This window comes from Sorex fumeus, unplaced genomic scaffold (assembly GCF_029834395.1).
Source record: "Sorex fumeus unplaced genomic scaffold, SorFum_2.1 ptg000081l, whole genome shotgun sequence".
NCBI lineage: Eukaryota > Metazoa > Chordata > Mammalia > Eulipotyphla > Soricidae > Sorex > Sorex fumeus.
The window spans coordinates 17976399-18119037 of NW_026606138.1; the positions used below are offsets into that span (position 1 = coordinate 17976399).

At 54.6% G+C, this 142639-nt stretch overlaps 2 protein-coding genes and 1 pseudogene across 2 annotated transcripts; all 3 read right to left on the minus strand.

Annotated features, from left to right (window-relative positions):
* Positions 1 to 26186: 26186 nt before the first annotated feature.
* Positions 26187 to 36382, minus strand: LOC130038909 (CAP-Gly domain-containing linker protein 1-like; annotated as a pseudogene).
* A 24590-nt stretch (positions 36383 to 60972) lies between these two features.
* On the minus strand, positions 60973 to 86609 carry LOC130038910 (CAP-Gly domain-containing linker protein 1-like). Its single transcript, XM_056130704.1, has 4 exons — positions 86525 to 86609; positions 85241 to 85788; positions 82777 to 82831; positions 60973 to 61097 (listed from the first exon to the last, which is right to left on the minus strand). Exons 1-4 carry the CDS (start codon positions 86607 to 86609, stop codon positions 60973 to 60975), a joined length of 813 nt encoding a protein of 270 aa, XP_055986679.1.
* A 44453-nt stretch (positions 86610 to 131062) lies between these two features.
* LOC130038911 (CAP-Gly domain-containing linker protein 1-like) lies at positions 131063 to 141200 on the minus strand (the record flags this gene model as incomplete). Its single annotated transcript, XM_056130706.1, is given in 9 exon segments — positions 131063 to 131737; positions 132129 to 132186; positions 133293 to 133396; positions 133751 to 133770; positions 133773 to 133947; positions 137443 to 137665; positions 138764 to 138888; positions 139839 to 140380; positions 141116 to 141200. Coding segments are annotated over 9 exon segments (2007 nt in total), but the record flags the coding sequence as incomplete, so codon positions are not given.
* Positions 141201 to 142639: the final 1439 nt, after the last annotated feature.

The window sequence follows — 142639 nt, forward strand, 5'->3', positions numbered from 1 at the left end:
TGGGGTGGGTGCTGAGAATCATAAAGCAACAACAAGAACTCCTGCATCGGAGAATGTGGGGAGAGAAAGTGACCGACGGAAGAAAAATACTTCTCGGATGCTTTCCAAATCCTAAGCCCCTCGGAACAGCCCGGGCACCAGCGTCTGGAGACAGCACGCCACGGTGGCCGCGGGATCCGGGGCCTGAGCACATGCTGAGATACACGAGGTCGGCCAGACCTCGCATTCCAGCTCAAAGCAGAGGGGCAGCCGCTGGCCCAGGCAGCCTGCACGCAGCTCCTGCACGGGCCTGCCATCGCCCTCGGTCCAGCCACGGGCGCAGCGCTGGGGGGTTATGGGGAAGCCCAATTTCTCCTTGTTTTTCAGATTTCTCTTAATTTTTTCTTTTTTTGGGGGGTCACACCCAGCAATGCACAGGAGTCACTAGTGGCTCTGCACTCAGGAATTACTCCTGGTGGTGCTCAGGGGACACTATGGGATGCTGGGAATCGAACCCGGGCTGAGCCGCGTGCAAGGAAAATGCCCTACCCGCTGTACTATCACTCCAGCCCTCTCCCTTAATTAAATGTTTCATCAGAAGTAAGTGTGTGATGTGAAGAGACTGTGAGCTCCCAAAACGCCTTCCCCCCGGAGGCACCCCACAAGTCCCATCTCTCACACCTCCGCACCAGCCACCCCAGCACCTCTGCCAGATCCCTCGAGGGACTTGCAGAAGCACCAGGAGGTGGGGACCCCTCGCACGGGGTGCTCCCGTGCCAGTGAAAGCTCGGAGCCTGAGTCTGGGGAGGGACTGTGTGTGTGGCATCACCCCCAGCCGCTGCCAGGCACAAGCCCGGTGGCCCCAGGGCCACGGACTGGCCCCACAGAGCAGAAAATCACCGAGATCAGCCCCACAGTCCCTTGGGCACTGCTTACGACTGTCCCCACAAAAGGAAGCAACTTAAGAAGTTATCCTTTGGAACAACTGGTAAAAAACAAACCGGAAACACCCCCATAATCATGAAAGAGCAGGAAAACGCTTTGTTGTGTGGAAATGCCTCCATGTGTGGTCCTGTTCTGCTTCCGTGGCCGCTGTCACTGAGCCACGCATTCACCACTGCAGTGACATACAGACTAACACACACGAACACACACACACACACACACACACACACACACACACACGCCATCACAATCCACTCTGCGATAACCAGCTTGGCACACTGGACAGACAGCACTGTCTGGACTCGGCCAGCACTTAGCAGCTGCAGGGCTCTGTGTCCCCAGAGAGACCCCATGCAGTTAGCTGCATCCCCGTCCTTCCAGACCGGGGCTCTATCCCCAGGGCTGTTTCCCCAGCCCCCGGCCAGGGCCACTCCTGAAGTCGCCGGAGTTACCCCTCTTGCGGCCTAGGGCTCCCTGTTCTGAAGAAAAGACACAATCAGACTGTGGGAAACTTCTCAGACTGTATCCCAGCAGGAGATACTCCCGGCTCAGTGCTCACTGGACGAGGCAGGAGCGCGGATGGAACCGAGCGCTGACTGTGCGTCTGGCACTAGCCCCGTGAGCTTTCCTAGCCCCCACTCAGATCTGAAATGCTACAGAATATAACACCCGGGGCCAAAGCCCCCTGACCTCAGACCCAGGCACCCCTCAGAAACGCTCTATTCCTCACGCCTCCCTGGGCGGCCTGAGCAGCGGGGCTGCACACCGCATGGCCCTCTGCACAAGGCCTTCGCCTCAGTTTCCCCGATGGTGTCCTGGCTCGAGCTCGCTTTAACCTTGGGCTGAAAGTCAGTGCCTGACATTTTCAAGTATTCTGACTTATACACAAATGCCACACCTTTAAAAACAGACACTTTTGAGATTGATTTTACTCAGCTAACCTATTAGTAAATGATGTCGCTTCACTTACTGTTCTGTAGCCATAAATTTCATCGACGAGTCCTTCGTATGTCAGCTGAGTCGCAAGGGGCGTTAATGAATCCACATTTCAATCAAGCAACAAGAGGTTATCAAAAACAGGAAATATTGAATTCTGACTTTCTGTAAACTCTCTCCTCATTCTCATCATCATATTGGCCACTTGCTGGGAACAAAATACAGAGTCAGGGAGAGCCTTTTTAGCAATGGGCGGATTTTAAAATGAAGCTAAAAAGACCCCGGCAATCCAAAATTTAAAAATAAAGCGGAAAAAATGGAACAATAAAATAAAACAAGATAGGCCCGAGACAGTATGGTGGGTAGGATGCTTGCCTTGCAGGTGGCTGACACAGGTTCAATTCCTGGCACCACGTACGATCCCTCAAACCCTGCCAGGAGTGAGCCCCGAGCACTGCAGGGTATGGAGAGGGCGGGAGGAGGGAGAGGGCGAGAGAGGGAGGGAGAGTAGGGATGGAAAAGAAAAGATAAAGAACAGAAAAGAGAAAAGGAAAGAGGGCTGGGAGACAGCAGAGGGGCCAGGGGTCACGCCTTGCATGCAGACAGACTCATTTTGGTGGCCCGAGCACAGAGCCAAGAGCACTGCGAGGTGGAGCCCCAAACCCCACCCGCAGGAGAGAGGCCTCTCTCCCCGCCCCGGCTCACCCTGGCGCACTCGCCCTTGCCGAAGATCTAGGGGATGGTCCCGTACAGGTCAGCAGCTTCATCAGGCCCTTGGTCGCGTGGTACAGGCCCGTCTGGTCGCTGTCCAGGCAGCACTCCTGTGGGAGAGGGCCAGGCACGTGGGCACAGGCTCTGTGAGTCAGCACCGAGGCCTCAAGGCAGCATCTCTACTGGGGGCAAGCATTGCTGGGCGGGCGAGGAAAGGCTGGCCTCCGCCTGCCCGGGTGACCACACAGCAGAACACTCTGGGCTTGTTGAAGGGCAGGCAGCCTCTCCCACATACAGCAGCGAGTGTCACAGGGGACAGCAGGAGGGCAGACACGGTCTCGGAGAAGGGCCACAAGGTCCATTTAACACACAGACAGAAAGAAACTTCTTTGGCCCAGAAAGAGCAAAAGCACGCAGGCACGCACCCCCCAGCCGGGTGGTTCAGCAGGGCTGACAGAGCACACATGGTCCCCAGCGGGGACTCAAGATCTCTCCTGTGCCTCAATCCCTTCATCCAGCAAGTGCGGAGAGCAGAGGAGGGAAATCACGCAATGCGTTTCACCTGCACTTCACCTGATGGGGCGGCACTGCTGGTGCCCATCGCGGGACTCTCTTTTTATCTTTTTTCTTTTTGGGTCACACCCGGCAATGCACTGGGGTTACTCCTGGCTCATGCACTCAGGAAGTACTCCTAGTGGTGCTCGGGGGACCATATGGGATGCTGGGAATCGAACCCGTGTCGGCCGCATGCAAGGCAAACGCCCTACCTGCTGTGCTATTGCTCCAGCCCCTCATCGTGGAATCTTTGACCCTGTCTAAGGCAGCAGCCAACAGGCGTGCACCGCAGAGGCGTGAGGACAAGGGGTGCAGACTGAGGGCGGGGTAGAGAGGGAGACCTCCCAGAGAGCCTGGCCCAGATTGAGCATAACATCCCCAAAGATCATGTAGGATGTCTCTGCCAAGTCTGGGGTGCAGCCTCACACTTCATTCCAAAACATCCTGGTCGGGATGTCCAAAGAGTCCTCAGAAAAGGACCAGAAACTCCGCATTGGAGCAGAGCAGAGAGGAAGATTCAGTGGAAGGAAAGCACTAGGGGGCCTCTTTCAAACTGCTCAGGGGTACAGGTGACTGTTCAGAGCGGGAACTGTGTCTGCCTGCGGACAGCTAAGCCGGCTCCTGCCTGGTCCTGCCCAGCCCCGAGCACCCAAACAAAACATTCATTTTGAAAAACGGCGTATTGCTACAGAGACACCTCTAACAACTCCCACCCGGTGAGGCTCAGGGGATACCCCTGGCTCTGCACTCAGGAATTATTCTGGTGGTGCTTCGGGGACCATTTGGGATGCCGGGGATTGAACCTGGGTCAGCTGCGTGCAAGGCAAATGCCCTCCGAATGTATATAGCTCCAGCCCTTGCAATTCCTCTTTAACAGCCACTAGGGTCATAACTGGTTGTGTGTGGGTCCCTCCTGTCCTGAACTCGGGGCTCCCCAGGTGATGCGGGCTCGGGGGCCGTCATGGCTCAGGACGGACGAGAAGGCGTGAATGCAGCATCCACGGGCGGATGTGGGGCCCGTGGCAAGGACCAGTCTTGGGTCTGTCTGTTGGGATGGCCTTGCCCCGCCCACGCAGGGCCAGGAGCAACCCTGGGTGTGAACGAGACAGCTCCTATCCTCAGCTGGGGTGACCAAGACGCTTCCTCAACGCTTCCGCACTGCTGACTGGGAAAAGGAGCAGAGGGGCCGCTCCCAGACCTGCAATGGCTCGGATGGAAGGCAACCCCTAGTCCTGTCACCACACAGGGCCGGGCAGGCCCCTGTCCTGTCACCACACAGGGGCATGCAGGCCTGTGTCCTGTCACCAAACAAGGCCATGCAAGCCCCTCCCTGCTTCATGACTGGGGTGGGGAGAGACCATTGGGGAGGGGAGCCCATGAAAGTTCTGGATTCCACAGGATGAAGCCCAGAGACGTGAGCAAACCCACAGGGAGCTGGGTGACAGCAGCCCAGAACCAAAGCGAGCCCCAGGTTCTTTCTCTTAAGGTGCTGCTGAGACCAACATGCCGAGGGGAAATGGTGCCCAGAAATCTGGTGATGCACCTGCGTTCTCGAAAGGTCGTGTCTTGAGACCAGCAGCAGCAGTACCACAAATCAACTCACACGCCCAAGGAATGCAGGAAAACGTGGTCGCGTCTCAAACACACCTGCACAAGCTTCCAATGATAGAGGGCGCAGAGGGCGCAGACAGGCACTGGGAGCTTTGGGGCCGTGCACGGGTTCCGGCTGACTCCCTGGCTTGGCACTGGGGGTCACACCTGGCGGGGCTTGGGGAACCGTATGGGGTGCCAGGTAACAAACCCGGGTCTGCAAGGGACAAGGCAAGTGCCCTACCCACATTACTATCTCTCTGGTCCAGTACGCCGTTTTTAGAAGACATTATCAAGTTGATGTGTTTCCCCCTTGCATCTTCCCCTTCATTCCGGTATTTATTTTCCCTTTCCCTCCCTTTCTTGCTGAGGCTGAGGGTCGCACACTCTAGGTGGTGGTTACACACTTGGGGGGGGTCCCCACTCGGCCTGCCAGAACTCCAGCCATGCCCAATTTTCCCTATTTCCAGTGAAGAATGTGCCATAGGAAAAACATCTGGGTGAAAACTCAAATAAATCAATGCTTTTGGGTCTACAGATTATCTTAAGGGACTCAGCATGGAGAAACCTCACCCCACAGAAGAAAGAGCCAGAGTTCTGGCCCGGGCACCCCTAAGAGCCAACCTGACACTTTGAAAGAGAAATTTTTCAGAAGTGCTCCCTGTCATAAAGATAGTAAACAAAACATATAAAATCATATTTGCAAACAAAACACAACCTTTCAGAAAAAGACAATATTTAAAAAAGAAAATCTCTGGGAGCCAGATAGATAGTATAGTGGGAAGGTGCTTCCCTGGCATCAAAGAGTCAAATATGGACCCCTGAGGACCCCCAAGAGTAACCCCTGAGCATCATCAGGTGAGGCCCCAAGCAAAAACCAAAGCAAAGCAAACAAATAAATCACTTATCACTTAATCACTTTATCCCCGTTATTCATCGATTTATTCGAGCGGGTGCCAGTAATGTCTCCATTCATCCCGGTTGCGTGCTAGCGTAGCCCAATGGTATCTGTTCGTTCTAGCAACATGCAGAGCCTTAAACCGATCATTTAGGGTCTTGACGAAGAAGTCTGACCATCTTATAGGTGGGCGTCCACGTGATCTTTTGATGTCTCGTGGAATCCAATCAGTAATGGCTCTAGTCCAGCGATTGTCTGTAAACCTCATTACGTGTCCAGCCCATCTGATTTTTGATGTCTTGGCAAATGAGACAGCGTCCCTGATTCTTGAGCGTTGATGAAGATCAGAACTCCGGATTCTATCTCTCATTTGAGTGAATCGTGATATTCCAAGCATAGTTCTTTCGATTCCTCTTTGAGAGACCCGAATAGCGTTCTCATCCTGTTTTCGTAGGGTCCAGGTCTCTGAGGCATATGTTAATGCAGGAAGAATAGTGGAATCAAAGAGATGTGTTCGTAGCTGGAGGTTCTTTGTCCTTTTAGTTATTTCTTCAATGCTCTTGAAGGCATTCCAAGCCGCTCTCTTCCTCCTGCGCAACTCAGGTGCCAGGTCATTCATCATGTTGATTTCTCGACCTAGGTATATATAACCGTTGCATTCGGAGATGGTGGTTCCGTTGAGAGCGAATGGAGCGCCAGGAACAAGGCTGTTTCTCATAAACATTGTCTTCGTAAGATTCAGCTGTAGTCCGACCTTTCCACATTCACGGTCAAATTCGTTCAGCATTTGTGCCGCTTGGCTGATGTTTGGTGTTATTAGAACGATGTCATCAGCAAAGCGGAGGTGGTGTAGTTGCCGACCATCTATCTTCACTCCCATGTTTTCCCATTCCATCGTCGCATGATGTTCTCGAGGGTGGCACTGAAGAGTTTTGGTGAAATGGTATCACCCTGCCGAACCCCTCTCTTGATATGGATGATTACTTCTTTGTAGAATGGTGAGATTTTGGTAGTGAATCCGCAATAGAGCTCACGAAGGATCCTGATGTATTGAGTTTGTACGCCCTGATTGGCTAGGGCTTCCATGACCGCTTCCGTCTCAACAGAATCAAAGGCCTTCTTTAAATCAATGAACGTTAGACAGAGCGGCATCTTGAACTCCCGAGATACCTCAATGAGCTTGGTTATTGTGTGGATATGGTCGATGGTACTGAATCCTTTTCGGAATCCAGCTTGTTCACATGGTTGTCCTTCATCTAGCGTTCTGCTAATCCTATCCAGGATGACTCGAGTGAATAGTTTGTAGATGACAGACAATAGGCAGATTGGGCGATAGTTGCCAATGTCGTGGGTGTCTCCATTCGTTTCCATTGGGATGGAACCTTGCATTCAGACAGGTAGCGTGTGAAATGTCGAGCCAATGTATTGATGAGTACTGATGGTAAGTTCTTCAGTTGTTCAGGTCTGATCTTGTCTGGGCCAGGTGCTCTTTGTTTCTTTACCGACGAGATGGCATGTTGGATTTCGGAAGGGAGAATATTGGGAACGACATATCCATCATGTGGTATGTGGTATGTGGGCAAGTGGATGTGGCTATTAAAGAGATCTGAGTAGAAGTCATGAATAATCTTCTCCATTGCCCTTCTGGAAGATGTGATAGATCCATCATGATGTCGGAGGGCAGTCATCTTGGTTTTGTAGTTCGTGAAGGACAGGCGGGCATTACGAATGTTTTTCCCAGCTTCTGCTGCATCTACCAGTACTGCAGCTCTCCTGTTTTTGAGGTCATCCTTGATGGCTTCTCTGCACTGTTTTGCCAGTTCGGATGTTCGCTTGTGGTTGCCTGAGGCATGTGCCAAGCCACGTTGGCGAATAAGTTCAAGAGTGTTCGAAGAAAGACGGTTTTTTGTGGTTATCTATCTCTTGGCATTCCTTGCACAATCATGGAGGTGCTGAATCATTCGATGGTATTCCTCATCAATGTTGTCAATGATGGCATCTTCCCATGTTGCCGCAATAGAGCCAAAGAGCTCCCAGTTGGTGGTTGTTCTGGGAGTCCTCTTCTTAAACCTTGCATTCTTTTCTCCTCATTCTGTGAGGTAGAATTTTGCACGAAGAAGACGTTGGTCTGATCCCGTTTGGAATTTTGGGACAACAGCAACATCGATTAGGCAAAACCGCCGATTGAATATGATGTGTTCTATTTCATTGTGGAACCGTCCATCGGGAGACTCCCATGTCCAACGTTTAGATTCAGCTTTTTGGAATTGTGAGTTACCATGGAAGGTTTTGGTTGACATGATGAACTCAGACAGTCTGTCACCCTGTTCGTTCCATTCCAGGCCATGGGTTCCGATGTGCAGTTCATCGACTGATCTTCTTGGTCCTATCTTGGCATTAAAATCACCGACAATGATCTTGTAGAAGGTGTGATCTTCTTTATAGAACTTCTCCAGCTCCATGTAGAATTTCTCAGTTTCTCTTTCACCATGTTACTGTGTCTGGCATATCGAATACTCTCGGTAGCTTGCCGGACTCTCCGAGAGGGGCGGAGGAATCGAACTCGGGTCGGCCATGTTGGCCGCTTGTAAGGCGAACGCCCTACCCGCTGTGCTATCGCTCCAGCCCCAACGGGAGGGATCAACGGGAGGGCCTTTACCTTTACCTTACCTCTTTCACCATAACTGGATGTTGGTGCATAGACAACAAAGATAGAAACTTCCGGTAGTGAGCCACATTTTTTCAAGTGTAATCGTCCGATTCGGGTTGTTAGGCATTCGAATGAATCAATGCTCATGACTAAGTTTGTATTGACAAGGATACCAACACCACCGACGCCTCTTTTATCACATGTTCCAAGGAACAGTTCTTCTCCAGTGTCGAAAACAGCATGATGGGATTGATGTCTTCTCGTTTCGGTCAGACCAATGATGTCGTACTTGATCTTTCACGCTTGTACCATAAGGTCTTCAATGGATGCAGTAGATGCCAGCGTACGAGCATTAAAAGTACAGACAATCATTTTTGTTTTTCTGCGTTTTGGCAGCCTATGTCTGCCTTGGTGTTTTATCAGCCTCTCCTTCCATATCCTTCTCGACTCTGCATATTCAGGGTTAGGGAAATGAGATCCATTTATTACTGGATTTGGCATATCAATTTGGTCTATTAGGCATAGACCACGGATAGCTTGCCAGGCTCTGCCATGTGGGTTGGATATTTAAGGTACCCTGAAAACTTAGAGAAAAGTAAATAATGTTCGCGGCCGCGCGCTCCCGGGAGCTTGTTGTGATAATCTCTGGATCCTGGCCGTTGTTGGGGTTACACGGCAGTTGGAGGGTGTAACTGTCTAGCTACTGACAGGTCCAGTCCCAAACCGTGCAGGCTTGGAGATCTCAAATAAATCACAAATAAATATGTGCTGAAAATAACCAGTAGGAAACGGGCTGGGACGGGCGTGTGGGAGAAATAGAATTTCGCGCACACCCTGCACCCAGCCCTGAGGTCACACTGCAGAACCTCAAGAGTTTGAATGAAAAATGTAAGCAATTTTATTTCTAGAAAATGAAAATGTAAGATAAAAGTCTTCAGGTCTTGCCAAGACTCAATCAAGGGGAAAGGCGAGTCATGGAAACAAAATCACTCACAAAGGGCTAACTGGAAAAACGCAGTGACAGACTTGACTCTTTCTGGCTGGAGCGGCCCTGCCTTCCACTCTCAAAGCTTCCTCCACAGCCACAGTCAAGTCAGGGTGGGACTGGCACAGGGACAAACATCGAACAGCAGCAGAGAAACACCAGAAATCAACACATTTAAGGACAATTGATTTTTGAGAATTCAGTAAGGGCAACAACAATTTTAAGCCAATTTGTTGGAACAGGAGGTTCTGCATAAGCAAGAGGAGCAGCGGCCGGAGAGACAACACAGGGGAAGGCGCTGGTCTTGCACGCAGCCAATCTGGGTTCTAGCCCCAGCACCACATATGGTCCCCGAGCATGCACAGGAGTGATCCTTGAGCACAGAACCAGGAGTAAACCTTGAGTACTGCTGGGTGTGGACCAACTCCCATCTCTCCCCAAAAGGAAGAAACTGGACACTTCCAGGAATCACTAAAATGCCAGTGTGAGTGTCACCATCACAAACGAGGCAGAAACGAGTGTCAAGTTCAAAGGGCAAACACTGAACTTACTCTGAAGGCGCCCTCCGACTCCATAGAGAGAAGGTCCCCGTCGAAGGGAATGAGGTCCAGGCTGTACTCCTCCCTACGGATGAAGGAGCCCAGGACGCCCAGGTCCTTAAGCCGCTGCTCACACAGCAGGCTACGCCGGGGCACAAACAAAATGTGGAAATCTCTTGTGGGGCCACGTCTGTCTTCACTGCAAGAGAAGGACTGTGCGTTGTCCCGAGGCCCCGACGCAAGGACTGTTCCCCAGGGCCCCACCTGTGCCTGACACACAGTGGGCTCTAAAGAGACGTTTATCAGCTAACCCCCCACTACTGACTCGGCCCAAGTTTCGAGTTTTCCTGCTCTCTTGATATGATGCTTTTTCTGCAAACCGCTGACCTGTGCTCTGCCAAGGGGCAGTGCTGCTTCTCTTGGGCCATTGATGGGACATGAAAACTCTCAGGGTTGGGGCTGGAGCACCTAATCCCAGGAAGAAGTGCTATTTCTTGAATAAATTATTACCAAGCAATGACAACAATTAAAACACACACAAAAGGACGTGTGGGGGGTAGCACAGGGTGGGGACGGACGTTCAGTCAAGACTGGGCAATGCCACAGCCTGGAAAGGACATGAGAGGGGACAGAAGTGTGGCTCGTGGGATGCATATTGGGAGAAAGACAGAGGTGCGTGTGAAGTGGGGGATCTCATTAAAGTCTGGGGTCCAGGACAGCTGTGGATGTTCGTGTCCTACTCAGTGTTTCGAATCTGTGTGCCTTGGGGATGGAGGGAATGCGCACCCCTGGGAGAAGCTGGGAGGGCCACTGGGTATTCCCTCCAACCCACCTTGCAGCACTGGGTCATGCATGTTTAGATCACATGCTCTGGGCCATAGCACCAGTGATGCGGGCAGGTGACACATTGAATGAGGCATAACTTACAGCAACAAGCCGAGTCTCTCTGGTCCCCGAGTGAGTGGGTGAACAAAGAGCATGTTCCGAGTGTCAGATGCCTCCCAAAACTGACAGGAGGAATCGGAGACTGAGGCCCACGTTAGAAATGGCAGAATGTATGTCTGGTTAGTGAGACCCAAGATATCCGCAAACACATTACAGAATTCTCATGGGTTTACGGCAAAAGGGAATTCTCACAGAGATGAAAAGAGAAGTGTGTATTTCTCTCAGTGCCTGGCTCACACTTACACTCCAGATCATTAAATAGAAAGCAAAGAATCTGAGACTAACAGAGATCTCCTGAATTCAACACCCAAGGGCTGGAAATACACCGGAAAGGGTGGACTTCTGTGCAGTTAAGCTATTACATGAGCAACACCTCGCTAGGGAATAGGATCTTGTTTAGGTGGAAATAAGAGCGTTTTAGTGGAAAGGAAATCTCTGATGCGACCCTGTGGGTCAGGAATCTTGACTTTCCTATGGCATGTGTTTGGGGCTGGGCTGGGGTCTACGCTTCACAGACAGGAGAGCTGGGTTGGTCCCCAGCACTGCATGGTCTCTGGAGGCAGGAATGACTGAAGAGCACTGTGTCCCCAAAGCAAAACAAAACAAACTTACTTGGCAACTGATCCCACCATAAGATTATTTTAAGAGTTCCTTGCTCTAAATCTAACACATACTTAGAAAGTCTGATTTTAAATGTTTATTCAAAGTGAAGGGGTTTAAGGAGTATGAGCAGAGTCTCCTGCCCCCGCGCCTGGCTGTCCTCGCCAGGACCCTTTGGAGGGGAGCAGGTTGAGTTTCCCTCCCCACCCCGACCAGGGCTCCGGCAGCCGAAGACCTCCACAACCAGCCATCACCATGCTGAGACCACTCTCCACAGGCATGAAGGTACTGGCAGAGGAACAAAGGCATGCGTGTCCTGGGGCTGAGATCTCCAAGCCTGCTCAGATTGGGGCTGAGCATCCTCCACTCAGATCCTCCATATTCCAGTAGGCAGGGGTTACACCCACCAACTTCCCCGCTTGTGCCCTGTAATCCCATCAACGGCCAAGACCCAGAGACTATAAAACCCAGCTCCCGGAAGCATCTTATTATCTCATTCTTTCTTTGGACAAACTGGCAGGCTACCGAATGTAACCTGCCCACACGGCAGAGTCTGGCAAACTCCCCGTGGCTTACCCAATATGCCAAATACCAGTAACAATGATGAGGCTCATTCTACTAACATGGAAAGAGCCTTGAATATGGCACTTTTTAAAAAATTCTCAGGGCTAGGACAAAGGAGACATTACTGGGGCCTGTTCGAGGCAATCGACGAACAACAGGATGGTTGTGATCGTGATCGTGAGCAGATTCCAATTTTGGGGGGGTGGAGGGGGTCATACCAAGAGATCTCAGGGGATCCTCCTGGTTGTGCACTCAGGAATTACTCCTGGCAGTGCTTGGGGGACCATATGGGATGCCAAGGATCGAACCCAAGTTGGCCGTGTGCAAGGCAAACGCTCTCCACGCTGGAATGTCGCTCCAGTCCCACATTCCCATTCTTTGGTCAGGACTATCCAACTAGCCTGAGCCATCAGCTCTGAGGCAGGAGGGGAGGGAAGCTTCCTTGGCGTGTTCCTGACACAAGCCTGGAACATTGCACAATCACCTGGCAGGCTTTCCTCGAGTGGGCACGTGTGGCGACCCCTACATGGACACGGCCAAACAGACCCTGGCAGCTGCTCCTGCTGACCAGTCCTCACGGCTAATTCCTTTGGTCTCTTCTCAGCTCTGACTCCTACCGTGCAATCCACAAGTGGCTGGAGGACATCGGGCCTCTTTACCGATGCCCGAGTCACAAATACGTGGGCCCCTTGAAAGCCACACGCTTTAGATTTGGTGTCATGAGCAACAGCAGAGGGAGGAGAGCCGGAAGGGAGGTGTCCGGGGCCAGAAACCTTTCCCAAGGGATCACACTATCCAGATTCTTTCCTTACGACTTTCATAAGAAATAAATCTCAGTCATGATGCAAATGCCTTAAAATGTTACTGGGCAGCCTTTCAAAATGCAAAAAACTAGAACCAAATATTAGAAACTAAAAAAAATATGAAATTTATTATAACGTGGATAGAGTTTCTTTAGTCTTTCCATCAAAGACACACAGATAGAGCAAAGGAAGCAGGAGTGGGAGGAAAAAGAGAGGGTGAGGTGAGCACGGCAGCGTGTGAGCGCAGAGACAGCCAGACATCAGCACACACAGTGAGCTCAGGACCGCGGACGCTGCCTCCCGGACCCGCAGAGTTCCTGACCAAAGCCCGAGCCTGACATTCTGGTTCTGGTATCTGTCCTTGACCGTCAGGGAAGTGGGGTACGCCGAACAGGACCACTCCGCCCCCGTCTGCTCTGGGCTTTAGCAGTGGTCGGAGCAGGGCAGGACTGGCCCTGCCTTCCGCAGCTGGACCTGTTTTCTTTTATTTATTTATTTATTTATTTATTTTTTTAAATTTTATTTATTTATTTTTATTGAATCACCATGAGAAACTTACAATCTTTCATGTTTGGGCTACAATCACACAATGATCAAACACCCATCCTTCCACCAGTGCACATTCCCCACCACCAATCTCCCAGGTATACCGCCCCCCTTCTACACCCTCCCCCTGCCTCCATGGCAGACAATATTCCCCATATTCTCTCTCTACTTTTGGACATTATGGTTTGCAATACAGACACTGAGAGGTCATCATGTTTGGTCCATTATCTACTTTCATCACAAATCTCCCATCCCGACAGATCTGGACCTGTTTTCAACCTGTCTGAAAACCTAACTTGGAGACAACCCCCCGAAAGAAACGCTGACTTTCACCTTTGGCACACATCGCGTGCAGCTACGCCGGAGATAACTACAGTCTGGGGAAAACCCGCAGCAAACCCAGGGGCTGGGTGAGTGTAGGCGACGTCCTCTCTCAGAGGCAGCAGTTCTGCGCCTCCATGTGGGAGCCCAGGACGGAGAGAGCCTTCGCCATCAGGACTGCACGCCAACAAGACCCTTGGGGGCAGGCAGCGGTTTCTGCATGAACCCAGGGAAACTGGATCTAAACCCTTCTAGGCTTTCAACCTGAGAGCAGAGCAAATTCCTTTTAGCACTTTATGTACCATCACACTCAGACCTACATCTGAATCCTTTACAATCTCTACCTGCCGATGAAGATCCTGAGATTAGCTACAATTGAGTTGTCTTCAGATTTCTGAATCAGACACAGCTTGCCATGATTAACGAGAAGAAACAGTTCAATATTTGTTTTAAAATTTTTTAATAGTTTTAAATTTTTTTACTCCCACAAAAAAAAAATAAAGTCATCATTTGTTCCTTAGATTCACTGAAAGTTTTATTCCTTCGGGGTGGATGGGTGCACACCTGGCCATGCTCAGGGTTTACCATGGCTCTGGGCTCAGGGTACCACATGGGGTGCCAGGGATTGAACCCAGATCAGCTGTGTACAAGACAAGATAGTACCAGTTCTACGACTTCCCCAGCCCCTGAAAGAATGACTTTCCATGGATGGCTGCATAAACATTCCTGGGACATAGGGGGAGAAGGGGAAAAGAGGTGATGAGACAGCAGAGGGAAATGGACAAGTGGTTAAATGGGTCATTTATTTTTTAAAATTTATTTGTGTATTTATTTTTGCCGGAGGTCACGCCCGGCGATGCACAGGGTTACTCCTGGCTCTGCACTCAGAAATTACTCCTGGTGTTGCTCAGGAGACCATATGGGATGCTGGGAATCGAACCCGGGTCGGCCGCGTGCAAGGCCCTACCCTGCTGTGCTACCGCTCCAGCACTAAGTTGCATGCCAAGACGAGTGTCTTAAAAAACAAAACCAAAATGAAACAAAAAACTGCTTCCCGTTCTGACGGATGGTTCCTCCTCAAGCCAGGGGCGCCAGCCTTGATTCTGGGGGGCTGTGCGTTGTGGGGAGCGCGGGGGAGGATGGGACTCTGGTGTCTGTGTGCCCCCAACTTGGGAGTTGTCTCCTGCAAATAGCACCAGGGATGAACCGACCATTTGGGACCAGCTGTGGGGGGCTGGGAGGATGAGCAGATGGAAGGACCTGAAATGGGTGGCAACCGTGGACACGCAGCAGTCCCCGACAATCGCCACTCAAGAGTACAGAGGAGGGGGTCTCCCCGCAACCAGAACTGATGGTGGGGGTGGGGCGGGGGGTGCGCTGTGTCACAGGGAATTACAGCACAGTAGATTTCATGGGAAACGCATTTCCCTTCCTTGTGTCCTCCATCTTCGGCAGCCTGGCAATGGGCTGGACTTGGGGATACTCCTGGCTCCTTGCTGGGGGCTGGGTAGAGGGAGGGAACTCTGCCTTCTGCAAAGCCTGTGCTCCCTGTGGCCCCAGACTTCAGAGCAAAGCTCAGATATGCTTAGGCCCATCTGCCTTTTGCTTTTCTTTTGTTTTGGGGCCACACCTGGTGATGTGAGGGGCTTCCTCCTGGCGATGCGCTCAAGGATCACTCCTGGCGGGGGAGGGTCCACCTGGGATGCTGGGGATCAGGGATCGACCCTGGGTTGGCCTCAAACAAGGCAAGTTCCCTGCCCGCTGTGCTATCCTGCACTTCCCCTATTTGTCCTTTTCATTCTGACTTTCGTTTGCATTTCTGCAGGAAGTTCAAATTCTGGGCCTATCTGCCCCACCTCAGTTCAAGATTTTTTCCATCCTGTTGAAGTATGTCTTTTTCTCCTGATACTCTGGTTGAAGTTTTTGTTCTCCTTAGTCATAACAGTACATGCAGAAAACGAATCTGTAACAAGATAGTTCTTTTTTGTGGCACATTTGGCGGTGTTCGGGGCTTACCCCTGGCTCTGTGCTCAGAGAACACTCCTGGCGGTGCTCGGGGGACCATACAGAGTGCAGGAATTAAGCAGCACATGGGCTCCTTTGTTCAAGGTGGCTTTTATAGGGTTTCTCCAACCTGCCCCCACGAAGGGCTTCTTCCCAGGTAAAAGTCCATTGCTAAGGAGGTTATCAGGGAGGTCCAAAAAGAGGAATTTCATGGGGAGGAGGCCTTTATCCTCAGGGTCTGCAGATGGTCTTATCGGGCCTTTGCTTTCTGTATCCACAAGGTGGCTCATTCCTAGAATTCTTCTTCCATGAAACTTTGTTTCATTGCAAAGGGCCTTTCCCCATCTACCTGCCTACATCACAACCATTATTGCCATACTGGTCCCTACTCTATCCTAAGCATCCTCTGTCCCCTACACGTGTGGTTTTTTCCAATCATTGACAAGGCCTCCTGGCCTCCATTTTTCTAGCCTTGGATATCAATCTCGTGTGTGTGTGTGTGTGTGTGTGTGTGTGTGTGTGTGTGTGTGTGTATTATGGGCTGGAGCCATAGCACAGCGGGTAGGGCGTTTGCCTTGCACGCAGCCAACATGGCCGACCCGAGTTCGATTCCTCCGCCCCTCTCGGAGAGCCTGGCAAGCTACCGAGAGTATCTCGCCCGCAAGGCAAAGCCTGGCAAGCTACCCTTGACATATTCAATATGCCAAATACAGTAACAACAAGTCTCACGATGGAGACGTTACTGGGCCCGCTCAAGCAAATCAATGAACAACGGGAGGACTGTGACCATATATATCATATTCCACAAAATGGGTGCTTACTTATATTTGTGAAGGGACTTGGGAATCATATCCAGCAGTGCTGAGGCTCCTCCGGGCTCTGCTCAGGCATCACTCCTGGAGGGGATACTGGGGACCCTATGAAATGCCAGGGAAAAGAATCTGGGTTTGCTGCTTGCTAGGCATCAGCCTTGCCCCAGGGCTCTCTCTCCAATCTACAGTTTACTTACTTACAACGTAGTATTACAGAATACTCACAGTACGATGTAATAATATTTGGATATCCTGCAAAGTAACCATGATTCATGTATAGACCGTTTGAATTCCCTACCATAGATTCTAAGGTCAAGGACTGCTATTGGGTATTATGAAGGCTGAAAGTAACGGTCCTACTCAAGTTCTTTTTCCAGAAATCTCAACGTGAGGACATGTGCTTCAAACGTACAGGAGTTGGTGCTTATAAGCATATTTGGTTCTGTTCATTTTGGGTTAATAATATAGCAATGTCCAGTTCTTTCCCAGACTTTATGGATTGATGGTGTTTGTACTGCTTGGTGTCCCTTCATTTTTGTCTTGTGAAGAATCACTGAAGGCATTCATTTTAAGGTACATTGACTAGGAAGCTTTGCAATAATGCAAGAAAGGTTTTGTTTGTTTTGTGGTTTTTTTTGCTTTTAAACCTCACCCAGTGGTTTTCTTTTCATTTTTTATAATTTTATTGATTGAATCACCATGAGAGCAGTTACAAAGCTTTCGCGTTTAAGTCTTGGTCATAAAATGAAACACCCGTACTTTCATCAGGGCCCATTCTCCACCACCAAAAACCCCATTATAGACCCATCCCACACCCTCCCCCTACCTGTAGAAGAGATAATTTCCATATTACTCTCTCTGCTTTGATTACATTCAATATTTTGACACCGGACCCACCATTATTATTTGGTGCTCAGATCTGCTGTAAAGGCAACAGTAGACAATTTGTTTTCTACTCCTGGTTATGAATAACATATGACATCGCGTGGCTGCAGTAGTGGCTGCGCGATTTTGAAATTCCACAATTTTAACCATTAAATCTGGAGGAATTTCCTGCCAAAACCTGCTGGGTTCCAAGATGAAATCAGCAGCCAGAGAGGCCGTTTGTGGGTGACGACTTGGGGTCTCGTTGGGGAGGAAAGGGCCAGCTCCACCCACATCCCGTGAGGCCCTACGTGTCTCGTCACTGTGAGCCCAAACCTGACTGTCCAGTGGCCTCTGGAGGATGGCGGCCAGAGGGCTGCCAGGGGGAACGGGCCAAGGCACGAAATCTATTCCCACCTGGGGTGGCCCAGTGCCTGTAACTTACTTCAGGGACTGGACACATTTCTGCCAAAAGCTGTTGGGTTTCGAGATTTGTTTCTGAGTCTCTGGGATCATGGCCGTTAAGCAGTTCAATCAGGAACCAGAGAGGCCATGCCTCCAATTATATAGCTGGACTGGAGGTGGTTTGTGTCTGTGTCTCCCACATACCTAACTTTTGCCTGTTTACTTTCTTGGTAAACTCTGCCCCACGTTTTTGGGGTCTGGCCCAAGGCACAGCAGCAAATAGGGGGTACCTGGAAGTCTGAAGGCGCCATCAGACTGCTGATGCACTCACCTCACAGGTACAGAGAGACCTGCTGGTGGCACCATACCCCCAACCCAGTGCTTCTTACGGTTTACTCCTGCCTCTGCACTTAGCGATTGCTCCTGCCGGGGCACAGATGACGGGATGGGATTCCTGCGATTGAACCCAGATCAGCCACATGCAAGATAAGAAACCTACTCACTGTACTACCTCTTTATCCCAAGATATAAACACTTTTAAGAAAATGGTATACAGGCACAGCGCAATAGTTCAGCTGGTAGGGCATGTGCTTTGGCCAATCTGGCTTCAATCCCTGACGTTCCGTATAGTCTGCCCAAGCACTGTCAGGAGTGATTCCTGAGTGCAGAGCCATGAATAAGCCCTAAGACATCACCAGGTGTGGCACAAACATAAAGAAACAAAAAGAAATTGGTGTATCAGAATTCCATTGTAGAAACTCTTTGACTTCTTTGACTCTATAGTACTTGATTGCTAGCCAAAAATCTTTTATAAATAAACCGGAGAATAATCAGTTATCACTGGCAAAAAGGAAATAATTTTATGGTGGTGGAAAATGGGCACTGGTGGAGGGATGGGTATCTGATCATTGTATAATTGAAACCAAAGCACAAAAAATTGTAAATCTACAACTTTAAAAAAAATAAAATAAAATAAAGGGAAAAAAAAAAGGAAATAATTTTATTCAAGTAGATAAAGAACATTGTTTGCTCAAATTTTAATACTGCTTTACATAGTTTGTGAAACAATTTCAATCGTGTTTATTACTCAAAATGTCAATGGATTACGATCTTTCACTGGTGAGACACTTGATAATCTCCAGAGGAAAATACATCAAAAGCATATATACAATTATAGAAGTTCTTATAATCCATGTAGCCCTGATGGTACATTATTTATCACGTTTTACAGAACTAGAAAACATTCAAATGAACATAAATAGATTCAGACTGGATGATAAACTTCTGATGGTTCAGGTCCTTCATTTAATTTTTTCTGATAAGAAAATCCAAAATTATTAATGTTGAATTTCTCATCATACATTCATCTAAAACCACAGTGGAAAAAAATAAACTTTGTAAAGACAGTAAATTGGTTATTGTAGGTGTTTCACAAGTAGCTTGCTATCTAATCCAGGAACTGCTGGAGATGTCTGCAGAGTGCAGAGAATGAGGTGGCCGGGCCGAAGTTTTTGTTGTCGTAATTGTTGAGGTCGTCCCCGTTCCCTTTGAGAGCCGCCTCGGACATCATCTCCACTTTCATGTTGAGGTCCTGATTCTTTCTTTGGAGGTCCACAATCACGGAATTCGGGAAATCAATCTGTGTTCAAGGAGAGCGTGAGACGGTGAGCCATCTGCGGGAGCCATGGGAGCCCGCCACAGAGGAGGCTGGGCCCCGCTTCCAGTCCGGAGGCTGGGCCCCGCTTCCAGTCCCCGCCCCAGGGTTGGAGGCAGCCAGAGCTCCCCTTTCCCTTCCTGAGCGCAAGCTCCCAGGTGCCCAGAGAAGACCCCAGGAGGAGATGCTGGTACCCCTCGGTTCTTCTCAGAGCAGGAAGTCAAGAGGGGTCTTCCCTCTCCTACAAAGACAAACTCACTTCTTTCAAATGAATGGGGCGGGGGGAAATCCCACTTTACAAAAGCAAGCATGACTGTAGGCACAAACATTCATGTTTCACTTGAAAACTGGCAGGCGCGTTGGTTCTGAGTGATAGCACAGCGGGAAAGGTGCTTGCCTCGCACGCAGACAACCCAGGTTTGATCCCTGGCATCCCATAGGGGCCACCGGAGAGCAGCCAGGAGTGATTCCTGAGTGCAGAGCCAGGAGGAAGCCTGGAGTATCGCCAGGTGTGGCCCCCAAAGAAAGTGTAAATAAAACCAGAAAAACAGACTGATTCTTTTTCTCCCTCAGGGCAAGTTCTGATGGCCACTCTCTGAGAGTGCCCAGGCCATCCCACACTACAGCCAAGAAACACAGATCTCTCTTCCTCCCCCTTAAAACAAAACATAACAAAACAAAACAAAACATGGAAATGTTCAGTTCCCAACAAACCCATACAGGGTCCACCTGCACAGCCCACATGCAAAGTTCACTTCAGCCCACAAGTGCCCTCCAGGGCCACCTGCTGTTAAGTACAGAAGTGCAGGAAGTGAGGGTGTGCGGGAACTCCTCAGGGCACTGGGACCCAGATGGTCCACTTCCTCAGAGAGGATTCAAACGATAAAGCGCTGCAGACCCTGGTGGGATGGAAGGGGCGTTGGGGAAGGAGAGACATCAAGGAAGCCCCAAGGCTGACTCCTGCTGCAGGCCAGACCCGAGCCTGGTGATGGTAGGTGCGGGCATCGGACTGCAGCCAAGTGTGCAAACCCCGGAGGACCCCACCCAGCTGTCTCCCTTGACAGGAGCAAGAAGCAGGAAGGCAGCCCAGAGGACCAGACTCCCCCAGCTCTGGGCCTAGAGCATGCGCAAAGAGGCTGGGACAGCCACATGCTGGTGGGCATTTCCGTTTGCGACTGAACCTTCCTGGCAGGGAAGAAGCCCTCCAAAGTGGTGTTCGACTCTGGCAAAGTGAAGATTTGCCAATGTGATGGGAGCCCGAAGCGCAGGTTCTGGGAGAGCAGCAAGAGGAAGGGCATTGGAGGGCTCTGGCAAGGACATGACCCCTTGACTGAAGGGATGTGTCCTTGTCCATGGGGCCTCTCACTCCTTAAGCATCACCTCTTGTGCTGGGAGCGTGTGGGGGTGGGGTTCCGGCAGCATGTGCGCGGCCCCTGGTTCTCACGGGCGCCAGGGGAGCACAGCCCCTTCTTCCTCAGCTTCCCTCTTTTTGGCCTCTGTTATTTTAAATAATCAATTAATTTGGGGAGGGGGCTTTTGGGGTCACAATCCGGCGTTGCTCAGGAGTGACTCCAGGCTCTGCACCCAGGAAGTACTCCTGGCGGTGCTTCGGGGACCATATGGGATGCCGGGGATGGAACCTGGGTTGGCCATGTGCAAGGCCAACACCCTACCTGCTATGCTATTGCTCCAGCATCATTCTCGGATATTTTAAATGGTAGATATTTCCCGACTCTTTTGAAGCATACACGCATATATACATATATACATGTCTGTGTATGTATACATGCTTATCTAGAACCTTTGTGGGTAGTCAGTTTGGTTTGTTTGGGGGCCACACCCGGTGGGGTAGGGAAAAAACCCTAGCTCTGTGCTCAGGGATCACTCCTGGCTAGGGTGGAACAGCTCAGGCTGTCAGCAGTCACTCGAGCCGGGAAAGTGGGGCTGTGAGGTCAGAGGGCACTGGCTCACCTAGCACTGCACTCAGGAATTACTCCTGGCGGTGCTGAGGGGACCATATGGGATGCCGGGGATTGAACCTGGGAATTCGGTGTGTAAGTCAAACGCCCTCCCCGCTGTGCTATCACTATGGCCCAGGATATGGTTTCTCTCAGGGCTGAGGCCGGGCCTACACAGCCCTGGTCACTACCATCACCCACCTTACTCTGCATCATCGCATTGGTGTTCCTGGTGTCCTCCAGGGAGGCCAGGGCCTGCAGGGACGCCTCCCGCTCGGCCAGCAGCTCGGTCTGCTGCGCCTCCAGCAGCGCCTGGTCTTTCAGCAGCCAGTGCAGCTGCCGCTGGAGCTTCGTGGCCTTCTGGCCCAGCAGCTCCTTCTCAGAGCCAAGGCTGTTCAGCTGCTCACGCAGGACCGACTCCCCGCGGGCGGCCTCCTCCTTCTCAGCCGTGAGCTCCTCGATCTCTTGCACCAGCGACTTCTGATCCCGAGCCAGCTCCTCGTAGGAGCACTGCAGCTTCTGGATGATGTTGTCCTTGTCCTTGGCCAGGGATAGGTTCTCCAGAACCAGCTTCTTGACATGCTCCTCCAGCTGGCCCCTCTCCTCCAGGCCCTTCTTGCACTCGGCCACCAGGCTGCTCTTGCTCATCTGCAGCTCCTCCACCAGGGCCTGCAGCCCCAGCTTGGCGACCTGCAGTGCGTCCTTCTCCGCGCCCACCCTCTGGAGCTCCTCCTGCACCGCCCTGCCCTCTTCCCGCACTTTCTCTTTCTCCGCCTCGAGGGCTTCTCGGTCCAGCCGCTCCTGCTGGCAGAGCTTCTCCGTGGCCCACCTGGCCTCGATGACCTTCTCCTTATCCAAGCGAATCGCTTGGTTCAACAGCCAGAGCTTCCTCTGCTCTTCCCGCAGCGAAGAGTTTTTGGCCTCCGCTTCTCTGAGTTTCAATTGAAACCACCCTCTCTCGGACTTCACACAGAGCTTCTCCTTCGCCAGCAATTCATTCTCTGACCTCAGGGCCCTGCGATCCTCTGACATCAGCTCCATCTCTTCTTTGGCAGAGCTTAATAAGCAAGTTAAGGACTGCAGAAACAAAAAGCGGGGAAGAATGGAAACAAGAATGAGATCAAGCAGGCACAAGCAAGCCAAGCACTACATGTGGCCTAAATACCAGAAACGAAAATGGCAGAGTAGTCTTACCTGCACACGCGTGTATACGCGCACGCGCACACACTCACACACACATGTACACACACAGGCAGGATGGAGAGGCTCAAACACAGTTAGCTTCTTAGCGTCAACATAACTACCTGCCTATTTTGTGGATGGGGGCCCCACACCTGCTGGTGTTCGGGTCTCGCTCAGGGTTCTGTGTTCAGGGATCACTGCTGGCAGGGCCGGAGGACCATACGGGATGCTGGGGATCAACCCCGGGTTGGCCGAGTACAAGGCAGCACCCTACCCATTCTACTATCAGCCGATTTGATTTTTGAAATGCCGTCTGAAATGATTCCTGACAGCTCCCCGGAAGGTGTAAGTACAGTTGGATCCTGACATTGGGGCATAAGATTTTTCCCCCCACTTCAATTCTTCTATTATAAAATCCATCACTCTGTCCTAGAAGGGATGCATTCAAAAACTAGTTTTCAATACAATTCAAAGAACTACAAAAAGTATTTTGTTTTGGAACTTTGAGCAGGAGGGGAAGGGAAAAGCAACCACTGCTTGTCAAACGATTTTCACAGGGACACACAGAGGCAGGAAATGGACTTAGCCCCCAAAGTTATACACTTTATAGAAAATCCAGACGAATCCATCAAGCTTTGGAGACTGAAGCCAACAGTTTTTGCTTGCCAAACACAGTAACAAGTCTCAAAATGGAGACATTAGTGGGCCCTCTCGAGCCAATCGATGAGCAATGGGAGGGCAGTGTTTGCAGTCATTTGGGAGGGGCCCAGGGGCTCCAGGAGGACTGGCCGCACACGGGTCAGGGTCTCCCTCACCTGCTCTCCCTGCCCGTCAGCAACGGGTTGTGCGTTTTCATTTCTGAGTCTCAATGCAAACCCCAGTTGAACCGCCATGTACTTTCCAGAACTTTCTGCAGCAAGGGCTATCTTCTCTGTCCAGCTCAGCAGCCATGAGCCGCAGCAGGCTACTGGTGTGTGCTGGGCAGCTGACCGCTGACGGCCATGTTACCGGAATGGGACTGACCTGAGCATGCACACGAGGCTGCTGGCCACAGAACTGGGTCAGCAGGTGGTCCAGAGAGGAGACGTAGCCCTGGCTGCGGTGCGTGGTGGAAAGCGGCCGGGCACCAACACACACACGGGCCACGGCCGCCATCAGCCGCGGCGCTGCCCTGCGCCCACCCACCTTGGCCTTGTCGGCTTGCGTCTTCAGCTCGGCCACCTCCCGCAGCAGGGTCCCGTTCTCCGCCTGCACCGCCTGCAGCTTCTCCTTCGCCTGCAGCAGCAGCTGCTGAAGGGCCTGCGGTGCGTCCTCGTGCTGCCCCTGGATCTCCACGCTGGCCTTGGCGTGCTCGGCCTGTAGAGCCTGGCACTGGCTGCGGCTCACGTCCACCTTCTCCTCCTGCGGGGAGCCGGGGGCCACCGTCAGCCGCCGGCCCCCTGCCCGCTCCCAGCACACACGCACACACACGAACAAACACGAACACAACGCAAACACACAAACATACACACACGCACACACACGGCCCCTCTACTCTGCTCACCAGCATGCACACACAAACACACATGCACACACACACGCGTGCACACACGGCCCCTCAGCTCGGCCGCTTTCGTTCTAGTTCTCCTGAAGACTACGAAGCGCTAGCCCCTTCCCCTGCAGCTCCTCGGCCAGGCTATCGGCCTACCAGAGTCACAAGGATAGAGTGAATGGACCAAGGAGACAAATAGGAACGGGAAGGGGAAAACAAAACAGAAAACACGTATGAGAAGCCCATGACCCAACACAACCCCAAAGAACAGAGGCGTGAGGTGAGCGTGATTGCCTGAAGCTTGCGAAGCCAAGGCCTTGGCGCCGGCAGTTCTGGTGATGACTGTCTAGTGGTTATTGAAAACGGCCCAAACAGAGGTGTTTTCTAGACCTAACTTTGGCGTGACCAGAAAATAAGAAAGCCTATGAGAAAGACTGACTTTCCAGGGGCGGGGAGACGGCACAAAGGGCTGGAGTACACACCAGGCCCAAGTTAGAACTGCAGCACCACTGGGCGAGACTGAGATCGGTCCACAAGCTGAAAAGCCCCACTACTGCTGGGCGGGAGGACCCCAGAGCCCAGAGCATGGCTTGGCGAGGAAGAAGGAAGAAAGCAAGGGAGGAGGGAAGGTAAGGATAGGAAGGAGGGAGGGAGGAAACAGGGAAGAAAGGGAAAGGGAGGGGAGGGAGGGAATAAAAGGTTATCTTTTTTTTTCCTTTTGGCTTTTTTGGTTACCCTAAATGCTCAGGAATTTCTCCTTGGATGTAACCCGGCCAGCTCACCGAGAGTATCTCGCCTGCACAGCAAGCCTGCCAAGCTCCCCGTGATGTATTCGATATGACAAACACAGTAACAAGTGTCACAATGGAGACGTTACTGGGTCCGCTCGAGCTAATCGATAAACAACAGGAGGATAGAGACAATGACAGTGACCCTATGGGATGATGGAGATCAAACCAACGTGGGCCGCGTGCAAGACAAATGCCCTTCCCACTGTACTATCACTCCGGCCCCCAAGATTTACTTTCTTGTAGTTTCTTTTCTGTGACTTGAAAAGTTTGAGGGGTTTCAATATGAAATTTAAAATGAGGAACCTCTAATCCCCTAGACAGCAGTCACCAGAACTTGACGTTTGTTACATCTTGATGTGAACAAGTGGGTCAGCTATCCCCTGCTCTGCCCTAGGAATTGATTCCATTTGTTTCAGCCAGTGTTTCTGGAATGCCAGCCAAGGAGTCCTGAGTCCTGAGAGGAACTCCCGGGGATCTCGGGGCCCTTCTGTTATGTCTGTCAGTCCTGTCTAGAAAGCCCACAGCCCTTCCATCTTGGCCAACAGAGAAGTTTCTCCAACAAAGTGACCAGCGCGGGGGGGAGGGGGGGGTGAGGGCACGTCCCTGCCACCACAATCCTATAGGAGGAAAAGGGCATCTCTCGGGGCTCCTTGGTGACAACTGCAGCTTCCTCGGCTTGGCCCAGATCTCACTGTCTCGTCCTTCCCCAGGGTCAGGGCTACCATGAGAGTCCATGCCTGTGGCCAGCAGGGGGCCATGCTGGAAGGCGGACTTGGCCCAAGCACATGTTAGAAGCTGAAAGGGATGAAATCTCTGCAGGGCTGCGCGGGGGCTTGTGCTGCAGGGAGGGAGGGGCTGGCAATGAGAAATACCAAGATGGGCCACGTCACCAGCCTTGAGGGAGCTCAGAGGCTCAGAGGCATCGAGCACCAGCTGGGAACTGAGGCGCCTCGGGGAGAGGAGGGCAAAGCCCGTCACACGAGCAGGTGGTCAGCAAGGTCAGGGAAAGACCCTCGCGGCCTGACTCGAGCCCAAGTGTCTGGGCGAACTCGGCGAGTATGCAGCAAGCCCAAGAGGTGGGGGGCAGAGGTTTGCTCTGGGGGCTCCTATCTTGTTTTCTCACTGGCCTCGTGAAGAATTCTCTGTTTCAGAAAGACCCCAGATGGGCCCGATTAGCCGGGGCCAAGGCTAGCACGGCATCCGGGTGCTGGGGACCAATGACAACCCCCGAATCATGCCGACTCCTTCTCAGTCCCCTCAGAGGGAACCGCATGGGACGTGACCGGGAGACCTGTCAGCACCAAGCCGGAACACAGCGGTGAGCAGACTGACACACAGCATGCAGGGAGCGAGCGTGGAAGTGGGCGAGGGCGCCCGAGAACCAACCTGCAGCTCTCGGCCCGCTTTGCATTCTCTAACTCCTGAATCTGCCGCTCAGCCACCTGGAGCTGCTGCCTGAGCTTCTCCATTCCCAATTGACCTTCGGAACTGGCCTTCCAGAGCCCATCGAGCTGCAAGAGCTTCTGCTGGGTGGCCTCCAGCTGTGCCGTGGCATTGGCCAGGGCCTGGGCTTGCTGACTACACACGGCCCGCAACCCGTCCAGGTGCTTTACCTTCGTCTCCGCCTCCTGCAGCTTGTTCAGGGCGTCCTCCATCTCCACCAGGTGCTGGTCCTCGATCTGCTCGAGCTTGGCCCATGCGGCCTCCAGGCTGTTCTTCTGCTCCTGGGCCGTCCTGAACAGCCGCGACCTGAGCGTCTTCAGCTCAGAGGCATGCGCTGCACGCTCAGCCGCCTGCTGGGCCTTCAGGCTCTCCACCTCCTGCTGGTACTCGAACTGTAGCCTCTCGATCTGCATCTTGAGCTCGGCCAGCTCGGCTGCCTCGGCGCCCACGCCCTGGCTCACGGATGCCTTCGGCTCGCCCATGGCCTGTTGGTGCAGGGCGATGGCCGTCTCCAGCTTGGACTTCCACAGGGCGATCACGTCCGCATTCTCCTTGTTGGCATGGTCCAGCTTGGTCCTCAGGCACTCGCTCTCCTTGGCGAGCTTCTCGGAGGCCGCCTGCAGGGACTTCACCTCCTTCTGGTGGGAAAACAAAATTTCCATGAACTTAAAACAGGAAGGAAAAGAAGCAGAAATAGAAATTTTTCTTTTCCAAACTGACTCTTTGCTTCTTCTTGTTTTAAGGAAAAGCTTCCAAAAATGGGGTTCTAAAGGATTTGATTTGTGCTGCTCGACTGAAAATCAAAGCTGAGGCAAAGGCATAGACCCGACTGTCAGAACGAGAGAAAAACGCTCATCAAGAGCAGCTTCCAGCCCCAAGGAGCAGAGATGTGTCAGCCGGGCCCTGCCAGGTGCATGACCCCAGGTATCCCTGTCTGATTCGGAGTCTCCAGCAGAAGTGGTCCCGGCGGGGTCGGCCAGGATGCCCCGCATCCTTGCCTGCACCCTGCAAGCCTCCGGGACCTGCCCGGGCTTTACCTCCAGGTCGCCTTTGGTGATGGACTCCTCCTCGACTCGGAACTGGAGGTCTTCCACTTTCCTGTGGGGGAGAGGGAGACGTTGTGAGGGGCGTCACTGCTGCCCCCCATGAGGGCCACCATCTTGTAAATGCGCCTGACCCAGCCCCCGGCTCCACACACAGGAGGGCTGAGAGAGTCGGGGAGGGCCAGAGCGAGAGTACAGCAGGCAGGGCGTTTGTCTTGCACGTGGCCGACCCGGGTTCAATTCCCAGCATACCACTATGGACCCCGGAGCAATGCCTGGAGTAATTCCTGAGTGCCGAAGCAGGAGTAACCCCTGAGCATCGCTGGGTTGACCCAAAAAGAAAAAAAAGAAAGTCAGCGAGTCCCCTCACCTTCGAACACTGGGTGGGACACACAGGCTACAGGAGGAAGCTAGGCCAAGCCAACACCAGGTGCAGTGTCATATCAACCCTTTCTGCCTCGCAGCTAACAGAGGTGGTTAAAAACTGACCCGCGGCGCCTGCCAGTTCCTCCCAGCCAGCGCCTGTCCCCACATTGGGACAACAACTGAGCCCCTGGGGGAGAAGCAGCCAACGACTCGGGGGCAGGGGGGGAGGGGTTCCCAGTGACTGTCGAGTCGGCATGTGGAGCTGAGGGGCTGAGCCAGGCACTGGCAGTGCCCCTGGGCACCACACTGCCGGGAGCCCATCTGAAAAGGCGGTCTCGGCCAGCACCCCGTGTCCATCTGTCTGCAGACAGGCCTCAGCCCCGCGTCTGTTTGTCTGCAGCCTGGCCTGAGCCCCATGTCTGTCTGTCTGCACCCCGGCCTGAGCACCACGTCCGTCTGTCTGCAGCCTAGCCTGAGCCCTGTCTGTCTGCTGTCGTGCCCCATGGGTACTGTGGGTTTCCTCCCGACTGGGACTTAACCACAGGGACTCCCAGAGGGCCCAACTGGGTTAGGACAGTTCCTTGCCACCCAGCACAGGCCTCCTGAATACCAGGCCAGGTGGACACAGCAGGGAGGGCCGGGGGTGGCTTGGCTCCACTGAGCTCCCCCCCCCCCAGCCCTCCCGGTGAGGCCGCGCTCAGGACTGGGCACCCGTTGGTTTCTGGTTCTCAAAGCCCTGGAAGGCCAGGAGTGCCCCACCCGAGGGAGCCCCCAGCTCCGGGCACGGCCTCACCTCTTCTCCTCCTCCAGCTGGTTCAGCAGCTCCACCTTCTACCAGTCGGTCGCTTCCAGCATGGCCCGCAGCTCGTCGTTCTTGGCCTCCAGCTCCAGGACGTGCTGTAGAGGCAACGGCCCGTGAGTGGCCTCGCCCGCCCCCAACAGCCCTCTGTGGGCTGGCATCGCCACCTGTCACCACGGAAGCTAAATGCATCTCCCACCTAAGCTACGGCGTTTCTGGAAGGCCAGAGGGGAACCACACCACGAAAGCACGGCGCGGACAACTCGGCACTCCCTAAACCCCCACAGGGCGAGCAGAAGGCGCATGCGATCAAACCACGCGCCGGACGCCACCGCAACGACGGCACACGGGGACCAACGGCCTCTGCCTGCACCGCCAGCACCAAGCTCGCGCCCAGCCTCTACCACCGGCGTCTCTCAGCCCCGGCACTGCCGTCTGCACAGACGTCACCTGGTCGTGCCCGTTCCGGCCAGGGCCAGCTCCTGCTCTATCTCCCCCACGTGGCTCTTGGCCTTGGCCACCTCCACCCGCTCCAGGTCCCGCTCGGCCAGCAGCTTCTAAATGTGCTGCTGCTTCTCCTTCAGCGCCTCCTGGAGGGCGGTGGTGCCAGAGATCTTGTGGGCGTAGCGGGAGGAGGTTTCCGGCAACTGCAAAGGAAAAAGAAACGTGAAGGGGATGGGGGCGGCCGACACGGGCATGCACGCGGTGATCCTCGGCAAAGCACATGCAGCAGTGCTGCATCCTTGCATATAGGCCAGCGACTCTCAGCAGAAACGTCTTGAAACCTTCCGAAAGATCCTTGGACGGGACCTGGGCTCCACTGGCTTCGGGCCTCGTGGGAATCCAGAGGCTCTTCTGCAGAGCCGGAGGCAGCCCCCTCCATAGCCCGCTCTGGCCTGAGCTTCCTTAAGGATGAGCCCTTGACTTGAGCTTGAGTCCAGCTCCAGCATCTTCAGCCTTGCAGGTCCGTCAGGGTCTCCCTGGGCAGCCTGTCCCTTCTCTCTTCCTCTTCCTTCCAGCTCACCTCACTCTCCCGGGCACCCGCCCCATGCCTGAATAGCAGTAACCAGAGACTTTTGTCTCTGGGAATGGCCCCGTGCCCCCGGGGGTCACTGGGTGCGACCCTATAAAAGACCCCTGTGCCATCTGCCTTCGAAAATGGGGGATGAGAGGCTAGAATGATAAAGTTGCGGGAAAGGCGCTGGCCTTGCACGCCGCTGACCCGAGCTGGATAACAGGTACCCACCCCATAGGGTCCCGAGGGCACCAGGAGTGACTCCTGAGTGCAGAGTCCGGAGTAAGTCCTGAGTATTGCTGGGGCATGGCCAAAGTCCAGGAAAAAAAAAAGGAAAAAGTGGTGGGTGAGAATGTGTGAGGGCTCACGCCCAGCAAGCAGGACAGCAAGGGCAGCTCAGGGAAAGACCAAGCACAAAGGGAAGGAGAGAAGAGGCAAAGACAGTGAGGAGGGGAGGGTAGTGGGCTGAAGGGCTGCGGGGACCAGGGGTCCTGTCCATTCTATCCTGGGCTCGTGGTCACTCATGGTCGCTCTGCAGACCCAGATCCCTCTCTGCACAACGGCCCCTGCAGGAGGGGGCAAGGCGGGACCTGATCTTCATTCTTCGGGCACACGGTGGCGGGGGCTGCAGCGGCGATGGCCAGGACTTCCGCTCCTTCTGCCCGGCCATCCCTGTTCCATCGCCCTGCTGCGGTCCAGCCGCAGGTTCTCTTGCCACTTCCCCGCATCATCTGAGCTGCTGTCAAACGCCTCCTGACCGACGGGCCCAGCAGGGCCCAGGCTGTCCACTGCTGCTTTGCCTGCTGGGAGCTCTCGAGCCACCTGGTTCTGTCCGGAGAGCGGGATCATCCTTGCCTGTGCGTAAGGACCTGGCCGTGATTTCCCGATACACTTAAAGTATATCTGTTCCGATTAAATGCCCTCCCCAGGGCCAAAGAGTCTGTTGGGGGGGTGGGGGAAGGTGCTTGCAGAGGTTCAAGATCCAGCACCATCAGGAGTGACCCCACCCCCCAAGCAGAGAGCCAGGAATAAGCCCTGAGCACCCCTGGGTGTGGCCCCCCAAACCAAATAATAACTAAAATTTCTAGGAGCACACGAGCTCTCGGGCCAGCCATGTGCAGTGCTCCCGGGAACTGCAGTCAACTCAGATTTCAAGGGGTGGCTGGGAAGAGCTTGCCAGCCTTGGGGGTCTACACCAAGACCTGGGCTCAACCCCCCTCCACCGGGAGCAGCCCCCAAGCACCACGCCTGGAGTCCCTGAGCACTACCAGGTGAACCCCAAAGAGCAAAAATAAAAACTAGGAAAGGCAGGCGGCGGTGTTCCCTGAGCCTCCTGGCCTAAGCGGGTGGGGCAGGCCAGACGCACGCACTTCCTGGGCCCGAGACAGCTCCCTGAGGAAACCAGCACAGGAGCGATGGGCTTCTTTCAGCCAACTATGGAGACGAGACTGTGAGGTTCAGGTGCCGGAGCAGGGAGAAAGCAGCACCCCTAGCATGGGGGGAGGCGCGTGCTGAGGGGCTGGGCAAGGTCGGGGCCACGAGCTGAACTCAGGATGCTGATGCCAAATCCTCTGCCCTGCGTGTGGTTTGTGAGGCCCCAGGCTCCATCCCAGCAAGGCCAGGCCTTCTGTGGGAGCCTGGTACCTCAGAAGAGCAACTCAGCCAACAGACGAACAGGGAGGCCTCCACAGGGCAAGCACGGACCCGTGTGCATGTATGTATGCGTGCATGTATGTTCCAGTGCGAATGTCTACACGCACCTGTGTGCATCCGTGCGTTGTGTTTATGCATGTATGTGCCTGTGTGTGTATACCCATAAGCCTGTGTATATACGGTATGCACTACGTGTACATGTATGAGTGACTGTGTGTATGAACGCTTGTGTGTGCACTTATGGAATTATGTTGTCGAGGTATACTTCCGTGAAGTCACACAGAATCTTTCTATATTCCCGTCATAGACGCTAACGGTGATGTTCAGTTTAGGAGTGAGCTCCACCCTGCATAAAGATATGCAAGGCAGGGGGCAAAGAGCTGGAGAGCGAAGCCCCAGCGCTGCCCAGGCTCAATCCCGGAGGCCCGCCAGGAATAATCCCGAGCACAGAGGTGGGAGAAAGCCCTGCGCTCTGCCAAGTATGACCCCAAAACAGAACAAAACAAGATAGCGGGGGGAGGCTGGAGATACGTCTCAGGCGTAGGGCTCTTGCTTGGAGGTGGGAGGCCCCGGCACAACCCCAGCACTGCAAAGGGCCCCTTGAAGCACTGTAGGGTATGGCCCACAGTCAAGCAGAAAAACAAAACCAAATTCCACAAATGGGCTGGTTCGCGAGGGAAGGAGAGGGGCTTCTGAGTCTGCTCTCCTCCTAAATGGTGAGGCGAAGGGAAGGAGGAGTCGGACGTGAGGATACAGGTGGGGCAGGGAAACCTGGTGGTGGTCGAGCAAGACAGGACTGGCCCCAGGCCTGTGCCCACGGTGCGTGGCCTCCAGGCTCCCGTTTCCGTGTCATCTGTTTTGTATCTTCCGTTGCACACACACTCACTCCCTCCTCTTCCACATCGAGGGTCAATGCACGGAGCAGAGGCGGCGGCAGGAAGCGCAGCCCCCAGCAAAGCCAGCCCCCCGGGACACCCTCTCCATCGTGGGCCCGTTTCCCTGTGGACAATATCTCAGGGCACCCTTGCATATTCAGACACACTTTAGTGTTTATGACTCAGATAGACGTGAGGGGAGAAGCCACGAGGCCCCAGCTTTGAATTGCGGCACCGCAATGGACAGAAGTCGAGGCCACTCTGCATGTGGACAGCGGTGCAGAGGGACAGGAGGGAGCAGGGAGAGACGGAGAGAGCAAAGAAGCAAGATGAAGGGCCAAGCGTTCCCCAGAGTCTCTGGGCCCTGCTCTGACCCTCAGGCGCCCCCTTCGGCTACCCCACTTCATCCCTAAGGTGGCCTGAGGCCAGAGAGGAGTCCTGAGCACCCCAGGAAAGGCCCATCCCTGCTCCTGTCACTGGTGGTGGCTGGGAAGCTACTCGCTTGCCACCCGGAGCTGCTCAGCCCACGTGCTCCTGCTCCGCCTCTCGCCCCTGGGGCTGTGGGAGTCTGTGGGGGCCCGAGCACCCCGCAGTGGTGGGGGACTGCTTACTAGTCCCGTGCGGCCGGGTCTGCTGCTCACAGATGAGGCCCCGGAGCTGACGGAGCTGAGCGAGGAGGCCGAAGGGCTGCGCTTCAGGCTGGCGGGGGTGGTGGCCATCACACGCCTCACGGCGGCCACCTTGCCCTTGGCCGGCGTCGTGGACGGGAAGCCGATCTTGGTGACTTTGTGAATGGGAGCAAACAAGCCATACTTGGGCTGACACTGGAAGTACCTGCGGACAACGAGGACGGGGGGACAAAAACACCTTCGGCAAGAGACACAAGCGCCGACCCAGAAGTCCACTGAGTCCCACAGTCTCACACCCCCACAAACGAGCACGCTCCCACAGCCCCACATGCCCACATACTCACACCCTGACAAACACACTCACACACGCACCCCAAACAACACTCCCACACTCTCACACTCCCACCCAACAAACACACTCACACTCACACCCCAACCAACACTCCCACATTTCCACAGCGCCACACTCACACTCACTCCCCAACAAACATCATACCCTCCACCAGCCCACACTCACACACACTCACAACCCAACAAACACACACACACCCCAACCAACACTCCCACACATAAACACCACAACTAACACACACTTACACTCACACCCCAACCAACACTCCCACACTTCCACACTCTCACAGCCCAACAAACACACTCACACCCCAACCAACACTCCCATACTCTCACATTCCCACCCCATCAAACACACATACTCACACCCCAACAGACACTCCCACATGTCCACAGCCCCACACTGACACACACTCACTCTCCAGAAACACACATACTCACACCCAAACCAACACACACTCACACTCACACCCCACCGACACTCCCACACCCACACACACTCACACCCCAACCAACACTTCCACACAACCACAGCCCCACAGTCACACACACGCACACCCCAAGCAACACTTGCACGCTCTCAAACCAACACTGACACGCTCTCATTCCCCCACAAACACGCTCACACCCCCACCAACACTCTCATGCCCACGCCCCCACCAACACTCTCACAGCCCCACACTCACACGCTCACATACACACGCCCTCATACATTCACACCCACACTCGCTCGCATGCCGCCCACCCCCACCACGCAAACCAAGGGCGATTCCAAGCAGCCTCCCCGGCATCTGAAGGGTGACAGCAGGCCTGGGGGGTTCCTGCGGCCTGAGCACAGCTGCATGTGGGGGCCCCAGGCTGTCCCCACATCCCTGCAGGGTCCCCGAGTGCCACCGGAAGTGGCCCCGCCTAAGAACCAAGTGAAGTGGCCTGCAGTCCCCTCAGCGCCTTCCGGGCACCGTGCATGGCCCCAGGCTGTCTGGGGGGGGCAGGGGGACCCACCTCGTTCCGGCCACGGCACCATCGTTCTTGCCCAGTGGCTTGTCCAGCTCTACACCGCACCAATCTCCCTTGGCGAAGTCCGTCTCCCCGAGGAAGCGCACCACACCGGCCTCCATGCCTCCCACCTACCGGAGGGATGGAGGGACGTGGGTAAGGTACCCTGGACTGCGCACAGCGCCCCCACCCCCGCAAACGAACTTTCTGGCTTCAGAGTCAGGATTTCCTGAAGAAACCCCAGAGGTCAAAGTGCCATTTCCCCCCGCAACCCCTACAGGGTGAGCAGACGCTGCTGCTCAGTGTCCATGCAAGGCAGCGGCATTCACACCCACTCGCTGTCACCGGTGACCTGGCTGACCACACCCCCGGGAATCTCTGACCCAGGCCAGCCACCTGGTGTGGCGAGGGGGTCGCTGCCCCTTGGGTGTGGGAGCGGAGCACTGGCAAACCCACCGCTGGAGAACAATTAAGCCAGAAACCAGCTAAAGGAAAATGACTGTTCTCGTATCTTAGCAGAATTCGATCTTCCAGTTCTCCTTCACTATGCCTTGGCTTGACGCTTGGCTCCCGGGACACAGAGCAAAACAATCACAGCGCTGGACACTGACAGGAATGCTGACAAACAGGGCTGGAGCACCGGGGTAAGGGCACTGGCTTTGTGTGCGACCACCCTGTGACGTCCAAGCAATAACATCGAAAACCAGAGAAATAGAACCGATTTCCAACTTTGTTCATTGGTTTGTTTTTGAGTCACAGTCAGAGTGCTCAGGGCTTACTCTTGGCTTGGTGCTCAGGGATCACTCCGGGATGTGCTTGGGGGACTGTACATGGGACCAAGACTTAATCCCCGGGTCAGAGGCGTGCAAAGCATGACCCCTCCCCACGGCATGATCCCTCCACCCTGTTTTGGCTAAACTGGTAAAACTGGCAGCATCCCCGCACGCATCCATCACGCTGGAAACTGCAGGACCAGGCGTCCCGGCTGCTCGTGCTTCCACCCAAACCGCGAGTCTGGAGGAGCTGATGAACCAGACAGGCGAATGGACAGCCACCCGCGACCGCTGCCCTCGGCACTCACCAGCACCTGGTCCCCGAGCTTCAGCTCCCGCTCCCCTTTCTTGAGGGAGCCGGCCTCAGAGAGGTTGGAGATGGACTCGCTGGCCGTCCTGGTCAGGCTGCTGATGTGAGGGGTGGCCGGTGACTCCTTCGCGGGGGACTGGGGCACCTTCGCGGTGCAGACAAGGGCCTGGGAGGCCGACAGGGGCGGGGTGGCCCAGGCGGCAGGCGCTGGCTGCTGGCAGTTGGTCTCATCGTCGGCCTGCAAGCTCCTACTCAGCTTGGACGGCCGGGTGAAGATGCCCTTCAGCGGCTCGCACTGGAAGTAGCGCACACCCGCCACCGAGCCGTCGTTCTTGCCGATGGGCTCGTCCAAGACGATCCCGGCCCACTGACCAGGGGCAAACTGGGTCTCCCCGAGGAACTGGATGAATCCAGGCTTGTTCCCGTTCACCCAGACTCGTTCCCCGACCAGGAAGTCGCCCACAAACTCCTCCTGCATCTCCGAGGAGGGGGCGCTGGGGGTTTTCTCCCCAGGCACGGTCTTCTCAACGGGAGCAGCCGCTGGAACAGCAGAAACGGTCAAAAGGGTCAGAAGGGACAGGAAGGGCCTGTGCAGGTCCAGTTAAAGTGTGGTTGGGGGAGAGGGACACCCAGCAGTGCTCGTGGCTACTCCCAGCCAATGACGGGGGCTGCTTGTGGCGAAGCCTGGCCGGGCCAGCCGTGAAGCGGACGTGCTCACCTACCGCAGCATCCCAGGCCGCAGTCATACTTTGGGCAGCTCAGGGGAAATCTTTGGATACACCCCGTGATACTACGGACCAAGCCAGGTGAAAGCTCGAACCCAGTGTCTTATTTCTGCTGTGTCCACTGGCCCATCTTCTTTTTCTTTTGGGCGGGGAGCAACCCAGCCAATGCTCAGGGCCTATTTCTGGTTCTCCGCTCAGGGTCACTCATGGTGAGGTTGAGGGTGGAGAGTCACATGGGGTGCCAGTTGCCCTCCCCACTGTACTGTGGCTTTGGCCGGCAATGAGGCCCTCTAGTCCAGGTGAGTCCACCTCCCTAAGCCTGTCCCCAAGCCCGGGCAAGGGAGCTAGCCGTTAGAAGGGAGCGGGTTGGTCGCCTCAGCTGTCACCGGTTGCCGTGACACTAAACTCACAGAACGTGACACTCGTGTGTGAGAGCTGTCCCCAGAGCCACGGACGTGTCTACAGCTCAGGGAGCCCTTCCCGGGCGAGGACTCGGGATGGGGTTCCCGGGTGGGAATGAGTCTCCGTTGGCCTGGGCTGAGCGCACTTACCGGCCGAGGGTGTCTTCAGGGCCCAGCTCCCATGCTTGAGGATCTTGGTGGGGGCCTTCAGCCCGCTGGGCCTCAGCAGACTCATGGTCAGGCGGTCAGACGCTGCCGCGGCCACTAACAGGCCCCGACCATCGAGCCCACTGTGGGGCCTTCTGAGGCACACTCGTTCTCAGGACTAAATCTCTGAAGAGCAGAGGAGAGTGTCTGTCTCAGGCGAGCGACCACAGCAGCTTCCGGAGCCGAGAGAGCTGCCAGTCTGGCACTCGCCACCCCGAGTGCGACCCCCAGTCTCCCGCACAGCCCCCTGAGCCCACCAAGTGTCATTCCTGCGCAAAAACTCAATCCAAAACAGACAAACAAACAACTGCCGATTCGGGGCCAGAGAGCAGAGGGGACAGGTACTTGCCCTGCGGGCAGCTGACCCTCACGCCCTCCCTGCCATCACTCCCACCAACAAACACATTCAGGAGCCAGAAATCATCCCTGAGCACCGCGAGTGTCACTGACCACCTCCCCGTCCAGACACTGACGAGCCGGCAGGCGACTCAGCAGTGATGGCTGGTCTTGTGTGTGCGTGTGTGCGTATGTGTGTGTGTGAGAGGTCCAGGGTTACACGTAGAAGCTAAGGCAAGCAACAGGCACACTTTTTTCTATGGGCTGAGAACTGCCAGGGAAAAGGGCCCAGCAAGACTGCGCCAAAGGGGAGCTGGAGAGCGATAGCACAGTGGGAAGGGCATTTGCCTTGCACGCGACCGACCCAGGTTCAATTCCCAGCATCCCATATGGTCCTCTAAGCACTGCCAGGAGTGATTCCCGAGTGCAGACCCAGGAGTAAACACTGTGCATCACCAGGTGTGACCCAAAAAGAAAAAAAAATTGTGCCAAAAGGGAGCGAAGGAGTTTTCGGGATTTCCTTCATTCCTTGTGACGCTGCCCAGGTTGGATAACCACAAGCCAGTATTAACTCCATTTCTTAACCCACAGAACTGAGGCAGACAGGTAGATGGGGGAAGCGTCCCCATGGCGATGGAACTCCGAGAAAGTCAACAAAAGCTTCATGGCCACCAAAAGACTACCTGAGTGCACGGGACCCAAGGTCTTGTCAAAATTAACCCACATTATGAGGCCCAGAGCAGGCTGGACCCCCGGAGGGAATAGGAACAAAGGGCAGGAAAGGAATTTCTAAGAGGACCATGGACCACTCAACTCTACCCCGTTGGCAACCACCCTAGCAACGGACTCTAGGTAGCTAGAAACTCCCACCAGGGGCAGCCTGGGGAAATCCCTAGATTAGCCACCTTGAACCAAGGGAGGGCGCTCATGTGTGCCCGAGCCCAGGTACTGCTCTTGCCTATGAGGTCCATCATGTCACGGGCTTCTCCCCTCCTGAGGTGTGGACTTTCAGACCGAATGCAACCTAGCAACATAACATGTTCAGTGGCTTTCTGCACCTCTGGAGAAGCCGAACTCTTTCTCGAGCGTGTTACTCCCTCCCTCCTTCCCCTTCCTAAAGGCCTCCAAATAAAATGTTTCTGCTTCATGCTCATCTCCTGAAATGCTTTTCTGCGAGGAGGACAAGGCCCGGGGGCCTGAGGAGGTCAAGGATCGACTCCCTTTCCCTGAAAAGGGCAACCCCTCACTCTGGCCCAAGACCCCGGGAAGGCCTAGTGGGCGTCGTGGGGCTGGCGGGGCTCATCGCACTCAGCAGTGCCAGCGCTCCAGCCAGTCTCGGGGGAGTGATATATTCTCCTCTACTTCTCATCAGCCCCCCATGAGGGCCCACTGACTTCAGAGTCATTCCATATTTCAATAGGGAAGTCCACAAGGGGCAGAGAGGCAGGACAGTGGGGAGGGCACTTGCCTTATATCCAGTTGTCCTGGGCTCGATCTCCGTCAGCACAGGGACGTTAGCCGGCCAGGTCACCCCTGGGCACAGCCAGGTATGGCCACCCCACCCCACCCCGCCCCCACCCCACCCAAAAATATATATATAACTAGTAAAAAAACTTAAACTAACTAAAGATTCAAAACTATCATACACTAAAGAACTGTTAGAGAAAAAAGCCGCCCGCACGCGGGCAGAAAGCCCAGAGACTCAGATTCACCTGTGTCACACTGCACTCGCAGCTTCAGTACTGAGCTCTGCCAAACAGGCTCGTGCCAGTCTCGTGGAGAGACTGAAAATGGCAGTTGTAGTCTAGAATGTTCTGAGGTAGAACTAGAATTCAGCAAGGAGGAGGGCATCATGGGCCATTCTTAAAGGGGCAGGCGCCACCCTTCGTGATGTCAGTGTCTGGCTGAGGCTCCGGAGGGCTGCCCGGCAGACATCAGCACTACATGGCCAACGAGCCTCTGGTCCCTGCGGGGCCCAGTTCTGGATCCCCGGGCCCTGTGAAAGTGGTTTCAGAAAACTTTTGACAAATGTTTGTCAGTTACAGATCTCCAACTGAGGTCATTCAGCATCCCCCGAGTGGGACCTGGACCCAGTGACCCTGCCCAGGGCCCTCCTCAGGAGCCGGGCCAGGAAATCTGTGAGCCGGGGGGTGGGGGGGGGGGCGGGCGGGGGGGCAGAGCGACAGGGCAGAGGCCCTGAGTTCGACCTGACAGCCCTGCTCTCTGTGACCCCAGTGCTGTGAGCAACACCGGCCGCACCGTGGCCTGGGAGTGGCCCAGCCCACTAAGGCCTGAGAGCTGTACAGAGGAGTATGGCCTGGCCTGCTCCGGATGGGAGCACAAGCTGAATGAGTGCGGGTTCCCTCGAGGATGAGTGAGCGGGAACCGGGGAGTGGGGGGGAGGTGGGGAGGGCGGAGTGACCTAACCTGGGGGCTGAGGACGGGACATCTGACGGTGCTCAGGGCTGATCCAGTCATGGGAGCTCATCCTGGCAGGACCTGGGTGGGAAGGGACGTACAGGGTGGGGTGGGGTCAGCCACAGGCAAGGCAGGCTCCTTGGCCCTGGGCTACCCTTCCAGGCTAGGATACCTATTTTCTTTCTTTCCTTTTGCTTTTTGGGACACTCGGCAGTGCTCAGGGTTACTCCTGGGTCTGCACTCGGGAATCACTCCTGGCGGTGCTCAGGGGACCTATGGGGTCAGCCATGCAGCAGGCAAGCGCCAAGTCTTCATGTCAAGGTGCCCACGAAACACAGTGTGCAACAAGGGACTCTGCAGAGAACGTCAGGGCCGGCAAACGCTACTTGGAAATCAATCAATTCTGAAAAAACACAAAAAGATGCAAAAGGAGGGTCTGGAGTGAGAGCACAGTGGGGAGGGGTTTGCCTTGCTCACGGCTGACCAAGATTCGATCACCAGTCCTGAGCACTGCCAGGAGTAATTCCTGAGTGCCACGTCCGGCGCTGTGGGGCAGAGCCAGGGGAGGGCCGTCAGGGTGAAATCAGCACTCGAGTCACACAGGGTTCGTCATTCAGGAGATGGCATGAATGCGTGCGTTTATTCAGAGCATAAGTACAGACTTAAGTATGTTTCCACAGCCCACCCAAAAGAAGGAAAGGGGATGGGACGTGGGAAAGTGGATGGGACAATGAGCAGAGCCATGCACTGTTGGTCAGCCACCTGGTGACCCTTTCGGCATAATGCTATTGGTCAGAACGACCTGCTTTGATATAGCTTTGACATAACTGCAAAGATTGTGCTGTTCCTCATACACCATTTACAAATCATTTACGAGGGTGCATTTTCCCCAAACTGAAACCTCCTGTACTGGGAAGTTGCCCAGCTTTGAGCAGGACAAAGGGGGAATGAAAAATCAAGCATTCTTTTACTTGGTCAGTAGGCAACACTGAGCATCACTGAGTGTGACCCAAAAAGCCAAAAAAAAAAAACGAGAGAAAAAAACAGCGCAAAAGAAAATGTGTTTGAGCCTCACTGTCTCCCTGAGACTTGAGCACTCAATGCTGTGTGTGAGCCTAGTAGAGTCTCCGGCCTGAACAAGCCCCCACCCCCCCACCCACATGCTCCTGTGTTTGGACCCTGACCCTAAATCCTGTGATGGGACCACGTGTGTCCATGACAAAGATGCTAGCAGGCTCACGCCCTGGAACGTCCCTGCTTCACACAGGCGTGGCACACGGGTCCTGGCCTGCTAGCGGCCGGCAGTGATTCGGCAGGAAGCAGAAGTGTGAGCCTGAACGTGGGTCAAGTCCGTTCCTTCAGCTTGGAGGGGAGGAATGTACAAGAGGGGGTTTTGAGCACTGCCTCACAAGCAGGAGGTCCTGAATCCAAGCCCCCGGGGTCAACCGTGCACCTGGCACAAAGCCGGCACAAACCCGGCAGCTCTGCTGTCCCAGCACCACGCAGGAAGGGGGGTGACCCCAGGGGGAGGGCCACCGAGAGAGGAGGGGGACACCACAGAAAGGAGGAGTGAACACAGGGCAGGAGTTGAGGGCTGCAGGGCCAGGAGCACCGGGCAGAGAGCAGCCCTGGGGAGCAGGAGGACACGCGGGCGCCCTTGTCACTGGCCACTCGAGGCAGTCGCACAAGCCGTGTGCAGACCCACGAGGCTGACAGGACGCCAGGGACGGGGAAAGCCCAGCAAGGATTTTTCTTTAAGTTTTGGGCCTTGGGGCCAGAAGTCTAGTACAGCGGGGAGGGCATTTGCCTTGCACACAACTGACCCGGGTTCAATCCCGGCATCCCATAGGGACCCCCGAGCACCTCCAGGAGTAAGTCCTGAGTGCAGAGCCAAGAGTGACCCCGGAGCACGTCCAGGTGTGACCCAAAAACAAAACTACAGCAGAGCAAGCGGAAGGGCACGGAAGCTCCAAGCCACGGAAACACCGAGGTTGGTGCCCACTCGCCCCCGCCCCCCGCCAGGTCAGGCCTGCCTGCGATCAAGGTGCCCGAGTGTCTCCAGACAGGATCTGCCTCAGCGGCTCGGTGCGTCATCTCAGCCTATCACCCAACTCGACTGGGATTGACTCTGGTTATCTCCTTGTCTGGTTATCTTGGGCATCTCAGGGGCCAGCCGCCAATCTCCGTCCTCCCACCTGGCCAGGGCGGGATCAGGTGTCAGCAGCTGGGCCCTGAACACCCCACCTGCCCGTCCAAACACAACGCGAGCCCAAAGGCCAGGCTCGCCCCCAACTCATAGGACACGACCAAGCTAGGGGCCCCGGAGAGCACTGGGCCCGAGGATGGGTCCCAGAGATCCCCAAATCTCCCTTGATCCACGGCCTGGCCCAGCAATCTGCATCAACCACTGGGCGCAAGCTCTTTGCTTTCCTTCTGCTTGCTGAGCGAAACTTGGAGGGGAGGAACTCCAAACTTTTTTTTTTTTTTTGCTTTTTGGGTCACACCTGGCGATGCACAAGGGTTATTCCTGGCTCTGCACTCACAGGGGTTACTCCTGGCTCTGCACTCAGGAGTTACTCCTGGCATTGCTCAGAGGAACATATGGATGCTGGGACTCGAACCCGGGTTGGCCACGTGAAAGGCAAACGCCCTACCCGCTGTGCTATCTCTCCAGCCCCGGAACTCCGAACCTTATATAGAAAAAAATGTATTTCACAATGCCATTTCAGCCATTCTGATTGTTGGGGGGTAAATTCTAAGCAATCATGGTGCATCTTTTGTCGAAATAATGAATGTAATCAATGTAGAGAAGAGTTAGTTAGAAATCATTTGCCTCATAGGCATTGGGTGGGTGGGAGGTGGGGTATATTGGGGTTCTTGGTGGTGAAAAATGAGTACTGGTGAAGGGTGAAGAAGACGGTGTTTGATCATTGTATGACCGAGACTTAAATCTGAAAGCTTTGTAACTTTTCCCACAGTGATTCAATAAATAAATATAAGAAGAAAAAAGAAAGAAAGAAAGAAAGAAAGAAAGAAAGAAAGAAAGAAAATGATGGAAAAAAATGTAAGGTGGAGTTCATGCCCAATTCAATCAGCTAATCAGTGGCTGAATAAATAGCAGTACTCCTACATAAAAACACAAACCATGAAACAAAAATCACTGTACCTGTGAGGCGAGTGCATCAGCAGCCTGATGGCACCTCCACACTTCCAGATACCCCAAAATTGCTGTTGTGCCTTTGGCCAGACCCCAAAAACTTGGGGCAAAGTTTACCAAGAAAGTAAATGGCCAAAAGTTAGTTATGTGGGAAACACACCCACAAATCACCTCCGGCTCAGCTAGATCATTGGAGGCATGGCCTCTCTGGGTCCTGATTGAACTGCTTAATGGCCATGATCCCAGAGACTCAGAAACAAATCTCGAAACCCAGTGGCTTTTGGCAGAAATGCATCTGGTCCCTGCAGTGCTGGGCCCACGGTTTCGTGCCTTGGCCTGTTCCCTCTGGTGGCCCGGTGGCCGCCATCCTCCAGAGGCCACTGGACAGTCAGGCTTGGGACCTCAGTAACAAAACTTGTTGGGCCTCACAGGATGGGGGTGGAGCCAGTCCTGTCCTCCCCGTCCCCAAGAGACCCCAAGTCATTGCCCACGAACGGCCTTTCTGGCTCCTGATCAAGCTGCTTAACGACCATGATCCCAGAGACTCAGGAGCAATTCTCGGGAACCCAACAGGTTTTGACAGAAATCCCTCCAGATTTAAGTGTTCAAATGTCAGAATTTCAAAATCGTGCGGCCAGTACTGCAGCCACGAAACATCATATGTTATTCATAACCAGCAATAGAAAACAAATTGTCTACTGTTGCCTTTTCAGCAGATCTGAGTGTTGGGGCAAAATCTCAAATAATAATGTTGGGTCTGGTGTCAAAATATTGAATGTGATCAAAGTAGAGAGAGAGTAATGTGGAAATCATCTGCCCCACTGGTAGGGGGAGGGTGTGAGATGGGGATATACTGGGGTTGTTGGGGGTGGAGAATGGGCACTGGTGAAGGTACGGGTGTTTCATTGTATGACCGAGACTTAGACCTGAAAGCTTTGTAACTGCTCTCACGGTGATTCAATAAATAAAATCATAAAAAGTGAAAAAAAAAGTAAGGTGGAGTTCATGCACAGTTCAATCAGCTAATCAGTGGCTGGATAAATAGCAGAACTCCTACATAAAAAAAAAAAGAGAGAGAGAGAAATCCAGAAAAATGCGGCAAATCTGTACCCCAAGCACACTTCTCCCCAAACGATCCGTTTTCCCCCACCCGAGATAAAGCCGACACGCTATGGGTCACATCCTCCTGCCACTGACCCCCAAAACCCGATGCTCCCTCCTCCCACCCTAGGGACTGATGGCACAAACTCCATCTTTGTGTCACGCCATACATGACACATTTGTCACTAGCACCTGATGACTCATTTCAGAACCTCAGCAGAAGCCACAAAGATGGGGAGCACTGCTCAGGGAGCACCATGCAGGGGCTTCTCAGACCTTCCCTCTACCTCTGTCCCCCGCCTGTTCTGGGGAAGATGTATAGACAAATGGCCGGGGGTTGAGAACAGAGGAACCAAGCTGGGAGGAAGCGGGTGCTTGTGTTTTGTTTTCTCTGGTGGCCTCTAACTACGGTTCCTCTTACGAGACAAAGAAGGCCACAAATAAGCAAACACTCTGACCTCAGTTACCACCCAACTCTGATTGAACGCCAAGATCTGCTCTAAATGAACTTTGAAAGGGCAAGCTAAATATCTTTCAGGGAAGCAAATAACCTTAGGGGATTATCTGCTCTGGTACTAAAAATGGGGGGGAAAAAGTCTGTTTTGTATCTCTTGAAAATGTCAGCTTGACTCAAAGGCAGTTCTATTTCATCCCGCGGTACAAATGCTTCCTCCCAGCTAGAGCTTTGGCTCACGTCTGTCCAGCATTTTCTGGACAGGGACACATCAGCCCTGGGAGCTGTGGCGTGATGGGCAGCACCACACACTGTTCTATGAGGAATTTACATAAAAATCAGTCTTTCGTTCCAAACAAAATGTCAGGAGCTGCAGACACAGTTCAAGACTATATATAGCCTGAAGGCACAGGACATATGCAAACGGCATCTATTCACTGTCATCAGCCAGCCCAGTCACCCACCTCATGCTGGCATTCAACTTCAAAATATCCAGATCGAGGAAATTGTCACATGTACGGGGAAAAAATCAGAGTTAGCAAGAGCTCGAAGAGAAGAGCAAGCCGGCAAACAGGACTGAGAGAAGGTGACCGGAGGTGAGGCAGGTCTCTGGCCTAACCCAGGTCCTAGCCCCAGCTGCCCTGCAGAACCTGCCAGGGGCGACCTCACATGCCTCGGAAGACTCACGGGCACCCCACATGCTATAGAATCCCCCCAACGCCCACAGTCGCTCAGTTCTGACTCACACCCGCCCTTCCATGCAAAAGACCCGAAGGAACAAGAATCCCAGGTCGAAGCTTCTAGTATTGGGGCTGGAACGATAGGACAGCAGTGAGGGCATTTGCCTTGCATGCAGCCAACATGGGTTCGAATCCCAGCACCCCACATGGTCCCCTGAGCACCGCCAGGAGTAAATCCTGAGTGCAGGGCCAGGAGTAACCCCTGTGCATCACCGGGTGAAAAAATTAACAATAAAAATATAACACCGTGGAGATGTGCAGACTGGGGGCGGGGTGCAGAGGGAGACCTCCCAAAGAGTGGCCCAGAGTGAGCATAACATCCCCAAAGATTCCGTAGGATGGGTCCGCCAGGTCTGGGGTGCAGCCTCACACTTGAGTCTAAGCCACCCTGGTCAGGATGTCCAAAGAGTCCTCAGAAAAGGACCAGAAACTCTGCATTGGAGCAGAGTAGAGAGGATGATTCAGGGGAAGGAAAGCATTAGGGGGCATCTTTCGAACTGCTCAAGGGCCCAGGTGACTGTTCAGAGCGGGAACTGTGTCTGCCTGCAGACAGCTAAGCCGGATCCTGCCCGGCCCTGCCCAGCCCTGAGCACCCAAACAAAACATTCATTTTGAAAAACAGCGTATTAGTACAGAGACACCTCTAACAACTCCCACCCGGCGAGGCTCAGGGGATACCCCTGGCTCTGCACTCAGGAATTATTCTGGTGGTGCTTCGGGGACCATATGGGATGCTGGGGATTGAACCTGGGTCAGCCGCATGCTAGGCAAATGCCCTCCGAATGTATATAGCTCCAGCCCTTGCAATTCCTCTTTAAAAGCCCCTAGGGTCATATCTGGTGGTGTGTGGGACCCTCCTGTCCTGAACCCGGGGCTCTCCAGGTGATGCTGGGGCTCTAGCCCTCTAAGCTATCTCCACACCACCCAGAATTCTGTAAGTAAAGTAAAAAAAAGTAAAGGCCCTCCCGTTGTTCGTCCATTTGCTCGTGCGGGCACAGTAACGTCTCCATTGGAGACTTTGTTGTTACTGAGTTTGGCATATAGAATACATCACGGGTAGCTTGCCAGGCTCTGCCGTGCAGGTAAGATCCTCTCGGTAGCTTGCCGGGCTCTCCGAGAGGGGTGGAGGAATCGACCTCGGGTCGGCCATGTTGGCTGCGTGCAACGCAAACGCCCTGCCGCTGTAATATCGCTCCAGCCATAATTCCGTATTTAAAAAAAAATTTGTTTACGTTAACCACATGGGCCGATGGCACAGCGAGGCCCGGGTTCTTTCTCTTAAGGTGCTGCTGAGAACAACATGCTGAGGGGAAAGGGTGCCCGGAAACCTGGTGATGCACCTGCGTTCTAGAAAGGTCGTGTCTTGAGACCAGCAGCAGCAGTACCACAAATTAACTCACACGCCCAAGAAAGCAGGGAAACATGGTCGCGTCTCAAACACACCTGCACAAGGTTCCAATGATAGAGGGCGCAGAGGGCGTTGACAGGCACTGGGAGCGTTGGGGCCGTGCACGGGTTCCGGCTGACTCCCTGGCTTGGCACTGGGGGTGACACTTGGCGGGGCTTGGGGGACCGTATGGGGTGCTTGGGAACGAACCCGGGTCTGCAAGGGACAAGGCAAGTGCCCTACCAACATTACTATCTCTCTGGCCCTGGTATGCCGGTTTTAGAAGACATTATCAAGCTGATGTGTTTCCCCCTTGCATCTTCCCCTTCATTCTGGTATTTATTTTCCCTTTCCCTCCCTTTCTCGCTGAGGCTGAGGGTCGCACACTCTAGATGGTGGTTACCCACTTGGGGGGTGGGGGGTCTCACTCGGCCTGCCAGAACTCCGGCCATGCCCAATTTTCCCTATTTCCAGTGAAGAATATGCCATAGGAAAAACATCTGGTTGAAAACTCACATAAATCAATGCTTTTGGGTCTACAGATACTCTTAAGGGACTAATCATGGAGAAACCTCACCGCCCAGAAGAAAGAGCCAGAGTTCTGGCCCGGGCACCCCTAAGACCCAAGCTGACACTTTGAAAGAGAAATTTTTCAGAAGTGCTCCCTGTCATAAAGATAGTAAACAAAACATATAAAATCATATTTGTAAACAAAAATCCACCTTTCAGAAAAAGACAACATTTAAAAAAGAAAATTTCCGGGGGGCCCGACAGATAGTTCAGTGCGAAGGTGCTTCCCAGGCATCAAAGAGTCAAATATGGACCCCTGAGGACCCCCAAGAGTAATCCCTGAGCATCACCAGGTGAAGCCCCAAGCAAAAACCAAAGCAAAGCAAACAAATAAATATGTGCTGAAAATAACCAGTAGGAAACAGGCTGGGACGGGCGTGTGGGAGAAACAGAATTTCCCGCACACCCTGCACCCAGCCCTGAGGTCACACTGCAGAACCTCAAGAGTTTGAATGAAAAATGTAAGTAATTTTATTTCTAAAAATGAGAATGTCAGAAAAGAGTCTTCAGATCTTGCCAAGACTCAATCAAGGGGAAAGGCGGGTCACGAAAAAAAAATCACTCACAAACCTACGTTTCTTCTGCAGGCCCGTGGGCAGCGGCTGCCACTCCTCGAAGTGGGGACCCGGGAGGATGTGCAGAAATTCCTCGATTCTGCGCCAACCAGGCCGGGAGAGCAGCTGGGCCAGCCGCATGCTGAGGGAGGCATAGCCGAGATGTCCGTGGGGTTCTGCGGAGGATTCGAGAGGGACACCTGGATTCAACCAACTCTTCTCTGCCCAATGGGCCATGGGATCTTTTTGTGTTTGTTTGTTTCGGCGGAGGCCATACCCTGCGGTGCTCAGGGCTCCCTCCTGTTGCTGCACTCAGGGATCACAACCTGGGTTGGCTGCATTAAAGGCAAATGTCCTCCACGCTGCCATCCTGGATTTGACTTTGGGGAGGAACACAGTGTGCTCCAGCCTATCCCGCTCAGCCCTGCCATCTCCACCCTCTACCCAATTTCCCAATCTCTCTCTTCTCTCCTTCTCTCTCTCTCTCTCCCCCCCACCCCCGCCCCTACAGCTTTATGGATCAGACCTGGTGGTGCAGAGCTGACGCATGGCTCTGCCCTCACCTCTCCTGGCCCTGAGTCCTTCTGTCTCAAACCAATCTCAGAAAGCTGCTTGGTGCCCCTGTGTGCTGCAAGGTGCCACTGCCCGACAGCACGTGCAGAGGGCAGGTGCATGGTCAAACCCCAGCACCGCTGGCTCTGAACATTCAGTTGTCTGCCCCGGAAAGATTCCATCTGACCCCCACAGAAGAAAAACTTTTCATCGATTTGGTGAGAAACTTCTCCTATAGAAACTTGGCCCACGGGGGGGAGGGAATGTGGAGAGCTCTAAGCCCAGCCAAGCTACTCTCAGGCATTCTTCCAGGGGGCGAGGCCCCAGGGCACAGCCAAGCCCAAATCTCCCAAGGGTGAGAGTGACAGCCCCCAGCATCACAGTCACCCCCAGTCTGAAACCCCCCCCCCTGTCACAGTGACTCTGAATCCAGCAGCCCCAACTGCCCACAGTGAGTCAGTTGTGTTGGTCCCCAATCCTCTTACTTGAGGCTGGCCTTTTCCATGACCAGAGGCTTCCTTGAGTCCAGACCAGCCTCCCCCGCCCTGCGGCCTAAGTGGACAAGGGCCCCCGCTTCCCACCCCCCAGCCCCCATTTTCAAAGAGTATCCCCCCAAAAACCCCACTCAGTCCTGGCTTCTGCAAGGGCAGCGCCTTCCCACCAGCCAGGAGTAACTCCTGAGTGCAGCGCCAGGAGTAACCCCTGTGCATTGCCAAGTGTGAACCCTGTCACTGTCCTCCCATTGTTATTCGATTTTGCTCAAGTGGGCCCAGTAATGTCTCCATTTTGAGACTTGTTACTTTATTTGCCATATAGAACAGGTCAAGGGTAGCTTGCCAGACTTTATCGTGCAGGCAAGATACTCTCCGAAAAAAAAAAAAAAAAAAAGAAAAACAACAACAACAACAAAAAAAAAAAAACAAGTTCCCAGGAATCATCTCAGCATGGAAGTGTGCTTGAGGGCGGGAGACAGCTCCAACGGCTTCTTTCCTTTCTGTTTCCTTTCTCTGATTTTGGGGCCAAACCTGTCAGTGCTCAAGGCTTATTCCTGGCTCTGTGCTCTGGGCTAATTCTTGGCAGTGACTGGGGGAACCATATGCGGTCCTGGGGACCAAACTCACCCTAACTGCTGCACTGCCTCTAGCTCCAAGTTGGTTCCTTTCAAAAAATCATCTCCTCCACTTTCAACACAAATCCCGACGTGTCTACACACAATCAGCTCCACTGCTGTGGGTCCAGAGAGACGGGTCATCGGGGGCAGCGCACGCTCAAGTCCAGCTGTCTGTTCCTCTGAGCACTGCCCGTGTGGGCCCTGAGCACTGTGGGGTGGGTGCTGAGAATCATAAAGCAACAACAAGAACTCCTGCATCGGAGAATGTGGGGAGAGAAAGTGACCGACGGAAGAAAAATACTTCTCGGATGCTTTCCAAATCCTAAGCCCCTCGGAACAGCCCGGGCGCCAGCGTCTGGAGACAGCACGCCACGGTGGCCGCGGGACCCAGGGCCTGAGCACATGCTGAGATACACAAGGTCGGCAAGACCTCGCATTCCAGCTCAAAGCAGAGGGGCAGCCGCTGGCCCAGGCAGCCTGCACGCAGCTCCTGCACGGGCCTGCCATCGCCCTCGGTACAGCCACGGGCGCAGAACTGGGGGGTAATGAGGAAGCCCAAGTTCCCCTTGTTTTTTAGATTTCTCTTAATTGTTTCTTTTTTGGGGGGTCACACCCAGCAATGCACAGAAGTCACTCCGGGCTCTGCACTCAGGAATTACTCCTGGCGGTGCTCAGGGGACCATATGGGATGCTGGGAATCGAATCCGGGCTGAGCCGCGTGCAAGGCAAACGCCCTACCCTCTGTGCTATCACTCCAGCCCTCTCCCTTAATTAAATGTTTGATCAGAAGTAAGTGTGTGATGTGAAGAGACTATGAGCTCCCGAAACTCCTTCCCCCCGGAGGCACCCCACAAGCCCCATCTCTCATACCTCCGCACCAGCAACCCCAGCACCTCTGCCAGATCCATCGAGGGACTTGCAGAAGCACCAGGAGGTGGGGACCCCTCGCACGGGGTGCTCCCGTGCCAGTGAAAGTTCGTAGCAGGAGTCTGGGGAGGGGCTGTGTGTGTGGCATCACCCCCAGCTGCTGCCAGGCACAGCCCCGGTGGCCCCAGGGCCACGGACTGGGCCCACAGAGCAGAAAATCACCGAGATCAGCCCCACAGTCCCTTGGGCACTGCTTACGACTGTCCCCACAAAAAGAAGCAACTTAAGAAGTTATCCTTCAGAACAACTAGTAAAAAACAAACCGGAAACACCCCCATAATCACTAAAAAGCAGGAAAACGCTTTGTTGTGTGGAAATGCCTCCATGTGTGGTCCTGTTCTGCTTCCGTGGCCGCTGTCACTGAGCCACGCATTCACCACTGCAGTGACATACACACTAACACACACGAACACACACACACACACACACACACACACGCCATCGCAATCCACTCTGCGATAACCAGCTTGGCACACTGGACAGACAGCACTGTCTGGACTTGGCTAACACTCAGCAGCTGCAGGGCTCTGTGTCCCCAGAGAGACCCCATGCAGTTAGCTGCATCCCCGTCCTTCCAGACCGGGGCTCTATCCCCAAGGCTGTTTCCCCAGCCCCCAGCCAGGGCCACTCCTGAAGGCGCCAGAGTTACCCCTCTTGCGGCCTGGGGCTCCCTGTTCTGAAGAAAAGACACGAATCAGACTGTGGGAAACTTCTCAGACTGTATCCCAGCAGGAGCTACTCCAGGCTCAGTGCTCACTGGACGAGGCAGGAGCGCGGATGGAACCGAGCGCTGGCTGTGAGCCTGGCACTAGCCCCGTGAGCTTTCCTAGCCCCCACTCAGATCTGAAATGCTACAGAATCTAACATCCGGGGCCAAAGCCCCCTGACCTCGGACACAGGCACCCCTCAGAAACGCTCTATTCCTCACGCCTCCCTGGGCGGCCTGAGCAGTGGGGCTGCACACCGCATGGCCCTCTGCACAAGGCCTTCGCCTCAGTTTCCCCGATGGTGTCCTGGCTCGAGCTCGCTTTAACCTTGGGCTGAAAGTCAGTGCCTGACATTTTCAAGTATTCTGACTTACACACAAAGGCCACACCTTTAAAAACAGACACTTTTGAGATTGATTTTACTCAGCTAACCTATTAGTAATGATGTCACTTCACTTACTGTTCTGGATGCCATAAATTTCATCGATGAGTCCTTCGTATGTCAGCTGAGTCGCAAGGGGTGTTAATAAATCCACATTTCAATCAAGCAACAAGAGGTTAATCAAAAACAGGAAATATTGAATTCTGACTTTCAGTAAACTCTCTCTTCATCCTGATCATCATATTGGCCACTTGCTGGGAACAAAGTACAGAATCAGGGAGAGCCTTTTTAGCAATGGGCAGATTGTAAAATGAAGCTAAAAGGAGCCCGGCAATCCAAAATTTAAAAATAAGACGGAAAAAAATGGAACAATAAAATAAAACAAGACAGACCCGAGACAGTATGGTGGGTAGGATGCTTGCCTTGCAGGTGGCTGACACAGGTTCAATTCCTGGCACCACATACGATCCCTCAAACCCTGCCAGGAGTGAGCCCCGAGCACTGCTGGGTACAGAGAGGGTGGGAGGAGGGAGAGGGCGAGAGAGGGAGGGAGAGTAGGGATGGAAAAGAAAAGATAAAGAACAGAAAAGAGAAAAGGAAAGAGGGCTGGGAGACAGCAGAGAGGCCAGGGGTCACGCCTTGCACGCAGACAGCCTCAGTTTGGTGGCCCCAGCACAGAGCCAAGAGCACTGCGAGGTGGAGCCCCAAACCCCACCCGCAGGAGAGAGGCCTCCCTCCCCGCCCCGGCTCACCCTGGCGCACTCGCCCTTGCCGAAGATCTAGGGGATGGTCCCGCACAGCCCTGCAGCGTCATCAGGCCCTTGGCCGCGTGGTACAGGCTCCTCTGGTCGCTGTCCAGGTAGCACTCCTGTGGTAGAGGGCCAGGCGGGCACAGGCTCTGTGAGTCAGTGCCGAGGCCCCAAGGCAGCACCTCGACTGGGGGCAAGCATTGGTGGGCGGGCGAGGAAAGGCTGGCCTCCGCATGCCCGCGTGACCACACAGCAGAACACTCTGGGCTTGTGGAAGGGCAGGCAGCCTCTCCCACATACAGCAGCGAGTGTCACAGGGGACAGCAGGAGGGCAGCCACGGTCTCGGACAAGGGCCACAAGGTCCATTTAACACACAGACAAAAAGAAACATCTTTGGCCCAGAAAGAGCAAAGAGCACGCACGCGCCGCCCAGCCGGGTGGTTCAGCAGGGCTGACAGAGAACACACGGTCCCCAGCGGGGCCTCAAGATCTCTCCTGTGCCTCAATCCCTTCATCCAGCAAGTGCAGAGAGCAGAGGAGGGAAATCACGCAACGCGCTTCACCTGCACTCCACCTGATGGGGCGGCACTGCTGGTGCCCATCGCAGGACTCTCTTTTTGATTTTTTTCTTTTTGGGTCACACCCGGCAATGCACTGGGGTAACTCCTGGCTCATGCACTCAGGAACTACTCCTAGTGGTGCTCGGGGGACCATATGGGATGCTGGGAATCAAACCCGCGTCGGCCGCATGCAAAGCAAACGCCCTACCTGCTGTGCTATTGCTCCAGCCCCTCATCCTGGAATCTTTGAACCTCTGTAAGGCAGCGGCCAACAGGCGTGCACCCCAAAGGCGTGAGGACGAGGGGTGCAGACTGAGGGAGGGCTGCAGAGGGAGACCTCCCAGAGAGCCTGGCCCAGAGTGAGCATAACATCTCCAAAGATCCCGTAGGATGTCTCTGCCAAGTCTGGGGTGCAGCCTCACACTTCAGTCCAAAACATCCTGGTCGGGATGTCCAAAGAGTCCTCAGAAATGGACCAGAAACTCCACATTGGAGCAGAGCAGAGAGGAAGATTCAGTGGAAGGAAAGCATTAGGGGGCCTCTTTCAAATTGCTCAGGGGCCCAGGTGACTGTTCAGAGCGGGAACTGTGTCTGCTTGCGGACAGCTAAGCCGGCTCCTGCCCGGCCCTGCCCAGCCCCGAGCACCCAAACAAAACATTCATTTTGAAAAACGGCGTATTACTACAGAGACACCTCTAACAACTCCCACCCAGTGAGGCTCAGGGGATACCCCTGGCTCTGCACTCAGGAATTATTCTGGTGGTGCTTCGGGGACCATATGGGATGCCGGGGATTGAACCTGGGTCAGCTGCGTGCAAGGCAAATGCCCTCCGAATGTATATAGCTCCAGCCCTTGCAATTCCTCTTTAAAAGCCCCTAGGGTCATAACTGGTGGTGTGTGGGTCCCTCCTGTCCTGAACTCAGGGCTCCCCAGGTGATGCGGGCTCGGGGGCCATCGTGGCTCAGGGCGGGAGAGAAGGCGTGAATGCAGCATCCACGGGGGCGAGTGGGGCCCTTGCCTCCGACCTGTCTCAGGTCTGTCTGTTCGGATGGCCTTGCCCCGCCCACGCAGGGCCAGGACCAACCCTGGGTGTGACCGAGACAGCTCCTATCCTCAGCTGGGCTGACCAAGCCGCTTCCTCAACGCTTCCGCACTGCTGATTAGGAAAGGGAGCAGAGAGGCCGCTCCCAGACCTGCAATGGCTCGGATGGAAGGCGAACCCCTAGTCCTGTCACCACACAGGGCCGGGCAGGCCCCTGTTCTGTCACCACACAGGGGCAGGCAGGCCCATATCCTATTAATACACAGGGGCATGCAGGCCTGTGTCCTGTCACCACACAAGGGCATGCAAGCCCCTCCCTGCTTCATGACTGGGGTTGGGAGAGACCATCGGGGGAACCCAGGAAAGTTCTGGATTCCACAGGCTTAAGCCCAGAGACGTGAGCAAACCCACAGGCAGCTGGGTGACAGCAGCCCAGAACCCAAGCGAGCCCCAGGTTCTTTCTCTTAAGGTGCTGCTGAGACCAACATGCCGAGGGGAAATGGTGCGCGGAAATCTGGTGATGCACCTGCATTCTAGAAAGGTCATGTCTTGAGACCAGCAGCAGCAGTACCACAAATTAACTCACACGCCCAAGGATTGCAGGGAAATGCGGTCGCATCTCAAACACACCTGCACAAGCTTTCAATGATAGAGGGCGCAGAGGGCGTAGACAGGCACTGGGAGCGTTGAGGCAATGCACGGGTTCAGGCTGACTCCCTGGCTTGGCACTGGGGGTCATACCTGGCGGGGCTTTGGGGACCATATGGGGTGCCAGGGAATGAACCCGGGTCTGCAAGGGACAAGGCAAGTGCCCTACCAACATTACTATCTCTCTGGCCCTGGTACGCCGTTTTTAGAAGACATTTTCAAGCTGATGTGTTTCCCCCTTGCATCTTCCCCTTCATTCTGGTATTTATTTTCCCTTTCCCTCCCTTTCTCGCTGAGGCTGAGGGTCGCACACTCTAGGTGGTGTTTACCCACTTTGGGGAGAGGGGTCCCACTCGGCCTGCCAGAACTCCAGCCATTCCCAATGTTCCCTATTTCCAGTGAAGAATATGCTATAGGAAAAACATGTGGTTGAAAACTCACATAAATCAATGCTTAGGGTCTACAGATTCCATTAAGGGCCTAAGCATGGAGAAACCTCACCCCACAGAAGAAAGAGCCAGAGTTCTGGCCCAGGTGCCCCTAAGAGCCAAGCTGACACTTTGAAAGAGAAATTTTTCAGAAGTGCTCCCTGTCATAAAGATAGTAAACAAAACATATAAAATCATATTTGCAAACAAAAATCCAGATTTCAGAAAAAGACAATATTTAAAAAAGAAAAACTCCGGGGGCCCAAATAGATAGTATAGTGGGAAGGTGCTTCCCTGGCATCAAAGAGTCAAATATGGACCCCTGAGGACCCCCAAGAGTAACCCCTGAGCATCACCAGGTGAGGCCCCAAGCAAAAACCAAAGCAAAGCAAACAAATAAATATGTGCTGAAAATAACCAGTAGGAAACGGGCTGGGACGGGCATGTGGGAGAAACAGAATTTCCCGCACACCCTGCACCCAGCCCTGAGGTCACACTGCAGAACCTTGAGTTTGAATGAAAAATGTAAGCAATTTTATTTCTAGAAAATGAAAATGTAAGATAAAAGTCTTCAGATCCTGCGAAGACTCAATCAAGGGGAAAGGCGAGTCATGGAAACAAAATCACTCACAAAGGGCTAACTGGAAAAACGCAGTGACAGACTTGACTCTTTCTGGCTGGAGCAGCCCTGCCTTCCACTCTCAAAGCTTCCTCCACAGCCACAGTGAATTCAGGGTGTGACGGGCACAAGGACAAATATCGAACAGCAGCAGAGAAACACCAGAAATCAACACATTTAAGGACAACTGATTTTTGAGAATTCAGTAAGGGCAACAACAATTTTAAGCCAATTTGTTGGAACAGGAGGTTCTCCATAAGCAAGAGGAGCAGCGGCCGGAGAGACAGCACAGGGGAAGGCGCTGGTCTTGCACGCAGCCAATCTGAGTTTTAGCCCCAGTACCACATATGGTCCCCGAGCATGCGCAGGAGTGATCCTTGAGCACAGAACCAGGAGTAAACCTTGAGCACTGCTGGGTGTGGCCCAACTCCCATCTCTCCCCAAAAGGAAGAAACTGGACGCTTCCAGGAATCACTAAAATGCCAGCGTGAGTGTCACCATCACAAAAGAGGCAGAAACGAGTGTCAAGTTCAAAGGGCAAACACTGAACTTACTCTGAAGGCGCCCTCCGACTCCATGGAGAGAAGGTCCCTGTCGAAGGGAATGAGGTCCAGGCTGTACTCCTCCCTACGGATGAAGGAGCCCAGGACGCCCAGGTCCTTCAGCCGCTGCTCACACAGCAGGCTACGCCGGGGCACAAACAAAATGTGGAAATCTCTTGTGGGGCCACGTCTGTCTTCACTGCAAGAGAAGGACCGTGCCTTGGCCCGAGGCCCCGACGCGAGGACTGCTCCCCAGGGCCCCACCTGTGCCTGACACACAGTGGGCTCTAAAGAGACGCTTATCAGCTAACCCCCCACTACTGACTCGGCCCAAGTTTCGAGTTTTCCTGCTCTCTTGATGTGATGCTTTTTCTGGAAACCGCTGACCTGTGCTCTGCCAAGGGCCAGTGCTGCTTCTCGTGGGCCATTGATGGGACATGAAAACTCTCAGGGTTGGGGCTGGAGCAACAGCGCAGCGGGTAGGGCGTTTGCCTTGCACGCGGCCGACTCGGATTCGATTCCCAGTTCCCAGCATCCTGTATGGTCCCCTGAGCACCACCGGGGGTAATTCCTGAGTACAGAGCCAGGAGTAATCCCTGTGCATTGCCGGGTGTCACCCAAAAAGAGGGAAAAAAACCCAAAAACCTCTCAGGGTTATTGCAATGGACATCTGTTTCTTGCAGAAAAAAAAAATGTTTCTATTTAATCAAGCGGTGTCGCTAGGAAAATAAAAGGTTGCTCCACACCGTGCCCGATCTTGCGCAAATACCCCGCATGCTTTTAAGTCCTTAGGGGCCATGTCGATCAAACGTAATGCAGACTGGGCTGGTGCACTTCCTCCATAGATGTTGCAGCATTAAATTTTAATCAGCTTCTCCTGACTTTGCTTATGAAATTTTGGCATATGGTATTCAGTACTTGAAGAAGAACCATTAGCTGCTTTTCTTTTTATAAAGAAATTTGGGTCCTTCTACTGCGACAGGCTGGAGCTTTCTACTGTCCTGAGAGAGTGGGTTTCTGTGGTTTGCCCTGCCTCCCCAAGCCCAAATCTACAAAGTTTCCCATTCTCTATTTATAGTTTTTGGGCCACACCTGCAAGTGCTCAGGGATAACTCCTGGCTATGCACACAGAAGTCACTCCCGGAAGACTTGGGGACCACACTGGGTTCCGAGGATCTATCCTTGGCTGACTGCAGAGTATCCTACTCCTGACCCCCCCATTCTCCTCTGACACACTCTCACATCTGTCCAAAGATCCACTTCCTAAAGCGCTGGCAAGCAAAGGTGTCCTGATGAGCACTAAAACCACCAGAGGAATGATTCCGTATGGATCAAGCATCAGCTCTGAGATACCTAAGTACATTTTCAGCAATTATATCCATCAGTTCTAGTGGGCGTCTGACAAAAAAATGATATTCTTGACATCCGCTGCTTGCACAGGCTTCCTTTGAGTGTGAACATTTTCTCCACCTCATGTTCCTAGGAAAGCACACATACAAATGGTGAACAGAACCCCTAAAGCTTAGCAGCCGACCCAAACTTGGACATCACTGCAGGCAGCCAACCCGGGTTGGATTGCCGGCCTCCCACTCCGTCCCCAAACACCACCAAGAGTCATTCCTGAGTGCAGAGCTAGGGGTAAGTCTGAGCACTGCCTGGGGTGGCCCAAACAAAACAGACCAACAACAAAAACTCAGGTGTTCTAACACTCCCACTCCAAAGCACAGTAGACTTTAGTGTTGAGTCAGAGAATGCAGGGGTTATGGTACATGCCTGACACATGACTGCCAACTTCGCCCCCTGGCACCACAAGGGTCTCAAGCATTGCCATGTGCATCCCAAGAGAGGCCACTGGAGTGGCCATCCCTGCCACCACAGCGCCAAGCCTAATCGAACTGCTAAGACTCACCACCAGGAGGTGCCCAGGGGCAGTGCTCAGGAGATCTGGGGCTAGGGAGAAAGTAGAGTGGTTAAGGTGCTTGCTTTGCATTCAGCTGACCCGGGGTTCTATCCCCAGCACCCCATACTATCCACTGAGCACTGCCAGGAGTGATCCTGAGTGCAAAGCCAGGAGTAAGTCCTGAGCACTGCCTGGCACGAGCCCCCAAATAAAATTCAAAACCACTTTAGGATAAAAATTTAGATTCCCCAAAGCCAGGTGTATAAATTCAGGCTGAAGTAACCAATCCTGTGTCTGAAAAACTTGGAGCCACATGAAGTAACAATCAGAAGACATGCCGCTCCGTCGAGGAGAAGAGGGGGGAGCACACCCACCCTTGAAAGGTCCACTGAAGGCTCCGATGCTGCCCGAGCCCCTGAGCTGCTTGTGCCCATGTAGCCGAGCAAATGTGGTGCCCGCAGCTCTCCTTGAGATGGGGACTTTTGTGCTTTCCTTTCTAATGATGCGATGTGTGTAGGGGCTCTCTCTGTCTTTGGAGAAGCCCACGGTCTCTCCTGAAATGTTACTCTCTCTCCGCTCGTCCTCTTCCTAAAGGTCACCAAATAAAATGTTTTTTTACTTCAAATAAATAAACAAAAGGGCCACAGAAGATAAAATATCTACCACACATAACAGCGTCAGTGATTCTAAAAACCAGACAGCTCTGCACACCAGTTACTCCAGAAGTGGAACATCATATTACTCTTGCTAGAGTCCAGAATGACAGTTTCAAAAAAAGTAATAATAACCAAAACCTTTTTACCTTTAGAAGTGAGTACTGTGCAATCAACCCAAATGGTCCTGTGAGATACTCATCCCAAACTATTGCCTGCGGGAGAGAGAAGCGTCCCGTTGTTTTAGTAAAAGCAATTTCAGTAACGGCCAACAGCAAACAACAGTCATTTGCAAACTCTGGACAAACAAAACTTGCAGTTAGCAATAGCTGACCACACTCATATTCCGTGGCCTGAAGAAAAACAGCGTCAGGGCAAGGGGTGCTACTGGCCACGGAAGCACATTCACTGTCATCCACAAAGAGTGTGTATGCAGTGTCCTGGGGTCAGACTGGGGTCATGAACCCCATGGGTGAACTGCCAAGGAAACTGTGGAGGAACAGGCATCTGGAAAAGTGGTTCCCAGGGTAGCATGCCGCGACACCCCGCACACGGGGACAGCGGGGAGTGCCTGGACGTGTTGTTGCGCTCTTCCTGTGGAGAGCGACTCGAGTCGGCACCGTTTTCCTTCCCAGAGCCGAGCCGCAGGGGCGGGGAGCGCAACGCCCCCTCTCTCTGGGCATCTGGCACTGTGGGTGCCCCCGGCCCCAGAGGCCGATGCCCACCCAGGCCCTCAGCTTGCTGCCCCTGCACTTGTCCAGGAACTTGCACAGCAAGTTCAGGTCACCTGCTCTAAGTTCAGGTGCATGGCCTTGGCACCGTCCAGCCCCGCCCCCACGTGACGCCGCGGTCACGTGAAAAGAGTGACATCACACCGCCGTCTGAAGCTAGAAGCCACTGGAGTCCCCGGGCCTCTTTCTGGTCTTGCCCTCCACCTCTTGGTTCCACCCTGCCCGGGACCATCCCACCCTGGGACCGAGGCTCCCGCAAGGTCCTCGCCGCGGCCCGCGAGCCCCCGGGAGCCGAGAACTGGCGTCAGAGACAGCAGCGCTGGTGCTAAGATGTCGGGGCGACCCCTGCCCGGGCAGCCCCTGGACACCGCCGGTGGGGCGCAGAACATTGGTTTTGTTTCTTTGGTTGAAATAAAATAAAGAGAAGGGACCAGAGCGACCGCACAGCGGTTAGGACGTTTGCCTTGCACACGGCCCACCCGGGTTTGATCCCCAGCATGCCATAGGGTCCCCCAAGCAACGCCAGGCTTAATTCCTGAGTGCAGAGCCAGGAGTAAGCCCTGAGCATCAATCGATGTGACCCAAAAAGCAAAATAAATAAATAAAAGAAACAAAATGACTAAAGATAAAATTGGTCTTCGTCCGCTTAACAGTCTCACCTTCAGGGGCTGGAGATAGTACAGGGATTAAGGCATTTTCCTGCAGGAGGGATATGCTTCATACGCTTCAGCCCCTGCAGCCCCCCAAAGAACGCTGATGATTAAGGCTCCGTTTGGACCAGGGAGAGGCGTCAAGCTTCGGAAGCTTCTGGAGCATGGGAGCTGACTCCCACCACAGCTGCCCGGTGAGGCTCTGCTAGCATCGCTCACCAGCCCACTGCACTGCTGCTCGCTCAAAATTTCAAGATTGACTTAAATTTGTTTTTTCTTTTTAAAAATGTTATTTGCTTTGTGAATTTTTTAAATCCTAATGAAATACAGAGTTGATCATGATTGGATTTCAGTCATATCATGTTCCAACACCTGTCCCTTCGCCAGTGTACATTGCTCACCACCAATGTTCCCAGTCTCCCTACTCCCCCAGGCAGGGAAGGCACCTCTCTCTCCCTCCTCCTTTCTGCAGTGCTCTCTCTCCACTCCCTCTCTCCCTCTTTTCTCTCTCCCCCTCTCTCTGACACACGCCTTTTGGTTTACAATACAGGGGGACCTTATGGGGTGCCGGAATTCAACCACGAGTCTTCTGCACGCCAAGCAAGTGCCCTGTCTGCTGTAGTGTCTCTGGCTCCCACACGCTTCTTTTAAAGAACCAAGAACTTGGGGGCAGAGAGGCAGCACAGGGGTCTGCGCCACATGGTCCCCAAGCACTGCTGCAGCTGGGATGACCCCCACGACTCGCCCGCCCAGACTACAGCAGGGGCTGCAGGCGGGCCCCAGCCCAGAGGGCCCAGGTCACCAAGGTCTCTGTGACCCCCATGCGGAAGCAGAAGAGCCCCCAGCTCTGACCCCAGGGCCCCATTCCCCTCATCTCTCACCATCCCGCTAGGGGCGCCGAGGGTGCCCCACCGAGCCAGGACACAGGCCGCCGAGACTCAGCGCTCCCCGGGGGCTGTACAGACCCCCCCAGACCCCCAGCAGAGCTGGGGCACAGCGCTGCCTCTGCTCCCTCCGAGGGACCCTCCCGGGAAGCTGGGGGCGGGGGACGAGGGCGCCCTGGCGTCATGCCCCCTGCACTGCCAGCTGGCCTTGCGAGGGCATGTTCCCCACACCTCCCCGCCCCATCCCGGCTCCTGGGAGCGGTCTCAGGGGGTCCTCGGGTTCCCCTGGCCATTGCAGGGTCCTGCCCAGTGAGAGACCGACCAGCAGCCCCAGCAGGCCGGTGAACGGCTCGCGACGCCCTCTGCTGGCCGCTGTGCAAACTGCACAGGTGCCGGGCCCTGCCTGGCGCGGGGGTCCCGCCCACCTGCACCCAGCAGCGCCTCGCTCAGGCCACGTCCCCCCGTCCCGGGGGTTCCCTGCCCGCCCCTCGGGGGCCGGCCCGCGGCTGCGGAGCCGCAGGAGGGGTTGCTGCCCGCGCAGCGGTCCCTGGGGGGGCCTCCGGCGGGATGCCCAAGCTCCGTAGCGCCAGGTTGGTTGGCGGGGGCCGGAGCAGGGCCCGCGACTCCCGGCGGGCGACCCCCTGCGCCCGTGTCCCCGACACGGGGCGGACCCCTGCCCCCGGCGCCCAGCGAGGCTCACCCCGAGGCCACTGACCGTCTTTCCTGGGGGCAGTGGCAGGCGGGCCGCGGGAGCGCATAGCGCGCGAGTCCTGGGGCGCGGGCGCGCCCCCCCCCCCCCCCCCGCGTGGGGGTCTCAGTCCAGAGGCGTCTGTCCGGGGGACCGGGCGGCGGCGGCGGCAGGACTGGACGGCGGCCTCGGCGTCTGGCCCCTCAGGTGGGGCAGGGCGGGCGGGGGCCCCTGGCGAGCAGAGCGGGGTCCTGTCCGGCAGGCGCGGCGTCGGGCTCAGGCTTCAGGCTCCGCATCTCCCTCTTCAGGGGTGCCCAGCTCAGCGCGGTCTAGGAGACTGGGGGTCAGCAGCGGCCCACAGGAGCCGGCAGCCGGCTGTCCCCGCTGCAACGCCCCGCCCGAGACTCACCACGCACCCTCACGCCTGCTCAGGGGCGCCCTCCACTCCAGGTGGGGAAACTGAGGCTCAAAGGTACCCAGTGAGGCGTGGACGGGCTCGGCTTCTTCTGACCCCGTGGTCGGGGGTCTCTCCTGCATCCCCTTCTCCGGGCAGAGCGGCCGACCTCTGCACGTCGCGGGGGCTTGTCTGGGGGGTGGGGGCACCGTCCTCTCCCAACCGCGCCCTGCTGCTGCTGCGGCTGAGCGAGAATCCCCGGGAACCCCTAGCCCACTGAGTCTCCTTGGACCCGCCGGCCATGGACCGCTGGTCGCAGGCCCTGCGGGTCCTCAAGGCCCCTGGGACCTCAACTTCCCTTCCTGTGCCCGAAATCAACCCTGAGAGAGGCCAGTGCACAACTGCCCTAGAACTGATGCTCAAAGGCTCCCAGGACTATTGCGGGGGGAGGGGCCCAGGCTCTGATGCTTGAAGAAGTTTAGTGAAATTTTACTAACTGTGAGGGAGAAAAAGTTTGCCTATGTGTGCATGACAGAACCCGCAGCATTGTGTCCATTTGAATTTAAAGAAACAAGTTAATAACTTTGGGAGATGGAGAACAGAAAGAATAAAAAAGGACTTGTTGCATCCCCACCACACCCCCCAAAAAAAGAATTCTTTGAAACACCTAATCCCAGGTTGAAGTGCTATTTCTTCAATAAATTATTCCAAGCAATGACAACAATTAAAACACACACAAAAGGACGTGTGTGGGGGAGCACAGGGTGGGGACGGACGTTCAGTCAAGACTGGGCAATGCCACAGCCTGGAAAGGACATGAGAGGGGACAGAAGTGTGGCTCCTGGGATGCATATTGGGAGAGAGACAGAGGTGCGTGTGAAGTGGGGGATCTCATTAAAGTCTGGGATCCAGGACAGCAGTGGATGTTCGTGTCCTACTCAGTGTTTCGAATCTGTGTGCCTTGGGGATGGAGGGAATGTGCACCCCTGGGAGAAGCCGGCAGGGCCACTGGGTATTCCCTCCAACCCACCTTGCGGCACTGGGTCATGCATGTTTAGATCACATGCTCTGGGCCATAGCACCAGTGATGCGGGCAGGTGACACATTGAATGAGGCATAACTTACAGCAACAAGCCGAGTCTCTCTGGTCCCCGGGTGAGTGGGTGAACGAAGAGCATGTTCCGAGTGTCAGATGCCTCCCAAAACTGACAGGAGGAATCGGAGACTGAGGCCCACGTTAGAAATGGCAGAATGTATGTCTGGTTAGTGAGACCCAAGATATCCGCACACACATTACAGAATTCTCATGGGTTTATGGCAAACGGGAATTCTCACAGAGATGAAAAGAGAAGTGTGTATTTCTCTCAGCGCCTGGCTCACACTTACACTCCAGATCATTAAATAGAAAGCAAAGAATCTGAGACTAACAGAGATCTCCTGAATTCAACACCCAAGGGCTGGAAATACACCGGAAAGGGTGGACTTCTGTGCAGTTAAGCTATTACATGAGCAACACCTCACTAGGGAATAGGATCTTGTTTAGGTGGAAATAAGAGCGTTTTAGTGGAAAGGAAATCTCTGATGCGAACCTGTGGGTCAGGAATCTTGACTTTCCTATGGCATGTGTTTGGGGCTGGGCTGGGGTCTACGCTTCACAGACAGGAGAGCTGGGTTGGTCCCCAGCACTGCATGGTCTCTGGAGGCAGGAATGACTGAAGAGCACTGTGTCCCCAAAACAAAACAAAACAAACTTATTTGGTAACTGATCCCACCATAAGATTATTTTAAGAGTTCCTTGCTCCAAATCTAACACATACTTAGAAAATCTGGTTTTAAATGTTTATTCAAAGTGAAGGGGTTTAAGGAGGATGAGCAGAGTCTCCTGCCCCCGCGCCTGGCTGTCCTCGCCGGGACCCCTTGGAGGGGAGCAGGTTGAGTTTCCCTCCCCACCCCGACCAGGGCTCCGGCAGCCGAAGACCTCCACAACCAACCACCACCATGCTGAGACCACTCTCCACAGGCATGAAGGTACTGGCAGAGGAAAAAAGGCATGCGTGTCCTGGGGCTGAGATCTTCAAGCCTGCTCAGATTGGGGCTGAGCATCCTCCACTCAGATCCTCCATATTCCAGTAGGCAGGGGTTACACCCACCAACTGCCCCCCTTGTGCCCTGTAATCCCATCAACGGCCAAGACCCAGAGACTATAAAACCCAGCTCCCGGAAGCATCTTATTATCTCATTCTTTCTTTAGACAAACTGGCAGGCTACCGAATGTAACCTGCCCACACGGCAGAGTCTGGCAAACTCCCCGTGGCTTACCCAATATGCCAAATACCAGTAACAATGATGGGTCTCATTCTACTAACCCTGAAAGAGCCTTGAATATGGCACTTTTTAAAAAATTCTCAGGTCTAGGACAAAGGAGACATTACTGGGGCCTGTTCGAGGCAATTGACGAACAACAGGATGGTTGTGATCGTGATCGTGAGCAGATTCCGATTTTTTGGGGGTGAGGGGGTCATAAGGAGAGATCTCAGGGGATCCTCCTGGTTCTGCACTCAGGAATTACTCCTGGCAGTGCTTGGGGGACCATATGGGATGCCAAGGATCGAACCCAAGTTGGCCGGGTGCAAGACAAACGCTCTCCACGCTGGAATATCGCTCCAGTCCCAGACTCCCATTCTTTGGTCAGGACTATCCAACTAGCCTGAGCCATCAGCTCTGAGGCAGGAGGGGAGGGAAGCTTCCTTGGCGTGTTCCTGACACAAGCCTGGAACATTGCACAATCACCTGGCAGCCTTTCCTCGAGTGGGCACATGTGGCGACCCCTACATGGACACGGCCAAACAGACCCCGGTAGCTGCTCCTGCTGACCAGTCCTCACGGCTAATTCCTTTGGTCTCTTCTCAGCTCTGACTTCTACCGTGCAATCCACAAGTGGCTGGAGGACATCGGGCCTCTTTACCGATGCCTGAGTCACAAATACGCTTTAGATTTGGTGTCATGAGGAACAGCAGAGGGAGGAGAGCCGGAAGGGAGGTCTCCGGGGCCAGAAACCTTTCCCAAGGGATCACACTACCCAGATTCTTTCCTTACGACTTTCATAAGAAATAAATCTCAGTCATGATGCAAATGCCTTAAAGTGTTACTGGGCAGCCTTTCAAAATGCAAAAAACAAGAACCAAATATTAGAAACTAAAAAAATATATGATATTTATTATAACGTTGATAGTTTCTTTAGTCTTTCCATCAACGACACACAGATAGAGCAAAGGAAGCAAGAGTGGGAGGAAAAAGAGAGGGTGAGGTGAGCACGGCAGCGCTTGAGCGCGGAGACAGCCAGACATCAGCACCCACAGTGAGCTCAGGACCACGGAGGCTGCCTCCCGGCCCCGCAGAGTTCCTGACCAAAGCCCGAGACTGACATTCTGGTTCTGGTATCTGTCCCTGGCCGTCAGGGAAGTGGGGGACTCTGAACAGTACTTCCCCACCCCAGCCATCCTCTCTGGGCTTTAGCAGTGGTCTGAGCAGGGCAGGACTGGCCCTGCCTTCCGCAGCTGGACCTGTTTTGAACCTGTCTGAAAACCCAACTTGGAGACAATCTCCCGAAAGAAACGCTGACTTTCACAAAGTGCAGAGACACACCTTTGGCACACATCGCTTGCAGCTAAGCTGGAGATAACAACAGTCTGGGGAAAAACCGCAGCAAACCCAGGGATTGGGTGAGTGTAGCCGACGACCTCGCTCAGAGGCAGCAGTTCTGCGCCTCCATGTGGGAGCCCAGGATGGAGAGAGCCTCCGCCATCAGGACTGCACGCCAACAAGGCCCTTGGGGGCAGGCAGCGGTTTCTGCATGAACCCAGGGAAACTGGACCTAAACCCTTCTAGGCTTTCAACATGAGAGCAGAGCAAATTCCTTTTAGCACTTTATCTACCATCACACTCAGACCTACATCTGAATCCTTTACAATCTCTACCTGCCGATGAAGATCCTGGGATTAGCTACAATTGAGTTGTCTTCAGATTTCTGAATCAGACACAACTTGCCATGATTAACGAGAAGAAACAGTTCAATATTTGTTTTAAAATTTTTAATAGTTTTAAAATTTATTACTCCCACAAAAAAAAATAAAGTCATCATTTGTTCCTTAGATTCACTGAAAGTTTTTTTCCTTCGGGGTGGATGGGTGCACACCTGGCCATGCTCAGGGTTTACCATGGCTCTGGGCTCAGGATACCACATGGGGTGCCAGGGATTGAACCCAGCTCAGCTGTGTACAAGACAAGATAGTACCAGTTCTACGACTTCCCCGGCCCCTGAAAGAGTGACATTCCATGGATGGCTGCATAAACATTCCTGGGACATAGGGGGAGAAGGGGAACAGAGGTGATGAGACAGCAGAGGGAAATGGAAAAGTGGTTAAATGGGTCATTTGATTTTAGAATTTATTTATGTATTTATTTTTGCCGGGGGTCACGCCCAGCGATGCACAGGGTTACTCCTGGCTCTACACTCAGGAATTACTCCTGGTGTTGCTCAGGAGACCATATGGGATGCTGGGAATCGAACCCGGGTCGGCCGCGTGCAAGGCCATACCCCGCCGTGCTACCACTCCAGCACTAAGTTGCATGCCAAGACGAGTGTCTTAAAAAAACAAAACCAAAATGAAACAAAAAACTGCTTCCCGTTCTAACGGATGGTTCCTCCTCAAGCCACAGGCGCCAGCCTTGATTCTGGGGGGATGTGCGTTGTGGGGAGCGCGGGAGAGGATGGGACTCTGGTGTCTGTGTGCCCCCAACTTGGGAGTTGTCTCCTGCAAATAGCACCAGGGATGAACCGACCATTTGGGACCAGCTGTGGGGGCTGGGAGGATGAGCGGATGGAAGGACCTGAGATGGGAGGCAACCGTGGACACGCAGCAGACCCCGACAATCGCCACTCAAGAGTACAGAGGAGGGGGTCTCTCCGCAACCAGAACAGATGGTGGGGGTGGGGTGGTGGGTGCGCTGTGTCACAGGGAATTACAGCACAGTAGATTTCATGGGAAACGCATTTCCGGTCCTTGTGTCCTCCATCTTCGGCAGACTGGCAGTGGGCTGGCCTTGGGGATACTCCTGGCTCCTTGCTGGGGGCTGGGTGGAGGGAGGGAACTCTGCCTCCTGCAAAGCCTGTGCTCCCTGTGGCCCCAGACTTCAGAGCAAAGCTCAGATATGCTTAGGCCCATGTGCCTTTTTCTTTTCTTTTGTTTTGGGGCCACACCTGGTGATGTGAGGGGCTTACTCCTGGCATTGTGCTCAAGGATCACTCCTGGCGGGGGGAGGGTCCACCTGGGATTCCAGGGATCGACACTGGGTTGGCCTCCAACAAGGGAAGTTCCCTGCCTGCTGTGCTATCCTGCAATTCCCCTATTTGTCCTTTTCATTCTGACTTTCGTTTGCATTTCTGCAGGAAGTTCAAATTCTGGGCTTATCTGCTCCACCTCAGTTCAAGATTTTTTTCCATTCTGTTGAATTATGTCTTTCTCTCCTGATACGCTGGTTGAAGTTTTTGTTCTCCTTAGTCATAACAGTAAATGTAGAAAACGAATCTGTAACAAGATAGTTCTTTTTTGTGGCACATTTGGCGGTATTTGGGGCATACTCCTGGCTCTGTGCTCAGAGAGCACTCCTGGCGGTGCTCCGGGGACCATACAGAGTGCGGGAATCAAACGTGAGTCAGACAAAAAGCAAGGCAAGACCCTCCCACTGTGATATTGATGTCGGTGAGTCCCACGGGTGACTTATGTGAAGCGGGGAGGAGAAAGAAGGTCACTTTCTCCCCAGCTGCCTCTTCCACCCGGGACCCAGGATTACTGGGTTCTTGTCTCACCTCGCAGAAAGGAATTTCAGGAGTTGACAAGCAGTGAAACAAATAGATTTTATCTGGAGGATTTTTGGAGAGGGAGAGAAAGGGATAAGCAGATAAGCGGGGGAATGGAGAGTAAGAGAGAGAGTATAGGGTCCAGAGAGAACGCGGGCTTCTCCGAGGGTGGAGAGAGCCCCTGCACACATCCCAGCATTAGACACGAAAGCATGAAAGTACACATCTCAAGAGGGGAGATGCGGGTGACACATGTGCTCGGGTACCACATGAGCTGGGCCACGTGGGCGCAAGCAGCACATGGGCTCCTTTGTTCAAGGTGGCCTTTATAGGGTTTCTCCAACCTGCCCCCACCTGAGGCTTCTTCCCAGGTAAAAGTTTGTTGCTGAGGAGGTTACCAGGGAGGTCCAAAAAGAGGAATTTCATGGGGAGGAGGCCTATATCCTCAGGGTCTGCGGATGGTCTTATCGGGCCTTTGCTTTCTGTATCCACAAGGTGGCTCATTCCTAGAAATCTTCTTCCATGAAACTTTGTTTCATTGCAAAGGGCCTTTCCCTATCTACCTGCCTACATCACAACCATTATTGACTTACTGGTCCCTACTCTATCCTAAGTATCCTCTGTCCCCTACACTTGTGCGCGATTTTGAAATTCCACAATTTTAACCATTAAATCTGGAGGAATTTCTTGCCAAAACCTGCTGGGTTCCAAGATGAAATCAGCAGCCAGAGAGGCCATTTGTGGGTGACGACTTGGGGTCTCATTGGGGAGGAAAGGGCCAGCTCCACCCACATCCCGTGAGGCCCTACGTGTCTCGTCACTGTGAGCCCAAACCTGACTGTCCAGTGGCCTCTGGAGGATGGCGGCCAGCGGGCTGCCAGGGGGAACGGGCCAAGGCACGAAATCTATTCCCACCTGGGGTGGCCCAGTGCCTGTAACTTACTTCAGGGACTGGACACATTTCTGCCAAAAGCTGTTGGGTTTCGAGATTTGTTTCTGAGTCTCTGGAATCATGGCCGTTAAGCAGTTCAATCAGGAACCAGAGAGGCCATGCCTCCAATTATATAGCTGGACTGGAGGTGGTTTGTGTCTGTGTCTCCCACAAACCTAACTTTTGCCTGTTTACTTTCTTGGTAAACTCTGCCCCACGTTTTTGGGGTCTGGCCCAAGGCACAGCAGCAAATAGGGGGTACCTGGAAGTCTGAAGGCGCCATCAGACTGCTGATGCACTCACCTCACAGGTACAGAGAGACCTGCTGGTGGCACCATACCCCCAACCCAGTGCTTCTTACGGTTTACTCCTGCCTCTGCACTTAGCGATTGCTCCTGCCGGGGCACAGATGACTGCATGGGATTCCTGTGATTGAACCCAGATCAGCCACATGCAAGATAAGAAACCTACTCACTGTACTACCTCTTTATCCCAAGATATAAACACTTTTAAGAAAATGGTATACAGGCACAGCGCAATAGTTCAGCTGGTAGGGCATGTGCTTTGGCCAATCTGGCTTCAATCCCTGACGTTCCGTATAGTCTGCCCAAGCACTGTCAGGAGTGATTCCTGAGTGCAGAGCCATGAATAAGCCCTAAGACATCACCAGGTGTGGCACAAACATAAAGAAACAAAATGAAATTGGTGTATCAGAATTCCATTGTAGAAACTCTTTGACTTCTTTGACTCTATAGTTCTTGATTGCTAGCCAAAAATCTTTTATAAATAAACCGGAGAATAATCAGTTATCACTGGCAAAAAGGAAATAATTTTATTCAAGTAGATAAAGAACATTGTTTGCTCAAATTTTAATACTGCTTTACATAGTTTGTGAAACAATTTCAATCGTGTTTATTACTCAAAATGTCAATGGATTACGATCTTTCACTGGTGAGACACTTGATAATCTCCAGAGGAAAATACATCAAAAGCATATATACAATTATAGAAGTTCTTATAATCCATGTAGCCCTGATGGTACATTATTTATCACGTTTTACAGAACTAGAAAACATTCAAATGAACATAAATAGATTCAGACTGGATGATAAACTTCTGATGGTTCAGGTCCTTCATTTAATTTTTTCTGATAAGAAAATCCAAAATTATTAATGTTGAATTTCTCATCATACATTCATCTAAAACCACAGTGGAAAAAAAGTAAACTTTGTAAAGACAGTAAATTGGTTATTGTAGGTGTTTCACAAGTAGCTTGCTATCTAATCCAGGAACTGCTGGAGATTTCTGCAGAGTGCAGAGAACGAGGTGGCCGGGCCGAAGTTTTTGTTGTCGTAATTGTTGAGGTCGTCCCAGTTCCCTTTGAGAGCCGCCTCGGACATCATCTCCACTTTCATGTTGAGGTCCTGATTCTTTCTTTGGAGGTCAACAATCACGGAATTCAGGAAATCAATCTGTGTTCAAGGAGAGCGTGAGACGGTGAGCCATCTGCGGGAGCCATGGGAGCCCGCCACAGAGGAGGCTGGGCCCCGCTTCCAGTCCCCGCCCCAGGGTTGGAGGCAGCCAGAGCTCCCCTTTCCCTTCCTGAGCGCAAGCTCCCGGGTGCCCAGGGAAGACCCCAGGAGGAGATGCTGGTACCCCTCGGTTCTTCTCAGAGCAGGGAGTCAAGAGGGGTCTTCCCTCTCCTACAAAGACAAACTCACTTCTTTCAAATGAATGGGGCGGGGGGAAATCCCACTTTACAAAAGCAAGCATGACTGTAGGCACAAACATTCATGTTTCACTTGAAAACTGGCAGGCGCGTTGGTTTGAGTGATAGCACAGCGGGAAAGGTGCTTGCCTCGCACGCAGCCAACCCAGGTTTGATCCCTGGCATCCTATAGGGGCCACCGGAGAGCAGCCAGGAGTGATTCCTGAGTGCAGAGCCAGGAGGAAGCCTGGAGTATCGCCAGGTGTGGCCCCCAAAGAAAGTGTAAATAAAACCAGAAAAACAGACTGATTCTTTTTCTCCCTCAGGGCAAGTTCTGATGGCCAGTCTGTGAGAGTGCCCAGGCCATCCCACACTAGAGCCAAGAAACGCAGATCTCTCTTCCTCCAGCTGAAAACAAAACAAAACAAAACAAAACAAAACAAAACAAAACATGGAAATGTTCAGTTCCCAACAAACCCATACAGGGTCCACCTGCACAGCCCACATGCAAAGTTCACTTCAGCCCACAAGTGCCCTCCAGGGCCACCGGCTGTTAAGTACAGAAGTGCAGGAAGTGAGGGTGTGCGGGAACTCCTCAGGGCACTGGGACCCAGATGGTCCCCTTCCTCGGAGAGGATTCAAACGATAAAGCGCTGCAGACCCGGGTGGGATGGAAGGGGGGTTGGGGAAGGAGAGACATCAAGGAGGCCCCAAGGCTGACTCCTGCTGCAGGCCAGACCCGAGCCTGGTGATGGTAGGTGCAGGCACCGGACTGCAGCCAAGTGTGCAAACCCCGGAGGACCCCACCCAGCTGTCTCCCTTGACAGGAGCAAGAAGCAGGAAGGCAGCCCAGAGGACCAGACTCCCCCAGCTCTGGGCCTAGAGCATGCGCAAAGAGGCTGGAAAAGCCACATGCTGGTGGGCGTTTCCGTTTGCGACTGAACCTTCCTGGCAGGGAAGAAGCCCTCCAAAGTGGTGTTCGACTCTGGCAAAGTGAAGATTTGCCAATGTGATGGGAGCCCGAAGCCCAGGTTCTGGGAGAGCAGCAAGAGGAAGGGCATTGGAGGGCTCTGGCAAGGACATGACCCCTTGACTGAAGGGATGTGTCCTTGTCCATGGGGCCTCTCACTCCTTAAGCATCACCTCTTGTGCTGGGAGCGTGTGGGGGTGGGGTTCCGGCAGCATGTGCGCGGCCCCTGGTTCTCACGGGCGCCAGGGGAGCACAGCCCCTTCTTCCTCAGCTTCCCTCTTTTTGGCTTCTGTTATTTTAATGAATCAATTAATTTGGGGAGGGGCTTTTTGGGTCACAATCTGGCGTTGCTCAGGAGTGACTCCAGGCTCTGCACCCAGGAAGTACTCCTGGCGGTGCTTCGGGGACCATATGGGATGCCGGGGATGGAACCTGGGTTGGCCATGTGCAAGGCCAACACCCTACCTGCTATGCTATTGCTCCGGCATCATTCTCGGATATTTTAAATGGTAGATATTCCCCGACTCTTTTGAAGCATACACGCATATATACATATATACATGTCTGTGTATGTATACATGCTTATCTAGAACCTTTGTGGGTAGTCAGTTTGGTTTGTTTGGGGGCCACACCCGGTGGGGTAGGGACTAAACCCTAGCTCTGTGCTCAGGGATCACTCCTGGCTAGGGTGGAACAGCTCATGCTGTCAGCAGTCACTCGAGCCCGGGAAAGTGGGGCTGTGAGTTCAGAGGGCACTAGCTCACCTACAACTGCACTCAGGAATTACTCCTGGCGGTGCTCAGGGGACCATATGGGATGCCGGGGATTGAACCTGGGAATTCGGTATGTAAGTCAAACGCCCTCCCCGCTGTGCTATCACTATGGCCCAGGATATGGTTTCTCTCAGGGCTGAGGCCGGGCCTACACAGCCCTGGTCACTACCATCACCCACCTTACTCTGCATCATCGCATTGGTGTTCCTGGTGTCCTCCAGGGAGGCCAGGGCCTGCAGGGACGCCTCCCGCTCGGCCAGCAGCTCGGTCTGCTGCGCCTCCAGCAGCGCCTGGTCTTTCAGCAGCCAGTGCAGCTGCCGCTGGAGCTTCGTGGCCTTCTGGCCCAGCAGCTCCTTCTCAGAGCCAAGGCTGTTCAGCTGCTCACGCAGGGCCGACTCCACGCGGGCGGCCTCCTCCTTCTCAGCCGTGAGCTCCTCGATCTCTTGCACCAGCGACTTCTGATCCCGAGCCAGCTCCTCGTAGGAGCACTGCAGCTTCTGGATGATGTTGTCCTTGTCCTTGGCCAGGGATAGGTTCTCCAGAACCAGCTTCTTGACATGCTCCTCCAGCTGGCCCCTCTCCTCCAGGCCCTTGTTACACTCGGCCACCAGGCTGCTCTTGCTCATCTGCAGCTCCTCCACCAGGGCCTGCAGCCCCAGCTTGGCGACCTGCAGTGCGTCCTTCTCCGCGCCCACCCTCTGGAGCTCCTCCTGCACCGCCCTGCCCTCTTCCAGCACTTTCTCTTTCTCCGCCTCGAGGGCTTCTCGGTCCAGCCGCTCCTGCTGGCAGAGCTTCTCCGCGGCCCACCTGGCCTCGATGACCTTCTCCTTATCCAAGCGAATCGCTTGGTTCAACAGCCAGAGCTTCCTCTGCTCTTCCCGCAGCGAAGAGTTTTTGGCCTCCGCTTCTCTGAGTTTCAATTGAAACCACCCTCTCTCGGACTTCAGACAGAGCTTCTCCTTTGCCAGAATTCATTCTCTGACCTCAGGGCCCTGCGATCCTCTGACATCAGCTCCATCTCTTCTTTGGCCGAGCTTAATAAGCAAGTTAAGGACTGCAGAAACAAAAAGCGGGGAAGAATGGAAACAAGAATGAGATCAAGCAGGCACAAGCAAGCCAAGCACTTCTTGTGGCCTAAATACCAGAAATGAAAATGGCAGAGTAGTCTTACCTGCACACGCGTGTATACGCGCACGCGCACACACTCACACACACGCACACACAGACTCAGGATGGAGAGGCTCAAACACAGTTAGCTTCTTAGCGTCAACATAACTACCTGCCTATTTTGTGGATGGGGGCCCCACACCTGCTGGTGTTTGGGTCTCGCTCAGGGTTCTGTGTTCAGGGATCACTGCTGGCAGGGCCGGAGGACCATACGGGATGCTGGGGATCAACCCCGGGTTGGCGAGTACAAGGCAGCACCCTACCCATTCTACTATCAGCCAATTTGATTTTTGAAATGCCGTCTGAAATGATTCCTGACAGCTCCCCGGAAGGTGTAAGTACTGTTGGATCTTGACTTTGGGGCATAAGATTTTTCCCCCCACTTCAATTCTTCTATTATAAAATGCATCACTCTGTCCTAGAAGGGATGCATTCAAAAACTAGTTTTCAATACAATTCAAAGAACTACAAAAAGTATTTTGTTTTGGAACTTTGTGCAGGAGGGGAAGGGAAAAGCAACCACTGCTTGTCAAACGATTTTCACAGGGACAAACAGAGGCAGGAAATGGACTTAGTCCCAAAAGTTATACACTTTATAGAAAATCCAGACGAATCCACCAAGCTTTGGAGACTGAAGCCAACAGTTTTTGCTTGCCAAACACAGTAACAAGTCTCAAAATGGAGACATTAGTGGGCCCGCTCGAGCCAATCGATGAGCAATGGGAGGGCAGTGTTTGCAGTCATTTGGGAGGGGCCCAGGGGCTCCAGGAGGACTGGCCGCACACGGGTCAGGGTCTCCCTCACCTCCTCTCCCTGCCCGTCAGCAACGGGTTGTGCGTTTTCATTTCTGAGTCTCAATGCACACCACAGTTGAACCGCCATGTACTTTCCAGAACTTTCTGCAGCAAGGGCTCTCTTCTCTGTCCAGCTCAGCAGCCATGAGCCGCAGCAGGCTACTGGTGTGTGCTGGGCAGCTGACCGCTGACGGCCATGTTACCGAAATGGGACTGACCTGAGCATGCACACGAGGCTGCTGGCCATAGAACTGGGCCAGCAGGTGGTCCAGAGAGGAGACGTAGCCCTGGCTGCGGTGCGTGGTGGAAAGCGGCCGGGCACCAACACACACACGGGCCACGGCCGCCATCAGCCGCGGCGCTGCCCTGCGCCCACCCACCTTGGCCTTGTCGGCTTGCGTCTTCAGCTCGGCCACCTCCCGCAGCAGGCTCCCGTTCTCCGCCTGCACCGCCTGCAGCTTCTCCTTCGCCTGCAGCAGCAGCTGCTGAAGGGCCTGCGGCGCCTCCTCGTGCTGCCCCTGGATCTCCACGCTGGCCTTGGCGTGCTCGGCCTGTAGAGCCTGGCACTGGCTGCGGCTCACGTCCACCTTCTCCTGTGGGGAGCCGGGGGCCACCGTCAGCCGCCGGCCCCCTGCCCGCTCCCAGCACACACGCACACACACGAACAAACACGAACACACACACACACAACGCAAACACACAAACATACACACACGCACACACACGGCCCCTCTGCTCTGCTCACCAGCATGCACACACAAACACACATGCACACACACGCGCGCACACACGGCCCCTCAGCTCGGCCGCTTTCGTTCAAGTTCTCCTGAAGACTACGAAGCGCTAGCCCCTTCCCCTGCAGCTCCTCGGCCAGGCTATCGGCCTACCAGAGTCACAAGGATGGAGTGAATGGACCAAGGAGACAAACAGGAACGGGAAGGGGAAAACAAAACAGAAAACACCTATGAGAAGCCCATGACCCAACACAACCCCGAAGAACAGAGGCGTGAGGTGAGCGTGATTGCCTGAAGCTCACGAAGCCAAGGCCTTGGCACCGGCATTTCTGGTGATGACTATCTAGTGGTTATTGAAAACGGCCCAAACAGAGGCGTTTTCTAGACCGAACTTTGGCGTGACCAGAAAATAAGAAAGCCTATGAGAAAGACTGACTTTCCAGGGGCGGGGAGACGGCACAAAGGGCTGGAGTACACACCAGGCCCGAGTTGGAACTGCAGCACCACTGGGCGAGACTGAGATCGGTCCCCAAGCTGAAAAGCCCCACTACTGCTGGGCGGGAGGACCCCAGAGCCCAGAGCATGGCTTGGCGAGGAAGAAGGAAGTAAGCAAGGGAGGAGGGAAGCTAAGGATAGGAAGGAGGGAGGGAGGAAACAGGGAAGAAAGGGAAAGGGAGGGGAGGGAGGGAATAAAAGGTTATCTTTTTTTTTTCCTTTTGGCTTTTTCGGTCACCCTAAATGCTCAGGAATTTCTCCTTGGCAGTAACCCGGCCAGCTCACCGAGAGTATCTCGCCTGCACAGCAAGCCTGCCAAGCTCCCCGTGATGTATTCGATATGACAAACACAGTAACAAGTGTCACAATGGAGACGTTACTGGGTCCGCTCGAGCTAATCGATAAACAACGGGAGGGTAGAGAAAATGACAGTGACCCTATGGGATGATGGAGATCGAACCCACGTGGGCCGCGTGCAAGGCAAATGCCCTTCCCACTGTACTATCACTCCGGCCCCCAAGATTTACTTTCTTGTACTTTCTTTTCTGTGACTTTAAAAGTTTGAGAGGTTTCAATATGAAATTTAAAATGAGGAACCTCTAATCCCCTAGACAGCAGTCACCCGAACTTGACGTTTGTTACATCTTGATGCGAACAAGTGGGTCAGCTATCCCCTGCTCTGTCCTAGGAATTGATTCCATTTGTTTCAGCCGGTGTTTCTGGAATGCCAGCCAAGGAGTCCTGAGTCCTGAAGGGAACTCCCAGGGATCTCGGGGCCCTTCTGTTATGTCTGTCAGTCCTGTCTACAAAACCCACAGCCCTTCCATCTTGGCCAACAGAGAAGTTTCTCCAACAAAGTGCCCAGCGCGGGGGGGAACGGGGGGGGGGTGAGGGCACGTCCCTGCCACCACAATCCTATAGGAGGAAAAGGGCATCTCTCGGGGCTCCTTGGTGAGAACTGCAGCTTCCTCGGCTTGGCCCAGATCTCACTGTCTCGTCCTTCCCCAGGGTCAGGGCTACCATGAGAGTCCATGCCTGTGGCCAGCAGGGGGCCATGCTGGAAGGCGGACTTGGCCCAAGCACCTGTTAGAGGCTGAAAGGGATGAAATCTCTGCAGGGCTGCGCGGGGGCTTGTGCTGCAGGGAGGGAGGGGCTGGCAATGAGAAATACCAAGATGGGCCACGTCACCAGCCTTGAGGGAGCTCAGAGGCTCAGAGGCATCGAGCACCAGCTGGGAACTGAGGCGCCTCGGGGAGAGGAGGGCAAAGCCCGTCACACGAGCAGGTGGTCAGCAAGGTCAGGGAAAGACCCTCGCGGCCTGACTCGAGCCCAAGTGTCTGGGCGAACTCGGCGAGTATGCAGCGAGCCCAAGAGGTGGGGGGCAGAGGTTTGCACTGGGGGCTCCTATCTTGTTTTCTCACTGGCCTCGTGAAGAATTCTCTGTTTCAGAAAGACCCCAGACGGGCCCGATTAGCCGGGGCCAAGGCTAGCACGGCATCCAGGTGCTGGGGACCAATGACAACCCCCGAATCATGCCGACTCCTTCTCAGTCCCCTCAGAGGAAACCGCACAGGACGTGACCGGGTGACCTGTCAGCACCAAGCCGGAACACGGCGGCGAGCAGACTGACACACAGCATGCAGGGAGCGAGCGTGGAAGTGGGCGAGGGCGCCCGAGTACCAACCTGCAGCTCTCGGCCCGCTTTGCATTCTCTAACTCCTGAATCTGCTGCTCAGCCACCTGGAGCTGCTGCCTGAGCTTCTCCATTCCCAATTGACCTTCGGAACTGGCCTTCCAGAGCCCATCGAGCTGCAAGAGCTTCTGCTGGGTGGCCTCCAGCTGTGCCGTGGCATTGGCCAGGGCCTGGGCTTGCTGACTACACACGGCCCGCAACCCGTCCAGGTGCTTTACCTTCATCTCCGCCTCCTGCAGCTTGTTCAGGGCGTCCTCCAACTCCACCAGGTGCTGGTCCTCGATCTGCTCGAGCTTGGCCCGTGCGGCCTCCAGGCTGTTCTTCTGCTCCTGGGCCGTCCTGAACAGCCGCGACCTGAGCGTCTGCAGCTCGGAGGCGTGCGCTGCACGCTCAGCCGCCTGCTGGGCCTTCAGGCTCTCCACCTCCTGCTGGTACTCGAACTGTAGCCTCTCGATCTGCATCTTGAGCTCGGCCAGCTCGGCCGCCTCGGCGCCCACGCCCTGGCTCACGCATGCATTCGGCTCGCCCATGGCCTGCTGGTGCGGGGCGATGGCCGTCTCCAGCTTGGACTTCCTCAGGGCGATCACGTCCGCATTCTCCTTGTTGGCATGGTCCAGCTTGGTCCTCAGGCACTCGTTCTCCTTGGCGAGCTTGTCAGAGGCCGCCTGCAGGGCCTTCACCTCCTTCTGGTGGGAAAACAAAATTTCCATGAACTTAAAACAGGAAGGAAAAGAAGCAGAAATAGAAATTTTTCTTTTCCAAACTGACTCTTTGCTTCTTCTAGTTTTAAGGAAAAGCTTCCAAAAAATGGGGTTCTAAAGGATTTGATTTGTGCTGCTCGACTGAAAATCAAAGCTGAGGCAAAGGCATAGACCCGACTGTCAGAACGAGAGAAAAACGCTCATCAAGAGCAGCCTCCAGCCCCAAGGAGCAGAGATGTGTCAGCCGGGCCCTGCCAGGTGCATGACCCCAGGTATCCCTGTCTGATTCGGAGTCTCCAGCAGAAGTGGTCCCGGCGGGATCGGCCAGGCCGCCCCGCATCCTTGCCTGCACCCTGCAAGCCTCCGGGACCTGCCCGGGCTTTACCTCCAGGTCGCCTTTGGTGATGGACTCCTCCTCGACTCGGAACTGGAGGTCTTCCACTTTCCTGTGGGGGAGAGGGAGACGTTGTGAGGGGCGTCACTGCTGCCCCCCATGAGGGCCACCATCTTGTAAATGCGCCTGACCCAGCCCCCGGCTCCACACACAGGAGGGCTGAGAGAGTCGGGGAGGGCCAGAGCGAGAGTACAGCAGGCAGGGCGTTTGTCTTGCACGTAGCCCACCCGGGTTCAATTCCCAGCATACCACTATGGACCCCGGAGCAATGCCTGGAGTAATTCCTGAGTGCCGAGGCAGGAGTAACCCCTGAGCATCGCTGGGTTGACCCAAAAAGAAAAAAAAGAAAGTCAGCGAGTCCCCTCACCTTCGAGCACTGGGTGGGACCCGCAGGCTACAGGAGGAAGCTAGGCCGAGCCAACGCCAGGTGCAGTGTCATATCAACCCTTTCTGCCTCGCAGCTAACAGAGGTGGTTAAAAACTGACCCGCGGCGCCTGCCAGTCCCTCCCAGCCAGCACCTGTCTCCACATTGGGACAACAACTGAGCCCCTGGGGGAGAAGCAGCCAACGACTCAGGGGCGGGGGGCGGGGGGGAGGGGCTCCCAGTGACTGTCGAGTCAGCATGTGGAGCTGAGGGGCTGAGCCAGGCACTGGCAGTGCCCCTGGGCACCACACTGCCGGGAGCCCATCTGAAAAGGCGGTCTCGGCCACCACCCCGTGTCCATTTGTCTGCAGCCAGGCCTCAGCCCCGCATCCGTCTGTCTGCAGCCTGGCCTGAGCCCCATGTCTGTCTGTCTGCACCCCGGCCTGAGCACCACGTCCGTCTGTCTGCAGCCTAGCCTGAGCCCTGTCTGTCTGCTGTCGTGCCCCATGAGTACTGTGGGTTTCCTCCCGACTGGGACTTAACCACAGGGACTCCCACAGGGCCCCACTGGGTTAGGACAGTTCCTTGCCACCCAGCACAGGCCTCCTGAATACCAGGCCAGGTGGACACAGCAGGGAGGGCCGGGGGTGGCTTGGCTCCACTGAGCTCCCCCCCCAGCCCTCCCGGTGAGGCCGCGCTAGGACTGGGCACCCGTTGGTTTCTGCTTCTCACAGCCCTGGAAGGCCAGGAGTGCCCCACCCGAGGGAGCCCCCAGCTCCGGGCACGGCCTCACCTCTTCTCCTCCTCCAGCTGGTTCAGCAGCTCCACCTTCTCCCAGTCGGCCGCTTCCAGCATGGCCAGCAGCTCGTCGTTCTTGGCCTCCAGCTCCAGGACGTGCTGTAGAGGCAACGGCGCGTGAGTGGCCTCGCCCGCCCCCAACAGCCCTCTGGGGGCTGGCACCACCACCTGTCACCACGGCAAGCTGAATGCATCTCCCACCTAACTACGACGTTTCTGGAAGGCCAGAGGGGAACCACACCACGCAAGCACCAGCGCGGACAACTCGGCACTCCCTAAACCCCCACAGGGCGAGCAGAAGGCGCATGCGATCAAACCACGCGCCGGACGCCACCGCAACGACGGCACACGGGGACCCACGGCCTCTGCCTGCACCGCCTGCACCAAACTCGCGCCCAGCCTCTACCGCAGGCGTCTCTCGGCCCCGGCACTGCCGTCTGCACAGACGTCACCTGGTCGTGCCCGTTCCGGCCAGGGCCAGCTCCTGCTCTATCTCCCCCATGTGGCTCGTGGCCTTGGCCACCTCCGCCCGCTCTAGGTCCCGCTCGGCCAGCAGCTTCTCAATGTGCTGCTGCTTCTCCTTCAGCGCCTCCTGGAGGGCGGTGGTGCCAGAGATCTTGTGGGCGTAGCGGGAGGAGGTTTCCGGCAACTGCAAAGGAAAAAGAGACGTGAAGGGGATGGGGCCGGCCGACACGGGCATGCTCGCGGTGATCCTCGGCAAAGCACATGGAGCAGTGCTGCATCCTTGCATATGGGCCAGCGACTCTCAGCAGAAACGTCTTGAAACCTTCCCGAAGATCCTTGGACGGGACCTGGAATCCACTGACCTCGGGCCTCGTGGGAATCCGGAGACTCTTCTGCAGAGCCCGAGGCAGCCCCCTCCACAGCCTGCTCTGGCCTGAGCTTCCTTAAGGATGAGCCCTTGGCTTGAACTTGAGGCCAGCTCCAGCATCTTCAGCCTTGCAGGTCCGTCAGGGTCTCCCTGGGCAGCCTGTCCCTTCTCTCTTCCTCTTCCTTCCAGCTCACCTCGCTCTCCCGGGCACCCGACCCATGCCTGAATAGCAGTAACCAGAGACTCTTGTCTCTGGGAATGGCCCCGTGCCCCCAGGGGTCACTGGGTGTGACCCTATAAAAGACCCCTGTGCCATCTGCCTTCGAAAATGGGGGATGAGAGGCTAGAATGATAAAGTTGCGGGAAAGGCGCTGGCCTTGCACGCCGCTGACCCGAGCTGGATAACAGGTACCCACCCCATAGGGTCCCGAGCCCACCAGGAGTGACTCCTGAGTGCAGAGTACAGAGTAAGTCCTGAGTATTGCTGGGGAATAACCAAAGTCCAGGAAAAATAAAAGGAAAAAGTGGTGGGTTCGAATGTGTGAGGGCTCACACCCAGCGAGCAGGACAGCAAGGGCAGCTCAGGGAAAGACCAAGCACAAAGGGAAGGAGAGAAGAGGCAAAGACAGTGAGGAGGGGAGGGGAGTGGGCTGAAGGGCTGCGGGGACCGGGGGTCCTGTCCGTTCTATCCTGGGCTCGTGGTCACTCATGGTCGCTCTGCAGACCCAGATCCCTCTCTGCACAAGGGCCCCTGCAGGACGGGACAAGGCGGGACCTGATCTTCATTCTTCGGGCACATGGTGGCGGGGGCTGCAGCGGCGATGGCCAGGACTTCCGCTCCTTCTGCCCGGCCATCCCTGTTCCATCGGCCTGCTGCGGTCCAGCCGCAGGTTCTCTTGCCGCTTCCCCGCATCATCTGAGCTGCTGCCAAACGCCTCCTGACCGACGGGCCCAGCAGGGCCCAGTCTGTCCTCTTCTGCTTTGCCTGCTGGGAGCTCACGAGCCACCTGGTTCTGCCCGAACAGCGGGATCATCCTTGCCTGTGCGTAAGGACCTGGCCGTGATTTCCCGATACACTTAAAGAATATCTGGTCCGATTAAATGCCCTCCCCAGGGCCAAAGAGTCTGTTGGGGGGGGTGGAAGGTGCTTGCAGAGGTTCAAGATCCAGCACCATCAGGAGTGACCCCACCCCCCAAACAGAGGGCCAGGAATAAACCCTGAGCACCCCTGGGTGTGGCCCCAAAACCAAATAATAACTAATATTTCTAGGAGCACACGAGCTCTCAGGCCAGCCATGTGCAGTGCTCTCGGGAACTGCAGTCAACTCAGATTTCAAGGGGTGGCTGGGAAGAGCTTGCCAGCCTTGGGGGTCTAACACCAAGACCCGGGCTCAACCCACCTCCACCGGGAGCAGTCCCCAAGCACCACGCCTGGAGTCCCTAAGCACTGCCAGGTGAACCCCAAAGAGCAAAAATAAAAACTAAGAAATGCGGGCGGCGGTGTTCCCTGAGCCTCCTGGCTTGAGCAGGTGGGGCAGGCCAGACACACGCGCTTCCTGGGCCTGAGACAGCTCCCTGAGGAAACCAGCACAGGAGCGATGGGCTTCTTTCAGCCAACTATGGAGACGAGACTGTGAGGTTCAGGCGCCGGAGCAGGGAGAAAGCAGCACCCCTAGCATGGGGGGAGGCGCGTGCTGAGGGGCTGGGTAACGTCGGGGCCACGAGCTGAACTCAGGATGCTGATGCCAAAGCCTCTGCCCTGCGCGTGGTTTGTGAGGCCCCAGTCTCCATCCCAGCAAGGCCAGGCCTTCTGTGGGAGCCTGGTACCTCAGAAGAGCAACTCAGCCAACAGACGAACAGGGAGGCCTCCACAGGGCACGCACGGACCCGTGTGCATGTATGTATGCGTGCATGTATGTTCCGGTGGGCATATCTACACGCACCTGTGTGCATGCGCGCGTTGTGTTTATGCATGTATGTGCCTGTGTGTGTATACCCATAAGCCTGTGTATATACGGTATGCACTACGTGTACATGTATGAGTGACTGTGTGTATGAACGCTTGTGTGTGCACTTATGGAATTATGTTGTCGAGGTATACTTTCGTGAAGTCACACAGAATCTTTCTATATTCCTGTCATAGACGCTAACGGTGATGTTCAGTTTAGGAGTGAGCTCCACCCTGCATAAAGATATGCAAGGCAGGGGGCAAAGAGCTGGAGAGCGAAGCCCCAGCGCTGCCCAGGCTCAATCCCAGAGGCCCGCCAGGAATAATCCCGAGCACAGAGGTGGGAGAAAACCCTGAGCTCTGCCAAGTGTGACCCCAAAAGAGAACAAAACAAGACAGCGGGGGGAGGCTGGAGATACGGCTCAGGCAGAGGGGTCTTGCTTGGAGGTGGGAGGCCCCGGCACAAGCCCAGCACTGCAACCGGCCCCTTGAAGCACTGTAGGGTATGGCCCACAGTCAAGCAGAAAAACAAAACCAAATTCCACAAATGGGCTGGCTCGCGAGGGAAGGAGAGGGGCTTCTGAGTCTGCTCTCCTCCTAAATGGTGAGGCGAAGGGAAGGAGGAGTCGGACGTGAGGATGCAGGTGGGGCAGGGAAACCTGGTGGTGGTCGAACAAGACAGGACTGGCCCCAGGCCTGTGCCCACGGCGCGTGGCCTCCTGGCTCCCGTTCCCGTGTCATCTGTTTTGTATCTTCCGTTGCACACACACTCACTCCCTCCTCTTCCGCATCGAGGGTCAATGCACGGAGCAGAGGCGGCGGCAGGAAGCGCAGCCCCCAGCAAAGCCAGCCCCCCGGGACACCCTCTCCATCGTGGGCCCGTTTCCCTGTGGACAATATCTCAGGGCACCCTTGCATATTCAGACACACTTTAGTGTTTATGACTCAGATAGACGTGAGGGGAGAAGCCACGAGTCCCCAGCTTTGACTTGCGGCCCCACAATGGACAGAAGTCGAGGCCACTCTGCATGTGGACAGCGGTGCAGAGGGACAGGAGGGAGCAGGGAGAGATGGAGAGAGCAAAGAAGCAAAATGAAGGGCCAAGCGTTCCCCAGAGTCTCTGGGCCCTGCTCTGACCCTCAGGCGCCCCCTTCAGCTACTGCACTTCATCCCTAAGGTGGCCTGAGGCCAGAGAGGAGCCCTGAGCACCCCAGGAAAGGCCCATCCCTGCTCCTGTCACTGGTGGTGGCTGGGAAGCCACTCGCCTGACACCCGGAGCTGCTCAGCCCACGTGCTCCTGCTCCGCCTCTCGCCCCTGGGGCTGTGGGAGTCTGTGGGGGCCCAGCACCCCGCAGTGGTGGGGGGCTGCTTACTAGTCCCGTGCGGCCGGAACTGCTGCTCTCGAATGAGGCCCCGGAGCTGACGGAGCTGAACGAGGAGGCCAAAGGGCTGCGCTTCAGGCTGGCGGGGGTGGTAGCCATCACACGCCTCACGGCAGCCACCTTGCCCTTGGCCGGCGTCGTGGACTGGATGCCAATCTTGGTGACTTTGTGAATGGGAGCAAACAAGCCATACTTGGGCTGACACTGGAAGTACCTGTGGAAAACGAGGAGGGGGGGACAAAAACACCTTCGGCAAGAGACACAAGCGCCGACCCAGAAGTCCACTGAGTCCCACAGTCTCACACCCCCACAAACGAACACGCTCCCACAGCCCCACATGCCCACACACTCACACCCCAACAAACACACTCACACACGCACCCCAAACAACACTCCCACACTCTCACACTCCCACCCCAACAAACACACTCACACTCACACCTCAACCAACACTCCCACATTTCCACAGCGCCACACTCACACTCACTCCCCAACAAACATCATACCCTCCACCAGCCCACACTCACACACACTCACAACCTAACAAACACACACACACCCCAACCAACACTGCCACACATAAACACCACAACCAACACACACTTACACTCACACCCCAACCAACACTCCCACACTTCCACACTCTCACAGCCCAACAAACACACTCACACCCCAACCAACACTCCCATACTCTCACACTCCCACCCCATCAAACACACACACTCACACCCCAACAGACACTCCCACATGTCCACAGCCCCACACTCACACACACTCACTCCCCAGAAACACACATACTCACACCCAAACCAACACACACTCACACTCGCACCCCACCGACACTCCCACACCCACACACACTCACACCCCAACCAACACTTCCACACACCCACAGCCCCACAGTAACACACACGCACACCCCAACCAACACTTGCACGCTCTCAAACCAACACTGACACGCTCTCATTCTCCCACAAACACGCTCACACCCCCACCAACACTCTCATGCCCACGCCCCCACCAACACTCTCATGCCCATGTCCCCACCAACACTCTCACAGCCCCACACTCACACGCTCACATACACACTCCCTCATACATTCACACCCACACTCGCTCGCATGCCGCCCACCCCCACCACGCAAACCAAGGGCGATTCCAAGCAGCCTCCCCGGCATCTGAAGGGTGACAGCAGGCCCGGGGGGTTCCTGCGGCCCGAGCACAGCTGCATATGGGGGCCCCAGGCTGTAACCACATCCCTGCAGGGTCCCCGAGTGCCACCGGAAGTGGCCCCGCCTAAGAACCAAGTGAAGTGGCCTGCAGTCCCCTCAGCGCCTCCCGGGCACCGTGCATGGACCCAGGCTGTCTGGGGGGCAGGGGGACCCACCTCCTTCCGGCCACGGCACCATCTTTCTTGCCCAGTGGCTTGTCCAGCTCTACGCCGCACCAATCCCCCTTGGCGAAGTCCGTCTCCCCGAGGAAGCGCACCACACCGGCCTCCATGCCTCCCACCTGCAGGAGGGATGGAGGGACGTGGGTCAGGCACCCTGGACTGCGCACAGCGCCCCCACCCCCGCAAAGGAACATTCTGGCTTCAGAGTCGGGATTTCCTGAAGAAACCCCAAAGGTCAAAGTGCCATTTCCCCCCGCAACCCCTACAGGGTGAGCAGACGCTGCTGCTCAGTGTCCATGCAAGGCAGCGGCATTCACACCCACTCGCTGTCACCGGTGGCCTGGCTGACCACACCCCCGGGAATCTCTGACCCAGGCCAGCCACCTGGTGTGGCGAGGGGGTCGCTGCCCCGTAGGTGTGGGAGCGGAGCACTGGCAACCCCACCGCTGGAGAACAATTAAGCCAGAAACCAGCTAAAGGAAAATGACTGTTCTCGTATCTTAGCAGAGTTCGATCTTCCAGTTCTCCTTCACTATGCCTTGGCTTGACGCTTGGCTCCCGGGACACAGAGCAAAACAGAATCACAGCGCTGGACACTGACAGGAATGCTGACAAACAGGGCTGGAGCACCGGGGGAAGGGTGCTTTGTGTGCGACCACCCTGTGACGCCCCAAGCAAAACCATCGAAAACCAGAGAAATAGAACCGATTTCCAACTTTGTTCATTGGTTTGTTTTTGAGTCACATTCAGAGTGCTCAGGGCTTACTCTTGGTTTGGTGCTCACGGATCACTCCGGGATGTGCTTGGGGGACTGTACATGGGACCAAGACTTAAACCCCGGGTCAGAGGCGTGCAAAGCATGACCCCTCCCCACGGCATGACCCCTCCATCCTGTTTTGGCTAAACTGGTAAAACTGGCAGCATCCCCGCACGCATCCATCACGCTGGAAACTGCAGGACCAGGCGTCCCGGCTGCTCGTGCTTCCACCCAAACCGCGAGTCTGGAGGAGCTGATGAACCAGACAGGCGAATGGACAGCCACCCGCGACCGCTGCCCTCGGCACTCACCAACACCTGGTCCCCGAGCTTCAGCTCCCGCTCCCCTTTCTTGAGGGAGCCAGCCTCAGAGAGGTTGGAGATGGACTCGCTGGCCGTCCTGGTCAGGCTGCTGATGTGAGGGGTGGCCGGTGACTCCTTCGCGGGGGACTGGGGCACCTTCGTGGTGCCGGCAAGGGCCAGGGAGGCCGACAGGGGCGGTGTGGCACAGGCGGCAGGCGCTGGCTGCTGGCAGTTGGTCTCATCGTCGGCCTGCAAGCTCCTACTCAGCTTGGACGGCCGGGTGAAGATGCCCTTCAGCGGCTCGCACTGGAAGTAGCGCACACCCGCCACCGAGCCGTCGTTCTTGCCGATGGGCTCGTCCAAGACGATCCCGGCCCACTGACCAGGGGCAAACTGGGTCTCCCCGAGGAACTGGATGAATCCAGGCTTGTTCCCGTTCACCCAGACTCGTTCCCCGACCTGGAAGTCGCCCACAAACTCCTCCTGCATCTCCGAGGAGGGGGCGCTGGGGTTTTTCTCCCCAGGCACGGTCTTCTCAACGGGAGCAGCCGCTGGAACAGCAGAGACGGTCAAAAGGGTCAGAAGGGACAGGAAGGGCCTGTGCAGGTCCAGTTAAAGTGTGGTTGGGGGAGAGGGACACCCAGCAGTGCTCGTGGCTACTCCCAGCCAATGACGGGGGCTGCTTGTGGCGAAGCCTGGCCGGGCCAGCCGTGAAGCGGACGTGCTCACCTACCGCAGCATCCCAGGCCGCAGTCATACTTTGGGCAGCTCAGGGGAAATCTTTGGATACACCCCGTGATACTACGGACCAAGCCAGGTGAAAGCTCGAACCCAGTGTCTTATTTCTGCTGTGTCCACTGGCCCATCTTCTTTTTCTTTTGGGCGGGGAGCAACACAGCCAATGCTCAGGGCCTATTTCTGGTTCTCCGTTCAGGGTTACTCATGGTGAGGTTGAAGGTGGAGAGTCACATGGGGTGCCAGTTGCCCTCCCCACTGTACTGTGGTTTTGGCCGGCAATGAGGCCCTCTAGTCCAGGTGAGTCCACCTCCCTAAGCCTGTCCCCAAGCCCGGGCAAGGGAGCTAGCAGTTAGAAGGGAGCGGGTTGGTTGCCTCAGCTGTCACCGGTTGCCGAGACACTAAACTCACAGAACGTGACACTCGTGTGTGAGAGCTGTCCCCAGAGCCACGGATGTGTCTACAGCTCAGGGAGCCCTTCCCGGGCGAGGACTCGGGATGGGGTTCCCGGGTGGGAATGAGTCTCCGTTGGCCTGGGCTGAGCGCACTTACCGGCCGAGGGTGTCTTCAGGGCCCAGCTCCCATGCTTGAGGATCTTGGTGGGGGCCTTCAGCCCGCTGGGCCTCAGCAGACTCATGGTCAGGCGGTCAGACGCTGCCACGGCCACTAACAGGCCCCGACCATGGAGCCCACTGTGGGGCCTTCTGAGGCACACTCGTTCTCAGGACTAAATATCTGAAGAGCAGAGGAGAGAGTCTGTCTCAGGAGAGCGACCACAGCAGCTTCCGGAGCCCAGAGAGCTGCCAGTCTGGCACTCCCCACCCCGAGTGCGACCCCCAGTCTCCCGCACAGCCCCCTGAGCCCACCAAGTGTCATTCCTGCGCAAAAACTCAATCCAAAACAGACAAACAAACAACTGCCGATTCGGGGCCAGAGAGCAGAGGGGACAGGTACTAGCCCTGTGGGCAGCTGACCCTCGCGCCCTCCCTGCCATCACTCCCACCACCAAACACATTCAGGAGCCAGAAATCATTCCTGAGCATCGCGAGTGTCACTGACCACCTCCCCGTCCAGACACTGACGAGCCGGCAGGCGACTCAGCAGTGATGGCTGGTCTTGTGTGTGCGTGTGTGCGTATGTACATGTGTGAGAGGCCCGGGGTTACACGTAGAAGCTAAGGCAAGCAACAGGCACACTTTTTTCTATGGGCTGAGAACTGCAAGGGAAAAGAGCCCAGCAATACTGCGCCAAAGGGGGGCTGGAGAGCGATAGCACAGTGGGAAGGGCATTTGCCTTGCACGCGATCGACCCAGGTTCGATTCCCAGCATCCCATATGGTCCTCTAAGCACTGCCAGGAGTGATTCCCGAGTGCAGACCCAGGAGTAAACACTGTGCATCACCAGGTGTGACCCAAAAAGAAAAAAAAAATTGTGCCAAAGGGGAGCGAAGGAGTTTTCGGCATTTCCTTCATTCCTTGTGACGCTGCCCAGGTTGGATAACCACAAGCCAGTATTAACTCCATTTCTTAACCCACAGAACTGAGGCAGACAGGTAGATGGGGGAAGCGTCCCCATGGCGATGGAACTCCGAGAAAGTCAACAAAAGCTTCATGTCCACCAAAAGACTACCTGAGTGCACGGGACCCAAGGTCTTGTCAAAATTAACCCACATTATGAGGCCCAGAGCAGGCTGGACCCCCCGAGGGAATAGGAACAAAGGGCAGGAAAGGAATTTCTAAGAGGACCATGGACCACTCAACTCTACCCCCTTGGCAACCACCCTAGCAACGGACTCTAGGTAGCTAGAAACTCCCACCAGGGGCAGCCTGGGGAAATCCCTAGATTAGCCACCTTGAACCAAGGGAGGGCGCTCATGTGTGCCCGAGCCCAGGTACTGCTCTTGCCTATGAGGTCCATCATGTCACGGGCTTCTCCCCTCCTGAGGTGTGGACTTTCAGACCGAATGCAACCTAGCAACATAACATGTTCAGTGGCTTTCCGCACCTCTGGAGAAGCCGCACTCTCTCTCGAGCGTGTTACTCCCTCCCTCCTTCCCCTTCCTAAAGGCCTCCAAATAAAATGTTTCTGCTTCATGCTCATCTCCTGAAATGCTTTTCTGCGAGGAGGACAAAGGCCCGGGGGCCTGAGGAGGTCGATGATCGACTCCCTTTACCTGAAAAGGGCAACCCCTCACTCCGGCCCAAGACCCCGGGAAGGCCTAGTGGGCACCATGGGGCTGGCAGGGCTCATTGCACTCAGCAGTGCCAGCGCTCCAGCCAGTCCCGGGGGAGTGATATCTTCTCCTGTGCTTCTCATCAGCCCCCCATGAGGGCCCACTGACTTCAGAGTCATTCCATATTTCAATAGAGAAGTCCACAAGGGGCAGAGAGGCAGGACAGTGGGGAGGGCACTTGCCTTATATCCAGTTGTCCTGGGCTCGATCTCCGTCAGCACAGGGACGTTAGCCGGCAAGGTCACCCCTGGGCACAGCCAGGTATAGCCACCCCTCCCCACCCCGCCCCCACCCCACCCAAAAATATATATATATATATAACTAGTAAAAAAAACTTAAACTAACTAAAGATTAAAAACTATCATACACTAAAGAACTGTTAGAGAAAAAAGCCGCCCGCACGCGGGCAGAAAGCCCAGAGACTCAGATTCACCTGTGTCACACTGCACTCGCAGCTTCAGTACTGAGCTCTGCCAAACAGGCTCGTGCCAGTCTCGTGGAGAGACTGAAAATGGCAGTTGGAGTCTAGAATTTTCTGAGGTAGAACTAGAATTCAGCAAGGAGGAGGGCATCATGGGCCATTCTTAAAGGGGCAGGCGCCACCCTTCGTGATGTCAGTGTCTGGCTGAGGCTCCGGAGGGCTGCCCTTGCAGACGTCAGCACTACATGGTCAATGAGCCTCTGGTCCCTGCGGGGCCCAGTTCTGGATCCCCGGGCCCTGTGAAAGTGGTTTCAGAAAACTTTTGACAAATGTTTGTCAGTTACAGGTCTCCAACAGAGGTCATTCAGCATCCCCCAAGTGGGACCTGGACCCAGTGACCCTGCCCAGGGCCCTCCTCAGGAGCCGGGCCAGGAAATCTGTGAGCCGGGGGGGGGGGGGGGCGGGCGGGGGGGCAGAGCGACAGGGCAGAGGCCCTGAGTTCGACCCTGACAGCCCTGCTCTCTGTGACCCCAGTGCTGTGAGCAACACCGGCCGCACCGTGGCCAGGGAGTGGCCCAGCCCACTAAGGCCTGAGAGCTGTACAGAGGAGTATGGCCTGGCCTGCTCCGGATGGGAGCACAAGCTGAATGAGTGCGGGTCCCCTCGAGGATGAGTGAGCGGGAACCGGGGAGTGGGGGGGAGGTGGGGAGGGCGGAGTGACCTAACCTGGGGGCTCAGGACGGGACATCAGAAGGTGCTTAGGACTGACTCTGATCCAGTCATGGGAGCTCATCCTGGCAGGACCTGGGTGGGAAGGGACGTACAGGGTGGGGTGGGGTCAGCCACAGGCAAGGCAGGCTCCTTGGCCCTGGGGTACCCTTCCAGGCAAGGATACCTATTTTCTTTCTTTCCTTTTGTTTTTTGGGACACTCGGCAGTGCTCAGGGTTACTCCTGGGTCTGCACTCGGGAATCACTCCTGGCGGTGCTCAGAGGACCTATGGGGTCAGCCATGCAGCAGGCAAGCGCCAAGTCTTCATGTCAAGGTGCCCACGAAACACAGTGTGCAACAAGGGACTCTGCAGAGAACGTCAGGGCCAGCAAACGCTACTTGGAAATCAATCAATTTTGAAAAAACACAAAAAGATGCAAAAGGAGGGGCTGGAATGAGAGCACAGTGGGGAGGGGTTTGCCTTGCTCACGGCTGACCAAGATTCGATCACCAGTCCTGAGCACTGCCAGGAGTAATTCCTGAGTGCCACGTCCGGCGCTGCGGGGCCGAACCAGGGGAAGGCCGTCAGGGTGAAATCAGCACTCGAGTCACACAGGGTTCGTCATTCAGGAGATGGCATGAATGCGTGCGTTTATTCAGAGCATAAGTACAGACTTAAGTATGCTTCCACAGCCCACCCAAAAGAAGGAAAGGGGATGGGACGTGGGAAAGTGGATGGGACAATGAGCAGAGCCATGCACTGTTGGTCAGCCACCTGGTGACCCTTTCGGCATAATGCTATTGGTCAGAACGACCTGCTTTGATATAGCTTTGACATAACTGCAAAGATTGTGCTGTTCCTCATACACCATTTACAAATCATTTACGAGGGTGCATTTTCCCCAAACTGAAACCTCCTGTACTGGGAAGTTGCGCAGCTTTGAGCAGGACAAAGGGGGAATGAAAAATCAAGCATTCTTTTACTTGGTCATTAGGCAACACTGAGCATCACTCAGTGTGACCCAAAAAGCCAAAAAAAAAAAAAGAGAAAAAAACAGCGCAAAAGAAAATGTGTTTGAGCCTCACTGTCTCCCTGAGACTTGAGCACTCAATGCTGTGTGTGAGCCTAGTAGAGTCTCCGGCCTGAACAAGCCCCCATCCCCCCACCCCCATGCTCCTGTGTTTGGACCCTGACCCTAAATCCTGTGATGGGACCACGTGTGTACATGACAAAGACGCTAGCAGGCTCACGCCCTGGAACGTCCCTGCTTCACACAGGCGTGGCACACGGGTCCTGGCCTGCTAGCGGCCGGCAGTGATTCGGCAGGAAGCAGAAGTGTGAGCCTGAACGTGGGTCAAGTCCGTTCCTTCAGCTTGGAGGGGAGGAATGTACAAGAGGGGGTTTTGAGCACTGCCTCACAAGCAGGAGGTCCTGAATCCAAGCCCCCGGGGTCAACCGTGCACCTGGCACAAAGCCGGCACAAACCCGGCAGCTCTGCTGTCCCAGCACCATGCAGGAAGGGGGGTGACCCCAGGGGGAGGGCCACCGAGAGAGGAGGGGGATACCACAGAAAGGAGGAGTGAACACAGGGCAGGAGTTGAGGGCTGCAGGGCCAGGAGCACCGGGCAGAGAGCAGCCCTGGGGAGCAGGAGGACACGCGGGCGCCCTTGTCACTGGCCACTCGAGGCAGTCGCACAAGCCGTGTGCAGACCCACGAGGCTGACAGGACGCCAGGGACGGGGAAAGCCCAGCAAGGATTTTTCTTTAAGTTTTGGGCCTTGGGGCCAGAAGTCTAGTACAGCGGGGAGGGCATTTGCCTTGCACACAACTGACCCGGGTTCAATTCCGGCATCCCATAGGGACCCCCGAGCACCTCCAGGAGTAAGTCCTGAGTGCAGAGCCAAGAGTGACCCCGGAGCACGTCCAGGTGTGACCCAAAAACAAAACTACAGCAGAGCAAGCGGAAGGGCACGGAAGCTCCGAGCCACGGAAACACCGAGGTTGGTGCCCACTCGCCCCCGCCCCCCGCCAGGTAAGGCCTGCCTGCGATCAAGGTGCCCGAGTGTCTCCAGACAGGATCTGCCTCAGCGGCTCGGTGCGTTATCTCAGCCTATCACCCAGCTCGACTGGGATTGACTCTGGTTATCTCCTTGACTGGTTATCTTGGCATCTCAGGGGCCAGCCGCCAATCTCCGTCCTCCCACCTGGCCAGGGCGGGATCAGGTGTCAGCAGCTGGGCCCTGAACACCCCACCTGCCCGTCCAAACACAACGCGAGCCCAAAGGCCAGGCTCGCCCCCAACTCGTAGGACACGACCAAGCTAGGGGCCCTGGAGAGCACTGGGCCCGAGGATGGGTCCCAGAGATCCCCAAATCTCCCTTGATCGACGGCCTGGCCCAGCAATCTGCATCAAGCCCCGGTCCCAAGCTCTTTGCTTTCCTTCTGCTTGCTGAGCGAAACTTGGAGGGGAGGAACTCCAAACTTTTTTTTTTTTTTTTTTTTGCTTTTTGGGTCACACCTGGCGATGCACAAGGGTTATTCCTGGCTCTGAACTCAGAGGGGTTACTCCTGGCTCTGCACTCAGGAGTTACTCCTGGCATTGCTCAGGGGACCATATGGATGCTGGGACTCGAACCCGGGTTGGCCACATGAAAGGCAAACGCCCTACCCGCTTTGCTATCTCTCCAGCCCCGGAACTCCGAACCTTATATAGAAAACAATGTATTTCACAATGCCATTTCAGCCATTCTGATTGTTGGGGGGTAAATTCTAAGCAATCATGGTGCATCTTTTGTCGAAATAATGAATGTAATCAATGTAGAGAAGAGTTAGTTAGAAATCATTTGCCTCATAGGCATTGGGTGGGTGGGAGGTGGGGTATATGGGGGTTCTTGGTGGTGAAAAATGAGTACTGGTGAAGGGTGAAGAAGACGGTGTTTGATCATTGTATGACTGAGACTTAAATCTGAAAGCTTTGTAACTTTTCCCACAGTGATTCAATAAATAAATATAAGAAGAAAAAAGAAAGAAAGAAAGAAAGAAAGAAAGAAAGAAAGAAAGAAAGAAAATTATGGAAAAAAATGTAAGGTGGAGTTCATGCCCAATTCAATCAGCTAATCAGTGGCTGAATAAATAGCAGTAGTCCTACATAAAAACACAAACCATGAAACAAAAATCACTGTACCTGTGAGGCGAGTGCATCAGCAGCCTGATGGCGCCTCCACACTTCCAGATACCCCAAAATTGCTGTTGTGCCTTTGGCCAGACCCCAAAAACTTGGGGCAAAGTTTACCAAGAAAGTAAATGGCCAAAAGTTAGGTATGTGGGAAACACACCCACAAATCACCTCCGGCTCAGCTAGATCATTGGAGGCATGGCCTCTCTGGGTCCTGATTGAACTGCTTAATGGCCATGATCCCAGAGACTCAGAAACAAATCTCGAAACCCAGTGGCTTTTGACAGAAATGCGTCTGGTCCCTGCAGTGCTGGGCCCACGGTTTCGTGACTTGGCCTGTTCCCTCTGGTGGCCCGGTGGCCACCATCCTCCAGAGGCCACTGGACAGACAGGCTTGGGATCTCAGTGACAAAACTTGTTGGGCCTCACAGGATGGGGTTGGAGCCAGTCCTGTCCTCCCCGTCCCCAAGAGACCCCAAGTCATTGCCCGCGAACGGCCTTTCTGGCTCCTGATCAAGCTGCTTAACGACCATGATCCCAGAGACTCAGGAGCAATTCTCGGGAACCCAACAGGTTTTGACAGAACTCCCTCCAGATTTAAGTGTTCAAATGTCAGAATTTCAAAATCGTGCGGCCAGTACTGCAGCCACGAAACATCATATGTTATTCATAACCAGCAATAGAAAACAAATTGTCTACTGTTGCCTTTTCAGCAGATCTGAGTGTTGGGGCAAAATCTCAAATAATAATGGTGGGTCTGGTGTCAAAATATTGAATGTGATCAAAGCAGAGAGAGAGTAATGTGGAAATCATCTGCCCCACTGCTAGGGGGAGGGTGTGGGATGGGGATATACTGGGGTTGTTGGGGGTGGAGAATGGGCACTGGTGAAGGTACGGGTGTTTCATTGTATGACGGAGACTTAGACCTGAAAGCTTTGTAACTGCTCTCACGGTGATTCAATAAATAAAATCATAAAAAGTGAAAAAAAAAGTAAGGTGGAGTTCATGCACAATTCAATCAGCTAATCAGTGGCTGGATAAATAGCAGTACTCCTACATTAAAAAAAAAAAAAACAAAAGAGAGAGAGAGAGAGAAATCCAGAAAAACGCGGCAAATCTGTACCCCAAGCACACCTCTCCCCAATCGATCCGTTTTACCCCACCCGAGATAAAGCCGACACGCTATGGGTCACATCCTCCTGCCACTGACCCCAAAACTCGACGTTCCCTCCTCCCACCTTGGGAACTGATGGCACAAACTCCATCTTTGTGTCACGCCGTACATGACACATTTGTCACTAGCACCTGATGACTCATTTCAGAACCTCAACAGAAGCCACAAAGATGGGGAGCACTGCTCAGGGAGCACCATGCAGGGGCTTCTCAGACCTTCCCTCTACCTCTGTCCCCCGCCTGTTCTGGGGAAGATGTATAGACAAATGGCCGGGGGTTGAGAACAGAGGAACCAAGGTGGGAGGAAGCGGGTGCTTGTGTTTTGTTTTCTCTGGTGGCCTCTAACTACGGTTCCTCTTAAGAGACAAAGAAGGCCACAAATAAGCAAACACTCTGACCTCAGTTACCACCCACCTCTGATTGAACGCCAAGATCTGCTCTAAATGAACTTTGAAAGGGCAAGCTAAATATCTTTCAGGGAAGCAAATAACCTTAGGGGATTATCTGCTCTGGTACTAAAAATGGGGTGGGGGAAAAGTCTGTTTTGTATCTCTTGAAAATGTCAGCTTGACTCAAAGGCAGTTCTATTTCATCCCGCGGTACAAATGCTTCCTCCCAGCTAGAGCTTTGGCTCACGTCTGTCCAGCATTTTCTGGACAGGGAAACACCAGCCCTGGGAGCTGTGGCGTGATGGGCAGCACCACACACCGTTCTATGAGGAAGTTACATAAAAATCAGTCTTTCGTTCCAAACAAAATGTCAGGAGCTGCAGACACAGTTCAAGACTATATATAGCCTGAAGGCACAGGACATATGCAAACGGCATCTATTCACTGTCATCAGCCAGCCCAGTCACCCACCTCACACTGGCATTCAACTTCAAAATATCCAGATAGAGGAAATTGTCACATGTAAGGGGGAAAAATCAGAGTTAGCAAGAGCTCGAAGAGAAGAGCAAGCCGGCAAACAGGACTGAGAGAAGGTGACCGGAGGTGAGGCAGGTCTCTGGCCTAACCCAGGTCCTAGCCCCAGCTGCCCTGCAGAACCTGCCAGGGGCGACCTCACATGCCTCGGAAGACTCACGGGCACCCCACATGCTATAGAATCCCCCCAACGCCCACAGTCGCTCAGTTCTGACTCACACCCGCCCTTCCATGCAAAAGACCCGAAGGAACAAGAATCCCAGGCCGAAGCTTCTAGTATTGGGGCTGGAACGATAGTACAGCAGTGAGGGCATTTGCCTTGCATGCAGCCAACGTGGGTTCGAATCCCAGCACCCCACATGGTCCCCTGAGCACCGCCAGGAGTAAATCCTGAGTGCAGAGCCAGGAGTAACCCCTGTGCATCACCGGGTGAAAAAATTAACAATAAAAATATAACACCGTGGAGATGTGCAGACTGGGGGCGGGGTGCAGAGGGACACCTCCCAAAGAGTGGCCCAGAGTGAGCATAACATCCCCAAAGATTCCGTAGGATGGGTCCGCCAGGTCTGGGGTGCAGCCTCACACTTGAGTCTAAGCCACCGTGGTCAGGATGTCCAAAGAGTCCTCAGAAAAGGACCAGAAACTCTGCATTGGAGCAGAGCAGAGAGGATGACTCAGGGGAAGGAAAGCATTAGGGGGCATCTTTCGAACTGCTCAGGGGCCCAGGTGACTGTTCAGAGCGGGAACTGTGTCTGCCTGCGGACAGCTAAGCCGGCTCCTGCCCGGCCCTGCCCAGCCCCGAGCACCCAAACAAAACATTCATTTTGAAAAACGGCGTATTACTACAGAGACACCTCTAACAACTCCCACCCAGCGAGGCTCAGGGGATACCCCTGGCTCAGCACTCAGGAATTATTCTGGTGGTGCTTCGGGGACCATATGTGATGCCGGGGATTGAACCTGGGTCTGCTGCGTACAAGGCAAATGCCCTCCGAATGTATATAGCTCCAGCCCTTGCAATTCCTCTTTAAAAGCCCCTAGGGTCATAACTGGTGGTGTGTGGGTCCCTCCTGTCCTGAACCCGGGGCTCCCCAGGTGATGCTGGGCCTCTAGCCCTCTAAGCTATCTCCACACCACCCAGAAATCCGTAAGTAAAGTGAAAAAAGTAAAGGCCCTCCCATTGTTCGTCCATTTGCTCGAGCGGGCACAGTAACGTCTCCATTGGAGACTTTGTTGTTACTGAGTTTGGCATATCGAATATGTCACGGGGAGCTTGCCAGGCTCTGCCGGGCGGGCGAGATACGCTTGGTAGCTTGCCGGGCTCTCCGAGAGGGGTGGAGGAATCGAACTCGGGTTGGCCATGTTGGCTGCGTGCAACGCAAACGCCCTGCCACTGTAATATCGCTCCAGCCATAATTCCGTATTTAAAAAAATTTGTTTATGTTAACCACAGGGGCGATGGCACAGCGAGGCCCGGGTTCTTTCTCTTAAGGTGCTGCTGAGACCAACATGCTGAGGGGAAAGGGTGCCCGGAAATCTGGTGATGCACCTGCGTTCTAGAAAGGTCGTGTCTTGAGACCAGCAGCAGCAGTACCACAAATCAACGCACACACCCAAGAAAGCAGGGAAATGCGGTCACATCTCAAACACACCTGCACAAGCTTCCAATGGCAGAGGGCGCAGAGGGCGCAGACAGGCACCGGAAGCGTTGGGGAAGTGCACGGGTTCAGGCTGACTCCCTGGCTTGGCACTGGGGGTGACACTTGGCGGGCTTGGGGGACCGTGTGGGGTGCTTGGGAACGAACCCGGGTCTGCCAGGGGCAAGGCAAGTGCCCTACCCACCTTACTATCTCTCTGGCCCTGGTACGTTGTTTTTAGAAGACATTATCAAGCCGATGTGTTTCCCCCTTGCATCTTCCCCTTCATTCCAGTATTTATTTACCCTTTCCCTCCCTTTCTCGCTGAGGCTGAGGGTCGCACACTCTAGATGGTGGTTACCCACTTGGGGGGTGGGGGTCTCACTCGGCCTGCCAGAACTCCAGCCATGCCCAATTTTCCCTATTTCCAGTGAAGAATATGCCATAGGAAAAACATCTGGTTGAAAACTCACATAAATCAATGCTTTTGGGTCTACAGATACTCTTAAGGGACTAATCATGGAGAAACCTCACCGCACAGAAGATAGAGCCAGAGTTCTGGCCCGGGCGCCCCTAAGAGCCAAGCTGACACTTCGAATGAGAAATTTTTCAGAAGTGCTCCCTGTCATAAAGATAATAAACAAAACATATAAAATCATATTTGTAAACAAAAATCCACCTTTCAGAAAAAGACAACATTTAAAAAAGAAAATGTCCCGGGGACCCGACAGATAGTTCAGTGCGAAGGTGCTTCCCAGGCATCAAAGAGTCAAATATGGACCCCTGAGGACCCCCAAGAGTAATCCCTGAGCATCACCAGGTGAAGCCCCAAGCAAAAACCAAAGCAAAGCAAACAAATAAATATGTGCTGAAAATAACCAGTAGGAAACAGGCTGGGACGGGCGTGTGGGAGAAACTGAATTTCCCGCACACCCTGCACCCAGCCCTGAGGTCACACTGCAGAACATCAAGAGTTTGAATGAAAAATGTAAGCAATTTTATTTCTAAAAATGAGAATGTAAGATGAAAGTCTTCAGGTCTTGCCAAGACTCAATCAAGGGGAAAGGCGGGTCACGAAAACAAAATCACTCACAAACCTACGTTTCTTCTGCAGGCACCTGGGCAGCGGCTGCCACTCCTCGAAGTGGGGACCCGGGAGGATGTGCAGAAATTCCTCGATTCTGCGCCAACCAGGCCGGGAGAGCAGCTGGGCCAGCCGCATGCTGAGGGAGGCATAGCCGAGATGTCCGTGGGGTTCTGCGGAGGATTCGAAAGCGACACCTGGAGTCAACCAACTCCTCTCTGCCCAATGGGATCACAACCTGGGTTGGCCGCATTAAAGGCAAACGTCCTCCACGCTGCCATCCTGGATTTGACTTTGGGGAGAAACACAGTGTGCTCCAGCCTACCCTGCTCAGCCCTGCCATCTCCACCCTCTACCCAATTTCCCAATCTCTTCTCTCCTTCTCTCTCTCTCTCTCCCCCCCAACCCCGCCCCTACAGCTTTATGGATCAGACCTGGTGGTGCAGAGCTGACGCATGGCTCTGCCCTCTTCCTTCTGGCCTGGCACTCAGGAATCACTCCTGGCATGCACCGGGACCACATGGAAGGCTGGGGAGTGAGTCCAGGTCAGCTGCATGCAAGGTAAGCGCCTTACCTGCTGTGCTATCACTCCGGCTCCCCCAAATTAATTTTTAGTGTGAGAAATGGACACAAAACGAATTAGGCTATAACCAGATCCCACAGCCACAGGAAAATAGAAAAGGCAGGTTGGTGGGTCCAGGTACTGCGACAGCCACATCCTGCAGCACTGGGAGACCATGTGGACGGGAGGGAGCCCAGGGCCCACGCAGGCCACACCTGACACTGCATGGTTCCTGCCACAGATGTGGAGCTCAGCAAACTGTGCCTTGAAGCCACAAAAGCTAACGCTCGTATAGCCTGAGACCTCAACAATAGCAAATCAAGTGTAAAACGTTTCCTGGGTCCAAGCTATACAGTGTGGGAGGCGCTTGCTCAGTGCCCGGCCTCCCCACAGAACCCCGAGGCCTGCCAGGAGCCAGCCCTGAGCACTGGCAGCGGGAAGGGAGGGAACTGGACACCATGGCGAGCTCGGAGCTGGAACAGTGAATGCCTGACACTTCTTATCCATAGTTTTATAAGTCACGGTGAGGAAATAAAAAATTGAGGAACAAAACCCAACTGAGACAAAAGCAACTTCAGAAATACAACAACCATGGGGTCAGAGTGACAGAACAGTGTCGAGGCGCTTGCCTTGCATGCGGCCAGCCTGGGTTCGATCCCCAGCATCCCATGTGGTTGCCTCAGCCCACCAGAAGTGATCCCTGAGCGCAGAGCCAGGAGTTAGCCCTGAGCACTTCTGGGTGTGCCTCCCCTCAAAAAACAAACAAAAAAAACCCCAAAGAAATACAAATACTGATATTGTGGAGATAACTCCTAAAAAAGATGAAATCAGGAAATCAGCCTTCAAGGGAAAAAGTGATTTTTAAAAACTTCCCCCAGAGTTAAAAAATTCAGCTTCTATCATTTTACTGATTCAGGTTTCAAAAGTGAGCTGAACCCAAAATAAATGAGCAGCAGGAGGGCGCGAGGTGCTAAGGAAGCTGGGGGCCGGGGTCTGTGCTCTCATTATCACACGCCTTCCCAGCCTGCTCCGGCTGAACCCGGATTCCCTAGATGCAGGAGCTAGTGGAGATCCCGCCACCGCCAGCAGCTGGGAGGAAGGAAGGAGGGACAGGGAATGCAGATGATGACTGGCAAAGGACCTGACACCAGGAGAGGGCCTGGCACCACCTTTCCCCGGGCGCCCACAGCCCGCCTGCCGCCTGGCGCCAGGCCCCAGTCACCTCAAAGGCGGCCAAGATCACCTTGGCCTTCTTGCTGAGCACGGCGCCCACGGCGTTGAAGTTGCGGTCTTGGATCTCAGCGTAGAGCTCCTCGGCTGAGTTCAGCGGCAGCTTCTTGGACTCTGTGGGCAGGTCCTGCCCGTCACCCTGCCTCTTCAGGGCGAATTTCTCGGGTGGCAGCTTTACATGACCTGCACGGGAGGGGACACCCAAGTGAGACTCCAGAGACTTCCTGTCAGGGGAGAGCACTGGGCTTTGAGTCACTAGATGCGCACGAGCGTAGGACGCTCACGCTTTTCACGCACAGCTTCCCTGCCCTGGCCCGCGGGACGCCTCCTGCCACTGCCAGCCCGAACTGAACTCAGGATGGGGCCACCCGAGGAAACATGCCCCAGGGCGGCCTAACTGCAGGTCTGTCCTGCTGGCGCGTGCAAGTGCATGCCGTCTATACCGCCATTTCAACAAGGCAAGAGGAGCCCAGGATGGGGCTGGAGTGATAGCACAGCAGGGAAGGTGATTGCCTTGCACGGGGCAGACCCAGGTTCGAGTCCCAGCATCCCATATGGCCCCCTGAGCACCGCCAGGAGTAACTCCTGAGTGCAGCACCAGGAGTAACCCCTGTGCATTGCCAAGTGTGACCCCTGTCACTGTCCTCCCATTGTTCATCGATTTTGCTCAAGCGGGCCCAGTAACGTCTCCATTTTGAGACTTGTTACTGTGTTTGCCATATAGAACACGTCACGGGTAGCTTGCCAGACTTTGCCATGCAGGCAAGATACTCTCCGAAAAAGAAAAAGAAAAGTCAAAAGAAAAAGAAAAACAAAATCAAAAACAAGATCCCAGGAATCATTTCAGCATGGAAGTTTGCTTGAGGCCGGAGACAGCTCCAACGGCTTCTTTCTTTTCTGTTTCCTTTCTCTGATTTTGGGGCCAAACCTGTCAGTGCTCAAGGCTTATTCCTGGCTCTGTGCTCTGGGCTAATTCTTGGCAGTGACTGGGGGAACCATATGCGGTCCTGGGGACCAAACTCACCCTAACTGCTGCACTGCCTCTAGCTCCAAGTTGGTTCCTTTCAAAAAATCATCTCCTCCACTTTCAACACAAATCCCGACGTGTCTACACACAATCAGCTCCACTGCTGTGGGTCCAGAGAGACGGGTCATCGGGGGCAGCGCACGCTCAAGTCCAGCTGTCTGTTCCTCTGAGCACTGCCCCGTGTGGGCCCTGAGCACTGTGGGGTGGGTGCTGAGAATCATAAAGCAACAAGAAGAACTCCTGCATCGGAGAATGTGGGGAGAGAAAGTGACCGACGGAAGAAAAATACTTCTTGGATGCTTTCCAAATCCTAAGCCCCTCGGAACAGCCCGGGCACCAGCGTCTGGAGACAGCACGCCACGGTGGCCGCGGGACCCGGGGCCTGAGCACATGCTGAGATACACGAGGTCGGCCAGACCTCGCATTCCAGCTCAAAGCAGAGGGGCAGCCGCTGGCCCAGGCAGCCTGCACGCTGCTCCTGCACGGGCCTGGCATCGCCCTCGGTCCAGCCACGGGCGCAGAGCTGGGGGTTATGGGGAAGCCCAATTTCTCCTTGTTTTTCAGATTTCTCTTAATTTTTTCTTTTTTGGGGGGGTCACACCCAGCAATGCACAGGAGTCACTAGTGGCTCTGCACTCAGGAATTACTCCTGATGGTGCTCAGGGGACACTATGGGATGCTGGGAATCGAACCCGGGCTGAGCCGCGTGCAAGGAAAATGCCCTACCCGCTGTACTATCACTCCAGCCCTCTCACTTAATTAAATGTTTCATCAGAAGTAAGTGTGTGATGTGAAGAGACTGTGAGCTCCCAAAACGCCTTCCCCCCGGAGGCACCCCACAAGCCCCATCTCTCACACCTCCGCACCAGCCACCCCAGCACCTCTGCCAGATCCCTCGAGGGACTTGCAGAAGCACCAGGAGGTGGGGACCCCTCGCACGGGGTGCTCCCGTGCCAGTGAAAGCTCGGAGCCTGAGTCTGGGGAGGGACTGTGTGTGTGGCATCACCCCCAGCCGCTGCCAGGCACAAGCCCGGTGGCCCCAGGGCCACGGACTGGCCCCACAGAGCAGAAAATCACCGAGATCAGCCCCACAGTCCCTTGGGCACTGCTTACGACTGTCCCCACAAAAGGAAGCAACTTAAGAAGTTATCCTTTGGAACAACTGGTAAAAAACAAACCGGAAACACCCCCATAATCATGAAAGAGCAGGAAAACACTTTGTTGTGTGGAAATGCCTCCATGTGTGGTCCTGTTCTGCTTCCGTGGCCGCTGTCACTGAGCCACGCATTCACCACTGCAGTGACATACAGACTAACACACACGAACACACACACACACACACAACCACACACACACACACGCCATCACAATCCACTCTGCGATAACCAGCTTGGCACACTGGACAGACAGCACTGTCTGGACTCGGCCAGCACTCAGCAGCTGCAGGGCTCTGTGTCCCCAGAGAGACCCCATGCAGTTAGCTGCATCCCCGTCCTTCCAGACCGGGGCTCTATCCCCAGGGCTGTTTCCCCAGCCCCCGGCCAGGGCCACTCCTGAAGTCGCAGGAGTTACCCCTCTTGCGGCCTAAGGCTCCCTGTTCTGAAGAAAAGACACAATCAGACTGTGGGAAACTTCTCAGACTGTATCCCAGCAGGAGCTACTCCCGACTCAGTGCTCACTGGATGAGGCAGGAGCGTGGATGGAACCGAGTGCTGGCTGTGCGCCTGGCACTAGCCCTGTGAGCTTTCCTAGCCCCCACTCAGATCTGAAATGCTACAGAATCTAACACCCGGGGCCAAAGTCCCCTGACCTCAGACCCAGGCACCCCTCAGAAACGCTCTATTCCTCACGCCTCCTTGGGCGGCCCGAGCAGCGGGGCTGCACACCGCATGGCCCTCTGCACAAGGCCTTCGCCTCAGTTTCCCCGATGGTGTCCTGGCTCGAGCTCGCTTTAACCTTGGGCTGAAAGTCAGTGCCTGACATTTTCAAGTATTCTGACTTATACACAAATGCCACACCTTTAAAAACAGACACTTTTGAGATTGATTTTGCTCAGCTAACCTATTAGTAAATGATGTCGCTTCACTTACTGTTCTGGAGCCATAAATTTCATCGACGAGTCCTTCGTATGTCAGCTGAGTCGCAAGGGGCGTTAATGAATCCACATTTCAATCAAGCAACAAGAGGTTATCAAAAACAGGAAATATTGAATTCTGACTTTCTGTAAACTCTCTCCTCATCCTCATCATCATATTGGCCACTTGCTGGGAACAAAGTACAGAGTCAGGGAGAGCCTTTTTAGCAATGGGCGGATTTTAAAATGAAGCTAAAAAGACCCCGGCAATCCAAAATTTAAAAATAAAGCGGAAAAAATGGAACAATAAAATAAAACAAGATAGGCCCGAGACAGTATGGTGGGTAGGATGCTTGCCTTGCAGGTGGCTGACACAGGTTCAATTCCTGGCACCACGTACGATCCCTCAAACCCTGCCAGGAGTGAGCCCCGAGCACTGCAGGGTATGGAGAGGGCGGGAGGAGGGAGAGGGCGAGAGAGGGAGGGAGAGTAGGGATGGAAAAGAAAAGATAAAGAACAGAAAAGAGAAAAGGAAAGAGGGCTGGGAGACAGCAGAGGGGCCAGGGGTCACGCCTTGCATGCAGACAGACTCATTGTGGTGGCCCGAGCACAGAGCCAAGAGCACTGCGAGGTGGAGCCCCAAACCCCACCCGCAGGAGAGAGGCCTCTCTCCCCGCCCCGGCTCACCCTGGCGCACTCGCCCTTGCGGAAGATCTAGGGGATGGTCCCGTACAGGCCAGCAGCTTCATCAGGCCCTTGGTCGCGTGGTACAGGCCCGTCTGGTCGCTGTCCAGGCAGCACTCCTGTGGGAGAGGGCCAGGCACGTGGGCACAGGCTCTGTGAGTCAGCACCGAGGCCTCAAGGCAGCATCTCTACTGGGGGCAAGCATTGCTGGGCGGGCGAGGAAAGGCTGGCCTCCGCCTGCCCGCGTGACCACACAGCAGAACACTCTGGGCTTGTTGAAGGGCAGGCAGCCTCTCCCACATACAGCAGCGAGTGTCACAGGGGACAGCAGGAGGGCAGCCACGGTCTCGGACAAGGGCCACAAGGTCCATTTAACACACAGACAGAAAGAAACTTCTTTGGCCCAGAAAGAGCAAAAGCACGCACGCACGCACCCCCCAGCCGGGTGGTTCAGCAGGGCTGACAGAGCACACATGGTCCCCAGCGGGGCCTCAAGATCTCTCCTGTGCCTCAATCCCTTCATCCAGCAAGTGCGGAGAGCAGAGGAGGGAAATCACGCAACGCGCTTCACCTGCACTCCACCTGATGGGGCGGCACTGCTGGTGCCCATCGCGGGACTCTCTTTTTATCTTTTTTCTTTTTGGGTCACACCCGGCAATGCACTGGGGTTACTCCTGGCTCATGCACTCAGGAACTACTCCTAGTGGTGCTCGGGGGACCATATGGGATGCTGGGAATCGAACCCGTGTCGGCCGCATGCAAGGCAAACGCCCTACCTGCTGTGCTATTGCTCCAGCCCCTCATCGTGGAATCTTTGACCCTGTCTAAGGCAGCAGCCAACAGGCGTGCACCGCAGAGGCGTGAGGACGAGGGGTGCAGACTGAGGGCGGGGTAGAGAGGGAGACCTCCCAGAGAGCCTGGCCCAGATTGAGCATAACATCCCCAAAGATCATGTAGGATGTCTCTGCCAAGTCTGGGGTGCAGCCTCACACTTCATTCCAAAACATCCTGGTCGGGATGTCCAAAGAGTCCTCAGAAAAGGACCAGAAACTCCGCATTGGAGCAGAGCAGAGAGGAAGATTCAGTGGAAGGAAAGCACTAGGGGGCCTCTTTCAAACTGCTCAGGGGCACAGGTGACTGTTCAGAGCGGGAACTGTGTCTGCCTGCGGACAGCTAAGCCGGCTCCTGCCTGGTCCTGCCCAGCCCCGAGCACCCAAACAAAACATTCATTTTGAAAAACGGCGTATTGCTACAGAGACACCTCTAACAACTCCCACCCGGTGAGGCTCAGAGGATACCCCTGGCTCTGCACTCAGGAATTATTCTGGTGGTGCTTCGGGGACCATATGGGATGCCGGGGATTGAACCTGGGTCAGCTGCGTGCAAGGCAAATGCCCTCCGAATGTATATAGCTCCAGCCCTTGCAATTCCTCTTTAACAGCCACTAGGGTCATAACTGGTGGTGTGTGGGTCCCTCCTGTCCTGAACTCGGGGCTGCCCAGGTGATGCGGGCTCGGGGGCCGTCGTGGCTCAGGACGGGAGAGAAGGCGTGAATGCAGCATCCACGGGCGGATGTGGGGCCCGTGGCAAGGACCTGTCTTGGGTCTGTCTGTTGGGATGGCCTTGCCCCGCCCACGCAGGGCCAGGAGCAACCCTGGGTGTGAACGAGACAGCTCCTATCCTCAGCTGGGGTGACCAAGACGCTTCCTCAACGCTTCCGCACTGCTGACTGGGAAAAGGAGCAGAGGGGCCGCTCCCAGACCTGCAATGGCTCGGATGGAAGGCGAAACCCTAGTCCTGTCACCACACAGGGGCAGGCAGGCCCGTACCCTATTACTACACAGGGGCATGCAGGCCTGTGTCCTGTCACCAAACAAGGCCATGCAAGCCCCTCCCTGCTTCATGACTGGGGTGGGGAGAGACCATCGGGGAGCCCAGGAAAGTCCTGGATTCCACAGGATGAAGCCCAGAGCCATGAGCAAACCCACAGGGAGCTGGGTGACAGCAGCCCAGAACCCAAGCGAGCCCCAGGTTCTTTCTCTTAAGGTGCTGCTGAGACCAACATGCCGAGGGGAAATGGTGCGCGGAAATCTGGTGATGCACCTGCGTTCTCGAAAGGTCGTGTCTTGAGACCAGCAGCAGCAGTACCACAAATCAACTCACACGCCCAAGGAATGCAGGGAAACGTGGTCGCGTATCAAACACACCTGCACAAGCTTCCAATGATAGAGGGCGCAGAGGGCGCAGACAGGCACTGGGAGCTTTGGGGCCGTGCACGGGTTCCGGCTGACTCCCTGGATTGGCACTCGGGGTCACACCTGGCGGGGCTTGGGGGACCGTTTGGGGTTCCAGGGAACAAACCCGGGTCTGCAAGGGACAAGGCAAGTGCCCTACCCACATTACTATCTCTCTGGTCCAGTACGCCGTTTTTAGAAGACATTATCAAGCTGATGTGTTTCCCCCTTGCATCTTCCCCTTCATTCCGCTATTTATTTTCCCTTTCCCTCCCTTTCTTGCTGAGGCTGAGGGTCGCACACTCTAGGTGGTGGTTACACACTTGGGGGGGATCCCCACTCGTTCTGCCAGAACTCCAGCCATGCCCAATTTTCCCTATTTCCAGTGAAGAATGTGCCATAGGAAAAACATCTGGGTGAAAACTCAAATAAATCAATGCTTTTGGGTCTACAGATTATCTTAAGGGACTCAGCATGGAGAAACCTCACCCCACAGAAGAAAGAGCCAGAGTTCTGGCCCGGGCACCCCTAAGAGCCAACCTGACACTTTGAAAGAGAAATTTTTCAGAAGTGCTCCCTGTCATAAAGATAGTAAACAAAACATATAAAATCATATTTGCAAACAAAACACAACCTTTCAGAAAAAGACAATATTTAAAAAAGAAAAACTCTGGGAGCCAGATAGATAGTATAGTGGGAAGGTGCTTCCCTGGCATCAAAGAGTCAAATATGGACCCCTGAGGACCCCCAAGAGTAACCCCTGAGCATCATCAGGTGAAGCCCCAAGCAAAAACCAAAGGAAAGCAAACAAATAAATCACTTATCACTTAATCACTTAATCCCCGTTATTAATCGATTTATTCGAGCGGGTGCCAGTAATGTCTCCATTCATCCCGGTTGCGTGCTAGCGTAGCCCAATGGTATCTGTTCGTTCTAGCAACATGCAGAGCCTTAAACCGATCATTTAGGGTCTTGACGAAGAAGTCTGACCATATTATAGGTGGGCGTCCACGTGATCTTTTGATGTCTCGTGGAATCCAATCAGTAATGGCTCTAGTCCAGCGGTTGTCTATAAACCTCATTACGTGTCCAGCCCATCTGATTTTTGATGTCTTGGCAAATGAGACAGCGTCCCTGATTCTTGAGCGTTGATGAAGATCAGAACTCCGGATTCTATCTCTCATTTGAGTGAATCGTGATATTCCAAGCATAGTTCTTTCGATTCCTCTTTGAGAGACCCGAATAGTGTTCTCATCCTGTTTTCGTAGGGTCCAGGTCTCTGAGGCATATGTTAATGCAGGAAGAATAGTGGAATCAAAGAGATGTGCTCGTAGCTGGAGGTTCTTTGTCCTTTTAGTTATTTCTTCAATGCTCTTGAAGGCATTCCAAGCCGCTCTCTTCCTCCTGCGCAACTCAGGTGCCAGGTCATTCATCATGTTGTTTTCTCGAACTAGGTATATATAACCGTTGCATTCGGAGATGGTGGTTCCGTTGAGAGCGAATGGAGCGTCAGGAACAAGGCTGTTTCTCATAAACATTGTCTTCGTAAGATTCAGCTGTAGTCCGACCTTTCCACATTCACGGTCAAATTCGTTCAGCATTTGTGCCGCTTGGCTGATGTTTGGTGTTATTAGAACGATGTCATCAGCAAAGCGGAGGTGGTGTAGTTGCCGACCATCTATCTTCACTCCCATGTTTTCCCATTCCATCGTCGCATGATGTTCTCGAGGGTGGCACTGAAGAGTTTTGGTGAAATGGTATCACCCTGCCGAACCCCTCTCTTGATATGGATGATTACTTCTTTGTAGAATGGTGCGATTTTGGTAGTGAATCCGCAATAGAGCTCACGAAGTATCCTGATGTATTGAGTTTGTACACCCTGATTGGCTAGGGCTTCCATGACCGCTTCCGTCTCAACAGAATCAAAGGCCTTCTTTAAATCAATGAACGTTAGACAGAGCGGCATCTTGAACTCCCGAGATACCTCAATGAGCTTGGTTATTGTGTGGATATGGTCGATGGTACTGAATACTTTTCGGAATCCAGCTTGTTCACATGGTTGTCCTGCATCTAGCGTTCTGCTAATCCTATTCAGGATGACTCGAGTGAATAGTTTGTAGATGACAGACAATAGGCAGATTGGGCGATAGTTGCCAATGTCGTGGGTGTCTCCTTTCTTGTATAGTAGTACAGTCCTGCTGGTTTTCCATTGGGATGGAACCTTGCATTCAGACAGGTAGCGTGTGAAAAGTCGAGCCAATGTATTGATGAGTACTGATGGTAAGTTCTTCAGTTGTTCAGGTCTGATCTTGTCTGGGCCAGGTGCTCTTTGTTTCTTTACCGACGAGATGGCATGTTGGATTTCGGAAGGGAGAACATTGGGAACGACATATCCATCATGTGGTATGTGGTATGTGGGCAAGTGGATGTGGCTATTAAAGAGATCTGAGTAGAAGTCATGAATAATCTTCTCCATTGCCCTTCTGGAAGATGTGATAGATCCATCATGATGTCGGAGGGCAGTCATCTTGGTTTTGTAGTTGGTGAAGGACAGGCGGGCATTACAAATGTTTTTCCCAGCTTCTGCTGCATCTACCAGTACTGCAGCTCTCCTGTTTTTGAGGTCATCCTTGATGGCTTCTCTGCACTGTTTTGCCAGTTCGGATGTTCGCTTGTGGTTGCCTGAGGCATGTGCCAAGCCACGTTGGCGATTAAGTTCAAGAGTGTTCGAAGAAAGATGGTTTCTTGTGGTTATCTATCTCTTGGCATTCCTTGCACAATCATGGAGGTGCTGAATCATTCAATCGTATTCCTCATCAATGTTGTCAATGACGGCATCTTCCCATGTTGCCGCAATAGAGCCAAAGAGCTCCCAGTTGGTGGTTGTTCTGGGAGTCCTCTTCTTAAACCTTGCATTCTTTTCTCTTCGTTCTGTGAGGTAGAATTTTGCACGAAAAAGATGGTGGTCTGATCCCGTTTGTAATTTTGGGACAACAGCAACATCGGTTAGGCAAAACCGCCGATTGAATATGATGTGGTCTATTTCATTGTGGAACCGTCCATCGGGGGACTCCCATGTCCAACGTTTAGATTCAGCCTTTTGGAATTGTGAGTTACCATGGAAGGTTTTGGTTGACATGATGAACTGATACAGTCTGTCACCCTGTTCGTTCCGTTCCAGGCCATGGGTTCCGATGTGGAGTTCATCGACTGATCTTCTTGGTCCTATCTTGGCATTAAAATCACCGACAATGATCTTGTAGAAGGTGTGATCTTCTTTATAGAACTTCTCCAGCTCCATGTAGAATTTCTCAGTTTCTCTTTCACCATAACTGGATGTTGGTGCATAGACAACAAAGATAGAAACTTCCGGTAGTGAGCCACATTTATTCAAGTGTAATCGTCCGATTCGGGTTGTTAGGCATTCGAATGAATCAATGCTCATGACTAAGTTTGTATTGACAAGGATACCAACACCACCGACGCCTCTTTTATCACATGTTCCAAGGAACAGTTCTTCTCCAGTGTCGAAAACAGCATGATGAGATTGATGTCTTCTCGTTTCGGTCAGATGAATGATGTCGTACTTGATCTTTCGCGCTTGTACCATAAGGAATTCAATGGATACAGTAGATGCCAGCGTACGAGCATTAAAAGTACAGACAATCATTTTTGTTTTTCTGCGTTTTGGCAGCCTATGTCTGCCTTGGTGTTTTATCAGCCTCTCCTTCCATATCCTTCTCGACTCTGCATATTCAGGGTTAGGGAAATGAGATTCATTTATTACTGGATTTGGCATATCAGTTTGGTCTATTTGTCATAGACCACGGATAGCTTGCCAGGCTCTGCCGTGTGGGTTGGATATTTAAGGTACCCTGAAAACTTAGAGAAAAGTAAATAATGTTCGCGGCCGCGCGCTCCCGGGAGCTTGTTGTGATAATCTCTGGATCCTGGCCGTTGTTGGGGTTACACGGCAGTTGGAGGGTGTAACTGTCTAGCTACTGACAGGTCCAGTCCCAAACCGTGCAGGCTTGGAGATCTCAAATAAATCACAAATAAATATGTGCTGAAAATAACCAGTAGGAAACGGGCTGGGACGGGTGTGTGGGAGAAACAGAATTTCCCGCACACCCTGCACCCAGCCCTGAGGTCACACTGCAGAACCTCAAGAGTTTGAATGAAAAATGTAAGCAATTTTATTTCTAGAAAATGAAAATGTAAGATAAAAGACTTCAGGTCTTGCCAAGACTCAATCAAGGGGAAAGGCGAGTCATGGAAACAAAATCACTCACAAAGGGCTAACTGGAAAAACGCAGTGACAGACTTGACTCTTTCTGGCTGGAGCGGCCTTGCCTTCCACTCTCAAAGCTTCCTCCACAGCCACAGTCAAGTCAGGGTGGGACGGGCACAAGGACAAACATCGAACAGCAGCAGAGAAACACCAGAAATCAACACATTTAAGGCCAATTGATTTTTGAGAATTCAGTAAGGGCAACAACAATTTTAAGCCAATTTGTTGGAACAGGAGGTTCTCCATAAGCAAGAGGAGCAGCGGCCGGAGAGACAGCACAGGGGAAGGCGCTGGTCTTGCACGCAGCCAATCTGAGTTCTAGCCCCAGCACCACATATGGTCCCCGAGCATGCGCAGGAGTGATCCTTGAGCACAGAACCAGGAGTAAACCTTGAGCACTGCTGGGTGTGGACCAACTCCCATCTCTCCCCAAAAGGAAGAAACTGGACACTTCCAGGAATCACAAAAATACCAGTGTGAGTGTCACCATCACAAACGAGGCAGAAACGAGTGTCAAGTTCAAAGGGCAAACACTGAACTTACTCTGAAGGCGCCCTCCGACTCCATGGAGAGAAGGTCCCCGTCGAAGGGAATGAGGTCCAGGCTGTACTCCTCCCTACGGATGAAGGAGCCCAGGACGCCCAGGTCCTTAAGCCGCTGCTCACACAGCAGGCTACGCCGGGGCACAAACAAAATGTGGAAATCTCTTGTGGGGCCACGTCTGTCTTCACTGCAAGAGAAGGACCGTGCCTTGGCCCGAGGCCCCGACGCGAGGACTGCTCCCCAGGGCCCCACCTGTGCCTGACACACAGTGGGCTCTAAAGAGACGCTTATCAGCTAACCCCCCACTACTGACTCGGCCCAAGTTTCGAGTTTTCCTGCTCTCTTGATGTGATGCTTTTTCTGGAAACCGCTGACCTGTGCTCTGCCAAGGGCCAGTGCTGCTTCTCGTGGGCCATTGATGGGACATGAAAACTCTCAGGGTTGGGGCTGGAGCAACAGCGCAGCGGGTAGGGCGTTTGCCTTGCACGCGGCCGACTCGGATTCGATTCCCAGTTCCCAGCATCCTATATGGTCCCCTGAGCACCACCGCAGGTAATTCCTGAGTACAGAGCCAGGAGTAACCCCTGTGCATTGCCGGGTGTCACCCAAGAAGAGAAAAAAAAACCCAAAAACCTCTCAGGGTTATTGCAATGGACATCTGTTTCTTGCAGAAAAAAAAAATGTTTCTGTTTAATCAAGCGATGTCTCTAGGAAAATAAATGGTTGCTTCACACCGTGCCCGATCTTGCACAAATACCCCGCATGCTTTTAAGTCAGTTCGTAGAGGCCACGTCGATCAAACGTAATGCAGACTGGGCTGGTGCACTTCCTCCATAAATGCTGCAGCATTAAATTTTAATCAGCTTCTCCTTACTTTGCTTATGAAATTTGAGCATATGGTATTCAGTACTTGAAAAAGAACCATTAGCTGTTTTTCTTTTTATAAAAAAAATCTGGGTCCTTCTACTGAGACAGGCCGGAGCTTCCTACTGTCCTGAGAGAGTGGGTTTCTGTGGTTTGCCCTGCCTCCCCAAGCCCCAATGCACAAAGTTTCCCATTCTCTATTTATAGTTTTTGGGCCACACCTGCAGGTGCTCAGGGATAACTCCTGGCTATGCACTCAGAAGTCACTCCTGGAAAACTTGGGGACCACACTGGGTTCCGAGGATCTATCCTTGTCTGGCTGCAGAGTATCCTACTCCTGACCCCCCATTCTCCTCCGACACACTCTCACATCTGTCCAAATATCCACTTCCTAAAGCGCTGGCAAGCAAAGGTGTCCTGATGAGCACTAAAACCACTAGAGGAATGATTCCTTATGGACCATGCATCAGTTCTGAGATACCTAAGCACATTTTCAGCAATTATATCCATCAGTTCTAGCCGGGGTCTGACGAAAAAAATGATATTCTTGACATCCGCTGCTCGCAAGCGGCTTCCTTTGAGTGTGAACATTTTCTCCACCTCATGTTCCTAGGAAAGCACACATACAAATGGTGAACAGAACCCCTAAAGCTTAGCAGCCGACCCAAACGCGGACATCACTGCAGGCAGCCAACACGGGTTGGATTGCCGGCCTCCCACACCGTCCCCAAACACCACCAAGAGTCATTCCTGAGTGCAGAGCTAGGGGTAAGTCTGAGCACTGCCAGGGGTGGCCCAAACAAAACAGATCAACAACAAAAACTCAGGTGTTCTAACACTCCCACTCCAAAGCACAGTAGACTTTAGTGTTGAGTCAGAGAATGCAGGGGTTACGGTACATGCCTAACACATGACTGCCAACTTCGCCCCCTGGCACCACAAGGGTCTCAAGCATTGCCATGTGCATCCCAAGAGAGGCCACTGGAGTGGCCTGGGATATCCCTGCCACCACAGCGCCAAGCCTCATCGAACTGCTAAGACTCACCACCAGGAGGTGCCCAGGGGCAGTGCTCAGGAGACCTGGGCTAGGGAGAAAGTAGAGTGGTGAAGGTGCTTGCTTTGCATTCAGCTGACCCGGGGTTCTATCCCCAGCACCCCATACTGTCCACTGAGCACTGCCAGGAGTGATCCTAAGTGCAAAGCCAGGAGTAAGTCCTGAGCACTGCCTGGCACAAGCCCCCAAACAAAATTCAAAACCACTTTAGGATAAAAATTTAGATTCCCCAAAGGCAGGTGTATAAATTCAGGCTGAAGTAACCAATCCTGTGTCTGAAAAACTTGGAGCCACATGAAGTAACAATCAGAAGACATGCCGCTCCGTCAAGGAGAAGAGGGGGGTGCACACCCACCCTTGAAAGGTCCACTCAAGGCTCCTATGCTGCCTGATCCCCTGAGCTGCTTGTGCCCATGTAGCCGAGCAAATGCGGTGCCCGCAGCTCTCCTTGAGATGGGGACTTTTTTGCTTTCCTTTCTAATGTTGGGATGTGTGTAGGGGCTCTCTCTGTCTTTGGGGAAGCCCACGTTCTCTCCTGAAATGTTACTCTCTCTCCGCTCGTCCTCTTCCTAAAGGTCACCAAATAAAATGATTTTTTACTTCAAATAAATAAACAAAAGGTCCACAGAAGATAAAACATTTACCACTCATAACAGCGTCAGTGATTCTAAAACCAGACAGCTGTGCACACCACTTACTCCAGAAGTGGAACATCATATTACTCTTGCTAGAGTCCAGAATGACAGTTTCAAAAAAATAATAATAACCAAAACCTTTTTACCTTTAGAAGTGAGTACTGTGCAATCAAGCCAAATGGTCCTGTGAGATACTCATCTCAAACTATTGCCTGCGGGAGAGAGAAGCATCCCGTTCTTTTAGTAAAAGGGATTTCAATAACGGCCAACAGCAAACAACAGTCATTTGCAAACTCTGGACAAACAAAACTTGCCGTTAGCAATAGCTAACCACACTCCTATTTTGTGGCCTGAAGAAAAACAGCGTCAGGGCAAGGGGCGCTACTGGCCAAGGAAGCACATTCACTGTCATCCACAAAGAGTGTGTATGCAGTGTCCTGGGGTCAGACTGGGGTCATGAACCCCGTGGGTGAACTGCCAAGGAAACCGTTCAACCCAGCATGTAACAGGCGTCACATAATCCAGCATCAATCAAATGAAAACCTCTCGTGTAGGTATCCCATAGGTATCTTAATTCTGAGAGAGTATTTGGAAAGCTGGGACAGTGTCAGGTGCCCCTGAGAGAGTCAGGCCTCCAGCTGACCTTCGCCTCTACCTAGGCAAGGATGGTGTCACTGGGGGCCAGGACGAATGCCAAGCGGCCTGTGAGCATTTCGCCTGTGCGACACCAGGGTCCTTTTTCCCCATTTGGCATAACTGATTGCGCGAACCGTGGAGGAACAGGCAGCTGGGAGAAGTGGTACCCAGGGTAGCATGCAGTGCCACCCCTCACACGGGGACAGCGGGGAGTGCCTGGACGCGGGGCTGTAATCGTCCTGCTGAGAAGGACTCAGGTCGCTCCCGTTTTCCTTCCCAGAGCCAGGCCACAGGGGCGGGGAGCGCAACGCCCCCTCTCTCCCCCTCTCTCGGGGCTGCTGACTCTGGGTGGCGCCCCCGGACCCAGAGGCCGCCGCCCGCCCCAACTGTCAGCTTGCTGCCCGCGCACATGTCCAGGAACTCGCGCAGCACGTTCAGGTTCACCCGCCTGACCACAGGTGCGTGGCCTTGGCTCCACTGGGCCCCGCCGCCACGTGACACCGCGGTCACGTGAAAATAGTGACATCACACCCCCTCATCTCCCTCCATACCGCTAGGGGCGCCCGGGGTGCCCCACGGAGCCAGGGCACAGGCTTCCGAGACTCAGCGCTTCCCAGGGGCTGTACAGACCCCCCAGACCCCCAGCAGAGCCAGGGCACAGCGCTGCCTCTGCTCCCTTGGAGGGACCCTCCCAGGAAGCTGGGGACGCGGGACGAGGGCGCCCTGGCGTCATCTCCCCTGCACTGCCAGCTGGCCTTGCGAGGGCATGTCCCCCCCCCCCCGCCCCACCTCGGCTCCTGGGAGCGGTCTCAGGGGGTCCTCAGGTTCCCCTGGCTATCACTGGGTCCTGCCAAGTGAGGGACTGACCAGCAGCCCCAGCAGGCCGGTGAGCGGCTCGCTGCGCCATCTGCTGGCCGCTGTGCGAACTGCACAGGTGCGGGGCCCTGACTGGCGCAGGGGGTCCCGCCCAACGGCACCCAACAGCGCCTCGCTCAGGCCGCGTCCCCCTGTCCCAAGGGTTCCCTGCCCGCCCCTCAGGGGCCAGCCCGTGGCTGCGGAGCCGCAGGAGGTGGCGCTGCCCGCGCAGCGGTCCCTGGGGGGCCTCCGGCCGGATGCCCGAAATCCGTGGCGCCAGGTGGGTTGGCGGGGGCCGGAGCAGGGCCCGCGACTCCCGGCGGGCGACCCCCGGCGCCCGTCTCCCCTCGCGGGGCGGACCCCAGGCCCCGGCGCCCATCGAGGCGCACCCCGAAGCCACGTGACCGTCTTTCCTGGGGGCAGGGGCGGGCGGGCGGAGGGGAGCGCAGGGCGCGGGAGTCCTGGGCCGCGGGGGCGGACCCCCGGCGCGGGGGTCTCAGTCCTGAGGCATCTGTCCGCGGGGCTCTGGCGGCGGGGTCGGGGGCGGCAGGACTGGATGGCGGCCTGGGATCCTGGCCCCTCGGGCGGGGCGGGCGGGGGCCCCTGGCGTGCGGCTTTGGGTCTGGGTCCAGCGGTGGCGTTGGGCTCAGGCTTCGGGCTCCTCATCTCCCTCGTGGGGGGGGGGGGCACCCTGCCCAGCCAGTCTAGGAGATGGGGGTCAGCGGGCGACCCGGGAGGCCCGCACTTGCCAGCAGGGGGCTGTCCCCGCTGCAGCGCCCCCGCCCCAAAATCACCACGTACCCCCTCGCCTGCTAGGGGGCGCCCTCCACTCCAGGTGGGAAAACCCCCAGCCAACTGAGCCTCCTAGGGCCCGCTGGCCAAGGACTGCTGGTCACAGGCCCTGAGGGTCCTCATGGCCCCTGGGGCCTCGACTTCCCTTCCTGTACCAGAAATCAACCCAGAGAGAGGCCAGTGCACAACTGCCCTAGAACCCCCGCTCAACGGCTCCCAGGACTATTGCGGGGGGAGGGGCCCAGGCGTTGATGCTTACACAAGTTTAGTGAAATTTTACTGACTGTGAGGGAGAAAAAGTTTGCCTGTGTGTACATGCCAGAACCAGCGTATCATTGTGTCCATTTGAATTTAAAGAAACAAGTTAATACCTTTGGGAGATGGAGAACAGAAAGAAAAAAAAAGAACTTGTTGCAGCCCCAACCTACCCCCCAAAAAAGAATTCTTTAAAACACCTAATCCCAGGAAGAAGTGCTATTTCTTGAATAAATTATTACCAAGCAATGACAACAATTAAAACACACACAAAAGGACGTGTGGGGGGTAGCACAGGGTGGGGACGGACGTTCAGTCAAGACTGGGCAATGCCACAGCCTGGAAAGGACATGAGAGGGGACAGAAGTGTGGCTCGTGGGATGCATATTGGGAGAGAGACAGAGGTGCGTGTGAAGTGGGGGATCTCATTAAAGTCTGGGGTCCAGGACAGCAGTGGATGTTCGTGTCCTACTCAGTGTTTCGAATCTGTGTGCCTTGGGGATGGAGGGAATGCGCACCCATGGGAGAAGCTGGGAGGGCCACTGGGTATTCCCTCCAACCCACCTTGCGGCACTGGGTCATGCATGTTTAGATCACATGCTCTGGGCCATAGCACCAGTGATGCGGGCAGGTGACACATTGAATGAGGCATAACTTACAGCAACAAGCCGAGTCTCTCTGGTCCCCGGGTGAGTGGGTGAACGAAGAGCATGTTCCGAGTGTCAGATGCCTCCCAAAACTGACAGGAGGAATCGGAGACTGAGGCCCACGTTAGAAATGGCAGAATGTATGTCTCGTTAGTGAGACCCAAGATATCCGCACACACATTACAGAATTCTCATGGGTTTATGGCAAACGGGAATTCTCACAGAGATGAAAAGAGAAGTGTGTATTTCTCTCAGCTCCTGGCTCACACTTACACTCCAGATCATTAAATAGAAAGCAAAGAATCTGAGACTAACAGAGATCTCCTGAATTCAACACCCAAGGGCTGGAAATACACCGGAAAGGGTGGACTTCTGTGCAGTTAAGCTATTACATGAGCAACACCTCGCTAGGGAATAGGATCTTGTTTAGGTGGAAATAAGAGCGTTTTAGTGGAAAGGAAATCTCTGATGGGACCCTGTGGGTCAGGAATCTTGACTTTCCTATGGCATGTGTTTGGGGCTGGGCTGGGGTCTACGCTTCACAGACAGGAGAGCTGGGTTGGTCCCCAGCACTGCATGGTCTCTGGAGCCAGGAATGACTGAAGAGCACTGTGTCCCCAAAGCAAAACAAAACAAACGTACTTGGTAACTGATCCCACCATAAGATTATTTTAAGAGTTCCTTGCTCTAAATCTAACACATACTTAGAAAGTCTGATTTTAAATGTTTATTCAAAGTGAAGGGGTTTAAGGAGGATGTGCAGAGTCTCTTGCCCCCGCGCCTGACTGTCCTCGCCGGGACCCCTTGGAGGGGAGCAGGTTGAGTTTCCCTCCCCACCCCGACCAGGGCTCCGGCAGCCGAAGACCTCCACAACCAGCCACCACCATGCTGAGACCACTCTCCACAGGCATGAAGGTACTGGAAGAGGACAAAGGCATGCGTGTCCTGGGGCTGAGATCTCCAAGCCTGCTCAGATTGGGGCTGAGCATCCTCCACTCAGATCCTCCATATTCCAGTAGGCAGAGGTTACACCCACCAACTGGCCCCCTTGTGCCCTGTAATCCCATCAATGGCCAAGACCCAGAGACTATAAAACCCAGCTCCCGGAAGCATCTTATTGTCTCATTCTTTCTTTGGATAAACTGGCAGGCTACCGAATGTAACCAGCCCACACGGCAGAGTCTGGCAAACTCCCCGTGGCTTACCCAATATGCCAAATACCAGTAACAATGATGAGGCTCATTCTACTAACGCGGAAAGAGCCTTGAATATGGCACTTTTTAAAAAATTCTCAGGGCTAGGACAAAGGAGACATTACTTTGGCCTGTTCAAGGCAATCGACGAACAACAGGATGGTTGTGATCGTGATCGTGAGCAGATTCCAATTTTTTGGGGGGAGGAGGGGGTCATACCGAGAGATCTCAGGGGATCCTCCTGGTTGTGCACTCAGGAATTACTCCTGACAGTGCTTGGGGGACCATATGGGATGCCAAGGATCGAACCCAAGTTGGCCGTGTGCAAGGCAAACACTCTCCACGCTGGAATGTCGCCCAGTCCCACATTCCCATTCTTTGGTCAGGACTATCCAACTAGCCTGAGCCATCAGCTCTGAGGCAGGAGGGGAGGGCAGATTCCTTGGCGTGTTCCTGACACAAGCCTGGAACATTGCACAATCACCTGGCAGCCTTTCCTCGAGTGGGCACGTGTGGCGACCCCTACATGGACACGGCCAAACAGACTCCGGCAGCTGCTCCTGCTGACCAGTCCTCACGGCGAATTCCTTTGGTCTCTTCTCAGCTCTGACTTCTACCGTGCAATCCACAAGTGGCTGGAGGACATCGGGCCTCTTTACCGATGCCCGAGTCACAAATACGTCGGCCCCTTTAAAGCCACACGCTTTAGATTTGGTGTCATGAGCAACAGCAGAGGGAGGAGAGCCGGAAGGGAGGTGTCCGGGGCCAGAAACCTTTCCCAAGCGATCACACTATCCAGATTCTTTCCTTACGACTTTCATAAGAAATAAATCTCAGTCATCATGCAAATGCCTTAAAGTGTTACTGGGCAGCCTTTCAAAATGCAAAAAACAAGAACCAAATATTAGAAACTAAAAAAATATATGAAATTTATTATAACGTGGATAGAGTTTCTTTAGTCTTTCCATCAAAGACACACAGATAGAGCAAAGGAAGCAGGAGTGGGAGGAAAAAGAGAGGGTGAGGTGAGCACGGCAGTGCGTGAGCGCAGAGACAGCCAGACATCAGCACACACAGTGATCTCAGGACCGCGGAGGCTGCCTCCCGGACCCGCAGAGTTCCTGACCAAAGCATGCACCTGACATTCTGGTTCTGGTATCTGTCCTTGGCCGTCAGGGAAGTGGGGTACGCCGAACAGGACCACCCCGCCCCCGTCTGCTCTGGGATTTAGCAGTGGTCGGAGCAGGGCAGGACTGGCCCTGCCTTCCGCAGCTGGACCTGTTTTCTTTTATTTATTTATTTATTTATTTATTTTTTAATTTTATTTATTTATTTTTATTGAATCACCATGAGAGACTTACAATCTTTCATGTTTGGGCTACAATCACACAATGATCAAACACCCATCCTTCCACCAGTGCACATTCCCCACCACCAATCTCCCAGGTATACCGCCCCCCTTCTACACCCACCCCTTGCCTCCATGGCAGACAATATTCCCCATACTCTCTCTCTACTTTTGGACATTATGGTTTGCAATACAGACACTGAGAGGTCATCATGTTTGGTCCATTATCTACTTTCATCACAAATCTCCCATCCCGACAGATCTGGACCTGTTTTCAACCTGTCTGAAAACCTAACTTGGAGACAACCTCCCGAAAGAAACGCTGACTTTCACAAAGTGCAGAGACACACCTTTGGCACACATCGCGTGCAGCTAAGCTGGAGATAACTACAGTCTGGGGAAAACCCGCAGCAAACCCAGGGGCTGGGTGAGTGTAGGCGACGTCCTCTCTCAGAGGCAGCAGTTCTGCGCCTCCATGTGGGAGCCCAGGATGGAGAGAGCCTCCGCCATCAGGACTGCACGCCAACAAGGCCCTTGGGTGCAGGCAGCGGTTTCTGCATGAACCCAGGGAAACTGGACCTAAACCCTTCTAGGCTTTCAACCTGAGAGCAGAGCAAATTCCTTTTAGCACTTTATGTACCATCACACTCAGACCTACATCTGAATCCTTTACAATCTCTACCTAGAGATGAAGATCCTGGGATTAGCTACAATTGAGTTGTCTTCAGATTTCTGAATCAGACACAACTTGCCATGATTAACGAGAAGAAACAGTTCAATATTTGTTTTAAAATTTTTTAATAGTTTTAAATTTTTGTACTCCCACAAAAGAAAAATAAAGTCATCATTTGTTCCTTAGATTCACTGAAAGTTTTTTTCCTTCGGGGTGGATGGGTGCACACCTGGCCATGCTCAGGGTTTACCCTGGCTCTGGGCTCAGGGTGCCACACGGGGTGCCAGGGATTGAACCCAGCTCAGCTGTGTACAAGACAAGATAGTACCAGTTCTACGACTTCCCCAGCCCCTGAAAGAATGACTTTCCATGGATGGCTGCATAAACTTTCCTGGGACATAGGGGGAGAAGGGGAACAGAGGTGATGAGACAGCAGAGGGAAATGGACAAGTGGTTAAATGGGTCATTTATTTTTTAGAATTTATGAATTTATTTTTGCCGGGGGTCACGCCCAGCGATGCACAGGGTTACTCCTGGCTCTGCACTCAGGAATTACTCCTGGTGTTGCTCAGGAGACCATATGGGATGCTGGGAATCGAACCCGGGTCAGCCGCGTGCAAGGCCCTACCCCGCTGTGCTACCGCTCCAGCACTAAGTTGCATGCCAAGATGCGTGTCTTAAAAAAACAAAACCAAAATGAAACAAAAAACTGCTTCCCGTTCTGACGGATGGTTCCTCCTCAAGCCAGGGGCGCCAGCCTTGATTCTGGGGGGCTGTGCATTGTGGGGAGCGCGGGGGAGGATGGGACTCTGGTGTCTGTGTGCCCCCAACTTGGGAGTTGTCTCCTGCAAATAGCACCAGGGATGAACCGACCATTTGGGACCAGCTCTGGGGGGCTGGGAGGATGAGTGGATGGAAGGACCTGAGATGGGAGGCAACCGTGGACGCGCAGCAGACCCCGACAATCGCCACTCAAGAGTACAGAGGAGGGGGTCTCCCCGCAACCAGAACAGACGGTGGGGGTGGGGTGGGGGGTGCGCTGTGTCACAGGGAATTACAGCACAGGAGATTTCATGGGAAACGCATTTCCCTTCCTTGTGTCCTCCATCTTCGGCAGCCTGGCAGTGGGCTGGCCTTGGAGATACTCCTGGCTCCTTGCTGGGGGCTGGGTGGAGGGAGGGAACTCTGCCTCCTGCAAAGCCTGTGCTCCCTGTGGCCCCAGACTTCCGAGCAAAGCTCAGATATGCTTAGGCCCATCTGCCTTTTTCTTTTCTTTTGTTTTGGGGCCACACCTCGTGATGTGAGGGGCTTCCTCCTTGCGATGCGCTCAAGGATCACTCCAGGCGGGGGATGGTCCACCTGGGATGCTGGGGATCAGGGATCGACCCTGGGTTGGCCTCAAACAAGGCAAGTTCCCTGCCCGCTGTGCTATCCTGCACTTCCCCTATTTGTCCTTTTCATTCTGACTTTCGTTTGCATTTCTGCAGGAAGTTCAAATTCTGGGCCTATCTGCCCCACCTCAGTTCAAGATTTTTTCCATCCTGTTGAAGTATGTCTTTTTCTCCTGATACTCTGGTTGAAGTTTTTGTTCTCCTTAGTCATAACAGCACATGCAGAAAACGAATCTGTAACAAGATAGTTCTTTTTTGTGGCACATTTGGCGGTGTTCGGGGCTTACCCCTGGCTCTGTGCTCAGAGAACACTCCTGGCGGTGCTCGAGGGACCAAACAGAGTGCAGGAATTAAGCAGCACATGGGCTCCTTTGTTCAAGGTGGCCTTTATAGGGTTTCTCCAACCTGCCCCCACGTAGGGCTTCTTCCCAGGTAAAAGTCCGTTGCTAAGGAGGTTACCAGGGAGGTCCAAAAAGAGGAATTTCATGGGGAGGAGGCCTTTATCCTCAGGGTCTGCGGATGGTCTTATCAGGCCTTTGCTTTCTGTATCCACAAGGTGGCTCATTCCTAGAATTCTTCTTCCATGAAACTTTGTTTCATTGCAAAGGGCCTTTCCCTATCTACCTGCCTACATCACAACCATTATTGCCATACTGGTCCCTACTCTATCCTAAGCATCCTCTGTCCCCTACATGTGTGGTTTTTTCCAACCATTGACAAGGCCTCCTGGCCCCCATTTTTCTAACCTTGGATATCAATCTCAAATATGTGTGTGTGTGTGTGTGTGTGTGTGTGTGTGTGTGTGTGTGTATTATGGGCTGGAGCCATAGCACAGCGGGTAGGGAGTTTGCCTTGCACGCAGCCAACATGGCCGACCCGAGTTTGATTCCTCCGCCTCTCTCGGAGAGCCTAGCAAGCTACCGAGAGTATCTCACCCGCACGGCAGAACCTGGCAAGCTCCCCGTGACGTATTTGATATGCCAAACATAGTAAAAACAAGTCTCACGACGGAGACATTACTGGGCCCGCTCAAGCAAATCAATGAACAACGGGAGGACTGTGACCATATATATCTATTCCACAAAATGGGTGCATACTTATATTTGTGAAGGGACTTGGGAATCATATCCAGCAGTGCTGAGGCTCCTCCGAGCTCTGCTCAGGCATCACTCCTGGAGGGGATACTGGGGACACTATGAAGTGCCAGGGAAAAGAATCTGGGTTTGCTGCTTGCTAGGCATCAGCCTTGCCCCAGGGCTCTCTCTCCAATCTGCAGTTTACTGACTTACAACGTAGTATTACAGAATACTCACAGTACGATGTAATCATATTTGGATATCCTGCATAGTAACCATGATTCATGTATAGACCGTTTGAATTCCCTACCATAGATTCTAAGGTCAAGGACTGCTATTGGGTATTATGAAGGCTGAAAGTAACGGTCCTACTCAAGTTCTTTTTCCAGAAATCTCAACGTGAGGACATGTGCTTCAAACGTACAGGAGTTGGTGCTTATAAGCATATTTGGTTCTGTTCATTTTGGGTTAATAATATAGCAATGTCCAGTTCTTTCCCAGACTTTACGGATTGATGGTGTTTGTACTGCTTGGTGTCCCTTCATTTTTGTCTTGTGAAGAATCACTGAAGGCATTCATTTTAGGGTACATTGACTAGGAAGCTTTGCAATAATGCAAGAAAGGTTTTGTTTGTTTTGGGGTGTTTTTTTTTTGTTTTTAAACCTCACCTAGTGGTTTTCTTTTCATTTTTTATAATTTTATTTACTGAATCACCATGAGAGCAGTTACAAAGCTTTCGCGTTTAAGTCTTGGTCATAAAATGAAACACCCGTACTTTCATTAGGGCCCATTCTCCACCACCAAAAACCCCAGTATAGACCCATCCCACACCCTCCCCCTACCTGTAGAGGAGATAATTTCCATATTACTCTCTCTGCTTTGATTACATTCAATATATTGACACCGGACCCACCATTATTATTTGGTGCTCAGATCTGCTGTAAAGGCAACAGTAGTCAATTTGTTTTCTACTCCTGGTTATGAATAACATATGACATCGCGTGGCTGCAGTAGTGGCTGCGCGATTTTGAAATTCCACAATTTTAACCATTAAATCTGGAGGAATTTCTTGCCCAAACCTGCTGGGTTCCAAGATTAAATCAGCAGCCAGAGAGGCCGTTTGTGGGTGACGACTTGGGGTCTCGTTGGGGAGGAAAGGGCCAGCTCCACCCACATCCCGTGAGGCCCTACGTGTCTCGTCACTGTGAGCCCAAACCTGACTGTCCAGTGGCCTCCGGAGGATGGCGGCCAGCAGGCTGCCAGGGGAAACGGGCCAACGCACGAAATCTGTTCCCACCTGGGGTGGCCCAGCGCCTGTAACTTACTTCAGGGACTGGACACATTTCTGCCCAAAGCTGTTGGGTTTCGAGATTTGTTTCTGAGTCTCTGGGATCATGGCCATTAAGCAGTTCAATCAGGAACCAGAGAGGCCATGCCTCCAATTATATAGCTGGACTGGAGGTGGTTTGTGTCTGTGTCTCCCACATACCTAACTTTTGCCTGTTTACTTTCTTGGTAAACTCTGCCCCACGTTTTTGGGGTCTGGCCCAAGGCACAGCAGCAATTTGGGGGTACCTGGAAGTCTGAAGGCGCCATCAGGCTGCTGATGCACTCATCTCACAGGTACAGAGAGACCTGCTGGTGGCACCATACCCCCAACCCAGTGCTTCTTACGGTTTACTCCTGCCTCTGCACTTAGTGATTGCTCCTGCCGGGGCACAGATGACTGGATGGGATTCCTGCAATTGAACCCAGATCAGCCACATGCAAGATAAGAAACCTACTCACTGTACTACCTCTTTATCCCAAGATAAACACTTTTAAGAAAATGGTATACAGGCACAGAGCAATAGTTCAGCTGGTAGGGCATGTGCTTTGGCCAATCTGGCTTCAATCCCTGACGTTCCGTATAGTCTGCCCAAGCACTGTCAGGAGTGATTCCTGAGTGCAGAGCCATGAATAAGCCCTAAGACATCACCAGGTGTGGCACAAACATAAAGAAACTAAAAGAAATTGGTGTATCACAATTCCATTGTAGAAACTCTTTGACTTCTTTGACTCTATAGTTCTTGATTGCTAGCCAAAAATCTTTTATAAATAAACCGGAGAATAATCAGTTGTCACTGGCAAAATGGAAATAATTTTATTCAAGTAGATAAAGAACATTGTTTGCTCTAATTTTAATACTGCTTTACATAGTTTGTGAAACAATTTCAATTGTGTTTATTACTCAAAATGTCAATGGATTACGATCTTTCACTGGTGAGACACTTGATAATCTCCAGAGGAAAATACATCAAAAGCATATATACAATTATAGAAGTTCTTATAATCCATGTAGCCCTGATGGTACATTATTTATCACGTTTTACAGAACTAGAAAACATTCAAATGAACATAAAGAGATTCAGACTGGATGATAAACTTCTGATGGTTCAGTTCCTTCATTTAATTTTTTCTGATAAGAAAATCCAAAATTATTAATGTTGAATTTCTCATCATACATTCATCTAAAACCACAGTGGAAAAAAAGTAAACTTTGTAAAGACAGTAAATTGGTTATTTTAGGTGTTTCACAAGTACTTGCTATCTAATCCAGGAACTGCTGGAGATTTCTGCACAGTGCAGAGAATGAGGTGGCCGGGCCGAAGTTGTTGCTGTTGTAATTGTTGAGGTCGTCCCCGTTCCCTTTGAGAGCCCCCTCGGACATCATCTCCACTTTCATGTTGAGGTCCTGATTCTTTCTTTGGAGGTCCACAATCACGGAATTCAGGAAATCAATCTGTGTTCAAGGAGAGCGTGAGACGGTGAGCCATCTTCGGGAGCCATGGGAGCCCGCCACAGAGGAGGCTGGGCCCCGCTTCCAGTCCCCGCCCCAGGGTTGGAGGCAGCCAGAGCTCCCCTTTCCCTTCCTGAGCGCAAGCTCCCGGGTGCCCAGGGAAGACCCCAGGAGGAGATGCTGGTACCCCTCGGTTCTTCTCAGAGCAGGGAGTCAAGAGGGGTCTTCCCTCTCCTACAAAGACAAACTCACTTCTTTCAAATGAATGGGGCGGGGGAAAATCCCACTTTAAAAAAGCAAGCATGACTGTAGGCACAAACATTCATGTTTCACTTGAAAACTGGCAGGCGCGTTGGGTCTGCGTGATAGCACAGCGGGAAAGGTGCTTGCCTCACACGCAGCCAACCCAGGTTTGATCCCTGGCATCCTATAGGGGCCACCGGAGAGCAGCCAGGAGTGATTCATGAGTGCAGAGCCAGGAGGAAGCCTGGAGTATCGCCACGTGTGGCCCCCAAAGAAAGTGTAAATAAAACCAGAAAAACAGACTGATTCTTTTTCTCCCTCAGGGCAAGTTCTGATGGCCAGTCTCTGAGAGTGCCCAGGCCATCCCACACTAGAGCCAAGAAACGCAGATCTCTCTTCCTCCAGTTGAAAACAAAACAAAACAAAGCAAAACAAAACAAAACAAAACAAAACATGGAAATGTTCAGTTCCCAACAAACCCATACAGGGTCCACCTGCACAGCCCACATGCAAAGTTCACTTCAGCCCACAAGTGCCCTTCAGGGCCACCGGCTGTTAAGTACAGAAGTGCAGGAAGTGAGGGTGTGCGGGAACTCCTCAGGGCACTGGGACCCAGATGGTCCCCTTCCTCGGAGAGGATTCAAACGATAAAGCGCTGCAGACCCGGGTGGGATGGAAGGGGGGTTGGGGAAGGAGAGACATCAAGGAGGCCCCAAGGCTGACTCCTGCTGCAGGCCAGATCCGAGCTTGGTGATGGTAGTTGCGGGCACCGGACTGCAGCCAAGTGTGCAAACCCCGGAGGACCACACCCAGCTGTCTCCCTTGACAGGAGCAAGAAGCAGGAAGGCAGCCCAGAGAACCAGACTCCCCCAGCTCTGGGCCTAGAGTATGCGCAATGAGGCTGGAAAAGCCACATGCTGGTGGGCGCTTCCGTTTGCGACTGAACCTTCCTGGCAGGGAAGAAGCCCTCCAAAGTGGTGTTCGACTCTGGCAAAGTGATGATTTGACAATTTTATGGGAGCCCGAAGCCCAGGTTCTGGGAGAGCAGCAAGAGGAAGGGCATTGGAGGGCTCTGGCAAGGACATGACCCCTTGACTGAAGGGATGTGTCCTTGTCCATGGGGCCTCTCACTCCTTAAGCATCACCTCTTGTGCTGGGAGCGTGTGGGGGTGGGGTTCCGGCAGCATGTGCGCGGCCCCTGGTTCTCACGGGCGCCAGGGGAGCACAGCCCCTTCTTCCTCAGCTTCCCTCTTTTTGGCTTCTGTTATTTTAAAGAATCAATTAATTTGGGGAGGGGGTTTTTGGGTCACAATCCGGCGTTGCTCAGGAGTGACTCCAGGCTCTGCACCCAGGAAGTACTCCTGGCGGTGCTTCGGGGACCATATGGGATGCCGGGGATGGAACCTGGGTTGGCCATGTGCAAGGCCAACAGCCTACCTGCTATGCTATTGCTCTGGCATCATTCTCAGATATTTTAAATGGTAGATATTCCCCGACTCTTTTGAAGCATACACACATATATACATATGTACATGTCTGTGTATGTATACATGCTTATCTAGAACCTTTGTGGGTAGTCAGTTTGGTTTGTTTGGGGGCCACACCCAGTGGGGTAGGGACTAAACCCTAGCTCTGTGCTCAGGGATCACTCCTGGCTAGGGTGGAACAGCTCAGGCTGTCAGCAGTCACTCGAGCCCGGGAAAGTGGGGCTGTGAGGTCAGAGGGCACTGGCTCACCTAGCACTGCACTCAGGAATTACTCCTGGCGGTGCTCAGGGGACCATATGGGATGCCGGGGATTGAACCTGGGAATTCGGTGTGTAAGTCAAACGCCCTCCCCGCTGTGCTATCACTATGGTCCAGGATATGGTTTCTCTCAAGGCTGAGGCCGGGCCTACACAGCCCTGGTCACTACCATCACCCACCTTACTCTGCATCATCGCATTGGTGTTCCTGGTGTCCTCCAGGGAGGCCAGGGCCTGCAGGGACGCCTCCCGCTCGGCCAGCAGCTCGGTCTGCTGCGCCTCCAGCAGCGCCTGGTCTTTCAGCAGCCAGTGCAGCTGCCGCTGGAGCTTCGTGGCCTTCTGGCCCAGCAGCTCCTTCTGGGAGCCAAGGCTGTTCAGCTGCTCACGCAGGGCCGACTCCACGCGGGCGGCCTCCTCCTTCTCAGCCGTGAGCTCCTCGATCTCTTGCACCAGCGACTTCTGATCCCGAGCCAGCTCCTCGTAGGAGCACTGCAGCTTCTGGATGATGTTGTCCTTGTCCTTGGCCAGGGATAGGTTCTCCAGAACCAGCTTCTTGACATGCTCCTCCAGCTGGCCCCTCTCCTCCAGGCCCTTGTTACACTCGGCCACCAGGCTGCTCTTGCTCATCTGCAGCTCCTCCACCAGGGCCTGCAGCCCCAGCTTGGCGACCTGCAGTGCGTCCTTCTACGCGCCCACCCTCTGGAGCTCCTCCTGCACCGCCCTGCCCTCTTCCAGCACTTTCTCTTTCTCTGCCTCGAGGGCTTCTCGGTCCAGCCGCTCCTGCTGGCACAGCTTCTCCGCGGCCCACCTGGCCTCGATGACCTTCTCCTTATCCAAGCGAATCGCTTGGTTCAACAGCCAGAGCTTCCTCTGCTCTTCCTGCAGCGAAGAGTTTTTGGCCTCCGCTTCTCTGAGTTTCAATTGAAACCACCCTCTCTCGGACTTCAGACAGAGCTTCTCCTTCGCCAGCAATTCATTCTCTGACCTCAGGGCCCTGCGATCCTCTGACATCAGCTCCATCTCTTCTTTGGCCGAGCTTAATAAGCAAGTTAAGGACTGCAGAAACAAAAAGCGGGGAAGAATGGAAACAAGAATGAGATCAAGCAGGCACACGCAAGCCAAGCACTTCATGTGGCCTAAATACCAGAAATGAAAATGGCAGAGTAGTCTTACCTGCACACGCGTGTATACGCGCACGTACACACACTCACACACACACACACACACAGACTCAGGATGGAGAGGCTCAGACACAGTTAGCTTCTTAGCGTCAACATAACTACCTGCCTATTTTGTGGATGGGGGCCCCACACCTGCTGGTGTTCGGGTCTCGCTCAGGGTTCTGTGCTCAGGGATCACTGCTGGCAGGGCCGGAGGACGGGATGCTGGGGATCAACCCCAGGTTGGCCGAGTACAAGGCAGCACCCTACCCATTCTACTATCAGCCGAGTTGATTTTTGAAATGCTGTCTGAAATGATTCCTGACAGCTCCCCGGAAGGTGTAAGTACAGTTGGATCTTGACATTGGGGCATAAGATTTTTCCCCCCACTTCAATTCTTCTATTATAAAATCCATCACTCTGTCCTAGAAGGGATGCATTCAAAAACTAGTTTTCAATACAATTCAAAGAACTACAAAAAGTATTTTGTTTTGGAACTTTGTGCAGGAGGGGAAGGGAAAAGCAACCACTGCTTTTCAAACGATTTTCACAGGGACAAACAGAGGCAGGAAATGGACTTAGTCCCAAAAGTTATCCACTTTATAGAAAATCCAGACGAATCCACCAAGCTTTGGAGACTGAAGCCAACAGTTTTTGCTTGCCAAACACAGTAACAAGTCTCAAAATGGAGACATTAGTGGGCCCGCTCGAGCAAATTGATGAACAATGGGAGGGCAGTGTTTGCAGTCATTTGGGAGGGACCCAGGGGCTCCAGGAGGACTGGTCGCACACGGGTCAGGGTCTCCCTCACCTGCTCTCCCTGCCCGTCAGCAACAGGTTGTGCGTTTTCATTTCTGAGTCTCAATGCACACCACAGTTGAACCGCCATGTACTTTCCAGAACTTTCTGCAGCAAGGGCTATCTTCTCTGTCCAGCTCAGCAGCCATGAGCCGCAGCAGGCTACTGGTGTGTGCTGGGCAGCTGACCGCAGACGGCCATGTTACCGGAATGGGACTGACCTGAGCATGCACACGAGGCTGCTGGCCACAGAACTGGGCCGTGCACGTGGTCCAGAGAGGAGACGTAGCCCTGGCTGCGGTGCGTGGTGGAAAGCGGCCAGGCACCAACACACACACGGGCCACGGCCGCCATCAGCCGCGGCGCTGCCCTGCGCCCACCCACCTTGGCCTTGTTGGCTTGCGTCTTCAGCTCGGCCACCTCCCGCAGCAGGCTCCCGTTCTCCGCCTGCACCGCCTGCAGCTTCTCCTTCGCCTGCAGCAGCAGCTGCTGAAGGGCCTGCGGCGCCTCCTCGTGGTGCCTCTGGATCTCCACGCTGGCCTTGGTGAGCTCGGCCTGTAGAGCCTGGCAATGGCTGCGGCTCACGTCCACCTTCTCCTCCTGTGGGGAGCCGGGGGCCACTGTCAGCCGCCGGCCCCCTGCCCGCTCCCAGCACACACGCATACACACGAACAAACATGAACACACACACACACAACGCAAACACACAAACATACACACACGCACACACGGCCCCTCTGCTCTGCTCACCAGCATGCACACACAAACACACATGCACACACACACGCGCACACACGGCCCCTCAGCTCGGCCGCTTTCGTTCAAGTTCTCCTGAAGACTACGAAGCGCTAGCCCCTTCCCCTGCAGCTCTTAGGCCAGGCTATCGGCCTACCAGAGTCACAAGGATGGAGTGAATGGACCAAGGAGACAAACAGGAACGGGAAGGGGAAAACAAAACAGAAAACACGTATGAGAAGCCCATGACCCAACACAACCCCGAAGAACAGAGGCGTGAGGTGAGCGTGATTGCCTGAAGTTCACGAAGCCAAGGCCTTGGCGCCGGCAGTTCTGGTGATGACTGTCTAGTGGTTATTGAAAACGGCCCAAACAGAGGCGTTTTCTAGACCTAACTTTGGCGTGACCAGAAAATAAGAAAGCCTATGAGAAAGACTGACTTTCCAGGGGCGGGGAGACGGCACAAAGGGCTGGAGTACACACCAGGCCCGAGTGGGAACTGCAGCACCACTGGGCGAGACTGAGATCGGTCCACAAGCTGCAAAGCCCCACTACTGCTGGGCGCGAAGACCCCAGAGCCCAGAGCATGGCTTGGCGAGGAAGAAGGAAGTAAGCAAGGGAGGAGGGAAGCTAAGCATAGGAAGGAGGGAGGGAGGAAACAGGGAAGAAAGGGAAAGGGAGGGGAGGGAGGGAATAAAAGGTTATATTTTTTTTTCCTTTTGGCTTTTTCGGTTACCCTAAATGCTCAGGAATTTCTCCTTGGATGTAACCCGGCCAGCTCACCGAGAGTATCTCGCCTGCACAGCAAGCCTGCCAAGCTCCCCGTGATGTATTCGATATGACAAACACAGTAACAAGTGTCACAATGGAGACGTTACTGGGTCCGCTCGAGCTAATCGATAAACAACGGGAGGATAGAGACAATGACAGTGACCCTATGGGATGATGGAGATCAAACCAACGTGGGCCGCGTGCAAGACAAATGCCCTTCCCACTGTACTATCACTCCGGCCCCCAAGATTTACTTTCTTGTAGTTTCTTTTCTGTGACTTTAAAAGTTTGAGGGATTTCAATATGAAATTTAAAATGAGGAACCTCTAATCCCCTAGACAACAGTCACCAGAACTTGACGTTTGTTACATCTTGATGCGAACAAGTGGGTCAGCTATCCCCTGCTCTGTCCTAGGAATTGATTCCATTTGTTTCAGCCGGTGTTTCTGGAATGCCAGCCAAGGAGTCCTGAGTCCTGAGAGGAACTCCCGGGGATCTCGGGGCCCTTCTGTTATGTCTGTCAGTCCTGTCTAGAAAGCCCACAGCCCTTCCATCTTGGCCAACAGAGAAGTTTCTCCAACAAAGTGACCAGCGCGGGGGGGAGGGGGGGGTGAGGGCACGTCCCTGCCACCACAATCCTATAGGAGGAAAAGGGCATCTCTCGGGGCTCCTTGGTGAGAACTGCAGCTTCCTCGGCTTGGCCCAGATCTCACTGTCTCGTCCTTCCCCAGGGTCAGGGCTACCATGAGAGTCCATGCCTGTGGCCAGCAGGGGGCCATGCTGGAAGGCGGACATGGCCCAAGCACCTGTTAGAGGCTGAAAGGGATGAAATCTCTGCAGGACTGCGCGGGGGCTTGTGCTGCAGGGAGGGAGGGGCTGGCAATGAGAAATACCAAGATGGGCCACGTCACCAGCCTTGAGGGAGCTCAGAGGCTCAGAGGCATCGAGCACCAGCTGGGAACTGAGGTGCCTCGGGGAGAGGAGGGCAAAGCCCGTCACACGAGCAGGTGGTCAGCAAGGTCAGGGAAAGACCCTCGTGGCCTGACTCGAGCCCAAGAGTCTGGGCGAACTCGGCGAGTATGCAGCAAGCCCAAGAGGTGGGGGGCAGAGGTTTGCTCTGGGGGCTCCTATCTTGTTTTCTCACTGGCCTCGTGAAGAATTCTCTGTTTCAGAAAGACCCCAGATGGGCCCGATTAGCCGGGGCCAAGGCTAGCACGGCATCCGGGTGCTGGGGACCAATGACAACCCCCGAATCATGCCGACTCCTTCTCAGTCCCCTCAGAGGGAACCGCACGGGACGTGACCGGGAGACCTGTCAGCACCAAGCCGGAACACAGCGGTGAGCAGACTGACACACAGCATGCAGGGAGCGAGCGTGGAAGTGGGCGAGGGCGCCCGAGAACCAACCTGCAGCTCTCGGCCCGCTTTGCATTCTCTAACTCCTGAATCTGCCTCTCAGCCACCTGGAGCTGCTGCCTGAGCTTCTCCATTCCCAATTGACCTTCGGAACTGGCCTTCCAGAGCCCATCGAGCTGCAAGAGCTTCTGCTGGGTGGCCTCCAGCTGTGCCGTGGCATTGGCCAGGGCCTGGGCTTGCTGACTACACACGGCCCGCAACCCGTCCAGGTGCTTTACCTTCGTCTCCGCCTCCTGCAGCTTGTTCAGGGCGTCCTCCATCTCCACCAGATGCTGGTCCTCGATATGCTCAAGCTTGGCCCATGCGGCCTCCAGGCTGTTCTTCTGCTCCTGCGCCGTCCTGAACAGCCGTGACCTGAGCGTCTTCAGCTCGGAGGCGTGTGCTGCACGCTCAGCCGCCTGCTGGGCCTTCAGGCTCTCCACCTCCTGCTGGTACTCGAACTGTAGCCTCTCGATCTGCATCTTGAGCTCGGCCAGCTCGGCCGCCTCGGCGCCCACGCCCTGGCTCACGGATGCCTTCGGCTCGCCCATGGCCTGTTGGTGCGGGGTGATGGCCGTCTCCAGCTTGGACTTCCTCAGGGCGATCATGTCCGCATTCTCCTTGTTGGCATGGTCCAGCTTGGTCCTCAGGCACTCGTTCTCCTTGGCGAGCTTCTCAGAGGCCACCTGCAGGGACTTCACCTCCTTCTGGTGGGAAAACAAAATTTCCATGAACTTAAAACAGGAAGGAAAAGAAGCAGAAATAGAAATTTTTCTTTTCCAAACTGACTCTTTGCTTCTTCTTGTTTTAAGGAAAAGCTTCCAAAAAATGGGGTTCTAAAGGATTTGGTTTGTGCTGCTCGACTGAAAATCAAAGCTGAGGCAAAGGCATAGACCCGACTGTCAGAACGAGAGAAAAACGCTCATCAAGAGCAGCCTCCAGCCCCAAGGAGCAGAGATGTGTCAGCCGGGCCCTGCCAGGTGCATGACCCCAGGTATCCCTGTCTGATTCGGAGTCTCCAGCAGAAGTGGTCCCGGCGGGGTCGGCCAGGCCGCCCCGCATCCTTGCCTGCACCCTGCAAGCCTCCGGGACCTGCCCGGGCTTTACCTCCAGGTCGCCTTTGGTGATGGACTCCTCCTCGACTCGGAACTGGAGGTCTTCCACTTTCCTGTGGGGGAGAGGGAGACGTTGTGAGGGGCGTCACTGCTGCCCCCCATGAGGGCCACCATCTTGTAGATGCGCCTGACCCAGCCCCCGGCTCCACACACAGGAGGGCTGAGAGAGTCGGGGAGGGCCAGAGCGAGAGTAGAGCAGGCAGGGCGTTTGTCTTGCACGTGGCCGACCCGGGTTCAATTCCCAGCATACCACTATGGACCCCGGAGCAATGCCTGGAGTAATTCCTGAGTGCCGAGGCAGGAGTAACCCCTGAGCATCGCTGGTTTGACCCAAAAAGAAAAAAAAGAAAGTCAGCGAGTCCCCTCAGCTTCGAGCACTGGGTGGGACCCACAGGCTACAGGAGGAAGCTAGGCCGAGCCAACGCCAGGTGCAGTATCATATCAACCCTTTCTGCCTCGCAGCTAACAGAGGTGGTTAAAAACTGACCAGCGGCACCTGCCAGTCCCTCCCAGCCAGCACCTGTCCCCACATTGGGACAACAACTGAGCCCCTGGGGGAGAAGCAGCCAATGACTCGGGGGCGGAGGGCGGGGGGAGGGGCTCCCAGTGACTGTCGAGTCGGCATGTGGAGCTGAGGGGCTGAGCCAGGCACTGGCAGTGCCCCTGGGCACCACACTGCTGGGAGCCCATCTGAAAAGGCGGTCTCGGCCAGCACCCCGTGTCCATCTGTCTGCAGCCAGGCCTCAGCCCCGCGTCCGTCTGTCTGCAGCCTGGCCTGAGCCCCATGTCTGTCTGTCTGCACCCCGGCCTGAGCACCACGTCCGTCTGTCTGCAGCCTAGCCTGAGCCCTGTCTGTCTGCTGTCGTGCCCCATGAGTACTGTGGGTTTCCTCCCGCCTGGGACTTAACCACAGGGACTCCCACAGGGCCCCACTGGGTTAGGACAGTTCCTTGCCACCCAGCACAGGCCTCCTGAATACCAGGCCAGGTGGACACAGCAGGGAGGGCCGGGGGTGGCTTGGCTCCACTGAGCTCCCCCCCCAGCCCTCCCGGTGAGGCCGCGCTCAGGACTGGGCACCCGTTGGTTTCTGGTTCTCACAGCCCTGGAAGGCCAGGAGTGCCCCACCCGAGGGAGCCCCCAGCTCCGGGCACGGCCTCACCTCTTCTCCTCCTCCAGCTGGTTCAGCAGCTCCACCTTCTCCCAGTCGGTCGCTTCCAGCATGGCCCGCAGCTCATTGTTCTTGGCCTCCAGCTCCAGGACGTGCTGTAGAGGCAATGGCGCGTGAGTGGCCTCGCCCGCCCCCAACAGCCCTCTGTGGGCTGGCATCGCCACCTGTCACCACGGCAAGCTGAATGGATCTCCCACCTAAGCTACGGCATTTCTGGAAGGCCAGAGGGGAACCACACCACGAAAGCACCGGCGCGGACAACTCGGCACTCCCTAAACCCCCACAGGGCGAGCAGAAGGCGCATGCGATCAAACCACGCGCCGGACGCCACCGCAACGACGGCAGACGGGGACCCACGGCCTCTGCCTGCACCGCCTGCACCAAGCTCGCGCCCAGCCTCTACCGCAGGCGTCTCTCGGCCCCGGGCCTGCCGTCTGCACAGACGTCACCTGGTCGTGCCCGTTCCGGCCAGGGCCAGCTCCTGCTCTATCTCCCCCATGTGGCTCGTGGCCTTGGCCACCTCCGCCCGCTCTAGGTCCCGCTCGGCCAGCAGCTTCTCAATGTGCTGCTGCTTCTCCTTCAGCGCCTCCTGGAGGGCGGTGGTGCCAGAGATCTTGTGGGCGTAGCGGGAGGAGGTTTCCGGCAACTGCAAAGGAAAAAGAGACGTGAAGGGGATGGGGCCGGCCGACACGGGCATGCTCGCGGTGATCCTCGGCAAAGCACATGGAGCAGTGCTGCATCCTTGCATATGGGCCAGCGACTCTCAGCAGAAACGTCATGAAACCTTCCCGAAGATCCTTGGACGGGACCTGGGCTCCACTGATCTCAGGCCTCGTGGGAATCCAGAGACTCTTCTGCAGAGCCGGAGGCAGCCCCCTCCACAGCCCGCTCTGGCCTGAGCTTCCTTAAGGCTGAGCCCTTGGCTTGAGCTTGAGGCCGGCTCCAGCATCTTCAGCCTTGCAGGTCCGTCAGGGTCTCCCTGGGCAGCCTGTCCCTTCTCTCTTCCTCTTCCTTCCAGCTCACCTCGCTCTCCTGGGCACCCGCCCCATGCCTGAATAGCAGTAACCAGAGACTCTTGTCTCTGGGAATGGCCCCGTGCCCCCGGGGGTCACTGGGTGTGACCCTATAAAAGACCCCTGTGCCATCTGCCTTCGAAAATGGGGGATGAGAGGCTAGAATGATAAAGTTGCAGGAAAGGCGCTGGCCTTGCACGCCGCTGACCCGAGCTGGATAACAGGTACCCACCCCATTGGGTCCCGAGCCCACCAGGAGTGACTCCTGGGTGCAGAGTCCAGAGTAAGTCCTGAGTATTGCTGGGGCATAGCCAAAGTCCAGGAAATAAAAAAAGGAAAAAGTGGTGGGTGAGAATGTGTGAGGGCTCACGCCCAGCAAGCAGGACAGCAAGGGCAGCTCAGGGAAAGACCAAGCACAAAGGGAAGGAGAGAAGAGGCAAAGACAGTGAGGAGGGGAGGGGAGTGGGCTGAAGGGCTGCGGGGACCGGGGGTCCTATCCGTTCTATCCTGGGCTCGTGGTCACTCATGTTGCTCTGCAGACCCAGATCCCTCTCTGCACAACGGCCCCTGCAGGAGGGGACAAGGCGGGACCTGATCTTCATTCTTCGGGCACATGGTGGCGGGGGGCTGCAGCGGCGATGGCCAGGACTTCCGCTCCTTCTGCCCGGCCATCCCTGTTCCATCGCCCTGCTGCGGTCCAGCCGCAGGTTCTCTTGCCGCTTCCCCGCATCATCTGAGCTGCTGCCAAACGCCTCCTGACCGACGGGCGCAGCAAGGCCCAGGCTGTCCACTGCTGCTTTGCCTGCTGGGAGCTCTCGAGCCACCTGGTTCTGTCCGGAGAGCGGGATCATCCTTGCCTGTGCGTAAGGACCTGGCCGTGATTTCCCGATACACTTAAAGTATATCTGGTCCGATTAAATGCCCTCCCCAGGGCCAAAGAGTCGGTTGGGGGGGGTGGGGGAAGGTGCTTGCAGAGGTTCAAGATCCAGCACCATCAGGAGTGACCCCACCCCCCAAGCAGAGGGCCAGGAATAAGCCCTGAGCACCCCTGGGTGTGTCCCCAAAACCAAATAATAACTAAAATTTCTAGGAGCACACGAGCTCTCGGGCCAGCCATGTGCAGTGCTCTCGGGAACTGCAGTCAACTCGGATTTCAAGGGGTGGCTGGGAAGAGCTTGCCAGCCTTGGGGGTCTAACACCAAGACCCGGGGTCAACCCCCCTCCACCGGGAGCAGCCCCCAAGCACCACGCCTGGAGTCCCTGAGCACTGCCAGGTGAACCCCAAAGAGCAAAAATAAAAACTAAGAAAGGCGGGCGGAGGTGTTCCCTGAGCCTCCTGGCCTGAGAGTGTGGGGCAGGCCAGAAGCACGCGCTTCCTGGGCCCTGAGGAAACCAGCACAGGAGCGATGGGCTTCTTTCAGCCAACTATGGAGACGAGACTGTGAGGTTCAGGCCCCGGAGCAGGGAGAAAGCAGCACCCCTAGCATGGGGGGTGGCGCTTGCTGAGGGGCTGGCAAGTTCGGGGCCACGAGCTGAACTCAGGATGCTGATGCCAAAGCCTCTGCCCTGCGCGTGGTTTGTGAGGCCCCAGGCTCCATCCCAGCAAGGCCAGGCCTTCTGTGGGAGTCTGGTACCTCAGAAGAGCAACTCAGCCAACAGACAAACAGGGAGGCCTCCATAGGGCACGCACGGACCCGTGTGCATGTATGTATGTGTGCATGTTCCAGTGGGCATATCTACACGCACCTGTGTGCATGCGCGCGTTGTGTTTATGCATGTATGTGCCTGTGTGTGTATACCCATAAGCCTGTGTATATACGGTATGCACTACGTGTACATATATGAGTGACTGTGTGTATGAACGCTTGTGTGTGCACTTATGGAATTATGTTGTCGAGGTATACTTCCGTGAAGTCACACAGAATCTTTCTATATTCCTGTCATAGACGCTAACGGTGATGTTCAGTTTAGGAGTGAGCTCCACCCTGCATAAAGATATGCAAGGCAGGGGCCAAAGAGCTGGAGAGCGAAGCCCCAGCGCTGCCCAGGGTCAATCCCGGAGGCCCGCCAGGAATAATCCCGAGCACAGAGGTGGGAGAAAGCCCTGAGCTCTGCCAAGTGTGACCCCAAAACAGAACAAAACAAGATAGCGGGGGGGGGGGGCTGGAGATACGTCTCAGGCGTAGGGCTCTTGCTTGGAGGTGGGAGGCACCGGCAAAACCCCAGCACTCCAAACGGCCCCTTGAAGCACTGTAGGGTATGGCCCACAGTCAAGCAGAAAAACAAAACCAAATTCTACAAATGGGCTGGTTCGCGAGGGAAGGAGAGGGGCTTCTGAGTCTGCTCTCCTCCTAAATGGTGAGGCGAAGGGAAGGAGGAGTCGGACGTGAGGATGCACGTGGGGCAGGGAAACCTGGTGGTGGTCGAGCAAGACAGGACTGGCCCCAGGCCTGTGCCCACGGCGCGTGGCCTCCTGGCTCCCGTTCCCGTGTCATCTGTTTTGTATCTTCTGTTGCACACACACTCACTCCCTCCTCTTCCGCATCGAGGGTCAATGCACGGAGCAGAGGCGGCGGCAGGAAGCGCAGCCCCCAGCAAAGCCAGCCCCCCGGGACACCCTCTCCATCGTGGGCCCGTTTCCCTGTGGACAATATCTCAGGGCACCCTTGCATATTCAGACACACTTTAGTGTTTATGACTCAGATAGACGTGAGGGGAGAAGCCACGAGGCCCCAGCTTTGAATTGCGGCACCGCAATGGACAGAAGTCGAGGCCACTCTGCATGTGGACAGCGGTGCAGAGGGACAGGAGGGAGCAGGGAGAGACGGAGAGAGCAAAGAAGCAAGATGAAGGGCCAAGCGTTCCCCAGAGTCTCTGGGCCCTGCTCTGACCCTCAGGCGCCCCCTTCGGCTACCCCACTTCATCCCTAAGGTGGCCTGAGGCCAGAGAGGAGTCCTGAGCACCCCAGGAAAGGCCCATCCCTGCTCCTGTCACTGGTGGTGGCTGGGAAGCCACTCGCTTGCCACCCGGAGCTGCTCAGCCCACGTGCTCCTGCTCTGCCTCTCGCCCCTGGGGCTGTGGGAGTCTGTGGGGGCCCGAGCACCCCGCAGTGGTGGGGGGCTGCTTACTAGTCCCGTGCGGCCGGGTCTGCTGCTCTCGAATGAGGCCCCGGAGCTGACGGAGCTGAGCGAGGAGGCCGAAGGGCTGCGCTTCAGGCTGGCGGGGGTGGTGGCCATCACACGCCTCACGGTGGCCACCTTGCCCTTGGCCGGCGTCGTGGACGGGAAGCCGATCTTGGTGACTTTGTGAATGGGAGCAAACAAGCCATACTTGGGCTGACACTGGAAGTACCTGCGGACAACGAGGAGGGGGGGACAAAAACACCTTCGGCAAGAGACACAAGCGCCGACCCAGAAGTCCACTGAGTCCCACAGTCTCACACCTCCACAAACGAACATACTCCCACAGCCCCACATGCCCACACACTCACACCCCAACAAACACACTCACACACGCACCCCAAACAACACTCCCACACTCTCACACTCCCACCCCAACAAACACACTCACACTCACACCCCAACAAACATCATACCCTCCACCAGCCCACACTCACACACACTCACAACCTAACATACACACACACCCCAGCCAACACTCCCACACATAAACACCACAACCAACACACACTTACACTCACACCCCAACCAACACTCCCACACTTCCACACTCTCACAGCCCAACAAACACACTCACACCCCAACCAACACTCCCATACTCTCACACTCCCACCCCATCAAACACACACACTCACACCCCAACAGACACTCCCACATGTCCACAGCCGCACACTCACACACACTCACTCCCCAGAAACACACATACTCACACCCAAACCAACACACGCTCACACTCACACCCCACCGACACTCCCACACCCACACACACTCACACCCCAACCAACACTTCCACACACCCACAGCCCCACAGTAACACACACGCACACCCCAACCAACACTTGCACGCTCTCAAACCAACACTGACACGCTCTCATTCCCCCACAAACACGCTCACACCCCCACCAACACTCTCATGCCCACGCCCCCACCAACACTCTCACAGCCCCACACTCACACGCTCACATACACACTCCCTCATACATTCACACCCACACTCGCTCGCATGCCGCCCACCCCCACCACGCAAATCAAGGGCGATTCCAAGCAGCCTCCCCGGCATCTGAAGGGTGACAGCAGGCCCGGGGGGTTCCTGCGGCCCAAGCACAGCTGCATATGGGGGCCCCAGGCTGTAACCACATCCCTGCAGGGTACCCGAGTGCCACCGGAAGTGGCCCCGCCTAAGAACCAAGTGAAGTGGCCTGCAGTCCCCTCAGCGCCTCCCGGGCACGGTGCATGGCCCCAGGCTGTCTAGGGGGGCAGGGGGACCCACCTCGTTCCGGCCACGGCACCATCGTTCTTGCCCAGTGGCTTGTCCAGCTCTACGCCGCACCAATTCCCCTTGGCGAAGTCTGTCTCCCCGAGGAAGCGCACCACACGGGCCTCCATGCCTCCCACCTGCTGGAGGGATGGAGGGACGTGGGTCAGGCACCCTGGACTGCGCACAGCGCCCCCACCCCCGCAAACGAACATTCTGGCTTCAGAGTCGGGATTTCCTGAAGAAACCCCAAAGGTCAAAGTGCCATTTCCCCCCGCAACGCCTACAGGGTGAGCAGACGCTGCTGCTCAGTGTCCATGCAAGGCAGCGGCATTCACACCCACTCGCTGTCACCGGTGGCCTGGCTGACCACACCCCCGGGAATCTCTGACCCAGGCCAGCCACCTGGTGTGGCGAGGGGGTCGCTGTCCCTTGGGTGTGGGAGCGGAGCACTGGCAACCCCACCGCTGGAGAACAATTAAGCCAGAAACCAGCTAAAGGAAAATGACTGTTCTCGTATCTTAGCAGAGTTCGATCTTCCAGTTCTCCTTCACTATGCCTTGGCTTGACGCTTGGCTCCCGGGACACAGAGCAAAACAGAATCACAGCGCTGGACACTGACAGGAATGCTGACAAACAGGGCTGGAGCACCGGGGGAAGGGTGCTTTGTGTGCGACCACCCTGTGACGCCCCAAGCAAAAACATCGAAAACCAGAGAAATAGAACCGATTTCCAACTTTGTTCATTGGTTTTGTTTTTGAGTCACATTCAGAGTGCTCAGGGCTTACTCTTGGCTTGGTGCTCACGGATCACTCCGGGATGTGCTTGGGGGACTGTACATGGGACCAAGACTTAAACCCCAGGTCAGAGGCGTGCAAAGCATGACCCCTCCCCACGGCATGACCCCTCCACCCTGTTTTGGATAAACAGGTAAAACTGGCAGCATCCCCGCACGCATCCATCACGCTGGAAACTGCAGGACCAGGCGTCCCGGCTACTCCTGCTTCCACCCAAACCGCGAGTCTGGAGGAACTGATGAACCAGACAGGCGAATGGACAGCCACCCGCGACCGCTGCCCTCGGCACTCACCAGCACCTGGTCCCCGAGCTTCAGCTCCCGCTCCCCTTTCTTGAGGGAGCCAGCCTCAGAGAGGTTGGAGATGGACTCGCTGGCCGTCCTGGTCAGGCTGCTGATGTGAGGGGTGGCCGGTGACTCCTTCGCGGGGGACTGGGGCACCTTCGTGGTGCCGGCAAGGGCCGGGGAGGCCGACAGGGGCGGTGTGGCCCAGGCGGCAGGCGCTGGCCGCCGGCAGTTGGTCTCATCGTAGGCCTGCAAGCTCCTACTCAGCTTGGACGGCCGGGTGAAGATGCCCTTCAGCGGCTCGCACTGGAAGTAGCGCACACCCGCCACCGAGCCGTCGTTCTTGCCGATGGGCTCGTCCAAGACGATCCCGGCCCACTGACCAGGGGCAAACTGGGTCTCCCCGAGGAACTGGATGAATCCAGGCTTGTTCCCGTTCACCCAGACTCGTTCCCCGACCTGGAAGTCGCCCACAAACTCCTCCTGCATCTCCGAGGACGGGGCGCTGGGGTTTTTCTCCCCAGGCACGGTCATCTCAACGGGAGCAGCCGCTGGAACAGCAGAAAGGGTCAAAAGGGTCAGAAGGGACAGGAAGGGCCTGTGCAGGTGTAGTTAAAGTGTGGTTGGGGGAGAGGGACACCCAGCAGTGCTCGTGGCTACTCCCAGCCAATGACGGGGGCTGCTTGTGGCGAAGTCTGGCCGGGCCAGCCGTGAAGCGGACGTGCTCACCTACCGCAGCATCCCAGGCTGCAGTCATACTTTGGGCAGCTCAGGGAAATCTTTGGATACACCCCGTGATACTACGGACCAAGCCAGGTGAAAGCTCGAACCCAATGTCTTATTTCTGCTGTGTCCACTGGCCCATCTTCTTTTTCTTTTGGGCGGGGAGCAACCCAGCCAATGCTCAGGGCCTATTTCTGTTTCTCCGTTCAGGGTTACTCATGGTGAGGTTGAGGGTGGAGAGTCACATGGGGTGCCAGTTGCCCTCCCCGCTGTACTGTGGCTTTGGCCGGCAATGAGGCCCTCTAGTCCAGGTGAGTCCACCTCCCTAAGCCTGTCCCCAAGCCCGGGCCAGGGAGCTAGCAGTTAGAAGGGAGCGGGTTGGTCGCCTCAGCTGTCACCGGTTGCCGTGACACTAAACTCACAGAACGTGACACTCAAGTGTGAGAGCTGTCCCCAGAGCCACGGACGTGTCTACAGCTCAGGGAGCCCTTCCCGGGCGAGGACTCGGGATGGGGTTCCCGGGTGGGAATGAGTCTCCGTTGGCCTGGACTGAGCGCACTTACCGGCCGAGGGTGTCTTCAGGGCCCAGCTCCCATGCTTGAGGATCTTGGTGGGGGCCTTCAGCCCGCTGGGCCTCAGCAGACTCATGGTCAGGCGGTCAGATGCTGCCGCGGCCACTACCAGGCCCCGACGATCGAGCCCACTTTGGGGCCTTCTGAGGCACACTCGTTCTCAGGACTAAATCTCTGAAGAGCAGAGGAGAGAGTCTGTCTCAGGCGAGCGACCACAGCAGCTTCCGGAGCCCAGACAGCTGCCAGTCTGGCACTCGCCACCCCGAGTGCGACCCCCAGTCTCCCGCACAGCCCCCTGAGCCCACCAAGTGCCATTCCTGCGCAAAAACTCAATCCAAAACAGACAAACAAACAACTGCCGATTCGGGGCCAGAGAGCAGAGGGGACAGGTACTTGCCCTGCAGGCAGCTGACCCTCACGCCCTCCTTGCCATCACTCCCACCACCAAACACATTCAGGAGCCAGAAATCATCCCTGAGCACCGCGAGTGTCTCTGACCACCTCCCCGTCCAGACACTGACGAGCCGGCAGGCGACTCAGCAGTGATGGCTGGTCTTGTGTGTGCGTGTGTGCGTATGTATATGTGTGAGAGGCCCGGGGTTAAACGTAGAAGCTAAGGCAAGCAACAGGCACACTTTTTTCTATGGGCTGAGAACTGCCAGGGAAAAGGACCCAGCAAGACTGCGCCATGGGTGGCTGGAGAGCGATAGCACACTGGGAAAGGCATTTGCCTTTCACGCGGCTGACCCAGGTTCGATTCCAGCATCCCATATGGTCCTCTAAGCACTGCCAGGAGTGATTCCCGAGTGCAAACCCAGGAGTAAACACTGTGCATCACCAGGTGTGACCCAAAAAGAAAAAAAAAATTGAGCCAAAGGGGAGCGAAGGAGTTTTCGGCGTTTCCTTCATTCCTTGTGACGCTGCCCAGGTTGGATAACCACAAGCCAGTATTAACTCCATTTCTTAACCCACAGAACTGAGGCAGACAGGTAGATGGGGGAAGCGTCCCCATGGCGATGGAACTCCGAGAAAGTCAACAAAAGCTTCATGGCCACCAAAAGACTACCTGAGTGCACGGGACCCAAGGTCTTGTCAAAATTAACCCACATTATGAGGCCCAGAGCAGGCTGGACACCCCGAGGGAATAGGAACAAAGGGCAGGAAAGGAATTTCTAAGAGGACCATGGACCACTCAACTCTACCCCCTTGGCAACCACCCTAGCAACGGACTCTAGGTAGCTAGAAACTCCCACCAGGGGCAGCCTGGGGAAATCCCTAGATTGCCACCTTGAACCAAGGGAGGGCGCTCATGTGTGCCCGAGCCCAGGTACTGCTCTTGCCTATGAAGTCCGTCATGTCACGGGCTTCTCCCCTCCTGAGGTGTGGACTTTCAGACCGAATGTAACCTAGCAACATAATATGTTCAGTGGCTATCTGCACCTCTGGAGAAGCCGCACTCTCTCTCGAGCGTGTTACTCCCTCCCTCCTTCCTCTTCCTAAAGGCCTCCAAATAAA

What these genes read in the sequence shown, in the direction of transcription:
- LOC130038910 (XM_056130704.1), bottom strand. Translation starts at nt 86,609, where the DNA reads ATGAGTCTGCTGAGGCCCAGCGGGCTGAAGGCCCCCACCAAGATCCTC. An exon ending in CCTGAAGACACCCTCGGCCG is followed by an intron (nt 85,789 to 86,524) that starts GTAAGTGCGCTC and finishes CTGCTGTTCCAG; the next exon opens with CGGCTGCTCCCGTTGAGAAG. An exon ending in GGGACCAGGTGTTGGTGAGT is followed by an intron (nt 82,832 to 85,240) that starts GCCGAGGGCAGC and finishes CTCCTCGTTCAG; the next exon opens with CTCCGTCAGCTCCGGGGCCT.